At 35.7% G+C, this 137,943-nt stretch overlaps 4 protein-coding genes across 4 annotated transcripts in view; 3 read left to right on the top strand and 1 right to left on the bottom strand.

Annotated features, from left to right (window-relative positions):
- Window positions 1-6,169, top strand: part of LOC145662645 (solute carrier family 22 member 15-like) — an 87,822-nt gene extending 81,653 nt beyond the window's left edge. The window contains exon 11 of the mRNA XM_081728427.1: window positions 3,358-6,169. Within this exon, the coding sequence (XP_081584553.1) occupies window positions 3,358-3,434 (77 nt within the window). The 3' untranslated portion in view covers window positions 3,435-6,169. The remainder of the gene's footprint in view (window positions 1-3,357) is intronic.
- A 29,201-nt stretch (window positions 6,170-35,370) lies between these two features.
- Window positions 35,371-37,413, bottom strand: CCT8 (chaperonin containing TCP1 subunit 8). The gene has a single exon (XM_081728425.1). The coding sequence runs from the start codon at window positions 37,297-37,299 to the stop codon at window positions 35,662-35,664; it is 1,638 nt and encodes a 545-aa protein (XP_081584551.1). The 5' UTR covers window positions 37,300-37,413; the 3' UTR covers window positions 35,371-35,661.
- A 1,194-nt stretch (window positions 37,414-38,607) lies between these two features.
- Window positions 38,608-106,408, top strand: LOC145662643 (sorting and assembly machinery component 50 homolog). Its single transcript, XM_081728424.1, has 11 exons — window positions 38,608-38,762; window positions 50,100-50,156; window positions 53,715-53,816; window positions 57,289-57,405; window positions 61,186-61,397; window positions 65,984-66,089; window positions 68,864-69,133; window positions 77,930-78,091; window positions 82,716-82,842; window positions 85,057-85,253; window positions 106,230-106,408. The coding sequence occupies exons 1-10, from the start codon at window positions 38,742-38,744 to the stop codon at window positions 85,242-85,244; spliced, it is 1,362 nt and encodes a 453-aa protein (XP_081584550.1). The 5' UTR covers window positions 38,608-38,741; the 3' UTR covers window positions 85,245-85,253; window positions 106,230-106,408.
- On the top strand, window positions 95,688-96,140 carry LOC145661576 (uncharacterized). The gene has a single exon (XM_081726894.1). The coding sequence runs from the start codon at window positions 95,688-95,690 to the stop codon at window positions 96,138-96,140; it is 453 nt and encodes a 150-aa protein (XP_081583020.1).
- Window positions 106,409-137,943: the final 31,535 nt, after the last annotated feature.

Below are 137,943 nucleotides of genomic sequence, written 5' to 3'. Positions count from 1 at the left end.
CAGTAACTAGACTGGGCAAGTAATGGCGGGTAGTAAGCACATTTACCTCTGAAGGTAAAATCGGAACAGTGCAAAACACAGGTTAGGAATATAGTGAGTTTCCAGCGAGCAGAAATAGTGTTCGTGGTCAAGACCCCATGAGAGTGGAAAGTGCAAATATTTAGTTAAGTAGAGCAGAGAGATACAGAGGTGCAAAGGTAAGTCTATTGTTCTCTGTATATTCAGATGCACCCTATAGTATCTGTTGCCCTATAGCTTCTTCAAGCAATGAGAAACAATGAAAATTACCGATATATGTATTTTCAGTTAAATATTTTAAGGAGGTAAATAAGGAGAGAGTGCATCTTCAGAAAAGTCGTATTTCGTTTAATCTGAAGATAAATTTAAAGTACAAAATTTTTCAGTGAAACAGGTCCGTGTATGTTCGGGTTTGAACAGGTGAAACGTGTCTTTTACTGTCTGTTTCTTCAATTTTAAGATTTTGTGTGGAGGGGAGGGGGGGTTGTAAATATGTACAGTATACCTGCGCCTATAAAACTAGGTGTGGGATTTTATAAACTTACGTTGTGTTCAGTATCACTTTCACTGCTTGTAATTTTAATTATTGAACTATCCCCTTTATCAGAGCACTTGGAAAGAATGGATTAGCAAATTTTAGGTATTTCGAAAGATGAATTTATGATTCAATTGAAATTTGTAAACAAAGATTACTTATGAACTGTCAGATCTTTCGAAACGAGACGAGCCTTTGAATACAGGCTGTAGCTTCATGAAGGTTGCATTTTGTTTTGTAACTTACTGTCTTCATTTTGGTCTCAGTAAATTCAGCACAAAGTCCTGTGCAACTTCTTTCTAAGCAAGTTAAGATTTCGACCTATTGTGTAGAACATTGATTGTACCGTATTGTGAAATGCCTGATTATGACAAGACTCAAATGCTGCACTATATCCTCTCAGATGCAATTAATTTCTGATAAAACAGATCGTGTTTAAACCTGCATAGAAAATATATTTACACTTCAATAGGAAATTTATATATATAAACAAAATCTGATGCCTTGGTCAGATTTTATTATTTACTTTTTTGATAGATCCAAAGCTAGTATAAATAGTATAGATTTTGTTATATGTAGAATTTCGTATCCCATTCTTTCCCAAGTGCTTTGATAAAAGGGTTGACAATTCAGAAAAATTATAAGCAAGTAAAAAAGTTATATAAAACACAACATAGGCTAGTTCAAATGTCTTAGATATGTTCGTTGTATACCATAGCGTACTAGATGTGACTTTTTTTATTTTCTTCAGTGTACATCGACAAAAAACTCTCTACTAAAATGAATTTGAAAGCATTTTGGTCATCCAGTCATCATACGTCTGTTTAGTCTAGGCTAGTATAGGTGAAGTAATGGAAGAATTATTCAGCTGCCAAGTAAATGTCTTCCGAAGAAAAAGAGACAGCTGAAGGGCAAGGTCAGAAAATAGTGTAGGTAGGATAATGGGGAAAAAACAAAATGTTTACTATAGATGGCAAAGACGACGAGTTAAGTGTGAAAGAAAAAAAGTTGAAATGAAACCAATTCAACGTTCTGCGGTTATAGTTTCATTCTAATTACTGAAAGTGAGTAATTATGGAATAATCGGTGGAATGGAAATGTGGAAGGAACCTCGAGAAACCCCCACGGACACGATGTTGACCACTGTGGCCTGAAATGAGTGCTCCCACCAGGGAGACATCTTGCTCTCGTGTGAAAGAAAACGTAGTAGTCAGTTGAAACGGAAATACAATCAACAAAACGATTGTGTTTCCCCATGGACAGATTTCAGTCAGTGCATACTAGATCAGTAACATTAAAATTAATTCTGCGTGGTTTGACCTATGATGCACGGTTCCATAATGTGTCAATGTTCATGTCGGAGCATATATTCATAACGTGGTCCATCTGGCAATTAGACGTTTTGTATCTCTTCCGTTTTCTTCTGTCTTTTGTTTCCTGTAATTTCAATACGATCTATTGATGATTTGAAAAGCGTTCAAGTTCGTGGGGAAAACCATTAAGCACAGTAGTGTTTTATATACATTATGTATTAACATATTGTAATCCAACAATGCATGTAATAGCGTATTCTTTTAGATCATTTGAAAAAAAAAAAAAAAAACCTTGATTATATCAATTTAAAGCGGCCACGGTAACTCAGTGGTAGAGCATTCGCCTCTGGTGCATGGGGTTTTTAGTTCGATTCCAGCTCGCACCAAATGAGCTTTGTTGTGGACAAACACCGTGTGCGTGATTTTTCTCGGGGTTCTCCCGTTTCCTCCCACTTTCTTCATTTCACCTTTCATTCATTTCTCATCGCCATCTCCTTTAGGCTAGCCGGCATAATCGCGGGATTTAAACTGAAAGATTTCTTTCTTTATATATCAATTCAAGCTAGCCAAAAATTACGTGGAAATCCTTATATACGAGTATTTAGTTTTTGAATATAATTTCTAAAATCAGAAAACAGACTATGATTATTTAGCACAATTCATTTCTACATCGTATACAGCTTTTCAGTACCCAAATAGAAACTAATAGTGTAATTCAGGAGGAAACCTAATAGAATCCCCATTACTTCCGTAAACATAACCGTGGAATGTGTAACTGGACATATTAGTTAACTTTCATATCTAAAGTAAACATGCTTTCTATTATACTGATTTCTCGTCTATTGCCATTATATTGTTTCTAAAAAAAAATCAGGTTCAAATTAGTTTACTTTTTTTTTTTTTTTTTTAACTAGTCGACATAATTGTTTACGTCCTTAACTCGAATCTCATGGTTCAGTGACTAGACCTGAATTGTGCACAAATTGTTACTTGAAATCTGAACCATGAAGCTTAGAAAATGTGTAATTTATATGGAAGAAACCAAGATGGGAAGTCCATAAACAATGGTAGCATTCCGGTTATAAAATATTAACCCTATACTTCTTAGTCATAGAATCATTGGCTTGCCGTATATCAAATTCCAGAAGATTTCTTGTTAATTTACCTGAAACCATGTTTTCAAGATTAGCCTTTCATCTGCCAGCTTATACTGTATTACACATTAATCAATCGTCTTAATTTTATTTACCATAAATTAATTCAAAATAACTAATTAAATATATATAGTTCCTTAGTTAAATATATATATATATATATATATATATATATATATATATATATATATATATATATATATATATATATATATATATATATATATATATATATATATATATATATATATATATATATATATATATATACACAAAACTTCCGTCATAAACACATTCTGCAACTTGAAATAAATGTTATTAATTTCTTTCTTCCCAGCCGTATCCTTGAAGTCCAATCAGGAAATTTTGAAGGATCGACGTAATAAGCGTAACATCTTAGAAAGGCGAAAATAAGTTTATATGGTAAATTGTTTTAATCTTAACTTTTATAATTTTACTTTTGCAGTTTTGGCATAGAGGTAAATGTTCTGAAAATAAACCAAAATCACATTCCGTGTCTAGTATTATAATTGAGAAAGGATCTGCTTTATATTAAGTTGTTTTTGAAGATTATTTATAGACTGAGTTCTGTTAGAGCGGATGTATAATATTAAAATAGTTTAATTTTATTCATTTCATTTATAAAAACAAGGTATTTAATGTAATTATTTGTTAATTCTACATTAATGTATCTTGATTAATTTCTTGTTAAACTTTGAATTTTATAGAAGAGATACTTTGTGAAGTTTATAGGTGTTCAACTTAACAGATATTAATTATTTTTTATTGTTGATCATTCTGTCGTAATCATCAAATTATTATTTTTTTCCAAAATAGATTATAAAAGGTACATTTTTGACTGAACTCTTTACAATGTTCCTGTAAGACTATGTAATAGTATTGAATAATTTATACTAGTTCTTAAGATATTATATATTAAAATATCTAGTCATATTGACTGTTCATAATTGCAACTGTACAATACTTCATTCACGTTAAGACTGTGCCCAATACTAGACAAAAGTGCTGTTGTTATATTCAGCACTGTGAAACTGAGAATTGCGTAATGTACAGTCTTGTTGAAAAAATCTTGGCAAACCAGCTTTTTTGTTCTGGCTATATTCTGGTAATCATACGTACGAAATTCTAATAATCCGTATTTAAATAATGATCTCAATTGGATAAAGAAAATCCACATTTATGTGATTTAATTCTGACTCGCTAAGAGTGCAGGACTTTTCAAAGAGAGATAGGTGGTCAGGATTTCTTTGAACAAGGCTATGCCTATGTTAAGCAGAAGCAATGAAGCATGTAGTTTTACAGTTGTATGTAAATATATTTTCCATAGCGATTTTTTTGAAAACATAAAAAATGTTACGTAGTGTTTTTAGGCATATATTTTTTTAAGTCCTTGCCTTTGTTGCTTTGATGTGTTTTCTGAATAAAGTAGGTACAAGAAAATTCACGTTGTATTTAGGTATAATTAAGTTTGACCATTATGATCCGTGGTAATCCAGATCTCTTTGTGGATAATAATCACGTAAGACATATACACTCCTCTTTGATTTGTTGCAACCCAGTGTACCATGATCTTGTTTTACATTGATAGTCGAAAAATATTGGAATTTCATTATAATATAATTGGAAAACTACTATATCGATCAAAACCAGTTAGAACGATATTTACGGATATCGAACCAGGGCATAGATTTGGTTGACTTGTCAACTTTTTACTGATATGCTAGGAGTAATACAGGTGAATATAAAAACTTCATAAATTCTGGACTCCAAAACTCGTATATTTTGAACGTAGTTTTCAATTTTTCTACACACCGTGCTTGTGGGTTTTCTCGGGGTTCTCCCATTACCTCCCACTTTCTTCATTTCACCATTTCATTCATTTCTCATCACTGTCTCCTTTAGCCTAACCGGCATAACCGTGGGACGTAAAACTAAAGATTTCATTTCATTTTCAATTATTCTGAGATATTGTCATTTATTTCGATCATTTTTCATTCTTTTACATATTTATGTAAACAATGATCAGAGTACAAAATATTGTGTGAATTACAAAAGCATTTTGTTTCTTTGTTTGGAGCTTAAAGTTTCTTTCCGAGACGTGCATCTGATTTAACGTGGTATCCGGATACTTCTGTTCCAGAAACGAGAACGCTATTTAGCAACAAAAGAGATCTAATTCTGGAAGTTTTGAAATGTTTAAACTTGAAATTTGGGGAAAATACATATACTAGTAACTTAGTTCATTTAATTACATTCCCATTGGTTGGAAACGAAATATGGTGTTAAAGGATGTTTTTTTTATTTATAAATATAAAAGAATATCAGTGAATAACTGACGCTATTCTGTTGAAAAAAAAAAAAAAAAATGTAACCTCTTATTATTTGAAATAATGTTTATTTAAAAGAGGGGAAGGGGAAGGTTTCAATCTTTAGTTTAATCAAAATGATATTTAAAATTCAATAGTTCCAAATGCTCATAACACACAAAATAATCATGAAATAAACTGAATGTCTCAACTGCTATGACAGTCAGTTGTAATAACAGCAGAACTTTAGTCTGCGAACCGAAGGATAAAAAGTTAAAGGAACATCTAATAGATAATAGATTCAGCTGCTACATAGTTGACTATTCGAAACGAAGTTTTTCTTAGGCAGATGGAAATGACATCTCTTCATTTGTTTGCCCATACACAGCGTTTCTCAGATCGTTGAAAAATGAGTTAAAATTTCAAATATATGTATATTAAACAAAATTAGAAAGTATAAATTAAACTTAATTTCGTGATTTCACCCGCCTTATATAGGTTATTAGCATGATGTGATTCTAACGTGATTACTCATCCACCCAGGCGATTAGAAAACATATCAACCACAGGACTGTTGTTTAAAGTAGTCTTTTGCAGGTTGAAGATTATGTGCATTTATTATGTGGGCATTATTAAATGTTGTCTTGTATTCTTACTTTCGGTAATAATGGTAAATTTACAAAAACACCACTTTCGTATATACTGGTGGAGAAAGATAGAAATGTATCAAGATTATAATTTTTGAATGTTATTTTATTACAATGTTAAATATGTAATATTTACATCTCAAAAATAATAAAAATAAAATGAACTGTTTGAAAAGTGTCTGTGTTCTATTTCATGTATTTATTTCCTTAGTGTATAATTTCATAAAAGTGTACTGTTAATTTTTTAATGAATAGATAAACGAGTCTATTTAGACTTAACTTATTAGATAAGTTTTTGTATATATTCCTTGTACTGTTAGTTATTATATAAATGGAATTTCAGTCTTGGAACACCAACGCCGACACTGTAACAAAAGGAAAACAAAGAAATTGAAATTTCAGCAAACTAAGTAGACATATTAGTAATGGTACTAATGGTACCGTAGGATCAACTCGTATTCCTCTTATTTATTTGCTTATAATCTCCTGGACGATTCCTCACTGAATCTTGCGATCAAGCGAGACCTTTCTTCAGTGTGTTTTAATAATGAATTAGGTTAAAAACTGAAAAATAAATAAATAAATTTTAAAAAATAGTTGCAAAACTGTATATATTCAAAAGTGTACTATACTACAGTAATGGAAAAAATTAGTCCATGTAATTTTATGCGTTTACTAGATAATACTAATAATAGTTTACTAGTTTACTAGATAATACTAATAATAGTTCTACATAACTAAGCAAAAACATGCAATGAAATATACATAAATTTAAAGGAAATTTTATGCAATGAAGTTACAGAAGTTATTATATCTGCACATGCGTGATACTTTACAAAATGAAATTAAATTTAGAATTGAACAAAAATGGCTGACTTGAGCTAATACATAATTGGATATCCATGCACCGTTTCGACATGGAGTTTACTAGGTTTTACAATGTCTCTAATTAAACGCAATGTTGTCAGACGTCGTTTATTGCTTCAATGAACTGATTCCTTGTTGGTGTCCTTGCACGAACCATAACCTTCAAATCATGCTATAAATTTTCAATAGGGTTTTAAGTCCAGCAAATCAGTAACATGCGGTAGGAACAGAATATAATATTTAATTCTGACATGATGTCAAGGAGCAGAACCGTGTTGAAAAATAGAGTTGACCATTGACAAATCTCTTCCCGAAGGTATCATTTAATCTGAAGAATCATTTTAAATGTTTGTGCATTAACAACAATATCATAAATATGGATTCAACCGATCCTACTGGAAGAAAAAAACATCCCCAAATCATGATACTTGTAGGGTACTTGAGGCTTTAACAGTACATGCAAGGCTAAGTGGTTCACCAGACATGCGATACACCCTGGCACGTGAATCATTTCCCTAAATGTTTCATCACTAAACAGTACGTACTTTGCGCCTTGTTCACTAGTCCAATCCTTGTGAGCCTTAGCACACTGCACACGCATTGCACGTTTTTGTGTGAGGTGTAGGTTGACATCCGTGTATGAACGCGAACTCATGGCTTTCAACTCGTTTCTCATTGTACGTGAACAAACATTGACACCAGATGTTGCCCGCCAACTTGTTGCAAGATCTTGTGATCCGCGCAATTTCAGCAATTGGCTACACTGTGTTCGAATTTTACTAGCTTTTGTGGCGTTACGTCCCACTTTTTCCCCATCTAGGTCTATGTGACGACACATGACGATAATAATAGGAAAAAGAAGAAACAGCATGCTTAGCCATTTCATTAGACATTCCGATTGGATAGAGAAAGGCAATATGAAAACCAGGAAGAGGAAGATCAAGGATAGAATATCTAGATGCAGTTACGAAGAAGAGACCTTATCAAATTGAAAAAAGAAAAGAAAAAAAAAAAGCTCTCCCAAGGGAGAGGGAAGTTTTAAAATTTCCATGTTGCTCAGAACTTAAGGTTGAGGTGAACAAAAAGATGTCTATGTAAATGAATTGCACGACTTATCTTCTAAAAATACACTCAGTACAAACATTTTTGAAAAAAAAAAAAAAACACCATCATTTTTAGGATATGAATTTGAATTTCAGAACTGACAATAAGCTTCACTACACATTTGACACTTGAACACTCTATCTGCGTAATCTTGAACACCTGCACAACAGAATGAACAGAAGAATGGTACTGCATGATTGAGGGGTTGATTAAAAACTAGAGCGTGGACCTCAGAAAGCTAGACCGGGACGGCCATTAAATGCATTCAGAAGACTGACTTGTTTCATTTACGACAGATTTTGTAAAATATCACCCTTGTTGCAGATATTGCAGATCACCCATTGTAACTTCTGTAAGTTAATTTGCATTCAGCATAAGATTTCCTTTAAATTGATGTGTATTTCATTGCATGTTTATGCTTACTTATGTAGGAACTTTTTATTCAACCTTGTAAACGCATAAAATTACATGGAGTTGCTATTAATTTTTCCATTACTTAGGTTAAAATAAATAAATAAATAAATAAATAAATAAATAAATAAAAAAAAACATCTTCACAGATGCATTATCTGCTAAAATATATTTCTTTACAAGTTTTAATTAATTTCCTTATGTATTAATTTTTAAAAGCTTAACTTATTTCTAAATTACCCTCACGAAGGATTTCCCTTATCCCAAAATGTATATATAACTGAAATATCAATAGTTTATAACCATTTATCCTATTTCGTAGTAACGTAAATCTTGCTTGACTCTAGAAATAGGTGAGTAGTTTATATATTTTTGTTTAGTAGTGTATGAGAATCATTAATGTCTATGGCTCTGACGTATGAGATGCAAGAGTCAAGAAAGCATGAAACAAATGTACGACTTTTTTTTTTTTTTTTTTTTTTAATCCTCTGAATAAGTTTGGTATGCGATATAGTTCAACTATCATAGGCAATTTCAGCGCTATACTACGCCACCTTTAAAAGTGTTCCAATATTGAAAACGGCAGAAACGAGTTAATCGAAATTGTGCCACTAGATGGCGGCAAATGAAAGCCTGCGTTTTGCAAATTAAAATGGGCGTCGGAACAAGAGAAACGATGCTACTTACTTGTAAGCGGTAAAATACCTGAGCACCTGGTTATAAAACTCACAACATGAACACTATTATTATCTCACTTTCTAAACTCAAATAGTAGAATCAGGTTTCTACAGAAGGCAATATAAGCAAGACGCACTGAATTTTCACCCCACCGTTTAGCTCGGTTGTCTGCTTTGGCAATCAATGATATTCACAGATAGCCTTTTAGTGCAGAGAACTTGTACAATATCTTCCCGAGTTTTATGTCAAATGTTTGGAAGAAATTAATCTTTTTAAATTTTAAATCCCACGGTTCTGACTGTTAAGCTGAAGGAGACGGATAACTGATGAATGATTAAGAAATAATTGTCGGAATGAGAACCCACGGACACTATTGTCCACCACAAACACGCATGGGCTGGGATGAAACCAGGAACCCATCAGACATGAGGTGAGCGTTTTACCACAAATCAGAATAAAACAAAAGTGAAGCGTCCAGACAATTTAAAAACCAAAGAAATAGAAGAGTTCTGCAAGTATTCTTTTAGGATTCAAAGGTTAGAACTTTGTCAGCAACTATAATGCCCGCCTATATTGACAAGAGGACAAGACAGCCGAGCTGAGGTTCAGTACTATGAGCAATACAAACGAATCTCGTACCGCATTTTCACTAGAGTACGTGCTAGACAAAGTCCTCCTCAATTTTCTGTGACTCTCCGCCAAATGCACTTAGGTCTCTATCTCCACATCCTCTTCTTCCTCCCTTAGGTTGGTGGGTTACCTCTGGTCAATATGGGCCCTGCCTAATAGTAATAACATCTGTTTGAGATAGTTCTGTAATAATAACACTACAAAGAATTTTTTAAAAAATGATGCAAGAGGTGTGATAGGCGATCTTAAGTAATTTTGGGTCGCTAAACACTAATCCGTTGTTCGTTTCTAAGTATCACGTCACATTTTCTCGCAACAAGTACACCAAAATAAGAGAAACATGTACATAATAAAAGGTACTGATAAAATCGAAGATATGTTTGGAAATATTGGCAGAGAATCACAATAACATTTTTAAAAAGTCTACGGTATATGTATTTTTTTAAAATGTGTGTATGTAAACGCAGGCAAAATAAATAAGTTCTATCAATTATAAATGTCAATACCTGGGGTCGAATCAAGATCTCTGGATTCATGTAGATGTTGATATACATAGTGAAATTCATGATTTCTGTGCTCTAGCAACAAGATGTGATCAAAGAATTTACAAAGACTGTAATTAATATGTAAATCAACATCAGAAAATACTACTACAGGGGAAAAATTACATGAAACAGTCTTGGAATGGCCGCTTCGCTGCTCAATGTCTGACTGCTGCATCTTTACCATTTTTCTTTAAACACCAAGAGTAGTCAGCAGTCATTGGTACATCCCACCTTCCCGGGAATCTTTTTTTTTTTTTTTTCTGCCTCCTTGATGTTTTGTTGAAACCTCCCTCCCATCTTCATTAACAGCCTCAAGATTTTCCGATAAGTGATCTTGATAAGAATGAAGGAAGTGCAGTTTCAGGCTCATTTTATACCTCAATTCTTTCATGTGATCCAACATGATTTTACTATTGTTTCGTATTGTTCATCCTTTACATTTCCTAGGAACTTTGTCATGACCTCCCTAATTAAAATCCATGTAGCAAACTCCACTACATTCATTGTCTGTTCAAAGTTTCGGTCGTTTAGAAGCTTTCTATGAGTAATTTGTGACACACCAAAAAAGCTTTCATTGACTTTTTTTTTTTTTTTTTTTTTGAATTATCTGATAAATGTGGGAACTTGTTTGCAATGTACTGAAAACAGGGGCTACTTTTGTCCAAGGCCCTAACAAACTACTTCATGATTCCCGGTTTGATGTGCAGGTGGCAAAATAACACTAGTCTAGTTTTGAGTCAACTAAGGCAGCATTTGTAACATTTTTGAGCCGGTGTCATCACTTGTCTCTTGGGTCAGATAGGTGTAGGCCAGTGTTTGTCCCTAGCTCTTCTGTCCTATTCACACAAATGATAATTTAGTGTTGTCTGCATGTTGTCTTATTAGAACAACACACACAGTTAAGGTTACTACACACAACCTACCTATGCTCATGATATTTGAGTTTTACCAAACACAGACCATTGTGATGTAATTTTCTTATACAATGAAACAGTGTGTGCCACAAGTATCGAAGCTAGAATATTTCCGTTATGAACTAGTGTAGCCTTTAAGCTCTTTTTTTAGAGAAATCCACAGTCTCCAATCATCCGACTTGTAACTGTCCTGACAATGTAAGTTATCTCTGTTGAAAGAATTTGAGATCTGACATACAATGATTACTAATGATTTTTAGTGTTATATTTTTATTATTATTATTGTAGACCAAGATAAAAAAAATGTATACTCGTTACTCCCAGCATATCAGTTATATATTAGGAACGAACTTCATTCTATTCACTCAATATTCGCTTCTCTTGAGCCTTCTGTTGCCGTATCAGATGCAAAGATTTAAGATTCCTGCATTCAATTTGGAAAAAGTTTTTCGCTTTTCAGTGAATTGCTTATTAATACTAAATTAATAAAAGCAGAAAAATTAAAATCTGAAAGTTACAATAAGCATCGTATTTCATAGTTTTTCAGACGAATTTTGGCTTGACGTTATGCCAGAACCGCCATCTTCCGTACAAAGGAGCAGTAACGATTAATATAAGTTTTACTGTGGTTTCCAGATGTGGCGATTTCTACTTGATAACCGTGTTATACGCCACTACCGGGTTCGAATGAACGCTTCCGACAGGAATATGATTTTTTTTTTTCTTATGCGAAACTCGACGTTCACGTCTCACATAGACTCGGTGTTAAGAGTTAATGTTATGTTCAACTACGAGCAAATCGAATTAACACGTTTTTCTTTCTTACATCCCTTTAGGACTGTCAGCATCAAACGACCTACTCGGAACTGTGGGCCGTGAGGCACTAACACTTGCCTTAAACTCGTATAAACAATATATAGCAGTCAATCGAAACTTACCTTTATTCAGCCATTTACTTAGGTTAATCCAGGTTCAATAGACCACCATACTCACATCTTGATAAATTTCCTGCTTCTTTCCCTCTGTATTCTTCCTGCTTTCAAATGTTACCAATGGACAAATAGTGATGTGAGCTATTACCACCTTTCGCTAATGCAGATTGCTGAAGAAATTCTCCTGTGTTCCTAATTCTAGTTCCAACTTTGTTTATTTTTGTGAGTTAGCGAACTACTTACGTGTATTTCAAATGTATAAATTCATTGAAACTTGTAGGTGTTCTTTCATTACACAATGTCTATCGCAATCATTTCTATTTCAATCAATTGTTGTATGACATAGGAACAGTATATATAATTGAGTGAAGCACAGAGATAACAGGTAGAGGAAAGGGAAGGAGGGGTGAGGTGGAGGGTGCTGGTTGTGTGCAGTCATGGATCTTCGACTCTTTTACTCCTTTACTGCAACTTGAAGTTGTAGAAATATACTCCTACTTCCGGTTTCAATATCGATCACCATAGAGTAATAACAGTAAAACATAGTAATTGATTTCTGATGTGAGTACATTATTCCAAGACAAACTTTTGATCTCCACTTTATTGAAACCGGAAGTAGTGGAAATTTATTTCTGATTTCAGTGTTGATTGCCGTAGTGAAATATGGTAATAGCGAGAAGTAAGTTTTTGACATGGATTCAGTACAGCAAGAAATGTTTCCATCAGGGTTGGCTGGTTTAGACCATGATTTAAACCAAAAAACAAAAAAATGTTCGTAAAAGTGTAAGTGTTTGTAAAATTTTGATGAACACACATTTGTGGGTTATCGCGTTTCACTCCCGTGTATTATTCGTATTATATTCAGACCTAAATTTCCCATTCATTACTCAAAAAGATTATACTACAAAAGCAAAAGTTTATAAATGTTTATTTTGTAGTTGTTATTATTGTTATGTAATTGCAATCGAAGAAAAATTCTAAATATTGTTTCGTTTCAATGTTTACTATTGATAAAATACATCGTAAATGCCGTGCTTTTTGTGTGTGTGTGTGGGGGGGGGTCATACAGACCCCACGAGAGGCATTTAGTGAAATAAGTATCTTTGGTATCTATTTAGGTATAAATGAGTCTGAGCCAAAGTGGACTCAAAAAATTCGTATCTTTATTCACTTTTCTATTGATATGCAGATTAAGTCGTTGTATTTCTTTAATTTGGACCAATAAAAGTTGTTGTTAACTAATTTGAACTAAATTAGTTCTTCTGTACTCCGTAGTACTTTGAAATTGTTCATATGTAATTCTGTATAATGGTTTCACTTGTGCAACTGTTTATCTTTTTGTCCTTCTGAAATTAGTCTTGACAGTTATATTAAGAAGCATGTAAAGATCAGTACAACGTATTTTTTTTTTTTATCAGCATTCCTTCGTGAGTGAGTCGGCAGACGTATTGCATTTGTGGCCAATTAGTCCTGGTTCCGAGTTCAAATGGAGGACAATTTCTCTCGGATGTAACTCGAGAAGTGGTTTTTATTCCGCTTTAAGCTTATGTGACCCCTTCCAGCATAACCCGGTTGTTGCATAATAACATCAAGGCGAAACAAACTTATTTCTGTCCATATATGATATGAATATATAGAGCAAATTATTTAAACCATAAAAACCTGGTTTAAACCAAAAAACCGTTTTTTTTTTGTTTTTTTTTTTTAATAAAAACCATGGTTTTGCCAACCCTGGTTCCCATCTTCAACTTTGCTTCTCTACTCCAAAGGAAAATGGTAGAAATATTACTACCAGTTTTAATACTGTTTCCCATGCAGTGGAAATGGCAATAACGGGCGAAAAGCGATTCTTTTTATAGGAATTCCCTATTCAAAAAATGCATTTCATCTCCCGGGAAATAGTATGAGTTAGCAGAATTTCCGGTTTCAATATTAACTTCTATATAGTGATAACTGCAAGAGACTGCAAAAAATTGCTTTTGACCAGGATTTCATGTACGTAAGATGAACAACAACAACATTTATCTCTAACATGATTCCTCTATTGCAGCTGAAAGTTATACATCTATTTCAATATTGTATTTGCGTAGTTTCCAAGTCTATTGTAGTTGCGAAACCATTTCCTATAATTTATTTTCGTTAAAATGCGTATCTTAAAAGGGGAGATCAAAATATACATCAAAAATATATCTCAGAAGCCACTTGTGAGAAATGGTTAAACTGTTTAAAATGAATTTGTGACTTGGGTCAAGTTTTTCTCAGGCATACCCTAAAGGGAAGAAGAGGTGCTCAAATATATCTTTCAAATATTTTGCATAAAATCTCGTACCGAGAACTTGCATTTCAACTAATACATTACAAAAATTAAATTGACCTGGTCTGCATCATCATAACGAAAAAACGGCTGGTCTAAAATGATATATTGAATCCCGCGTTATTGCTACAAGGTAAATTCAGAAGGTATAAGTGGATTAAAATAATATTAAATTATACTGTTTCCTTGCGGCTAAATGGTATCCTCATGAAAGAAGTACGGGAACTTTGGATTTGAATCTCGGTAGAAGTGAATTTGTTACGGATTCACGTTTAACTGGAGGTCTAGGTTTTATAAAGCCTTAATACTGAAACACGTTAAACTTCCAGTAACTAATTCGTAAGTATGCTGGATGAAACTGTGTAAAACTGAGGTAAAACAAAGTCAGGTACTATTTATTATTAGTTCATAAATAGTGTTCAGTTATTGAATCACCTGTAGAAAGTTCAGTTTTCACATATTCCGATGTAAAGTTGAAAGAAAACATACAGGGTTTGTATGATAAGTAATGAGACCAGGTCTGGAAACATTGTTTTATTGATCTGATCTGTACAGGGACTTAAAAGCTTTCGAAGTACTCTCCTCTTGCGTCGATGCACTTCTGCAATCGATGTTTCCACGCTGCAAACGCCCCCTGGAAGTCAGCAGCCGGCATGTCCTTTAGAAATGTGGTCACGGCTGCTTGGATGGCTGTGACGTCTGCAAAACGGGTTCCTTTCAAGCGTGGCTTCAGCTTCGGGAAGAGGAAGAAGTCGGCCGGGCTCACATCTGGGCTGTAGGGTGGTTGTGGAAGGACTTCCACCCCAATCCGGGTCAAAAAGGAGGTCACTAAGAAGGCGGTGTGGGCAGGGGCATTGTCGTGATGCAACTTCCACCGGCTAGCGATCGCCGGTCTTTTCCGCTTGACGCTCCTGTGCAGTCTCTCAAGGACTTGTTTGTAGAAGGCGGCGTTGACGGCTTGTCCTTGGGGTACAAACTCCTTGTGGACCACCCCCACATTGTCAAAAAAAACAATCAACATTGTTTTCACCTTTGACTTCGACATTCTGGCCTTCTTGGGGCGCGGGGACGCAGGAGTGTGCCACTCCGCGCTTTGACGTTTCGTTTCAGGGTCGTACTGGAACACCCACGACTCGTCACCTGTTATGACGTCATCTTCAAAGTTAGAGTCACTGTTCATGAGGTTCAACAGTTCCTGACAACAATCAACACGTCGTTGCTTTTGTTCGTCAGTCAACACTCGCGGCACCAGTTTCGCACAGATTTTTCTCATTCCCAATTGTTCCGTCACAATCTTGTGCACTGTTGTGTGGTTCATATCGAGTTCATCAGCAATCAATCTCAACGATAATCGACGGTCTGAGTTCAGGAGATCCCTCACTTTTGCCACAGTTTCGTCCGTAGTCACTGTTGTCGGGCGTCCAGCCCTCTCCAGATCCTCAACGCTTTCCCGGCCGTTCCGGAACGCACTGTGCCAACGAAACACCTGGGCTTTGGATAGGGCTTCCTCTTTGTAGGCCTCCGTGATGAGAGAAAGCGTCTGAGTAGCCGTTTTCCCCAGGCGAACGCAAAATTTGATCGCATAACGCTGTTCGATGGAACCCTCCATGTTTGTTGATTTTCCGCCGTGACAAGAATGTTCACAAGGGCTTTGTCCAAGGCTTGTCCGCGCTCCACTAAGGCTCGGAGCCAACTGACGCGCGGTGCGTTGCTTTGCTCGGACCCCCCCCCTACATCCTCCATCACCGACAAACCCGCTCCAGCGACACGCGCGCCGCGGCGCGGCGAGTCTCATTACTTATCATACAGACCTTGTATCTCTGGGATTTCTTTTCTGAAACGGTATTCAGTAATACAACTGAAGCGTTCACAGCACAAGCGAATCAAATTACTCTACCCAAATTGTGAGAAAAATCGTCATACAGTTTAGAAGAAAATCTTAATTATACGAAAAAGTTTACATTGTTTCCTTCGCCTTATAAGAGTTATTTACAATACCTGGACATGAATCTTATACGCTGTGAAAGAAGACTCAAGTAGAGATTTTAAAGGTGAGCGATGTTCAAAATATCAAAAGTGGATTTGATTCCCTTGTGCAATGAATGTTCCAATTTTCAGTATAGAACACTTGCTTCTGGCACCAATCAAAACTGAATTATAGGAAGTTTGTCTATAGTGAATGACATGTGAAAAATGCGACTTCTCTAAAGGCATTTACTCTATATTTGTATGATAGACATCATGTAGGAAGGAAAAGTTTGCTTAAGACTACAGTTCTAAGCAAACTGCAGAACACATAGGCAAGGGCTATAATCTACAACTGGCCAGAGGGTGTCACACAGATAACACGCTACAGGAGAAACAGCTTGTCGTAAATTAGTGGTAGATGGAGAATTATCACACACAAGCACTGAATCTCTGAACCAGAGAAGCACCACATTCAAAGTCACGCCATATAGAACAATTAACAATTGATGATTGACACGATACAATCACTGCAAAATTATTGAAGTAATAAAATGAAATTATTTAGTTTAACGTCCTATGATTATACTCTAAAGACTAAGTGACGGATAATTAATGAAAGTGAATGAAAATTAAATTACCAATGTACCGAAACCAATGTACGTGCTATTCGCTAGATCACGGGAAGGACTTGAAAGCTAATACTTTATCTGAGGGTATAATACTGTATTCACATTATTTCCAACAGTTTGCTTACAGAAATAACTCAGCTACTCTCTTCATTTACCTGTATAAAGGGTTGCAATAGTATCACGTCACGGTGATTGTATTACTTACTTACTTACTTACTTACTTACACACACACACACACACACTTACACACACACACACACACACACACACACACACACACACACACACACCTGTTTGTATTTTGTGGTTTGTGGGGCCATCGTTCAAAACACAACGTTGTGGGTGCCCATAGAAATAATGGTCCTAGGAGAAAAATTCGCCTATTTTCGTGTTGGTCTCATCACGCTGATTGCAAATATATATTTCAATTTGTTCTATCTTTAAAAGTAAAGAATGGGTATAATCCGACGAAGTGGGGAACTGCCGGTACAAGGCCCTCATAATAGGGAACCTTGATATACACACAAAAACGACAAAAATGTCAAAAAAGAAATACACACATACGAGCACAAAACATACTTTAGCGGTAACCGTGTGTTAAACATTAGAAGGAACCATGTGTTACTCTTTTATGGGAACTTTGTTAAACTTGAGCAGAATTCGTGTGTTTAACTCTAGTGGGAACTGCGTATTGCATTGGTAGGAACTTTGTGTTAGAAGTCTGTCTATCTTAATTTCCCGTCATTTTACATTTTTCAAAATAAGTATCCGGCAAAACTCAACATAATTTCGAGAACGTAGGAGACTAGATCATAGAAAATAAATATATCATGTCACAGAATAGTAAGTTACATATGAGATGTTCAGCGAAGAAATACATAAAATCCTTTTATTATGACGTCATAAAGTACTCATCTATTTCACAGCTAAAAATAACATAATCACAAATCATGAAACTCTGTGTGACAATATTTATTTATTTATTTCCTACTAGCTGAATCACCCGGCGTTGTCTGTTGATTTTTGTACGCCATATTAGATACTCCATACTCCAAGAAATTTGTCCGCCATATTGGATCCATTTCCCATTTTCAGTTTAGGAGTTTTGACTCCACAACCGTTATGAATAATCGCAAAACTATAAAGAAAAAAATCAGCTCAACTGGAAAATTGTAAAGAAATTTAGTCCACCATATTGGATCCGCAATTTTGAAATTTAATCTTTTGTCATCATAATTGTTTTTAGAAACCCGAAAAATGTAAAGAAAGTTAGTTTTAAGAGTATTTGAATATTCTTAAAGGAAGTTTCTCCGCCACATTGGATTCGCCGTTTAGAATTTCTTTGGGAGAGGGGGAGTAAGTGTATCATACATCACTCATTTATATATATAGACTACGCCTTTATTATAACCGTGGTCGTGATTCTCACTCGCTTCGCTCAGGTGGATTAATATTGCCCCTCCAGAGCTCGATGTAGTGCTGTCAAAAATTTTCGAATATCCGGAATCCGAATTTCGGATTTTAACTGAAAACCGAATCCGGATTTTGGATAATGAAATGTCAAAATCCGAAATCCGGATTTCGGATAGTGAAATGTCCAAATCCGAAATCCGGATTTCATTCTTCTTGCTATTGTCAGGTGGCGTTCGTGTTACGCTGACTATTTATTATACGACTGTTCTTTATCGCATGATTACTTTTGTGTATTTTTCGTGTTGCGTTTTTCAGTTAAACAGGTTTTAGATAAAGAATAATAAACACATGATACACTATTCGTTGTCATTATTACGAAAAGTTATATCAATATGTAAGTTAATTATTGACTCCAGTTGGAGAACACGTCTAAACAGCTGCAGAGGGGTCAGGTAAATGGAAAAAATAAAAATAAATCTCGTGGAACAGTTCGGGTCCTCGTCTTCCTGTAGAAGTTTCTTGATCTGGGAAAAATTTGGGAAAAGTTAATAGTTTAATTTAATACATCTGTTAAGTTTTAACAATCTATATCCTTATATTACACAAAACAGAAGCTATTAAAACGTTATATTTTAATTAGCGCTGAATCATGATATCGTGTTTATCTTGCATTTGGAGGTTTGAACCATTACTTATACTACCGTAAATTGCCTATTGTTATTGAGATTTTTATTTCCGTACACGTTTAAAGCCACCTAAAATTTATGAATACTATATAAATAGAACAACACTGGCTTTGCAAGCCTTATAACCCTTTTACCGGCCCCAACGCCAGGCCCGTAATAAGGGCGGAGCTACTGGAGCTTTCGCTCTAGGGCCCCGCGATCAAACGGCCCCATAAACGTTTTAAAAATTACTAATACTACTCATATATTTTTCAACTCCACGGCTCCCAATCTCAATGATCTTAATCCAGCCCTGCCCAACGCCTTCTGTTAGCGACTGGTGGAACTACGTCCACGTGAGTGACGAACAGGTGGCAGCCCATTGCGTCACCGGAGTATCGGGGGTTTTCTAGACCGAGTGGTCGTCATGTCTTTTATTCACATGAGTCTCTAGTTTGCCTCACGACGCTGGGTGGACGCCGAGGGTTGCTCCAGCCGGTGATTGAACCTGGAACCACGCGGACATGAATCCAGCACTGTAACTACTAGACTACGGAGCCCCCCATATATATATATATAGGCGCGGTTCCAGGATACGGTCAAGGAGGGGGCTAAGGTGCATCTAGTCTTCACATTGTCCAGTGAACAGTGGAATCAAGTGCCATTTTATCCAACGTAAATTCGGACCTCAAGACGGGGGTGCTATAGGGGCTATAGCCTCTTCTGGATCCGCCTCTCTCCCCCCTCTCTCTCTCTCTCCATATATATATATATATATATATATATATATATATATATATATATATATATATATATATATATATAGATATAGATATTAACTGGTGTTCGGTTCTGTTCGGTTAATCGTTTAAAACCGGTTTATACCAAAAACCGAAACCGTGGTTTACAATTTCAGGAACCGTCCAGGTCTACTCCCGTCTCCCCATGGGCGTCGGTAAGGAGGGTCGAAGGAATTAGTAAACCCCCTGGAAATGTTCGAAGTGATCAAGTGGATATACTATGTGTGTATTCACATGTAATTTTAATAAAAACAGTCTTATAATGAGGAAATAATGCAAGAAGATATCATTACTGTATTTACTTTCGAATTAGTTTCCGAAGACAGGACTGTGTGTTAACCTAATACTTAATGGCAATTGATATTTTCAGAACCTCTGATATCTCGCAAAAGTACTTTTAAAGACTTCAATGAATTAGCTTAACAACCCCGAAAATTATGGTTTTAGCACATATAAATTTGTCATTTTCGATTATTTCTACATGCTAACTCATTACCACTCTAACATGTAGTGGTGCTTAAAGTGACCTACACCCACAGCAGCTCCTTCCAGATTCTAAATAATAACTTTGTTGATACCAGTTCAGTGATTTAGAAGATGTGGAAATAACATTTATACATTAATTGTTATTTAGAGGAATAGTTACATATTTATATTAATTGTACACAAAATGTGGTTTTTCAACATTTCCACTTTTATAATGAATGTGGAAAACTAGTAGTCGTTATAATTAAGCAGAAAACTAAATCAATTGTATCACTAGCTTTTTGTTTGTCCATCGTTGTCTTTTAAACGTTTAACAATATAAAAGACAACTAGATCTTTTTGTATGAACGTGATGAATCCAATCATAGTTGACATTAGATCCAAGAAGACAGTGATGCAGCGGTATATTGCCCAGGCTTATGAAGTTCAGGGGAGTCCATGAAGTTCAACGCGTCCCATAATTAGAGCATATTTATTCGAATCCAGGATAACATCGAATTTAAGGCGTGCTTTATTTTTTGCTTTCTTCCTTTAAGAAAATAAGTAAAAATTCAAATTTAAAACATACCAATGTGCTTCAAATTCTTCCTTTATTAAAGAATGACTTCTGTTTCTCGATTTTATCGCTATTTTAATATAGACTTTTATTACTCCTATATCAATTCACTGTATCACAAGCGATATTAAGCTTGCAAAGGCAGTTTAGGTCTGATCTAACATTAACTTTGATTATGTAATTTAGAGTTTTACAAGGGAAAGACCTTGAAAGGATTTTTATTCAGACGATAAATATTACAATAAACATCTTTCACAATTATAAATACATTAAGTAATTTTACATTTATATATATGTAAAATATTGGCGTAACAGTCCTTATGGCCCTGAGCCTCCCTCAACGCCATCTGTTAGTACCGAGTCACAAATAAGTGATTGGCCCATTGTATCACTATGCCATTAACAAGAGTTAGTAATTCTACGCTATCTTGATCCTGTTGAAAGTATCGATACCCTGTCAATGGTATTTTGTTACTTGATTGGACGTCCTTCCATCTGTCATGAATTGTACCCATATCTCCTAACAGAATATCCGAGGACTCCTCTATTCCTGTGGGGAAACCCCTTCCGCTACTACTGTATGATTCAAAAGTATGAATTTTTGGAGAGAAAAATCTAAGATAGATCATACCTAAGAAAATAGCATTCCGCTTCAGCTCAGTGGCTCAGTTTTGGAGCTATTCGCTCCCCAAGTTTATTTTCCGGCATTTTTGGAGAGGTCCACATGGTCCACATGAACTTATTTTCTTCTTTTTGATGTGGGGAATGGCCTGCTTCATGTTTTGTCTAGTTCATTAACACCCTATATATGTATATATATTATTGGTGGTTTCCAATATCTTGATGTCAGATTTTTTCAAAAGCGAAATGCGCATTTTGGTTTTGACATTTCCTTATCTGAAATTCGGATTTCGTTTCTATCATCTGAAATCCGGATTTTGGTTTGTCACATTTAATTATCCGAAATCCGATTTTTTTTTGAAATTATACGAAATACGCATTTCGAACTATGACGTTTTATCTTAATCTGAATTTTGATATTGTAGGTATTAACAACTAATAACTATTTCCATATTTTTCCCGTCGAAGACACCTTTTAATGGAAAGAGAGGATAAGTAAAAGATCATCTTCGCCCTCTTGGTATGAATATGTATAGGAAAGGCTACAAATATAGATAAGGTCTTCCCGTAGCTTCAGGGATAGCCTTGGAGCGCATGGACAGAGGTTCAAATTAGCTGGGAGCCTAAAAGCCTCGGATGAGAACCCGAGTAGTGGTTAGGATTCTACTTTAAGCTGTAGGTACCGTCTGAATGGTGTACCGACAGAACGTATCAGCGACGTCACGTACCACGCGGATTTTCGAGACAAAACGTGCCATTCACATTAAAGTCACCTGTGAAATAGTGAAAAATTTCAAATATTTACTTCGTCACAAAACGTACCACTTCAAGTAGTGACCTTGTTTCAATACAGTCCGCGCTATGCTTTCCGTCCCATCAAGTCTGTTGAACCAAAATTCAATGTAATCAAACAACAACAATGAAGTAGAGTTTTAGAACTGAAACAAACTTAAGAAAAGTAGTTTGTTTTTGCTATTTTCTTAGAGTAACCAGTTTCTTTTTACTCAGATTTTTTAGTGAATTACCACCCTCCTCGGTAGCTGATTGTCAATTGGATCACTTGGCTGTTTGGCTTTTAAACTGCGCTTTCAAATCCGTGCCCTATTACTATGTATATCTAGTTATTCAATACGACGGTAAGTCATAAAACCAAAGAAGCTAACTCTTTCCTTCGATTACTTTTCTTGAATAACTGGTAAAAACCTCAGAAATTCTAATAACAATATGGAGCTGTAATAACAAATGACACCGAATATAAATGTCGTAGAGGGCTGAAACATCCAGCTGAACACACTTAAGAAGGACAAGAAATTAAAAGATCACACTGTCTCTTTGAGATCAGAGTTAAACATTCGAAGTTCCAAGAGTAAGAAGTGCTAGAGACTTGCACGGGCCGAATTTTACGGCCCGAGCGCGCTCCAGCTCGAATGTACGTAGGTCCGGGTCCGGCCGGACCGATAAGATTTGAAAAGTTCTTGACTTGAATAAGTTTTAAAAAAAATATCGTCACGGCCCAATGTTTATTGAAGGAAGATGCTGACTGAGGTAAGCAACTAATCCACTAAACTGAAAGCACAGATGCTAAGCAACACCAATTCTTACTACATTTTAATTTCACCTGCACAGGGACTTCAATTTCGGCTTTATTCCAATTATTGTTAAACAAAAGTCAATAAGGAACTCCAATTATTCGGCCCGAGCCCGGTCTGGCGCGATAAGTTTTGAAAAATCCCGGTCGGAACCGATCCCGGGCCCGAATGAAAAGCAGTGTCGGCCCACCCAAGCCCGACTCGTGTAGGTCTCTAAAAAGTGCTGGTACATAAATGATAAATACCTTAAAAAGTAATGAAGCGTCTGATGAAGAAAATGGAACTCTCTTGAACCTGAAGTTCTCGTTCAAATTTTTACGCACAGCAAATGGAATAAAATTTAATAATCCTCCGATATGAGAAGATACTTAAATATTCTTGTTGCATATTTGATGACTCATTAGAACTCTTTGCAATAAGCCCTTCATACAAGTGGTACGTTTTGTCGCATGTGATTATTTTCAGTGTCCTTTACAAAACCAGTCACAAGTAGCCCTCCGGCTAAGTGGTACGTTATGTCGGTGGTATTTTCTATCGCGTACTCATCTCTATATAGCCTTGTTTCTGGGAAAGGGACGTAAAACCTTGAAACAATACAATACAAATATGGAATACCATTTACTGATTTAGTAACTACTCATGACTAAAGTGAAAACAGCACTAGTGAAAAATTTTCGGTTGTCCGAAATCCGGATTTTGAAAGTTCCGAATTTTATCTGAAAATCAAATCCGGATTTTATTTATTTATTTACATGAGCTACCAGATACAGCTCAGAGGACAATTTACACTGGAGCAATTAACAAAGATAGCATTGGGAAAGGAAGTGGAAGGGAGACGACCAGGGCCTGAAGTTCAAGGTTCCATCCGAGCATTCGCCTGGAGTAACTGAGAGAAAGCCCTGGAAAAACCTCAGTCAGAATGACCGGCCTCCGGATTCAAACCCTGGACCTCCCGATTGCGAAGCAAGAACGCCAACCACTAGCAGACGCTTGCTCGGATTTCATACCAGTCAAAGACCGAAATCCAGATTTTGGATATTGAAATGTCAAAAATTGAAATCCGGATTTCGGATATTAAAGTGTCAAAAATCGAAATCCAGATTTCGGATAGTAAAATTCAAAACCAAAATCCGGGGTAATGTATGGGAAGGTATCCACTGCTAATCCAAAGGATTATAAAAAGTATGATCTACTAAACAGTAGGTGGCTTCAAACACTTGGCAATTCTATTGAAATTTTACATGCCAACACCCTCCTGGCTAAGTCCCTTCACCACCGTTTAAGGGTGGTCGTTCGGAGTTGCTGCCGCAATGTTGCAATTTTATCACTTTATTTTTTTTTAAAAAAAAGAAGTAGGATTTTGAAAGTAACCTTACTTGTGGCAGCGGTGCGCTACCAAGACAGAAAACACGCGAAAAAGAACTCCTCTAAGGGTTAATTTACGGCAACTATAATTGGTGGTTGCTCTCGAAGAATACAAAGTAAGCCGGCTGTCTTTACTTTCAGCGTCTTTTCTATATGTAAAATAGTCAATCTTTTTATCGAAAGGCAGAGCTCAAATGTTATTTTTTTCTTTCAGACAGTAGATGAGAAAGGGATGTTTGTTATCGCTTTAAAATCGAACATGAATACACAGAAACACTATCCCAATGCCGAAAATAATAGAGGCAGTAGTTGACGAACAGGGCATAGGAAATATTCTGTTACATGAGAAAGGGACTTGTACCTGCAGTCTTGTTGTTAAAACAGAGTTTGGTCAAGGGTGAAGGTGGACGGATACCTGAAAGTCGTTATCTCGAATCTCATTGTCAAATTCAATGTCTCTTTTCTCATTTTTAGCGTGTCTGCAGATGATTCTTGCGATAGATACCAATCTTTTCTCTTTTTTGTGAGCATCAGATAAGTTTCAACCAGTGTGGAAATTGAAGCACTTCGAGGTAGGGGGGAAGTTAGTGTCTTCCTAAAATATACTTGTGTACACAACGCCAAAAGTGCCTTACCACCAGTAATGCTTTCTTTCCTTCAATACTAGGCAATCCAGAAATAAGGTCATTGGGGTAGTTGAGAATTAGAAAGACGTTGTACCAAATCTCAAATTTTCAAGCATCCCAAATACCCAATTTTTTGGGTTCCTTTGTATCAAAGGAAAGAAATCATTACGGTTGGTAAGGCACATTTGGCGTTGACCATACGTTCCTTTATGCATTCCCATACCATTCACCCGATTGCAATGAAATTGTTGTGAGTTGTTGTGTGCAACCCTGCAACGGCTTCTGTGAAATCAAAATTCAAAAATTCAAAATGGAGAATCAAATATGGCGGACAAAATTTGCTAAAATTAATTCAAATGAGCTGAAATTTAATTTCTTGATATTTTTGGGGTCATTGATAACGATTATGAGGTCAAAAGTTTAAAACTAAAAGTGGCGGATCCCGTATAACCGGTAAAATTTGTTAAAATTATCCAAACGAACTGAAAATTAGTCTCGAGATATTTTGGGGTCACCCGAGCGAAGCGAGGAACGATCAATGGGGTTGTATATACGAGGTGGAAGGGGCGATCTTGAACCCAAATCCCGAAAAGGCGACGAAAATCTACCCAACCAAAGCTAGACTGAGCTGAGTCGTATATTAACCGAGCCATCTGAGCGAAGCGAGGGGTTAGTTCCGAACGTAGAGAGGAACGTTCGATGGGTTCATGTATGCGAAGGTGGAAGAGGTGATACAAGCTACCCGAGCGAAGCGAGGGAGAGTCACGAGAGCGGATATTGCAACAAATAACAATTACGAAATAGAAGTACTAAAGCTCTTACGGTAGGCAAAATTTGTAAAAAAATCTAAATAAACTGAGCGATGTAGATTCAGTTCCGAAGGGCTGAAGCAACTCGAGCTAAACGAGGGAGAATAGCAAGCACGGTTATAACGTTGATAATTTTAGTAAATTGGAATTATCCAATGACGTTCCCACAAGGGTGATAAGGTGAATCAAGGGACGATCAAGGGTGTTGAGGGTACAGAGCGAATTGTTGCTATTCGAAAAATGAGTAAATTATGCATAACGAGCTCCTTTATATTCAATTTCGGTTGGAGACTTAGCAAGGCGCGTAGGATACAGATAGTTCGTTTATAAATTTAATTCTTGTAATTAAACCACAACAATTAATTACACCATTACACATGTCATCATCAAGTCCCCCCCTAGAAAGCTCTAAGGAACGAGGTTCCAGGGAAGTGTTCAGAGGTGCCTGGGAATTTCTCCCCTTCAATTACCACACTGGTTTCAACCCGGTTAACCCGACCCCGATAATTGGCAGACTATATCTATTTGACCTTCCTACTGCTGTAGTAGTCATCGTGCGCGCATATGGTGCCCTGAATGAGGGCTCGATTTCCGGCGGAAGAACGTTGAACGTATTACAGTATTCCGAATCCTATTTTCAACTCATATCCTTGGTTACAGGAATCCTTGTCCAATTACAGTTCAAGTGGGTTCATGCTTAATAACTAAACCAAAACCTAAACCACTGGCGTTACAAGCCTTATAGGTCCTTTGCCGGCTCCAACACAATCTGCTAGCGACTGGTGGATCTACGTCCACCTGAATGACGAATAGGTGGCTTGCCCACTGAGTCACCCTACCGTCAATAAGCCTTGTGGGGGGCTTTCTAGACCTAGTGTGCGTCATGTCATTTATTCAAATGACTCCAGATTGACTCACGACGATGGGTGGACGCCTATAATTGGAATGCTCCATCCAGGAATTGAACCCGGGACCACGTGGACATTATTCCAACGCTCATAGTAAATAACATCTTCCTTAAAGTGAGTTAATGTTCTCTTGACATTCTTTCGTTTCCTCCGATTACTATTCCACCTTTTTTCTCACTTGTAATCATCATACGTTTTATTCCATTCTCATGGTATAAGCGTGACAGTTACACTAAATTTTCCATTTATTATTCAATTTATTATTCGTAAATTATATTAAAAGAATACTTTTATATTAAAAACAGTCAGTCCATATGTTTAAAAGAACCAATCTAGTTCTTATAGTATGAAACACTTCCTTTCAATGCTTTCAAACCAGTTCTGAAGAGCAGAGATTATAAAACAACATTCCTTTCACGCAACAACATTCCATCACGTTTTAAATGCGATAACTGGAAACTGGGGACTAAATGTCGTGACTGTTCTAACACACCATTGTTGCCAGATTTAATCAATGACGTACCAAGTTACACTAGTGAACACGCTGTGTTAAATACAAACAACCAACTTCTTCTCTATAGACCATAACTATTTTATTAAAATTAGTATCTTAGTAAAACATTTGTTATTAAATTTCCAATAACTACTTTATGTTAAAAGTAATATTTATTTGGCAACACCGCAGTATTCAAGTTAGTTTGCATACCCTACATTAAAAGGAACTCCTTCCCCTTCCCTTCACTTCCGCTGTATTTAAGTTAGTTTGCATACACTACATTAAGAGGAACTCCTTCCCCTCCCCTTCACTTCCGACAGGCACAAACCCTACATTCTCAGGACTATCGACCGGTATAAACTTCACTTACTTGGGAACCTCCGATCAACCCCCTGCTCGCCACCAAGTAACACACATAGATGGCGTTAGTGAAAATTTTCAAGTTCATTTTTAACACACTTTTAGACGATTTCTTCACACACTACTAGATCTGCGTTGGTGTGTGCGACAAAATGGGGAACCGGACGTTATATATTCCGTTCGACTCGTCATGATCCACAGATGTCGGAAAATTGGTCAGAACATTCTGGGGAACCACCAAAAGTTCCCCACTTTTGAAAAGTTCCCTAGAGCGCTGGTGTTTAACCGGTGATGGTTCCCCCCAATGTAGTACTTACAAACACACACACACACACACACACACACACACACACACACACACACAAACAAACAAACAAACAAACAAAACAATGAAGGATTGTGCCTTCTTTGGAACCTTTCTGAGAGTAAAGTATTCAAGCTCACTTCTCAAAGCTGTAACAAACTCGGCTTCTGGGGAAAAGTACAGTCACAGTAAACAGGGTTATCGCTGATTTTTAATTTATTGTCCTTTCTATAAGCATAAATTAGAATTAATTTCTACACAAATATAATTCAGCTGGCGTTAGAATCTATATACAAGAATCTGTAAAGAATATCGTACTTCCTTCAAGAAGCAGAGTTCGTTATGTTTTGAGAAGTGAAGTCGTTTATTCTCAAAAAGATTCCACCACACGAAGTCCGGAACATTCACTTACGTTTCCAGTTTAGCAACTTCTAGACGTCATCCATATAGGTGTCAACGGATACTGAAACTGACAGAAGTAGAACTACTTCGTGAAACAAAGTAACGTTGTTCACATCCGAGTCATTCATTGTGTATCCTACAGCGTCTATCAGCAATTATGTATGATTCTAGTTGAGAACACTGTGAAAGAGGCATCTGAAGATGGGGGAATAAAAATTCAACAGAGGGAAGTGAGTTAAAACTATACAAAACCTTTCAAATAACGTAGAGATGTCAGGATCCAACAGTTATAATGTCATAAAATGCGCCCACAAATTTCTTGAATGTTAAGAACTAAAGATACTGCCATTAGTACGAAGTGGCCACGCTTGGGTACAGTTCTAATCGAGCAAGAATTCTGAAGCCAATGAAACTATTTTCAAACATATTTTTCCATGAAGTTACGAGAAAATTTACCTCAAAGTTGGGATATTTATATCCCAAGTATGAGATAACCTTTCTAGACGCCTGATGGACGAAAATGGAAAGAAATCCCACGGTTATGCCGGCCAGGTTAAAGGGGACGGATGATGATAAATGAAGGAAGTAGGAGGAAACGGAAGAGCCACGTACACGGTGTTTGTCCACCACAAAGCTCACTTGGCGCGAGCTGGGATCGAACCAAGAACCCCATACATCAGACGTGAACACTAGCACTGAGCAACTGCAGCCCTACCTGATGGACGAGTACGTTTAAAAATAGTTTCATTGAAGTAAGCGGCTTTCCAATTAATATAAAAATAGCAGTTAGAAATTTATCTAATAGTGGACAGACACCTTTACTATTGACATGAGCTGTTCTTCAAAGATCCCAAATCTCAGGTCATTTTTCTCATCATCTCATGGACGGATATGTCTAGAAATAGTTCCACTAGATTTAACCTCCTAAAATTAGTATATATATATATATAAACAATTAGAAATATATCCAAGCATGGTGACCTTTTACCAGTGACATGCCTAGAGTTTTATCAATTTTTCTTCTTGTATCCGATTATTCGCGTATTCGCGAAAAATAAGTGTAATAACAAGCCCTGTACTTTGAATATGCTAGTGTTTTTTCTGGAAGCAATTAGTACATCCACTGCAACTATAATCAAGAAAATCAAGTTCATGCAATGCACGTATTATTCATAAATGAAGGACTAAGGGACTTTATGTGAACAATTTACGACAAAACTAACGATTGATACATTTAGTTTTATGTATCACGAAAAACTTTTGGCAACCAATATTACTGTTCCGAAAAAATCTCAAATAGATTAATCATTTCCTTAGTTTTTCATTTATTAAATGAAACAGAATTTATATGTATCAGAATTATTCTGAATGACTTGCAGAGAGTCAACAAATGTTTTTCATGCCGGATTTATCGCTGTTAACAACCGTGCCATATGTTCTACATTTTCCATACTTCTATATTTATTCAATGGAGTTAAACTTTGACAAAATCTCACGATACTAATATGCTGTCTGGAATAAAAAATTATTCCACACATTTTACGCAATTAAACCCTGTAAGATCAGGACAAAATACAAGCCAGAACATGCAAAAATAAACCAACGTCGCTAAGGTATTTGAAATATATGTAGAACACTCAAACTCATTCAAATACTTATATACGTTTCTTCCCGCAACAAAATCTGATACTCCAATAACCTTTGTTTACAATGTGCCTTAGTTTTGTACCTTTACTTGTTCAATATCCAGTTACTTCAATTTGTGCAGGGACCACCTTCACCAAGAGCTTTTGCTGCGTCACTGAAACCAATCCTTTGCCATCTCCTATTGTAGCTTAAGCTATCCTATAAAATACAATTTTACAGTGTTAAGTAACCGGTGTAAAATTGTATTGTACAGGAAAGCTAAAACCACAATTAGAGATGCAAAAGAAAGGGTCCGATGACGCAGTAAAAATGTCCCCGAACGGACGGAATTACCCAATTAAAGGAACGAAACTGAGGCAAAACGTAACTCACGTTTCTTGTGAATATATGCCCTATAACTTTAATGAGTAGATATTCGTTTACTGTAATTTAATTCTGGAAGCGAAGGAGGAAAAACGTAACGTGTTGGAGCAATAAATTTAATAGTCAGGACGACTGTGAAAGGGAAGAACTGACTGCATGAATATTAGATTTGTAGTTAAAGAGTTAGTCTCATAATTAGTGAATCAGTGATCAGCTTTTTCTTCGCGAAATAAATTTGAAAAATAGACTGGAATGAACAGTGTAAATGTTATATTTCTTAGAAGTAGAGATGCAAGGGCTCGAAAAAAAAACGGCTTTTTTGGAAATAAAACTCGGTTTTTTCTGCTTCGCTTTTTTGCTTGGGAAATTTTGGGCTTTTTTCAAAATTCAGCTTTAAATTGATAAAGCAGACTTTGTTTCGTTTCTCTATAACACAAAAAGCCATTTAATTAGTGGTTGATGCCAATAATAATATAAAACCTCGAAAATAAACCATGAATTTCGAAAAGATATTTCAAACAATTTTTCTTCAACATATTTACATTATGAATACCAATGTATATAATAAGAATTTTTTTAACCTCATATATACGAAAGTAAGCAGGGTTGGCAAGAACCATGGTTGTTTTTGAAAATGCCAAAAAACCTTTTTTGGGGGTAGTTTAAACCAGTTTTTTTGGGTTTAAGCCAGGTTTTTTTATTTAAATATTTTGCTTTATGTACTTATATTACATATTCACAGAATTAAGTTTGTTTCGCCTTGGTGTTATTATGCAACAACGGTGTTATGCTGGAAGAGGTCCCATAAGCTTAAAGAAGTCCGGTCAGTAAATTTCTTAAATTGAGAAACCCCCGTCCTAGCCATTGCGAAAATCCCTTCATTACTTTAAATGTAAAACAATAACGGGGAAATCCTGTTTTTACGCATGAAAGAAGGGTTGTGGTTCGACCGAGAATTGAACATGGGACACCTTGATTAAAAGGTGAAAAGGAAATAAAACTAATGCAGATATGTGGAAACACCACCATGAAGTTCACACGATTTGCATTTTTCGTTCTTTTTATTTATTTATTTATTGGTTTAAAACAGGTATTTAAAAAAAGCAGCTGGTGTAAACCACCCAACCCTAAAAGTAAGCACTTCTTTAAAAAAAACTAGCAAAATTGTATGTAGTATTTGTACTTAAAAATTTTCTATACCTCTTTTTGAAACAAAATAAAATTAAAATAAAACATAAGAGAAATACTTAGATTTGTATGATACATTTAAAGGCTGCACATCTAGAACTTTGGGTTCTGTATATTCTTGAAATTCTACAGTTAAGTTTTATATAACCACCATCACGGTTTACCCAATCCTCAAGTTTTCTGAATTTTTCATAAGAGGGATACAACATATCATTACGGAACTCCCCCACCCCCACCCCCCAAAAAAAAGGACTACGGAATATATTTAAGTTAAGCTAAATACAACTGCGCAACAAACATGACTGCGTGGTTAGCTTTTACGCTTCTATCGGGAAGTCCGGGATTCAACCCTGCATTCGACCATTCTGACAAAGCTTTTCTTCATTCCATCTGTGAATGTAGAAATAGTGCGTGTACTGTGAGTTGACCAACTTCCTTTCTTATTGTCTTTAAATCGTTACTATTACACAACTAAGTACCAGCAGTGACGGTTATGCGAAGGTTATGGGGGGCGGTTTTTCGGACTGAAGCCTGTTCTCCAAAGTTACGGAATGTCTAAAACAAACGAAATATCTATTAGTTATGCCTTTACTCATAAACATTAAGCTCCCGTCAAATAAAAATTACGAATGTTTAGAAAAACTAAACATTAGTAAGAAAAACCCTTCCCAAAATACTTTTCTAAATCCGCTACTGATTCTCAGTATAAAATGATTTTTAAGGTTGTATCCGGAAGATTATTGCTAAACACATAAACGAAACGAAATAATAGTTATGCCTGTACTCATAAACTTCAAGCACCTCCCAAATAAAATTAGGACTTTTTAGGAAATGAAACAATCAGAACCCCCCCTCCCTAAAGTACTTTTTAAAATTCGCTACTGATTATTTGTATAAATTGGTATTCAAGGTTGTGTCCGGAAAATTATTGCTAAATCACTTCACAGCTACAGTATAACAGAAATGTGGAAGTACGGCTTGACGATATATTGAAAAACGTACGCTTTGACGGATAAATAGAAAAACGGGCAAATTCAACTTTTGCGCTAGAAGCTAGAGTACTAAAAGCTCTTAGAAATGAAACACGGATGACAAACTAAAATGATCTAGAGAAGAAAAAAAAGTCGATAACTCGAAAGCTAAAATAAAGTTAAATAGCTTCTAAAATTGCCCTCAAATACTACATTCTTCATGTTAGCTTTAATTCGTAAAACATGTGCTCCATCCATCTTGATGTGAATTTCAGAGCGAAATATGGCATTTAGGTCATGGACTTCTTATCTAACTATTACAATATACTATAAGAAAGCTATTTAGATAGAAAAATCATGAAAATGAAAAAAGCCAAAATTTCCAAAATTCTCGTTTTTTTTTTCAAAAAAGCCGGCCTTTTATGTGAAAAAAAAAATTGATTCAAAAAAGCCGGCTTTTTTGCATCTCTACTTAGAAGGCGAAAACTTTCTGAATAACTACTGAAGAAACTAAACTGAGTACGGTTACAAATTATTAACTTAAATTGAGGCATGCACCTAAATATTTATTAAAGTCGAAATTTTCAAATGGAAACCTCAAACACATAGTGCTGTTTTATTCACATCTCACAACTTACATGAAATTTGCCCGTGTGGTAAAGTTTACGTTGCTTTCACAATGTTACAAGTAAGTTTAACCATACAGGGAATATTTTATAATAACATAATGGAAATTATGCCATATACCAGCTGTGTGTGTTTACGTAAAAGCAAGCCACTGACGAAGGTGAAAGTCATTATTGAAAATTTTGGAATTAATAAATATTTAGATGCATCCTGAGTTTCTGGATATTTTTTCATCAGAACAACACATTATATAAGACACACACACACAGAACGAAAATATATTCAGGGTATATACATAAATCACGATCTGTAATACGTGGGTCATTTCACAAATAATGCACACTATGGCGACAATGTGGAATGGATGAGACAATTAATATATAAATTTTGTCAGTTAAAGCTGAGGTCTTGAGGCAGCCAGACATATGTTTGTGTGCTCTCTAGTGAACACAGTGTCGCTGTGACAAGTGTTGGAAATTGAAGCGGCAGGTGTCTCGAGTAACGTGTCTATTGAAGATAAGAGGTCGTACAAACAATGAAACTGCCTGTGGCAAAAACCGCATAGAAATTCCAGTGTCGAACGTGAAGTTTGTGGGGAAACAACAGCGGACCTTAGTACAGTTACTCGTTTCCAAAGTAGTCGTGTGAGGATAAAGGATGATGAAAGATCAGGAATGCCGAACTCATCAACCAATGAAAGAAGTGTGCAACTTGTGGCAGATGAACTCAACAAATTCGCCATGACATGTGAGAAACTTTCTGACATCACAGGCATTCTATCTCCGTCAGTATACCGAATTCCGAGAAGTGATTTACAGAAGAAAAAATATCTATCCGATGAGTCCCCCACGTCTGGACAATGCAGCGGTCTGAAACTAAGATGCAGCTTCATCTCCAATCTCATGAACACGTCGCCGATCTCAAAGGTTAACCAAATGATGACTTACGATCACCAAGGCATTACCATAATGGACAGAGTTCCATGTAAAAGTGCCAGAGCAAATTATTACTGTGAATTCCTGCTGAAACTGCGCAGAAAAACACAAAACCCGACTGCAGTTGCTCAGGTTGCGTCCACTGATTTTCCACGACAATGCTCGCCCGCACATCACTAATGCTGTGCATACAAAGCTTCGAAAATACGGTTGGGAAATCTTACCTCATGTTCCCTTAGAACGGACATGAGTCCACCAGAAAACCTGTTCCCAAAGTTGAATCAACGTAAGCGTGAAGGTCGGTTTCCATTTCTGGAGCCGTTATCCGAACCATTCGACAGCTTCACAAAGATGGCATCCTTGATGGAACACAGAAGCTACCTGGTCGTAGGGATTCTGTCACTGCCAAGCAAGAGATCATATTGAAGGCCTGTAAAGATATCCTCTCCAAACAAACGTAAAAGTCACAAAAATTACTGTGCATTATTTGTGAAATTTTCCTCACAATTTGCACTGAATATTTGGATCAAACTAGATTCAATTGGACATTTAAAAAGAACCATTTGTATATGTAGAAAAATTAAAAGCATTACGAAGGTATTTTGACAGAATTGGCTTCCTTGCGTAGACACAAACAATAGCATGAGAACAGTCATAGCAGAAAGGAAATGTTCCTTTATACGCATAAGTACCATCGTTTACGCGTTTGCTCCTTATAAAAGTACTACCGAGTATGCTCTCCTATTTAACTCTGCCCTGACACGGATTAGATGCTATACCAACTTGCAGTGACATCCTAACACGGTTTGGAGGATGGCTTTAGCACAATTGAACCAAACATACCTTATCTGTAAAATTGCGACTACCAAACTTGTCGCAAATATTTTTAAACTACTACTTTTCATGTCTGTGTATAAAGTGATCAACTGGAGCATACATTATAAAGTTACTGTGGAAAAGTCTTCTGTTCCTTACATACGCAAAACATCTGAATGCCCCGGCGGGAGCTCATGTGGTTCGGATTCCACGTATCATATAGCCTCGCTGCTGAACGGGACGTTAAGCTCAAATTCAACTCAACATCCGAATGCGAATTCACTTTAAAACAAATTACAAAATTAAAAAGATGTTAAAAGTAGATCGACTCAATTTGCCTTCATGGTACTATTTATGCCCTTTTCACATGACACTTTCCCGAAACCAACGTACATCCTATTAATAACTGAGAGGAACAATAAATTGTATGAGACAGTTATCGTGAAAACAAATTGTTACAAATTTATTAAGTTGTTCTTTCACAAGCACCTTGTAACATGGATAGTTCACGATAAACAAGCACAAGAAAGATATTGTGATAAGAAAAACATGTATTAGCGTCATAAATTAACACACAACATTTGGAAGTTGTGCTTTCTTGCAATTATACAAAAAAGGACTCTTAGTTGACTTTATTTATAATGAAAAATTATGTTTAGTTTGCTGAAAATAGTGCAATTCCTAGCAATTAATTTTAATTAAAGCTATAATAAATACCGTCTGATTATTATTCACCATCACTATCACCTCCACCTGCTCTAGCCTTGGGACCACCAGCTTTCTTAGCCATTATTATCTGGTCTACTTTCAAAATAGTGCACGCTGCATTGGTAGCATATTTAAGACCCCAGAATTTTGTAACATATAAATCAAAAATTTCACCTTCTTTCACATCTTTGATAGCAGCCCCCTCCCCGTCAATATCAAAACCGTAATTTTTCTTGCCTTCCTCATGAGCAGCATAAAGCTTCGACACCACCTCATTCGCTTTCACCCCAGTATTTTCTGCAAGCACCTTTACGAAACACTCAAGCGCAGTTGCAAACTTTTTAATAGAATACTGCTCCAAACCTGGACATGTATCTGCGTACGACGATATCTGCCTTGCCAACTCAATTTCCGTAGCGCCCGCACCAGGAACAAATCTCCCATCTCTAGTTATACCTTTAAATGTATTGACTCCATCGTCAATAGCTCTCTCGATGTCATCCATGTAGTTGTCAGTTGAACCACGCACAACAATCGTACCAATGCGAGACTCCTTGTTTTCCAAGCGGAATATCACCACAGAAGTTTCACCAAGTTCATCGACGAACACTGAATCTACATATCCCATTTCCTCAGGTGTTGGAACTGTTACTCTAGGCAGAGCAGTAGCTCCCACGGATTTGCATAACCTTCGTAGATCCCATTTGCTTGTAAGACGCACAGCCATGATGTTATATTTATTTAGATAATGGAGAGCCATATCACCATATTTCCCATTAGCCACGATCACTGACACACCTGCATCCGCTATTGCCTTAATTTGTTCTTCCAGCAGAGTTTCTTCGCCTCGACTGAAATTCATTAATTCATCTGCCGACTTGATAAGGACCGTACCTTTTGTCTCGGTCTGGTTGATATCCACTGGGCACGAATACACTGCAACCTTGGCTTGAGACTTCTTGATAACATCACCTTCAATTTGCCTCTTGAAAACCATTCCTTGGACCACCTCAGACTTCTGCACACCAGAGCCTAGAATTTTACACACTCGAACATTATCCACATTAAATGTAGTCTGTTCTGGTAAAATAGATACACAAGCCTTCGTAATAAGATTTGAAAGAAACTCTTCATTCCCATACTGCTTGCTCATAATTGCAGATTTTATTCCCTTTTGCACTTCACTTTCATTCCGGTAATCTTTCACTTCGTAGCAGGTCAATGTAGGCAAAATGGAAAGAGCTTTCTCGAGAGCTATTTCATATCCCTCTACAATTTCTGATGGCGTTAATCCCATTCTCAACAGATCCTCTGCAGCTTCCAACAAAGCGCCAGCAAAGATTATCACGAAATTAGTACCATCACCAACTTCCGATTCTTGCATTTGAGAAGCCAAAATCATGATTTTTGCTGCCGGGTGTTCAACTTCCAGCTCCTGAATGATAGTTGCTGCATCGTTAGTAACAAAAAGTTTTTCCAAATGGTTAATAACCATTTTATTCATACCATTTGGGCCATAAGCCGATCGAACTGTATGGGCGAATTCTTTGCACGCACTAATGTTTCTGTAAACTGCTTCTTCAAGTCCAGAAAAATATCTAGCACCTTCTTTTAGCATCTGGGAAAACCCAGGAGCTTTTGGTACGTGTAGAGCCATCACGCAAAATAACTTCTTAACGTTTAATTATTATTTACTCACACAAAAAGAACGTGTTTCACTAGCAACCACGGCAACAACCACGCTCGATAGAAGCACAAGGAAACTTCTGATCGCATCGCGATCGCTGCAGTATTTCAACCTCTGCATTTCAGACTTTCCTCGAACAAGCGAATAAAGTTCAGAGGAATCGCTGCAATTTCTAACTGTGTTTTACTCCTTCGTGTTCATTTCATGTAAGTTATAATATAAAATAATTTTCATTCTGCCTACATGATACAACGTGAACATAAACATGAAAGAACTTTTTACTGTTTATTACCAAGAATAAACATAGATAATAATGATGTACATAATTAAATTTAACCGTTATGCCCATTATCGCCAATTAAAACGCAGATTTTACATTGCATCGACACAAACTGTTACGATATAAGACACACAGGGCCTTATGTAGAGTGGTTTTGAAGTTTGATTAGTGCCATACTAAAGAGTTCCACTAACACGTTTCCTGTAGTAATCATGCATTAGTATGACGCTAATCATACTAAAAAACAAGCCTACAGTTGCACTGAAAAAAATATATGAACTTGTTATATGTCAATTAGCATAGCATATTCCATGAATATACTTTTCTCGGGGTGGGGAAAAACATTTATTTCCTAATACTGGAGAAGGAAAAGAAGAAAATAATACCCAGCAAAGATAAATGGAAAGCACAAGAACTCATTCAATATCGGTTTGTGTTAATCCAACGAAAAATTTGCAATATTAAGTATAACATGTATTTTTAACAGCATCAAACAATGCAAAATTCGTGCTTTATTTTGCGCTAATCGACAAAGAGTTATAATTGAATTTTGATAATTTTGTGTTGCGATGCGCTACACAAATATTGGATAATCATTACGGAATGTTGCCTATGGAATTATTTATCCTGAGCTATTATTTTCACAGGTTCATCACTAATACCCATAGGCTTTGTTCCGTACCAGAATGGGTTTTGTCAACGCAAAGCAAAATGTACGTTTTTCTTTGGGATCGGCATGGAAGTTTTTATTCATTTTTTTTTTTTTTTGCGTTGCGTTACCTTTCTAATTTTAGCGAAAACTTACACGGGATGAAGTCCATATGAAATAATTTACTAAAGAAATTTAATTCTTATAGTTTGTTATTATTATTATTATTATTATTATTATTATTATTATTATTATTATTATTATTATTATTATTATTATTATTTTACGAAAAAGTTATTTTCTGCAGCTCAAGTTTATAAAATGCATGTCGTCAACAAATGCCGGTCACCGGTATGCTCAGCGAGGACGACGCGATTGGTCGTGGTCACCTGTAGTAATGGTAGAGGTGGGTAAACCCACCGATTAGAAATGAAATTGTTATGTTAGGTTGAACTTCTCGTTGTAATTGAGTGTGTGGTGAATATGGGAACCGTTCATGCAAAGGTATGCCTATAGTTGATGAAACTGTACAATAAATTTATTTTGATGATATAACCTTAATATTGATTTTTCAGCATTTTAGGTGATGATTTCATTCATCTTTGGAATGTTTTATTATTGTATGTGCTGCAATCTAAATCGTAAGTATGTTATATTTGACCCATGTGTTACGTTATAATATAAGTGCTGTCCTAGTTTACGCAATCTCAGATTTGTGAAATTCACAGAAAAAATATAGAATGTTATTTCAAAACCGGTAAATACAAATGTTCAATATACATATAGTCTAGGCATCGGGAATTTAAAAAAAAAAAAGATCTCAAGGGCAAATCATGTAATAATTTGGCATCCTATTTTTTTTTTTTTTTTTTTGAATATATCACTGATCACAAAAATGCCGGATGAAAAAAAAAACGGGGGGTAGGGGAAGTGGGAGAAAGTCGAAATTTTAGCCGTTTCTATTCACAAGAACTCTGTAACCATTTGAGCTAAAGCATCCAAACTTTTTTCATATTGTTTGTCTAATTGTCTTCTACAATTTAATTCTAGTGCATTTTTGAGCGAAATATAATAGTTTTCTTGTTATTTTTACTCGGTTTTGGTTGCGCGTGATGTCAGTTTTTTAGCCACAGAGTCTTTACAAGATAGAATTCGGAAAAATGTTTCCTCTAAAAGTTTTTCGTCATTTTATGCTCTTTCAAAAATGTATACTTATATTAGTGTAGGATTAATAGTGTCTGAGTTACAAGACTATTCTGTCATGTGCGAAACTGATCTCAGCGCTGCCCAAGTTACCGGTACTTCCCACAGATCGTAGATATATATATAATCTTGTCTGCTTGCAAGTATATAATCCTAATGATTAAGTCTGCCTATAATCTAATGAAAAATATCCATTTTTAATATCAATTGAGGGGCTTTTCGGAAAATAGCCCTGGTCAAAACACAAAATTTCTCTGAACAATGAAAAAGAAGCTTTCTCTAGTACACAGTATAAGAAACTGCAAAACTGTTTCTTTGTACGTGTCCCTGATTCCTTCTAAAACATGCTCAAACATGCAGTTTTTCATTCATTTTTCTGAAAAACAAAAAGAAAACTTGTTTCGACAAGGGTTGTTTGAACAAGATATATATATAGGGTGATTCAATAAGAATGTACCAGGCCTATATCGCAGCTAATACTGCACGTAGAGCCTTCAAAAAAAAAAAAAAAAAAAAAAAAAAATTGCATTACCAAATCGTATGTAGAGAATGCAATAAAAATAGTAGACCAGTGGCGTCTCGTAAATACCTTACCTCCAACCGGGGGTAACTTCAAAATTTAAAATGCAAAGTGGTATAACTGTTGGAATCGTTCGAAAGGATATTAAATGTCATACAACTTTTAGAGGTCAAACTTTGTCATATCCTTTCCTATTTATCTTCTAGAGGCGTTGTTGCACTCTTGTATCTGACTGTCTGCAGATACAAGTACTGACTACCTTTTCTCTCAGCTAATAATTCACATAGAGCCGTCAAACAAACAATTGAACTATCAAATCGTATGTGTAGAATGCAATAAAAATAGTAGCGACACCATTGGCGTATCGTGAATATCTCCAACGAGGATCATCTGCAAAATTTGACATGGAAACAGGGATTGGTTGCCTCCATTGAAATAAGCACACAATGGGAGAAACGTTGAGAGGAAACACGTTGGCATATTTCTTCCTCGTTGGCAGCAATACGGTTGCATTACTAGGTGAAAGTCAGATGGTGCGAGGGTTTCCCCAGTCACACCAGGCGAATGCCGGGAGGGTACGTGCAAACCATGCCCTGGCAAACAACCGCTGACGCCTTTGCAGGATTAACTCGCGGCCTAAGCCAAGGGTAGCCCAGACCCACAATGACGTGGACACGCGATGTATCATGTGTGCGTACGTACAATATGAAATATCTCCCAAATCGGGAGCATGTGTTGTGGGCTTGTTTGTCGTTGATTCGAACAGCACACTCATTTATCGTTGCCAGTGATTGTATGGTGGTACTCTTGTAGAACCAGTAGCTAACACGTACATGACCTTGCTCAAGACATAGTCTATGCGGCCTCGAACGGGCGATTGCTGCTATGTCAGACAGAGGGCAGAAACAGCGATGCTGTAGCCAAAGCAGGTAACACAAGCGTGTAGATTCCGTGAATGATTAACCTCTGCAACGAGTTAAAGTGGTCTGTGCACTGGACAAGGTGTCGTGCATTGAGTTCTATTACCCCTGTTCATTACCAGGTCGTGACGGGTCGAATACGAAACTTCCACAAGCAGTGAAACCTCTTTGATTGTGTTGATGTTTGAGTGATTGTAGTAGGAAGTGTCGGTAGTAAATAACCTTCATGCGGTATACGAATTTGGAGGCATTCCAAATGCTGATGATTTTAGGGGAATGCCGGGAAAATGATAGGGCTGCAAATCTATTATACGCTGAACGCTGTCCACAGCGACAAGCTATTTCCCACAATTTGCTGCGGAGATTAGCAGCACGACTGCGACAGACAGGCAACATGCGTGGACGCTTTGGTGTCCGGAGAAGAGTCGTACAAAATGAAGACTTTGTCATTGATGTACTTGCCACTATTGCAGTAAATCCTCATGTATCTTCGCGGCAGATCGCGCGAGATCGTGGTATCAGTCAAGGTAGTGTCCTGCGTATTCTGTGGAAATCACATTTTCACCCTACCACCTCTCTATGCATCAAGAACTAAGTGATGCGGACTGTAATTTACGGCTTCTGTTCTGCAACTGGGTGGTCAATCGCGTGAGAGAACATCCGAATTTCATTCACTTCATTTTATGGACAAATGAAGCGACATTCTGCAGTGATGGCAACGTGAATCTCCACAATGCACATTACTGGGCAGCGGAGAACCATCACTGGATAAGAGAAGTCAATCAGCAACACCGATGGCGCATTAATGTGTTTGGTGGCATTGTAGGGACTCAGGTCATTGAGCCATGGTTTTTTGCTGGTCATTTAACAGGTGCAATGTTTCGTGATTTCTTGCGACACCATCTACAGCCGCTATTAGAAAAGAAAATACCGCTCCATATATGTCAGACGCTGTGGTTTCTATTAGAGTGCTGTCCAGCCCATAATGCTGCCATGTATAGGGAAGAGCTAAATGTTCTATTTCCGCAACGCTGGATCGGAAGAGGTTCCAATTGTATGGACTTTTTTTTTTTTTTCTGGGGTCGAATTAAGGATCTTGTGTATGACAACCGACCAACTACAATTCGCAACATGCAAGACCACATTACAACCGCATTCCGGACCATCAACGTGGCTGAGTTGGCAGCTGTTGCTCACAATTACGTACAGCGAATAAATCGCTGTATTGCTGTTCGGGGACATCACTTTGAACATTTGTGAAAGCCAGGGGCCGTCGACTACACTCCGCAGAAGGTAAGCTGATTTTTTTAGCTTTTCACTCATCTTTCTCCAATGGCTTGATTGCAACGCCTCAGCTTTCTGTCCCCATGTTTTGTTCCATGCTTTGGCAACAGCACATTCGGTTCGTCTTTCTTCGTTGCAACCAATAGTTTCTTCTTTCGTTTTGTTATAGCATCGTACATTGTCCCTCATCATAGTTCTCCCCATCCACTGCGCTTCTGTCGCAGCCAAACGGAAACCACTCTCTTCATATATTGCGTATGTCATTGGTTCCCTATTTAGAGCTTATTCAACAGCAGCAAATGTACCTCTGTTTGCTGTTACAGTATGTATCCTTCCCCCGTCTTGGTCTCTTGCTGAAGCCATTGTTGTCGCCACTTACACGGTGTGATTTCGCGTATGTACAATTGTACGTCCCGTTCGTTTCAGGCCAGTATTTACTCTTCCCTTTGGTTCCGCATGCTGAAACCCTCGCATCATCTGACTTTGACCTCGTAATGCGATCGTCTTGCTGCCACAGAGGAAGAAATATGTCAACGTTTTCCTCTCGACGTTTCTCCCATTGTGCGCTTGTTTCAATGGAGACACAACCATCCCCTGTTTCCATGTAAAATTTTGCAGATGATCCTCTTTGGGGATATTCACGATACGCCACTGGTGTCGCTACTATTTTTATTGCATTCTACACATACGATTTGGTAGTTCAATTGTTTGTTTGACGGCTCTATGTGCATTATTAGCTGCGATATAGGCTTAGTACGTTCTTATTGAGTCACCCTATATATATATATATATATATATATATATATTACCACCTTTCACTCTTAATACTTATTGTAACGGTAAGAGAAAAGCAATAAGATATGTCAATAACACATTTTATAAATGATCAGCTTTTAAACTGTTAAATCTTGTTTACAGAAGAAGCACTTGCCTATTATTAAGATTATGTACAGTTGCTATAATACAATAAATCTATAGAAGGAATTTATATACTTAAGTAATCTCTACACAAGAGAACAAATTATTTGATTTCTAGAATTAGTTCTCAATAATGTTATTCCACTCTTATATAAAGGTAACCAAGAAAGTTCTGTCGCTTTTTCACCCATCCGTTTTGAACATCGATATGTCTCCTAAGACTTACCTGGAAGATCAGAAATAATCTCCGTCAACATCTACGACCTCATGCCAACGTCCTGGAAGGCCATGGATTCGATCGCGGTAGAACTTGGAGAGCCGTGAAGCGAAGAATGTATCAAGTGAATTTCGCACCTCTAGTAGGGATTTGAACTGTCGTTCTTTAAGGTGATTGTCCAAGGAATGGAACAGCTGATAATCGGACGGTGCAATGTCCCAGCAGTATGGCGGATGCAATAGTGTTTCCCATCCAAGACGTAAAATGGTGTCCCGGGTAATTCTAGCCACGTAGGGCTTAGTGTTATCCTATGATAGGAAGACCCCTTTGCAATTCAGAAGTGCTGGCTCCAGAGTTTTGAGTTTTTCTTGAACACGGCTCAACTGCTGACAGTAGACAGTCGCATTGATGCCCTGACCAGCAGGTTGCAGTTCGCGGTGCACGATGTTGCGAGCAGTACACCAAACACACAGGAGGGCCTTCTTCTGGTGCAGTGTTGGTTTCGGCTGACTTGAAAACCGTTTATGGGATGCTAACCAATGATGACGGCGCCGTGGAGCTTCGTACAGGCCCCACTTTTCATCGCATGTCAACACCCTGTCCAGAAATGGTTTCTTCCTCAGACGAGATTGCAAGGAAACACAGGTGTCTGCAAGCGTTGCCTTCTGGCCCGGAGTTAAATTATGTGGGACCCATAGACCATACTTGTAGTGCATCCCAAGTTGATGGAAGTGCTACCGAATGTTTTTTCGACTCACGCTGGATTGTAGCCTCAGGTTCTCACATGCGGCGACTGTTCGCCCCAATCGCTGCCTGACGATTTTCATTTTGTACATGTGTTTGTCTTCTGGCAAGTAGTGCGTCTTCGAGTGTCACCATCCTTAAACTTGTTAGACAACCACTGCACTGTCCGCGTAGTCACGACACCATCACCAAAGGCCTGGCAAATCTTCCGCCCCGCTGCAGCGGCGTTTGACCCCAGTTTGAACTCGTACAGCATACACGCTCTTATGGCGCTCTGTGGAGGTCTCTGATCACACTGTCCTTACGCAAGTTCACGGTGTAACTGAACTGTCTCAACCAGGTTGTATGTTGGATATACCCACGCCACCAACTGGCCTTCGCCATATTTCTAACTCACAGTGTGAGGGCCAATTGAACACAGGACCTCAAAAAAAAAAAAAAAAAAAAAAAAAAAAAAAAAAAAAAAAAAAAGACAGAACTTTCTTGGTTACCTTTATATTTCAAAAAAGATAAACAAATTTGTGATGTTTTTAACGCACCATTCAGTCTTCATCACTCAGTTCATTAACTGATTGAATTTTTATACTCGCTCGGAGCTCCACAAAACTGCACATTGGAGTGCACAAAAAACCGCGATTCTCACATTTGCATTTCAAACTTACACACTCAAGTTTCTGACAGTTACACATTGTAATCTCTAAAGATGCCATGGGAATATCTTCGAGTGTTTTCAAAACTGGCTTGAGAATATGGTACTCAGAGTACCATCCGGAGCCTTCTGGCCTTGGTAAATCAATCTCACACTTATCCCCAATTCTCAAATAGCTGTTTGTTAATAAGATCTCTTTATATGTTGTTACAGTGCATCACTAGTTGGAGGAAATCTCTCCAGGCTGCATTTTCCTAAAAGTAGGAGGCTAGCTTCATCACAGATCTTCGCATTAACCTTGAGGAGCTTTGTGAAAAACAGTTCTGCAGATTCAATAGCGCTTGCTGATAAAGGAATCTGTCCTAAGGAAAATAAAAGGTCAGTTTTCTGACATGAGGAAGTAGACAGTTCTTGATTTTTTTATGTTGCAACTGGATATGACGTTATGTCGCATCTAAGTGGAGCGTGATAAGCCATTACCTCTCTTCTCATTCTCAGATAACTGGTGGCAAAGGTGATGAACTGGAATAAACCTTCTTTTCTTTGAAATCTCGCCATCACTTACAATTCTTTAAAAGAAATTCTGTCTGATAATTGTGTATCAACAGCAGGAATACATCGGTGTGTCTACTCATCACAAATATTCTTTTTGAATTGTAATTCAGAGCATAAAGTATCATTTTAGAATCTACTTTTCCATGCTTCCCTTCAAGATTTTGAACATCGTTCTCGAAGTTTGACTTAACTGTTTTTCACAAAGCTCCTCAAGGTTAATGCGAAGATCTGTGATGAAGCTAGCCTCTTATTTTTAGAGAAATGCAGCCTGGAGAGATTATCTCTAACTATTGATGCTCTGAAACAACATATAAAGAGATCCCATTAACATACAGCAATTTAGGAAATGCTGATAAGTATGAGATTGATCTACCAAGGCCAGAAGACGCCGGATGGTACTTTGAGGACCAAATTCTGAGACCAGTTTTGAAAACACTCGAAGATATTTCCGAAGCTTCTTTACGGATTACCATGTGTAGCTGTCAAATTTGAGTGTGTAAGTTTGAAATGGAAATGTAAGAATCGCGGTTTCTTGTGCACTCCAAGGTGTAATTGTCCGAACGAGTGTAAAAATTCAATATCAGTTAATGAACAGAGTGATGAAGAGGACTGAATGATGCATTAAAGGCATCACAAATTTCTTTATCGTTTAGGATATAGAGCTCCTTCGTGGCTAAGCGGTTAGCGTATGCGCCTATGGCGTAGGAGACCCGGGTTCGATTCCCGGCGGGAGCTCACGGTGTTCGGATTCCACGTTAATTAGTAGGTCCATGTCTCACATAACCTCACTGCTGAACGGGACGTTAAACTCAAAGAATCCAATCCAATCGTTTAGGATATAAGAGTGGCATAACATTATTCAGAACTAATTCCAGAAATCAAATAATTTGTTCTTTTGTGTAGAGATTTCTTAAGCATAGTTTCCTTCTATTACGTTTCTTATTATAGATTTATTGTATTATAGCAACTATTCACAATCTTAATAATAGGCAAGTACTTCTTATGTAAATAAGATTTAACAGTTCAAGCCTTAAAAATCGTGGATGGAAAATTGTTCATGATTCTTTCTTGAAGGCAATTTTGAAATCTGGTTCCTACTCTGTTAAGCTTAGTATCATTGTAGAACATAAATCGAAGGACTTGTAGCAAAAACAGCCCTTGTCGAAACAAGATTTTTTTCAGAAAAATGAATGAAAAACTGCATGTATGTGCATGTTTTAGAAGGTATCAGGGACACGTACAAAGAAACAGTTTTGCAGTTTCTTATACTGTGTACTAGAGAAAGCTTTCTTTTCATTGTTCAGAGAAATTTTGTTTTGACCAGGGTTATTTTCAAAAAGCCTCTCAACTGGTATTAAAAATGGGTTATTTTTAATTAGATTATAGACAGACTTATATCATCAGGATTATATATTTGCAGACAGACAAGATTATATATATATATATATATATATATATATATATATATATATATATGTATGTATATGAATATATGATTATATATATATGAATAATAATCATCAGCTGCTAATATCTACGATTTGTGGGAAGTACCGGTAACTCTTGGGCCCCACTGTGATCAGTTTCGCACATGACAGAATAAAGTCTCTTATAACTCAGGCACTATTAGTCCTACACAAATATAAGTATACATTTTTTGAAAGAGCATAAAATGACGAAACTTTTAGAGGAAACATTTTTCCGAATTCCATCTTGTAAAGAATCTGTGGCTAAAAAACTGACGTCACGCACAACCAAAACTGAGTAAAAATGAAAATAACGAGAAAACCATTATATTTAGCTCAAAGATGCACTACAGTTAAATTGTAGAAGACAATTAGACAAATAAAACCAAGTTTGCTTGCTCTAGCTCCAATGTTTACGGAGTTATAGTGAATAACAGAATTGGCTAAAATTTCGGCTTTCTCCCCCTTCTGTCCCGTGAGCTATTTTTTTTTTTTTGGCATCCGGCATTTTTGTGATCAGTGATGAGTATATATTCAAAAAATATCGGATGTCAAATTGTTACATGATTTGACCTTGAACTCGAAAAGGAGAGTACTTTTGTCAAGTTAATGCCTAGACTAATAGGAATGTTCTTACCTCTGATATCCTTAATAATGTTTTAAAATGTGATTGGATTGTATGCATGCTTTCAAACCATATAATAGTCCATAAGGAAACCATGAAGAACTGAATTCGATGTTCGTGCAGCGTTTTTTGGTTCGTAACGATAAGTTCTCCGACATGTTAGGCATGTAGTTAACATGAGTAAACCGTGTTTCCATCATTCTCGCTTCAACACGTTCACACAAGTCGCTAACGTGTTTGCTCCCTACGGATGCGCTGCTGCATATCCTTCCCTAATGGTACGTTTGAGCAGATACGCTGTACGCAATCCACATATTTTACCGTAAGATAAAACTTCTGTCGAGAATTCTTTCTGTACACAATCCTCTTATGCCTTTAGCATAATCAACACATTTAATACGGTCCTTACTGTAATAGGACTTTTCCATTGTTATTCACACAAACACTGTAATTAGTGCACTACAATATCATGTTACCAGTGATAACAATTTTCATGGTTCCAGAGAACACTAGGACGATGTTCGCGACTTCGAATCACGCAACAAACTGTTTCGTGGTTGCAGCAGAACTTCTTGAACAAGTTGGAGCTTGATGCATAGAGTTACGAGAGGTTCTGCAATAATAATAATAAAAAAAGATTTCTTCTTCTTCTTCTTATTATTATTATTATTATTACAACTTTCACAAACGTAGTTTTTATTCGACATTTTGGTTTTACTAATGATGGTAAACATCAAGTGAAATTAACACTTCACGTTGCAAACTATCAATAACGCACGAAATAAAACCTTTTAATGAAAAACATGTAAGTTTTCGAAAACTGTGGTGACGTGAGGAAAATTGTGCTTCATGTGATGTTTATAATCATTAATGAATACCACGTAGTATCATTTGGAAACAAAAGCTTACCAAGTTGGCAACACTGCCAATCGAATTGCATCGCCCATACACATGTAAAAATCATAATATTGATGCAAATCAACTTTCTGAATTTCATCATAACTTTAGCGCATAGTTTTTGATTTAACGCGAAATATATATAATCTTCCATTGTCGCGAGCCGATTTTGGGTCCTGTGTTGGAACCCGTGTAACTCGAAAACGAAGCGCAATTCGACTGATGTTTATAGGAACTATTCTACTTGATTTGATGTCAGGATTCAGCTCTCAAAATTTTCATACTACCTTTCAAATCGCCGTGTGTAAAGGACTTAAATGCTCATCGGAAATATTTACATTTCAAGTACAAAAATCGAAATTTCAGTAATTAATTGCGAACGTTAGGGGCTGCAGCCGCATGAACGGTTAACGGATGTTATATACTTGTAGTTGTACAATAGTTGTAAAAAATTCAGATTTTTAAATGGTGAGGTTTTGACAAAATGGCGTCCAAATATGGCGTCTTAATGAAATTTTCAGCTTTTCATCATAGTATAACGTAGGATGTAATAACCAGAGATGTAAGTCCTTTACATTTTTAATAGACCTTATCTAGTAGATTTCGATGCTAGAAACAAATGGTTCATATGACTCGTGAGGACAGAAATAAAAGTGTTTTGAAGTTAGAAAAATTTTCACCAAAGTTGAGAACATTGTGAGTGAATTGTGCGATTCCTATTGGACCAACAGACGAATTTTTCCCTTCCACCGAAACATACTACTTTATATTCCTCCTACGATTGCGATTATGTTACTAAGTGCACTCGTTTCTCTACAATAAAACTTCTAATTTGACATGTTTTTCAGTTTTTCGAGCAATCCGAGAGGAGCGCAGCCATTTTGGAAGGCTGTATGCCGAAGGAGATTTTTTTCAGCAAAAACAAAAAATACTAATAATATTGCATGTAGGTCCCATATGAAAAAAAAAAAAAAAAAAAAAAACGAATGAAACCTAATACTATGATGGGGACCAATTTTTTCCATTCCAGGTCAAGTGAGTTTGTGTGAACAACATCGCATTCGTTTTTTTTTTTTTTTTCTAGAGGTCTTCCCCTTTTTTTTCTTAATTCCCATTCTACGAATTAAATCATATACATCCCCTTCCATTAATCACTCGTCTCCTTTATCCTATAGAGTATATGCGTGGGGCGTAAAACTGAATTATTATATTTCATGCTGTTGTCACTGTACCAAACACTCGCGGCAGATATCTACTGCCAGCAGTTGGAATGTCTACGGGCTGCATTGTTAGAGTAATGTCATCTGTGCTAAGTTTGCGGAATTTGGGTGGGAAAAACTTCCCCACGTAGGGTGTGTACCGGACCTTAAATAACAAAGTTCAATCGTTTTCTTATGCATCATAATAATTTTCCTGGCAAGACTGTACGTGATTCCGAAGCTATACAACACACAAAGTCTAGGTTCTTTGCATCATAGTCCACTAACTTCTATCTGCAGTAGATTTAACAACTGATTGATATCTTCACAGGATTGCGGAAATAAGAAACTACTGTGATGCCTGACAATTGCATTTATGGAATTTTTTCTGGTGTTTGTTTCATTAATAGTAAACGGTATTACTTATGTGATAACCCTGTACCACTACTATTTTCGAAAAATTTGACAAGTAGAGGGGAGTTTTACAGTCACGAGATGTTACGTTGAGAAAATACGTAATTCAGATAAGACATGTTCATGAAATTTTCAGGACAAGAGCAAATTATCAGGAATTATTCTAACTAGATATCCTGTAACAAGTGAATTGTTAGTTTACAGTAAAATATTTTTATTCTCTCTTTTAGGAAAATGTTAAGGAAAATCAAAGTGACAGTGGACAGTTGCATTTGGAGGGAGTTAAGGTAAGTAATATTATGTTACTTTGTAGGTTTGCAATGTTGAGGATTTCGTTCCCTTGATGATTAAGGTACTACGAAACCATCTGTAATAACAAAAAGGGGGACCGCGTGCGCTCACATCTGGCACGTTGGGTCCCTGGTGCCATCTCGGTTCCGTCTAAGTGGGTTTTGTGGTTGACAAACACCTTGCTCGTATTTTTTTCGAGGGAAGGGAGGGGGGGGGGCGGATGAGCCTCTTTCGTTTCGCCCCGCTTTCGTAATTCCATCATCATCCATCCCACCATTACCATCTCCCTTATGCCTCGGGGCATAAATATGGGAAGTTAAACTAATAATAATAATAATAATAATAATAATAATAATGTTTGGTGCATATGAATATCATATATGATGCTCAAGAATCTGGTTGAGCAACATCTATGGTGATCATGGCCCCACAGAGAAAAAAGGTGAGCACCAGATAAAATGCTCATGGCAGTGAACCTGTTAATCAACTGTATCGTGTCTTTTACTGTGAAGATTATGAGAAGGCATTTTATGTACAATATTGGAATTTTACAAGTAGTATGTGCATCACCGTTAAGATTTTATAAGTCATTTTTAGGAGTATGTGAGGTGTTCTTAGATGAGAGGATCTACAATGGAATTAGCATAGGAGTGCAAGAAGTTAGAGACTACTGAAGTTATTTAATGAAGATTTACTTTTTGTACGGATACAAGATTAGTATTATTTTCATTTAGCAATAAATACCGATATAACCTGCAACTTAACAATGTATATTTTTCATACCGGTACAATATATAATTAAGTAATTATTTCAGCAGAATAAAAACTATGAATTGTAATTAGATTCGCAAGGAACGTCATTTTTTCAGCGCTATAAAAATTCGTTTTCTCGAAAAGCACCAAAATGAGAATTTACTCTCAAGCATGTTATTTTAATAATAATAATAATAATAATAATAATAATAATAATAATAATAATAAAAGACTTAATCGTAATTTTGGGCTACAGCTCATTAACCATGCTAAATACTGTCATTTGATCAGTGTATCCTTCGTGTTAATAGGTAGCGTGGTTATCGCACAGCGTGAAGTTTTAGATGTATTCTCACTGATATCATTACGTTTAGCTCGATGAGATCTGTTGATTGCTGTATGTCTCATTTTTAGACAAATTATTTATTTATTTATTTATTTTATTTATTTATTTATTTATTTATTTATTTATTATTTTATTTTATTTTATTTTTTTTTTTTGGAATTTGTTATACAGTGTCTGGTATATGCTGTCCTAAAAAGTTACTTCCTTTTTAACGAAGTACACCAATTGGGAGTTTGTATTATTATTATTATTATTATTATTATTATTATTATTATTATTATTATTATTATTATTATTATTATTATTATTTCAGTTTAATGTGGGAGAAGGTGAACAACAAGTGACCCCAGTAGGATGCCAAAAGTACACAAAGACCTCGTATTTTGTGTTCAACCGAAGGTCATCGATAAGTTTTTTGCTTGAGGCGTTCATGTATTTTTAGGAGAATTTGCTTATTCTTCAAGGACATATAAAGGAACCTTTAAAATAACTTGATGTTTTGATTATCCCCTTCCCCCACCAAATTCCACATTGAAATGTAATTTTAAAAACATCAAAGATAAACCATGTGTGAAATAGTGTACCTTCAATTAAGTTTCCCACAACTCAGTTGTGCAGAAAGTGCGTGATTCGATCGCAGGACATACGAGTTTGTGGTACACATCGCGTTCTTCGGTTTCCTCATTTTCCTCCATTATCTTAGTTTCACCATCTGTTCAATGATTACTTGTGTTCATAATTTCCTATAGCTCACAGGGTAATACGTACATTATACCATACTAAAGATTTAATTTAATTTCGTTTTCTGGCAACACTTGGAAGATGGAGTACGCACTAAGTGGCTATTCTCCATGAAGTCTTAAAAATTTTTGCATGGTGTGGCATTTAACTATGGCATTAAAGAATGGTGTAAAAGCATCAAATAACAATTTGGATCTAAATATTAAAGATTAAAAAAAAAAAAGGAAAGAAAGAAAGAAAGGAAAAGAAAATCTGTCCAAGTAAGCAAAATTTGGAATACTTTTGTTCTATTTCAGCGATAGAGATTATGACGAGTCCAATAATTCTACATAACATTCGAACTCTTTTGATTCTTTTATCTGAGACTTTGCCATCTGTACTAAAATTGAGACCACCGATAAATAACATAATATAAAAATGTTTTTTAAAAATAATGTAGTTACGACGGGGCTCAGGAGAAAGGGAAATTAATGAAAATTAGAAACATTTTAGGTAGTTAGTAGGTAGTAAATTGATTGGCTGAATATAATGCAGACTGTTTTATATGAACAAATTTTCCACTAAAAATATCGATATCGTTCATAAAACGTACGAGATTGGTACCAAAATGCCGTTTTTCCATTTTTACCACAATTTTTATTTATTTTTTAATTTTTCTTTACTTATTTATTTTTTGTGATCAGTTCAACATAATCTTACACTTGAACATGCCATTGTAACCTTTTTACTGAGCCATCAAAGGAGTCAAGAAGTCCTTTTGAAGGACTTGTTTTTGGCATTAAAAAATGTCACTTATGAGAATATTTCTGATTGTAAAGAGTCTGCCCCACAATGAATTCTTCAAATTTGACCCTGCTCATTTGACGTGAGCACTATACCACCAAGGCAGCATGCGCCCAATATTTGAATTATTATTTCTCTATAGCAATGCTTCTCAAACAAGCTTCTTTTGAATTTTATTAATCAGAATGTTCTAGGAACCACCCGATTCTTGTTTCCTTTGCAAATTGTATAATATCTTAATACCAGTATGCTGTATTTTTAAAATAATAATTAAAATTAAAAATATAGAATTTTAAAGTAGAAATTCAAATAAAATTAATTAAAATTACCTTAATTTTATGTGTTGTTTCGTATTAGTAGATTTTTTAAATCATTGAAGACCTTCCATTGAAAGACGCAAGCTTATATAATTTCCAGACTTTTGTTGAGACTTCCAGTTATAATGTGCGATCTACAGATCACTTGGATCATATTTTTACATCTTTTTTGGACTAATGTTCAGTCTGAAAGCACCGTAAAGACAGTCCATGAGGACCACTTATGGTTAGCGGACTACAGTTTGAAAAACGCTGCTCTAGAGTCGTGATTTCCTATATATATATTTTTAATACTGATAACATACTTTACTGAACGCTTACGACATCGTGACACATTTGTTTGATTTATTATTAATAATATAAATAATAATAGTGTAAAAAACTATAAAGTAGTGACTGTGTAGTACTGAGCATTGTGTGTGCTGCTGGAGGCAACTCGTACTTCCTATCTCAAAATTGATTTTAACTAATTATTAAGTGCGTCATAGTGTTTAAATTCTAAAACTTGCGCGACACACAGATTAGGAATCACTGCTCTAAAGTATTAATCGTTAATAACAGTGTAACTGTTCTGAACAGTGAACAGCTATCATCTTATGTGTTTGATTTTACAGGCTCGAGTTGATAAGGTCCATGTTGATGGTTTAGGAAGAACAAAGGATGACGTCATAACTTCTAGGATTAAAGAGTTGTTCCAGGCTCGAGATTTCAATGAGGTAAGCTCCAGAAACATTAACCATCGTAATTCTAGTTAATATTTAGGTTTTCAATTTTTCGTAAGTATACAGTAGTTATTATTAATACAGAAATTTCAAGAAGTACTTGTTTCCGAAATGCTTGTATTCCTATTGAATTTGTTTTTTTCTGTGATATGTTATCATTACTTGCAAAGTTTGTCACCTATCTGGGAATTTCCAATGAGGAACAGAAACCTACTATGATATTGGATATAGGAGTAGGGTGCGTATAAAATTAGAAACCAGTTACAGAGCAGAGTATATTGGAGGCGATATCGTGTTAAAATAATGAAATACACACATTAAGCTATTGGTATAATTAACTTAGCTTTTGATTTCTGTTTTAAGACACTAATAATTTTTGTTTCTTAGTTTTTTCAGTACTGTTAAATTGTTTGGACATGTGTTCTAATGCGTTCAGTGATTATAATTATGTTTTTCTGAAACATTATTTAAAACTTGTTGCAATCACTTCGAAAGAAAAAAGTATTGGTCCCTTCATGTATTTACATAATGTAATTGCATATTTATATGTCATGAAACACAAAATCGATATATATAATTTAATAAAAAACTCCATACTCCTTAGCTGTCGTTTTTGCTGTCGACAGACAGACGGACGAACAGAGCCGTTCTTTGACTTCCGATACTTATGCATAGCATAGTTTGGAAACCTAAAAGTTAGGGGAAAATAAGAAACAACGATAGACTTGACAGAGGCAAGCTGAAAAACAGAAATTCAAGAAAGTTTCTTGAAGAAGACAGTACATAACACAAGAACTAACGAAGAAAGAAATTAACAAGAAATCGTTATACATAAAAATGGCCTGTTTACTTTCGCAAAGGAAGTATTAGAGGTCACGAGTTTAAAATAGCAAAGAAAGAATGAATTATTCTAGAATTAATGAGAGAAGGAACAAAAGTAAAGAATATCAATAACACCGATGCTAAAAGGAAGTACAAAACAGTGAGAAATCAGATCAGTTGAAAATGCCGACTTTCTAGGAATATGTAAGACGAGAATGTGAGGAAGTTGAAAAGGGTGTGGACAGGGAAAATAGCTATGGCTTGTAAGAATATTAAGAGGAATTTCAAACCGCGAATACCAAAGACCAGTGTAATAAAGCATAAAAAGGAAGATCCATGACTGAAACTGGAAGTCAAGTAAAAACAGATGGAATATTAAGAAAGACTGTACAGAAACAACAGCCAATTAGAGGAACTGGAAAACATAGCGGAGGTAAAAAGAAGAGACTAGAAAAGGCTTCATACTCAGATCATGATTTGAGAAAACAATTCAAGATTTAAAACATGGGAAAGCTCTAGTTGGAGAGGAGATATCATCAGAAAACATTCAAAGTGCCAGACAGGAAGTTCTGGACTGGCTGTTGAAATTAATTAACAACATTTATGAAAAAGGGAAGGTTCCACCAGCCTTCAGAAGAGCAGGATAATGGCAATACTACAAACAGTAGGTGCTGAGAAATGCGAGAATCACAGAATGATAGTTTTGCTTACTCACGCTTCAAAAGTCTCGACAAAAATATTAGAAGATTGAAAACCAATATAGAAGTACCAACAGAGGACCAGTTTGTTTTCAGGAAAAATATCGAAACGCAAGAAGCAATACCTACATTAGGAGAATTTATAGAGGAAAGAATTACGGTGGGAAAAGCAACTTACGTAGCATTTGATAACTTGGAGAAAGCGTTTGATATTGGAGGATGGAACAAATAGCTCAACATTCTGAAGGGATCAGCAACAAACTCTAAGGAGCAAAAAATAATATATAACTATACAAAGAACAGAAGGGAGCGATTAGAGGTAGAAGGAAAGAAGGGAAAAGCAACAGTTGAGAAAGGGGTCATTGTAACCAATTCTGTTTAATCTCTACACTGAAGCAGCAATAAGAGAAATTAAGGGCACGCACAGAGTAAGAATAACTGTTCATAGACAGAAAATACACACACGTTGATTTGCGGACAATATCGTACTGTTGACAAACAGTGAGAACAAGTTAGAGGCGGTTCTAAACGGAATGCAAATACTTAGCAGCAGATTCAGTATGAAGATCAATAAGGGGAAAACAAAAGTTACGATATGCGCAAGAAAAGAAGAAAAAAAAAATATCAAAATAGATCAATTGGTGTAAGAAGCGGGGGAATTCTGTTACTTAGGAAGTATGGTAGATGGAAATAAGATGTACAAACGGAATAGTTCAAAGAAAAAGGCATTGGAAGAAAAAGAGAAGCTTCTAACTAAAAACAACGACAGAGAACGTAAGAAAAGCCTGGTGGAGTGTGGCGGTGTATGAATGAATGTGAGGCATGGACTGTTGGAGAAGAGGTAAAGCGTAGAATGGAAGCTTCGAAATGTGAATCGAAGGTATCGAATGAAAGAATATTGGGAATGGCGGGATATAAAGGAGTATGCTGAAGAATATTTTGGAAAGAAGAGACAGGATAATTGGACACGTTATGAGATACGGAAGAATTACGCTTTTACCAATGGAGGGAATACCAGAAGGAATATATATATATATATATATATATATATATATATATATATATATATAGAGAGAGAGAGAGAGAGAGAGAGAGAGAGAGGAAGACGACGATTAAAATATACAAATCAGGTAATATAAAATGTAGGGGGAAAAATAAAGGAAATGAAAAGTTTCTCTGGATAGGGAAGGACGGAAAGCTACGTCAAACCAATCGAGTGATTGTTGACCTAAGAACAAGAAGTTGAACAATACTCCATGAAGATGATTGAATAGAGATAGAAACATGTGATAATCTGAAGACTATGTAGTAAAGAAATAATTAAACTGCGAGTAGCCTGTGTTGAATGAGTAAACAGTTGAGGATAGTGAAACGCTGGAGTTTGTCTTTTTTTTCGAGTGGATTCATGCAGATCTTGTAGGTGAGGTCTTCTATCAAGCTCATTGAATTCGGCAGATCATCCGGAAGTGGAGAGTCTGTGAGGTTAAATTTCTCCTCTGTGACGCGTCAAGACTATCTCCTTTCCCGTACACAACATAAACATCACGAAAAGATTTGAAAGCGAAGTGAATGTGAATAAATTCATATTTATCTACTTAGCGCTCCGTAGCTCCGTTGTTAGTGCCTAAAACAGAAATTCCAAATGAAGTTTCAAAAGCGAAGCACAGAAGTGTATATATGTAAACTACTATAAAGTTCTTTACGTATTACCTAAATACGGTTTTAAAGAAATAAAAGAAAAACGGAAGAATTTATCTAACAGACCAATAATTTCTTGTTCACTTATTTTCCATGTGATGTTTGGTGTTACACTAAATTCGGTGTCTCAATCTTTTCAGCGTTTGGTGTGATAAAGTCAATAACAAATACTTGTAGTTACTTTTCTAAGATCATAAGCAGAAACACTTGTGAAATTTGATATTATTTTTAATTACTTATATTTTCAGGTTATATATAAGGCTCAGAAAGTTCGAGCAAAGTTGGAGAGTTTGGGAATTTTTCGAAATGTGGGAATTTATATTGACACAAGTTCAGGGCCTGATTCTTCACCCGATGGATTAGAGGTATGTATGCGTACACTGTGTGCCTTTACGTGCTAAAAATACTTAAATTTAAACGCAGCGTCAATTGAGTTTATCAAGTGCAAAACTTGCCTTATCAAAATTGAAAACATGAAATATGCTTGGGACTGAATAGATTTTTGTGTTCTCTATTTATATATATATCGAAAAACAACTGTGGAAGTTTAATACTGTAACTAGCTGAACCTGCGCTCTCTACACAGCGCATCTTTCACATATGAGCATGAATCTCCTTGTCATTCTTCACATCTGTACATGTCCTTTTACAGACGCAAGTGAAAGACGTCTTGATAAAAATTGGCAAGGGGAGATTTTTTTCGATTACTTTTTCAATATCTCGCGCCGTTTGCAAGATACGAGCCTACTTCCAGTTGGAATTTCTAAGACATGTATGATAAGTGTTTTCTTTCTTCTTGCATGCAGTATGTAATAAACAAATACATTACATGCACAATTAATTATGATGTAGTGTTAGTGTTAATTGGGCAAAACACTCCAAAAAATAAAGATCCTTAGCCTGGAGAAATGGTTATCCTTCGCTTTTCATCATCATCATTTGGCCGTAAAAACAAACGTCTGAGATAGGCAACCCCTATGTACAAATAAATGGTGTTGGAATGTATACTCATAGGATATGATGCTTTACTTTTTTAAAATTTCAACACTTCCAGTGTACCCCTAAAAATGTAATAAAGAAATAACGGCCACGTTTTTTTTTCTTTTTTTTTTCCTAAATATTCAACCTAGAGCTGGACAATCTACACAAAATTTCGAATTGATCAGTGAAAACGGCACGTTTCTAGCATTTGTGGTTTTCGATATCTCATTATCGAAAGGATTGGAGACAAACATATAAACCTAGCATTTAATATATAGATACTGTAATACTTGCCAAGTACGTTGTTCTCTTGCAAGAGTAATCATTGCAGGGGAGTTTTGTCTCTTCTATACAACCTCCAGGTAAATAAGACGAGTTTTTCACTTAAGGACTCAGTTCACCGGGCTGCATAGGGAAAAATCTATTATTTCGGATAGATTATATTTCCTATTCTTGCACAATTTGTTACGTGCATTTCTGTTCACGAAAATCGTAGACTATCTTCCAGAAACTGTGTGTGGAAAAATGACCCTAAATCCTTACCAATTTCCTTTAGGTCTGGATCATTGTCACTGAATTTTTGCCATAGTCATGGGTGGAAATTGAACGATAATATTGTAGTATGCATATGAAAATTTTGTTGTAGATAAACCAAATTGGTACGATACAGGGAATTCTGGTAGTTTTAAGTTCCAAATTTGATACATTATTTATATTTTTAATCTAGAACGATTTAAAAAGCAATGAGAGTAGGGGAAATGTCGTAGCTACAAATAGAATACAATGATTAACCAGATACTTTATGCGATTTGTTAAATTAAATTATTGGTCCGGATTTTTATCATGTCACTTCCAGTAAAATGTGTATTCTAAGGGGAGAGAAGCTTCAAAATTAATGCCAAAAATAGAATATTACAGAAGCCTCTCAAGTTAGCGAAATTTAACTCGGTGTATAAGCTCATTATTAAAAATAAGTTAATATTTACCCTTTGCCTTTATGAAAATTCGGTGTTTAAGAAAGGGATAATTTTTATAACTTGTTTCTTCACATTCAAGTTGACGTTATGTGTGTCATCGGGGAAACGACTGAACCACTTGAACATAGTACTATTCTCAGGAATCGGCTATTTATCATTCAGTTTTATTAAACTGAGTGCTCTCATTGTATGGGAGAAATAGAGTATCTCACTAGCCTCTCAAGTTTGATAGCTGAAAGTCAGTATACAAACTCGTTATGAAAAATTAGTTGACACATGTCCCAGCACTTTTGAAAATAACACCTCTAAATGGAGAAGTAGGCAATGCGATATTTTAATTTCCTATTTTGTATTCATAAAATGGCCAGAGTAAGGACCATTAAAAAAAAAAGAAAAAAGAAAAAAAAAATAACTTTTGAATATAGTTAATACTTGAGTCAACTTGAGCTTTATCATTTCACTTCGATTTAAATGCATATAGCAAGGGGGCGAAAGAGTTTAAATATACGTTTCAATTTTTTTTCCGTAAAAGGCCCCCTATCCGCCCCGAAGAATGGGCTTTTGCTTTTCGGCTAGTAAAATATGTATGACAAAAAATTATCCAGTTTTTTACACCCAAAAATTAAAGAACATGCTTTAAATTGATGTTCTTGAAGTTACTTTGTCCGGAATAGTACTCCCAAAATATTGAAATAAACTCCCACTTCTGTCTTCGACGTGAACTGAGTCCTTTGGCGAAAGTTCAGGATTGAAGTTGGGAAGTAGAGTAACTTTTTTTTTTAAGTCAAGTTCGTTATATATAAACGATAAAAACTGCCACCTGCTTTTGTTTTCGTAAAAAGATAGTGTACTGTCGAGGTACGTATGTGTACTGAGGAGAAATAGCTAGCAGACAATATGCCACAAATGCCTCTTCGCTTAGAATATAGTTATAATAATTGTAACCCCAATCTTTTTCTTCCCGTCTCTTTTTCATTCTTTATAAGGAATATATATATACATACATATATAACGCTGAACCACATGTCTCATTATTTTAAATAGTAAGTCTATATACCTAATTTCATGTCTGTACTGAGATTCGTCCCGTCGAATTTCCATGTCAAATGGTATGCACTGCCAAAATTTCAAATTTCTAGCTTAAGCGGTTTGGCGTGTGTTTATATCAGTCAGTCAGTCAGTCACTCACTCAGGACTACTACTTTTATGTAGCAAGATTAAGACCAAAAAGTCATATTTTATTTTTATTTTATTTTATTTTATTTTTTTATGTGAAGTATCTTTTATTTTGTCAAACACAGTGTGCTTGACTAACACGCGCATCAGGGAAAGTAATTGAAAAATAAAGCGCCAATTGATGGTATATTAAGCCCTCACGACATTCACTGAAAATAACTAAAAGCATTTTTAGGAAACTTCAGTTAGTCAAATGGATTAACCGGAAGGGACTTGACCGGAGTTCTTCGTACCAGACTACTTGTCGATGATAAGTCAATACAAAATTATGTAAGTATGTACAAAAAATTCAACTCATTACTGTACTTGTCAGAGTACATTCATTAACTCATCTTCTTATCTTTTGGTTTGTATTCTTCCGGTAGATCCTCATGGATATTGTATACCTATTTAGTAACATTTGTGAAACCTCTTTGACCTCGAAGAAAAGTAGCAAAATAAATATGTAATATTAAATAGAAAGAGACTACGTGTATTACCTAGGTATAAATGAGAAGAGTGAAAATACAAATGTTCCAATGATGTTGGTGCTCTAATGATCTGAGAGTGGAGACTTAAAATATTGTAAGATCATCGCGGTATGTTGTTGCGTATAAGTCCGGAATGACCATGTTCTGATAACAATATACGCATCTGACTGAAATTACAATCTTAGAACTTTCTTCCAGAGTTCTCGTCATTTTCATCAAGGAAATGTCAGAAGTAAAAGGAGAGTCTGAACTTGGAAAGAGTTTCGTCGTGAGACGTCATCCGTAGAGCAATTAGCGGAAGGATACGACTTGCTCCAAAAATTGAACTCTAAATCCTTTACGTACAAGAGAAGCTCGCTGTTGCATATTCCGCCCGAGTTTGTTGTTTTAAATAATATAGTTTTGTTAAACATAGCCTACATCGATAATTTGCATAGCCATTTGTGTAATGAAATTATCAATTGTTAATTGTTGTTTGCAGATAACTTTCTATGTGAAGGAGTTAAAGAGATGTCTCGGCTCGGTGAACACTATGATAGGAAACAATGAAGGTTCAATCGTTGTTGGAGCGAGTATGCCTAATTTGTTTGGTCGAGCAGAGAAAATTCAAACGGAATACAGCTACGGGTCCAAGAGAACGTCGGGTTTTAACGTTTCTTTCATCAAGCCTATGTTTGGAGATGCAAATGCAATGTAAGTAAACAATTCCTATGTATCAGTCAGTTAAAGACTATGACATCCAATGGTAATTTTTCTCAAACCATTTACTTCATATGCTAGGTACGGGAAAACAATAGTCTAATTTTAAGAAATGACAACTCTTATGCACTTACAACACACTTTCTGTGTGGTTTTACAGCATGAACTTCAATAGATTTTGTTGTGTAAAATGATTCTGAGTTACTCTGTGGATTGTCCAAATTATACAATTATATATGATCGTTTAGAAAACTAAACTAAGCGTAATTAAGCTTGATTTAACATAGCTTTGTAACGCATCATAGAATCGCTACCCATTTAAATAAGAAAATTAAACAGTTGTAGCTTTAGTCATTAGAGAAAGCATTATACGAGGGTAAATCAAGATCTAAAGACAATTTTCATAAAATATTTTTATTTCCGCACCAGAAGAAGAATTATATACATCACTTTTCCACATATGCCCATTGCAGGGCAATGACTTTTGATGTTCTGCAGTCAACTTTTGTATTGCGTCTGCTAAGGTTTTTGTTTGCTCGCGAAGTCACGTCTGCGCCACCTGCCAGACTTCGTTATCTGAGCTGAACCGACGATCACAACTTTTCGTTCAAAGGGCTGAAAATGTAATCAGGTGGTGCCAGATGTGATGTTCTGAATTACCAATATATGGTTTCAAAAGGTTGGTGAGATGTTTAGTTGAGGTTTATATTGGACTGCTTATTGCATTGGCGATTGATGGAATGGATTGTCTGTCTCATGTATCTTGGGTAGGCCGTATAGGTTTTCGGAGAGTTGCTGCCTTCAAAAAAATGTACTTTTATTGTTCGGCTATTCTGGAATTTTTGATGAGTGCGGAAGTCTTTTTGCAAATCTGAGTTGTTTCGCTTGGTATCTTCTTTTGTATGCTTTGTTAGTAAAGCGCTCATTTTGTCGTGATACAATTCTGTGGGTAGTACTAAGGTAGCGTTGCCTTTGTCAGCTGGTAAAACGACAAACTGTTTTTAGTTAGTATATGTATAAGAAAACTTTTGATCATGTGCTTACAAGGCGACTGCTATGAACAAACTGATGGCTTCGCCATGGTTTCGTCCCCTGTCACCTGTGATTGTAAATTCCTACATGGAACATTTCGAGCAGACAGTATAGAAAAATATCACTTATGAATTATTTCGATATGTTGATGACACTTTAACGCTCTGGCAACATGGCATAGAACATCTTCAAGAATTTCTGGAGTATCTAATTCAATACATGAGAACATTTAATTTACCATGAAAACAGAAAATCAGCTTCTTTTTCTGGGTGTTCCGGTATACAAATCAGAAAATCGCAAGTTAGAATCCACAGAGATTTTTATCTCAATTCCAGTTCGTGTCATCATCCAGCTTACAGCAAGCAGTTGTTTCGACGCTTATCCACAGAGCATTTAAGATATCTGGTAAGAAACGTGCATGCGGAAATTTGTTTCATCAAACAAACCCTAAAGTACAACTGGTATAATGCAACACAGATCAACAAAACTATCGACGAACACATTTGAAAATCAGCACAGAAAAACAAAAGAAATACAACATAATGCCAGAATACAAACCCATTAATGAAATGCAGAATAAACTGTGAACAGTAAAAGACCAAACAACCAACAGGATGCCCGGAAGTTACAAAATAAAGTGTGGTTGTGGCAGTGTATGCATTGGACAAACTGGTAGAACCGTACAAACTAGAATTGATGAACATATTTCATGTTTAAAGAAAGATGCTGTTGAGAGCTCTGCTGTGGCCAAACATACCATTCTACAGGAACACCAAATACAGTTTGACATTACTGAAGTACTCCATAAATGCAACAACTACCACGAATGGATAGTTAAAAAAGATCCATTGAAATTAGAAGGCATCCCACTAACTTCAATAGAGAATCCGAATATCAATTAAACTCCATCTGGAATCCCATTTCAGGGCCAGAAAGCCGGTGACCAATCAGACGACGTTAAATACCAACTTGTGATTGGCCCACAAGTTCCAGCAATCACTTAGCAGAAAACGTAATTGACCATATATAAATATCATTTCTTCGTTTTCCACCTTTATACTGACCCTGAGGAGGCGGCAATAGGACAAGTGAAATGATCTTCAGTTAAGTACATAGAATACACCACGTTTATAACCTGAAAACCAGAGAGATGAAAATTACAGCTTAGTTTACGGAGCATGACCAGTACTTTCAGACTTCCCTTTGGTTTCACAATCACCGGATTTCATTGTTGATCCTTTGGGTCTATGTTAGACATTTACGGTCTGGTTTCCTTTTAGTATCCTATCTGAAGGAATTGGAGCGTGTTTTGCAGGAAGAGTGTATAACATACACGATTCAGGACTTGTATCAGTCAATTTATCGAGTGCCAGGCAGTTATTGTCTTAAAAGTGGTCCAACACCGAGCTAGTTTTTTTTTTTCTTTCTTGTTTTTTCAACTCACTTTTGGCCTGTTCATGTTATTCTTTCCAATTAATGTATCTTTCTACTGTAGAAGTAATTTTATGTAAAATTTTACGTCTTAAGTAGAATGTTTGAAATCACAAATGGTTAGTCTGACACCTCTGAACTATCATCATCTTTCGCGCTCCTAATGTGTTTTTTGATTCTGATTTCCATGTTTCTCTTGGCCAAACAGATTCAGATCTGATTCTCCCCCTCCCCCCTTTCCCCTTATAGTCATAGTCTGCTGTAACAGCCTTTGAAGCCCAAACCTCATATTTGCTCCAATTGTTCTTAAACTTTTAACGGTGCTTACTTCGTCATAGCTAAAAGAAATTATCTTTATTATTTTTTTCTAACACTTGGGTAAATTTAACTTTTGGAATGGATATTATTCAATTCTGGAAAAAGTGCGTGTTTATCTTCGTCTTTTTAGGAATAAAAAATTATCATCGACAAACCTGTACTACGTTACAGATCAGAACTGAGCGTTATAAAATTAAGTTTTCATAATGGTTTATAACTTTATTTGCTAGAAGCAAGGAAGGAGGCTGCCCATAGCCAAACCTTCTACCTGTCTGTTTATTTTATTCTTTAGTTTGGGGATATAATGCCAGTACTTTAGTAATTTCGTACACTTCCAAATCATTAAATCGTTAATTTATAGTCTTAACATTTTTTACAGAAGGCACTCTATGCGAACTTTAAATTTCTAAATAACTTATTTAAATCTGGAAGTTTTATTTGCAATGGTTCTACGAACAAAATATTGTAAGTTAAACCTAATCCGTGAATGAAATTGTGTAATCACGAATAACTAATAATTTATTAATATGCCATCATAAATAATTATTAAGTAATTTTGTAGGTTTTCAAGTTTTTTAGAGGCGGACAAACTTTTTGACTGACTTGAAAATATTTGACCATCTACCATAGCTCGTTGGGGATCTATCAATGTGCAATTCCACTGGCACTGCACTTTCATTTTCCTTAATTCACCTTAGGAGAGAAGTCGGAATTACAGGCATTTCCTCAGTGAATGCCTCGGGTCGGCTCGCTTTGGCCAAGACAGCTCAGTACGAATATTAAAAATACCTTCCGTACAGGCTTTTCAGCTTCAAGAAAAATTCACCAGGGAGTTGTCAAGTCTGCGTTTCCGGTTATCTTCAATTTCCAAGTCGATACTTTAGAACTCGAAGTTTACGATGGCCGACATTTTTACAGTAGGTACAGTTGAATTCTTTATCAATAATCGGATAAAACTCCTCTGAAATCGACAGAGAGAGTTAAATGACGAATGATTTTAAGACAGCTTATGTAATAAAATAATCATAAATGTGGTGCTTCAACTTCTTTATCGTATCCCGGCGTTTTGCTATCATAACCATTGACTTGACGTGATGTTATTTAGCAAAGAAACAACTTTGCTGTGCGCTTTATTCGTGTAATGAAACAAAAGCATTTGCCGAAACAAATCGCCATAGCAGTAACAAATCGATTCTTGAACATCGAATGCAGGCAAAATTCAAGATGGCACCGCAGGGACACTTCCGATACGGAGTAGCGTATATACATATGTGGTGGGCCAGACACGGTTTGACTCGGCATGCATCGGCACAACTCTTTCTCTGGTGATTGACGAAAGTGTGTTGACTCGAGTCACCCCATGTTGGGATCCTAGTACAACAAGATTTTATATTTCTTCTTTTACAAAACGGAGTAATACATTTGAAAATAGCCCTTGTTTGTTACAGCAGACCAAACATACATATTTATCCTTTTACATGATAAAGATGAATTAATGTTCCCATTCTTCGGGTAAGTTGTGTTTTCGACCTTTTATTCGAAATCGTTTCAAGAAAATTGAAACTAAAATAGAAAAAGAAAAGAGCAATCGCTGCGTAAAATTTATTTCCAGATAGTATCAGTTTTACTAACAAATTTCGCAATCTACTCGATACTCAACGGAGATCAATTGTTTGGCCACCCCTGTTTTAAATGTAATATTTTTTTACATTTTTTGGTTTGTTGTCGATCATGACAGTATTTGTTTTAAGAATTATCATATTGTAGTATTTGAAGAAGTATATTCTTGTTTTATTAGGTTTTCTTCTTCCGCGTTCCAGCAGGCATCAGAATGGCCAGCGTCAGGATATAAACAAATAGAAAGAGGTCTTCTTTTAAACTTTGGCTTCGAATCTGCTCCTCAGGTACGTAAAACGAAGTAAAAAAATATTAGTATAAGAGAACAATATTTTCCCCGAAAAAGGAAAATTTATGTATGAGAAATTGAGAAAATAATTAATACATATTTTCATAGATCATGTGTATAGATATAAGACGATATCTGATAAAAGTGAATATAGCTAAATACCAATCTCAAAAGCTGGGACCAATGGCGTGATGCTGTAATCCAGTTTATCGTAAGGGCGAGATACTGTGGTAGAGAACGGCATACTCTGAGGGTTGGTCTTAGTATATGTGATGGTCTGGCCACCGAATTCAAGCCGAGTAGTGGTTCGAATCCCACGTCAATAGTAGGTCATATCTCGTCGTTGCATGAGATTGTAAAACATAAATCAACTCGACCAACCTCGTCAAAAGTGAGAATCTGAAGCTGATCTGGGGACGATTTTTTTTAGATAACGTCTTAGATTATGCACCAAGGCTAAAGCAGACGGTAATGATTGTGATTGAATGATGAAAGTGAGAGGAAATGGAAGGACACCGAGAAACCCACACATACTATGTTTGTCCACCACAAAGCTCACTTGGCGGGAGCTAGAGTTAAACCAAGGCCCCCTATGCGCCAGAGGTGAACCCTCTATCACTGAGCCACCGTTGCCCTTGATATGGGGACGAGTTTGGTAGGAAAAGTACTTTCAAACTGGTTTAGTGATCTCTGGCCCAGTTCCACATGTTTAGTCTTTGAATTTCTTTAAAAGAAAAAGTAAGCTTAATATTAATATGCTTCAGAATTGAAATTTTATTTTCATTGAATCGTCAAAAGTAGCAAGTGCGATAACTTTTCATAATATTTAGTTAAAGTTACCATTACCAACTTCCTCAAAACGCAATCTACTTATCTATTTATATATATATATATATATATATATATATATATAGATAGATAGATAGATAGATAGATAGATAGATAGATAGATAGATAGATATAGATATAGATGGGGGGGGGTCAGAAATGCCTTTAAGAAAGCCTGTCTTGAAATTACGCTATCTTCACACAACGCCCCTATTTGTGGATATTTAGATAAAAGAGCAAGAATTAATTGCTGGCTTAGCGGGAACACTAACCGCAATAATTTCCACATGTCCAAGTGGGTGTCTCACCATTGGAACTACTAATAACCCGATCAATTTCCTATATTCACTATTCATTTCTTTGACCTCATCTAACTAGGTGTTTTCTGGAAATTATTTTCTAGAGTCAATACACTAATTTTAATCTTATTTCCTAAATGTTTTGATTGACGGTGAAAATGTTTCTTTCGAATCCTCCCCACCTATATTCCCCATCCCAGTTTGAGGTAATGTTTTACCTATATATATATATATATATATATATATATATATATATATATATATACCGTATTTATCTGATCTAGGTAATCTAATTGAGATCTTTCTCTTCCAACTTCTCTTCGCATTCCCTTCAAACAGAATATTAATACATTTCGAATGGCATATTAGGTGGGTGGTCATCGATTTTTTTCTCTCTCATGTGATTTCACAACCTCCTTCCCCTTTTACTTGTATCTTTCAAAATTTCGTGATTCGTCTTCGTTGCTGTCAAAAAAACAAAAAGCGTTTTCCGCCAACACTGCATCTCAGAAACCTTCAATTTTTATTTGTTCATCCTCCTTAGTATCCATATGTCTGATGCATATAGCAACAGAGTTTCTGTACCTCCGTCGAAATGTTTATGGAAGTTAGTAGCTCTCTGTTATGCAAAAATGTAATTATGTCAATTCTGGTTCTTGTATTCAGAAGGTAGTCATACTTTCCAAGTTAGGAAACGTTTTCACATCTTATATATTCCTCTCTTCTAAAGCGTATGCTTACAGTGATTTATTTTTTCTTTCCTTGTATAGGTCCTAACTTTTTTGTATTTCTTGTTTGTTCTGTTTCTTTCAGAATGGAAGCTTTGTAAGACGTGGACACCGGATTTTTTTATGATTTCTGCTTTATCAATGTAGTTCACTGAAGTTCTGAGATATTCATGTTTACAAGGTGTTATATGTTATATATAATTATTTTTGACTTTGACAATACCGACAGCATAGCGAAAATGCTACGATTAATAATTTTTGAATGAATCCGTTACAGGATAGAAAAACGTAAGGTTTCATTTCAAATTAATTTTTAAGAAAGCTCTTCAAGCGACTTACATCGACAATAAAAGTAGTCTGTTTATTGAAACGTATGATAAATAATCAAAATATCACGACTGGATTAATAATCAAGCATGTAGCGTGATTTTTTTATTGTGACATGTTTCTCTCTTTTCATGTTGCCTTCTGCATTGAATTTGCGTTCTCTTTTGTAGTATTTAGTCTTGCTGTAGTATAATTGAAAAAATCTTTGATCATTGGGAGACCGAAATGTACTATATATAACTATTTTCAGTAAGAACTTCTCAACTTATACATATTTACATTTGGTTATTATAGTGTCTGTTCTTTCACGCTGCAACAGCGTTAAGAATTTTTCTATCTTGAAGTAGAAAATCAATCAGATAAAGCAGTCGCATTCCTCAAGTTAGTGTGATGGATCCATTTCCTTTCTTGTTTTACTTTAAAGATTTTATTAAATTGAATTAATTTGAAGATTTTAGTAAATTGAGTTAACCTACAAATTCCTACCAAGAATACGAACGTGTTTTCAGCAACCTTCGTTGTACAAATACTTGTAATGCAGGTTGATTCATGATATCTCAATGAAGTGTTTTTTTTTTCTTTCTTTGTAGGTTGAACATAATGTCCAGTGGGAAGGAGTGTGGAGAGAGTTATCTTGTTTAAGTCGAACAACGTCATTTGCAGTCCGTGAGCATGCTGGCCATACATTGAAGTCCTCTTTACGACATATATTAACAGTTGATCGTAGGGATCATAATATCTTTCCTTCCCATGGTGCCTTGTTTAGACTAACATCAGAATTAGCAGGTTTAGGCGGAGACGTGGGTTTCCTCAGAAACGAAATGAATCTGCAGCTGAATTATCCTCTTACTGAGAGTATAGTAAGTATAAACATACTTCAGTTGAAAAAAAAAATTCATACCGAGTAGTTTTATAGCCTACTAGAATGAAACTATTGTTTTCTTGTCGTTGTCGGTATGATCTCTGTATATGTAATTCGTATTTCTCGGCTAATTTTCACTTTGTTCTTGTCGTTTCATACTTAAACAAAAAAAAAAAAAAAAAAAAAAAAAAAAAAAAAAAAAAAACTGTTCTTGTTCTTATTGACTGTTTATTTATTTATTTATTCTTTTATTTGGATCTATTCTTTAATCATATTTCAGGGACTTATTTTACTGTTAGTGTTTCGAATTTTTTGTGAAAGCCATACCTACAATGAAATAGTGGAGGATTTTAAAGTTTTTCTAAGAACGCTTATAGCTGAAGTAACACTACTAACCGATTTCAGATGTATTTGCATGTCTATCTGTTACACGAAAAAGCTAATAAAATTTATCTGAGTTTTAGTGAACTTTTTTCTTAGGCTTAGGAATACGGCTGACGCTTGGGGTTGAAGTCCGTGAAGGCTAAGGGAATAAAATCAACCCCAAGTTAAAAGCTTGCAAATATCCTCAGGCTTTCCAATGCTCCTATATTTCCTATATATTTGCATCTCTTCCGATAAACTCCTATATTTTCTATATTTTAACGAAACCACCTATATTTTTGTGACATTGCTACTTCCACTTGTGAAAATAACATGAGAAAATAAGGTGTGGGTGGTTGGAGAGCCTCATTGGTAGAGCGTTCACCTCTGGTGCGTGGGGTCGCTGGTTCGATCCCCGCTCAAGCCAAGTAAACTTTGTGGTGGACCAACACCGTGTGCGTGGGTTTTCTCGGGGTTCCTCCCACTTTCTTCATTCCACCATTTCACTCATCTCTCATCATCACCGTCTCCTTTAGCCTAGCCGGCATAACCGTGGGACGTAAAAACTCTAAAGATTTATTTTTTCCACATTAATCAGTAGGTTCCATCTCATATAGCTTCACTGCTGAAAGGGACGTTAGCAAGGAGGCCATCGAACAACTACTATTTCACTTAAAGAAATTAGCATCACACTTTCATATTAAGTAATTAAAATTATTTTGGAATCGTTTTAAAGCTCTTGAAACGACGTATAATCACAATGTCAAAATGTGTAATGTTAGTTGATAATTACTGGAATATTTCCACTTGTTTTAGTATTTAAAACTTATAAAAAGGACCTTTTCTCCATTTTCTGTTAATATATTTGAAAATATGTGACCAGTGTGAATAAAACACATTTTTTTTTTAATATTCTGCAATAAATTCCTTTGCATTTGGTGGAAAATGATGTCTCAGTCTCTACTCTGTCAAGCGTTATATTCGTTTAAAGATTACCCTATAAATTTTGACAGAGACCACTGATAGCGTCGTATTTCCTAAACCGACAGCTGAATTCCTTGAAACTTTTTTGTGAGAAATACCTTCTGAACAGTACAACATATTCCAGCAAGTTTCGTTAGTTCTTCACAAGTTCTTTTTTTATGTATAGGTTAATCCCTGATTTTTCTGTACTAGTAGTCGAATCTGAAGTGTCACTACTGATTTGCTTGTATGTATACTACCAGGCGTGCTCCCAGACGTCCTGGTCTAGCCAGTTCATTCCCGGATTTACATCATCTGTTCCCCCAGAATTGCTTGAAATTTTAAGTATCCCGATTCCTTCCAAATCAGTCATGTGATATTTAAAAAGTCGCTTTTATTAGTAATCTGTACTTAATTGACAGGAAAAATCTACTGTCATTCACTTTTGAAGTGTTAACCTATTATTTAATTAATTCTCCGTTATTTCAGCAAGAAACAACGCATAACTATGGATATACTGTGAAGTTTCATAAAGTTTCCCGGTTTTTGTCAAGAAATTTGGGGGCCTTACATATATTTGTTATTTATAATGTCCCACCTTTATAACAGAGGAACCAAGAGAGAGAGAGAGAAGCGAAACTTTGCACAAAGCAACTACAGGAAGGGGGACATCTATCGATGTATTGGGTAACATCACCAGGTGAACAGTGTTGCCAACTCAATATAAAGTTATGATTTTCTAAATGGAATGACCTAAATTTAATTTCATAATTCGAATCAGCAATGAAAACAAAGACGAAAGAGATGCCACTCGCAGATCAGTGTTGCATACTTTTTGAGAAATATTGTAAAACACGTGTCAAATTTAAACGCCTTTAACACATATAAGGAATGAAGTAGTAACTATTTGTGCACATTAAATGAAATACTGGGAAGAACTCTTTAAAATGACTTCAAGTTTAGAAGGATCAGTTAAACAGTGTTGCCACAACAGAAGAGAGAAAAGTGGAATTTGGAAATAATGCAGTAACTTGGAAAAGGTCCCTAGTACAGTATGATTTAAAATTCATAGAGCAAATCAGTATATCATAAGGAGCATTGTCACGTTTATTTGAGATCGATAAGTCAAGTACTTACCAAGATATTCGGTACTCTGTGAAAGCTGAGAATTTTGTGCTGTACAAGATGGTAACGCTGTTTCAAATTTCCCTTTTTTCCCTCTGCGTGGGAGAAATATTTAAGTACTAATCTGTGTCAGAAGTTATATTCTGTGACGTGCCGAATTAAAGCAAACTATTTAAAAAAGGAAACAGAATATGTTTTCTGTTTCATAAATTTTGTAATGTATGTTACGAATAATTGTTTATTGATCATCATAAGCATATATTTCTTTAATTTAATTTTTTTTCTCCTGAATATAAGTTAGAAAAGACAATAAAACGTAGATATTAATAGTTGTAAAATTTGATTGAAAATAGGCTACATAGGCTAAGTTCTCTGAAACGGTAGCAAAATTTTTCAAATCATCCAATATTTATACGTACTATCCAATTTTAGGGGACCATACACAACTTATTTTGTATTTCATTCACCACAAAATTAACTACAAATAATGTATAAATATTGTTTTTTAAGAAGTGAGTTGCATTTATGAATTCATAGGTACCGATTCCCTTATGAGGACTCCGGGAGACCCGGGTTCGATTCCCGGCGGGAGCTCAAGTGGTTCGGAGTCCATGTTAATCAGTAGGTCCACGTCTCATATAGCCTCGCTGCTGAACGGGACGTTAAACTCAAAATCAACTCAACTCAACCTTATGAGGACTCAAACGTGATGAGTAAAAGTACAGCACGTAGAAATATGCCATAAAAGCTATAGTGGAACAAACACCAAACAACCCCTGTTAAGTGGCCATTAATAACAAGAAATGTATGTGATCGGTTAAGAAACTGAGAACCTGGTGGGACCATAAACGGTTGGATCCGTAGTGAGTGGACGAGTAAACGCGTACAGTATTTAAAAAAAATTAAATCTGTGCTGGATGGCCACAAAAAGCAAGGAAGTATTTAACCAAGTCAGGGCAGGGCCAAAGTAGTGGAAACGCAAGGTGTCTATAGGGACCAGGCGCGTTAGCAAAGTTGGGTAAGTTGTAAACATACTGTGTAAAGAATATTCCATAGTTCTTCTGCAAATTATATATGAGATCGTATTCCTTAGCGCAGCGTAATTTTCTGTATAACGTGCCACGTTTATGCTATTTAGGCTAAGGGGGACAATGATTAAGGCAAGTGACTGATGATAGAAGAATTAATGGGATGAGAATGTGAGAGAAAGGGAGAGTACCCGACAACCCCAGGGACACGATGTTATCCACCACAAACTTACTGAATCGGAAATCGTATCAGGGACCCCACGCACCAGAGGTAAGTGCTGTACCACTGAGCAACCGTGCCCTCACAGTTTAACTTTATAAGAAGGCATAACCACACAATTTTACTATTATAATTCGCTCAAAATCTTTTGCTTTTTGTACAATGGTTCACAATAATTGAATATAGATTAAGGATATACTGCAAAATTATATGTCTGAAAAGCGATTATTCTCGGAAAAATACGTACAAACCTCTGCATGGTGGTCACTAGAAACTATCATTTCATCTATTCGAACAGAACGAAGTTGGAAACTCACACGGGCTTTTGTTCGTATAGAGAAGGGATGTCAGCAACAGTGTATATGCGCGTAAAGGAAGACAAGGGAGAGAGACAAGCACCATCCTGTGCTACGTGGGACTGTGTCCGTAGAAAACAAACACGTTACCACGTGAAAGTAAAACCGAAATGCTTATTTTCGCTTTGTGCTGATGCAAACCGTTACAAAATGAGAGGGTCCAGGTATAAATACGAGGGTCATTTCAAAAGTCTTGCACACATCCTATGCACGACCGTTTGAGTGGTTTGATCAAGTTCACTTTTAGGTTAATTGTGGGTCAGAGTTTGGGCTTGACGATTGTTTCTGTGTTTTCTGGTTTGCGTAGCTGTGTTGAGAGAATTTCAGTGGTGAACCTGACTGAGGTTGGGTTATACATGATGATAAGCGTTCCTATATCAACATCGAAGCTATACGTGGAAAGAATCCAACTGAAATTTACAATGCTTTGCGGGAGGTTTGTCGAAATAATGTAGTGGATCATAGCACTGTATTTCGGTGCTCAGCTCCTTTCCGTGAAGGTCGCGTAAGCAATGCGGACACCCCAAGAAGTGAAAGACCATCAACTGCAACAGACTACACTCCTGAGATTATTGTGAATGGCATTTTGAGAGAGCGTCGACGAAAACATGTAAGAAAATTGCATATGAAGCCAAAATATCTGTCACTTCACTTTACAGAATCATTACTGAGAAGCTGAAGATGAAGATGAGATGGGTTCCGCATTGTCTGACTAGAGCAGAAAGCATGTTGCAATAGAATCGCAGAAAAATTGCTTCAACGTTATCAAACAGAAGTTTTTCCAGTTATCAGTTTTTCCAAACGACTGTTGCAATTGATGAAACCTGGATACGAGAGTTTGAATCAGAATTGAAGTTTCATTCGTCACAATAAAACAGTTCAGACTCTTCACGCCCGAAGAAATTCCGCTAGCAACAATCAAACGTTTAACTCACGATGATTCGCGTATGATACGAATGGAGAGATGGCTACAATAGAGTGACACAGGGGACGTCTATACCAGGCGTATACTACAAGCTGTTTCTGCAAAATGTTTTGCGCCCGAAAATTATTGAAAGAAATCCCGACATGCTTGCAGCTGGTGTTCTCATTCTGAACGATAATGCAAGGCCGCATACTGCTCTACAAGTAAGGGTGACAACAAGTATGGATGGGAAGTACTTCCCTTCCCAATATAGTCTTGATTTGATCCCACCAGACTTTGATTTGTTTCCCAAATTAAAAGAACTACTCTGTGGAAAATGTTAAGATTAGATTGACGAAGCTTTCAGTGAAGTGACCCGAGTGATCAGACACCTCAACAATGAAGGTGCAATATCCAGAATACAGAATTTGCCAAATGTTGGGATTGTATTGACGGCCTGTAAAGGTATTTTGTACAATAAATTATTAGCTTGCATAAAATCTTTCAGTGTGCAGAACTTTTGAAATGACTGTCGTACAATATATTGCAAAAAATATTCCGAACAGTTGCTAGGACATAATATTGTACGTAACGGTCCATCTAAACACTAAATGCAAACATTAGAAGCTATTGGTACCATAACAAATAACAGTCTATGTGCCACACGAAATAAGAGTATATCCGCCTTATGCAGAGTCGTTTTGACATATGATTAGTGTCATACTAAAGGCCTGACTACTGCAGGAAACATATGTTAGTCGAACTCTTTAGCATGTCACTAATCACACGTCAAAACGACTCTGCATAAGGCCCTATAAGTCTAATTTCGTAATAATATTCGCAAAATTTGCGGATCGCAAACGAACACAAACAATGCAATAAATAATTAAAATTGCATACCGAGAATCGTAGAAAAAAAGAGTAATATTTTACATTTCGATAACACAATCCTCTGCAGCATGAAGCCGTATGAAACATTTTAAGACATTCATTAATTACGACCTAGCAGTTGTGTATGTAAGAGAAAACTTGAAACTATGATTTTTGTGATATTAATGAACAATTCGCAAATTTTTACGTTTGCTGCAGTATTATAGAAGGAGTTTACCATATGTATACTAAACTAAGCTAACCAAAGCCAACCTACGTATCCTAACTCATATTTTATGTTCAAGGAAAAAAGAAAGAAAAACATCTAAGTAAAATTTTAATGAACCCCATCAGCACTATATTACAAAAGTTAAACATATGCATTCTTGTGCGTGACCCAGTGTATAGTACATTACGCCACTCTTACTACTTGCTACTACTTGCATTTTGGTCAACTTATTTACCTTTGAATTTATAGTAAATATGGTGCTTTTTTACTTTTGGCGCACCAAATTTTGAAAGATTTACATGTAAAATTCCGTACTTCGCATGAAAAACATTTTAAAAAATTCTGCAAGCGATAGAGTTAAATACAACGTAATACACCTGTATTTTATGTTTACATGTGTAGGTTACCATAGTTCGCGTCCCTCGAATTGGCGTGTGGCATCAGCCAACAAGCTCGCAGTGCGCTGTTACTATATCTTCAGGGAGAAACCTAGTCATTCATAATTACAATTATGAATGACTAGGTTTCTCCCTGAAGATATAGTAACAGCGCACTGCGAGCTTGGCTGATGCCACACGCCAATTTGGGTGACGGTGACGCAGAGTAAGTGTAAAAGCCTTACGAGTATTTTACTACGGATAAAATAAGTGAGTGCATATAAAGGATGGTTGTATTAGAAACTATTTTCCACCAGTGCTGTATTTGTGCACAGTGTACAGAAGTTGTATTTTATGTTTACAAGTGGAACGCTACAAGTATGAAACCGTGACAAGTATTATTGAAATTCATATCATTACCAAAATCCACTCATTTCACTATCTTTATCTTTGTGGGGAACTATTCCGATATGGATTGCGTCAACGCAAAGCAATATTTAACATTTTGTTAGTGATCATCGGCATAGCAGTTATAATGACTTCTTGCATTTCTTGTATGCACAATTTCTTGAACATTGCTTCCGAATGATCCCCTTAGACGTGCAAACGAAGAAAGTGAGTAATTATCATGGTTACACCGCTTGGCTACACCCACCAGCAACAAAACAGCCAAAGAAATTGTGCTTGCAAATCATCCTTTGTTTTCCTTCAATTGGAACAAACTGTAACTTATTTCATTCATTCGTGTTTAAAAAAGAAATAGTAACAAGTCGGTAATATTTACAGATAATATTGAATTGTTTCGATATTAGTCCCCTAAAGTTGCACGAGAATAAGTATATTCACCGCACGAAATAGCTATTAGGTAATTCTCGTAAACATATTTCTACCATCTTGTTCAAATGTGAATTCGTATTACTAACTCAAGATCAATTTATATCCACATTAAGTTTAATTAGTCCCTTCAAGAACTCAAATGGGTTTCATTTCATTGTATGTCCATTGATTAATGTTTTATTTCGTTTTAAACATTTCTTCACGATTTCTCTAACGCTGAGGGGAAAAAAGGGAATTTTGAAACAGCGTTACCATCTTGTACAGCACAAAATTCTCAGCTTTTACAGAGTACCGAATATCTCGGTAAGTACTTGACTTATCGATCTCAAATAAACGTGACAATGCTCCTTATGACATACTGATATGCTCTATGGATTTTAAATCATACTGTACTAGGGACCTTTTTCAAGTTATTGCACTATTTCCAAATTCCACTTTTCTCTCTTCTGTTGTGGCAACACTGTTTAACTGATCCTTCTAAACTTGAAGTCATTTTAAAGAGTTCTTCCCAGTATTTCATTTAATGTGCACAAATAGTTACTACTTCATTCCTTATATGTGTTAAAGGCGTTTAAATTTGACACGTGTTTTACAATATTTCTCAAAAAGTATGCAACCCTGATCTGCGAGTGGCATCTCTTTCGTCTTTGTTTTCATTGCTGATTCGAATTATGAAATTAAATTTAGGTCATTCCATTTAAAAAATCATAACTTTATATTGAGTTGGCAACACTGTTCACCTGGTGATGTTACCTAATACATGGATAGATGTCCCCCTTCCTGTAGTTGCTTTGTGCAAAGTTTCGCTTCTCTCTCTCTCTTGGTTCCTCTGTTATAAAGGTGGGACATTATAAATGGTGCACCCGGTATATATATATAAGCATTTTTATAGTTTCGTAAACAATAACTTTATACCCTCTCTTTTATCACAATAAATGCACAATAGAAGGCAGTTAAAGATGGAATATTTATGCTGTACTGAAGTAAAGTGCATCAAATACACTAACCAAAAATCAAAATAATTTAAAAATTAGTGTGCGCAAAATACGCGTGGCGCGAATTGAGTGATCAAATATGATTTGTATGATGTGGCGACAAAACAGTTTTCCATAATTATGTTTGTAAAATTATTCGATTTTGATACAAATATAAGATTTGTTTTTTAAATGCTTTTTAATCATCCCTATTCTTTGGAACTGAAATCGGTTAATAGTAAGATAGTGAATTTACTCTAACTTAAAAAGGTGCTCCACGAAAAATTTCGTAAGGCGTGTTAGATTTTCATGAAATAGGGCTTGTGCTTTCTTGAAAGCTTTCAGATGCCTACTGCTTGGAGGTGAAATTTATTAAGGGCTTTTTTTTTTTTTTAATTAAACTATCTTTCATAGAGTTTTCCTGAATTCCATGAAATTTGACATAGATTTACTAATACAGCATTGAAAATGACAGCGCACAGTAGCACTAGTTTATTTAAAACCCTATATTTAGTTGGCTATTCGTATCAGTACATTCATTTTCACAGGTGATACAAGGAGGTTTACAAGGTGGTTTATTAAATGGCTTGTGGAAAGACAAAACGTACAGTATTTGTGACCACTTTTTCCTTGGAGGCCCACTCAATCTTCGAGGTTTCCAGATAAGAGGAGTTGGTCCACATAGTGATGGCAATGCTTTAGGAGCAGAGGTAAGTGATAGTAGCATTACAAGGAGTACGTGAGTCACTGTTAGGAGTATGTATATCACCATTAGAAAGTGTTGTTACTTTTCGAATTATCTGAGAAAGGGTATTATAGAAGTTTCATTTAACTTGGAACATAGTAAATAGAGGGCTGAAAGACATATTGCATTCCACGTGCATCTTATGTTTTCAAATTTGGAAGGCTGTACCCTGGCCGGCGAACGATGATTTCTGACAGCTCAGTTCGCAAGGACGACTGAGGAGTGCGGTGTTGCAATATGATGCTCGCGCAAGGGGAAAATAGTCTGCTTCCTCGTTGAGGGCGGGAGGGGATGAGTGAAAGTTTGGCAATGTGCAGTGGTTACCATGGAGACGCGACAGGTTCTGAGCCCTATTTTGGTTGACTTGCTGTCTTCTGCTCGCTTGCCGTGGCCTTGTGCAAAGCTGTCAGAAATTATCGTTCACCGGCCAGGGTATAGTTTTGCATTTGATGGACTTACGTAGCAGACTGTATGCAGTGTTTATATAACACAAAGTGAGATAAAAAATTACGGTGAATATAGTTGCACAGTGCCATCTATCGTGTTGTATCCATTTCAACTAGTAAGCCTGGTAGCTTAAATCTTTGGTAAAGTCAACGTCGAGTTTGAATGAGTTGTGACGTGTTAGTTGGCTTTCAGAGGCAGAAGAATGAGGATGTTTTAAGAGTGTCTGTCTCGCACCAACATTAAGTTCTGTTCTAACAAGGAAACCGATTCGAGTGTGACACGAAATTGTGGACGAGTTTATGTACAAACGAAGTGTTTTTGTGCACATTTAAACCCATTAGAGGGAAAACCCCTCGATCTCAACCGTTTCGGAGATATAGAGGAATAAGGGAAAGGCTGGCTCTCCGGTATTTTGCTAATTTTTAAATACGTAGCGATAGTACAAGTAAAAGATACTTTTAAAAATGGAGAATTCCTTCATCCAAAAAACTGTAGTAATACGTCGCCTTAGAGATGAGGGTTACAAAACCGAATAGTCCGTAAAAATTCTAGGGGAAGAATGGTTTGGACTGGGAACGCGAAAATACCGGAGTTCCATTGTTGCCTGAAATAGGCGTGTAAGGTGTCTATGAGTAGGTTTGCTGGTACGCTGAATCGAACAAAAGCATCATCAGTCAAATTGGATGAAAAGTGTAAAATATGGTGGCCGTCCGAACTTTCCAAATATTTGTAATTGTACAATTATTAACCGTGTCAAAATCAGTGTGTGGTGATGAAGCAGTGGCATTGAAGACTGTTTACAAATGGTACGAACGATTCAAAAGCGGCAAGGAGTCGATTGAAAACGAGCAATAATCGAGGCGTCCTTCGACGTCACAAACAGATGAAAACGTGCAAAAGGTGGCGCAAATGATCTATTCAAATGACTATTCGAGAGCTTTCTCTAGAACTAAATATCTTGTATGGGTTCTTTGAAAAGCATTTTAACTGCCGATTAAATGGGCAAATGACTTCCTTCTTCACCATGAAAACGCGCCGAACCACGCCTTGCTTTCGATCCGCGAGTTTTTGGCCGTAAAAAAGTGTTCCTGTCTGTTCACATCCTCTTTACTCACCAGATTTAGTACCATACGGCTTCTGGCTCTTCCCAAAATTTAAAACGATGCTTAAAGGAAAACGTGTTGACATCATTCCTGACATTGAAAGGGCCACGACAGAGCAGCTGAACGCCCTTCCAGAAATGCTTTCAGTCATGAATTCAGTGTTGGGATAAATGCATTGTTAGCCAAAGATAATTCTTTGAAGGAGATTAAATCAAATTCCATGTAAGCTTATTACTTTGTAATAAAATGATCACCGTACTTTTTGATCACATGTCGTATATTTTTGTAGATGTACAGTATATAAATAAACATACTTTTCGAGCACAAGAACATTTATCAGTTATTATTGGCAGTGAACGATGTTGGGATACAAAGTTCACGTTTGGACGGAAAGTGTTTCATGAATTTGGCTGTAGCTGAAAAGAAGACGACGACGACTCGGTTGTTGTGAGGATAGTAACGAATGTTTTGTTAGTTACGAGATAACATAAAGTTGAATAGACATTAGCCTAGTGCATTACCGCTGCACGAACATTATATAACTAATGGTTATAAGGTTTCGAAAACATGTTACGAAAATAGCATAGGTTCAATTGTAGGGTGAAAGCACGGAACAGATGAGCTACACCATAGTCGCCATTTATGTATGTCACATCTTGTGTAGCAGCCAATAAAGTAAGATTTCATATGTAATTGTTTCGGCGTGTCACGTTAACGGTACACTTCTGCCACAACCGTACCTAATAAGAATCGTTGCTTACTGAAACAAACTAACCTAACATAATTTATTTTATAGGAAATATCAAAATTATAGTAATATCAAACGATATATGTTCTAGCGCCATAAATTCATTTTTTTGGATTTTCTCGAGAGCTATGCATGAGAATTTGCCCTTAAGCTTTTCATTTTTTTAGTCAGTTTGATGTGATCTATCAATTAATAGATGTCTGAACTTTGAATAAAAATTAAAGTTTAAAAGAATCATAATTTGGGTTTAAATCTCTTTAACCGTGTCGTGTGTCACTTTCCCCTTGTACTTCTCTTAAATTCTCAAGTGGAGATAAAAAAAAAGCCCGAACGAAACTTCGGTAATTATTCGGTGTTTGTACCGAATTTCGAAATTTTATTGTTATTGTAACCATTTCGAGTTCGAGGTCTCTGTTTGGGTGAACATTTATTTGTAACCACTCCGTGTAATCTGGTCGCTGTTCGTGTTTCGTGGTCCTACCAGTAAGTATTTTCCTGATACTTGAATTTACCTGGACAGGAAGATGAAGGACCTCTCCAAGAAGGATTACAAATTGTTTCCAAATCGCTCGTCGGTCTCAATGATGAGATGAGCATTAGGCGCCGAGAGGTTCGGGTGTCTCGTCTCGAAAACCTCACGGACGATCAGACGGTCATCCAGACCATAACGCACACAAATATCACTCATACAAACAACGAAAACACACTGGATTAAATAACACTATACTTATTTATTAGAACACTATTATATTAAAAAAATAGCGAAGAGGAATGAACACAACACTGAACACTGAATATGTATAATAATTTTCGTCACTGAAATCACACTTTGCCCTTTTAAGGCAATGTAGCCCTTTATATATATATGATATTATAATTCAGATTTCACTACAAATGCTTCTCCCACACCATTGACGCACTTGGGGGATTAGCACTGGGGAAAAGTTGTTGGGACAATCTCACGTGGAATCCAGTGGCTGCGCCAAACAATCCTGAAGCGTAAAGATGAGTTTTCAGCAAATTAAAAGGAGAAAGTAGAATGCTGATGTTGGAGGGCGCGTGTATAACTTTTTAAACGCACAAGGTTTGTGAACCTGGGACTTCACTAATTGGGGGCTAGCCGTAAGAAAACGTCCTTCACCGGCTAATAGCTTGTGCCCCTTAACACAAATTAATACTTGATTCCCAACGCAACGTGCGTGGTGGATGCATACAGTACCCGAGTCAAACTCCCTGAGCACCAAAGCTCAAGGTACGGGCTGCAACAGTCGACTGCAGAGTGTTGGCAATTAATTAAGAAAACCACTCAGTTAAATCACCTGTATCCACATACAAACAGAATACGGAAAATAATTTATGTTAATTTTAGTCAACTGCCTTCAATGTACGAGACACTGCGATAACTCTGGCGTGAGAAAGTACAGATAACGAACTGCAAAACAACGCAATTGGTGCCACTATGGTCACTTGAATACCTGTTCGGTCTGGTCTGCTCTAATCTATTGCAATGTTTCATAAGCGATTAAAGAAAACACTTAATTCAGTTCCCAATAACTATAGAATATATACTGTGCATATAATAAGTCAGGGAGAAACACTGAAATGGTTCGTCACTAACTGAAATGTTCCCACCAAAAGCAATGTTTTAAATATATATATGAAGAAGCGATGAAAGACTTCTTTGTCCAGTTGTGTGGGAAAGAAGCAATTCCCACCGAAGAAAGAACTTATATGCGTCGCAGAATAAAGTACAAATCGAAAATAATAATCACTGTCTTTACGAAATATACAGTGTGTCCACAAAAAAATATTTCTATAACCTGGTGGCGGTTATATTATAACTAACAGGGTTGGGTTATTTAGAACAGCCTCTAAATAGCTTACGCTTATATTTAGAGTAGGAGTACGTAAACCCAATTGGAAACGGGATGCGAAGTGTCAACCCCGAGTGGTTAGGCAAAATTAATGTGCTAAAGTAGTGTCACAATGTAAATCTTGATGAGAGTAATCTTTACTGAGTTCAGTGTTAAGAAGTGGCATAGTTATTGTTTAGCATAAATTTTTATGTTTACAAAAAGGTTTATTTTTCTCGAATTTCTCAAACTATGCATGGGGATTTACACACTCAAGTAACTTTGTTGAACTCAGTGAGATGTATCGATTGATAAATGTCTTTCTTTTATGTGCTAATCATATTTTAGAATTTACAATATTCATAATTTATATAATATTTAATGTTTAAAATAGAAATTCTAATTATGTGTATATTTTTTTTTTGTTTTGTGTTAAAGGTATACTGGGCCGGAGCTCTCCATCTGTATACTCCACTTCCTTTTAAACCAGGCCAAGGAGGATTTGGTGATTTATTTAGGACACATTTCTTTGTCAATGCTGGGAACATTGGTAGCTTCGCATTTAGTAAGTACAAAAGTTATTCATTCGTGATTCTTCTTAACGGCAATAATAATAATTAAAAAAAAAAAAAAAAACCTACTTGGACTGTCCTCGTATAAGAAATATTGATAAAAATCACTTTTATTTCCCCCCAGCATCTTCTGATTATTAGTAATACACTATTTCCGTAGTATTTTATCTTAGTATCATTGGGAGAGTAAAGATATTGAGAAAAAGTTAAAAATGAAGATAGAAAGTATCAACATACATGAATAAAAGCATGCCTCCAGTTAGTCCCGAATGCAGCACATAGACTGTTTCATATTAAGACTCCACACTTCCATGATCTTGGCACTTAAGGGAAGTGATGAGATCAACAGCTACGTCTATCTCGCTTTTACAGTCTCCGTTCCTTGGTTTTCCCAGGTACCGATTTGTCAGGTGCTTGTGAAGCCATGAATCACATTGAACGAGGTGGAATAAGAGAATAATTTCATCGGGGATCGAACTCGGGCCATCCCGTTAGTTAGAAAGTATATCGACTACGGCATCGTGAGTCCATTAAAAATACAATGATAATAAACATCGTAATACTTACTGTGCACAATAAACACTTCAAAAGTAAAATTTTGAAACCCTGTCTTTTCATTTCGTTTTATATTGTTCGTTATACAATGCAAGTATTATAAAATGAATGGGGTTTTCTCTTAAACCGTTCAAGGTATCGAAAGTTCCCATGATTTCAAAGCTGAATATATAGTATATCGAGAAATTAGGAGATTTATTTTATTTTCTAATTTGATGAGTATTTAGATCTATCTGTTCTACATGTGCAAAAGTATTATTTTCTTAAAATTAGTTGTAATATACTTTTTTCTGCTATAACCACCATCATGAAATAGGCGTGCCTGAATAATAATGTTTTTCTCATATATGTTTGCGATTATTTGACTACTGGAGACACAGTATTCACTCAGCTAACACATTCAACAGACTCATTAAGATGTGTTCTTTTCATGTGATGATCTCAAACACACTTGATACTCCGTACGCGGCATGTACTTCCTTGCTTAGTTGATAATATTAAGTTGGTGCAAATTATATGTTCGCCCCGGTGGTCATTTCCTAAGGCCAGAAAGATGAGAACTACAATACTTGGTTAATTAACATAGTCCAACCATACAGTTTTGTCATCGCTCAGCCAACGATTGGATTCCATGGCAAAAGAAGTCTGGAGTCTGCGAAGAAGTAATCAACTACAAACTTCATCCTTCCCCCTGCCCAGTCATCAAGGAAGGTTCTCTTCCAATAAATGATTGAAATACCGGAAGAGATAGCGCTCAGTGGAAAAAAATCGAAGGAATACGGTGAGTGATGATGAATTTAATCCTCCAATTCGTGGAGAGCGTTCATAGTCTTTTGCGCCACAGCACTATCGTGCAACATGAGGATACCATATCTGTTGACAATTGCTGGACGTATGCGGACAAGTTTGCGGTGTATTTAGTGGAATTCAGCGCTGTAACGATATGCATTGATGGTTTCACCTTGTCTGAGATACTTCGAGGGCGTTCCTGAGTAGCTCATCCGAACATGATCTTGGTCTGTTCCCATGAGGTTCATTTTACAATGCTGTATCACTGGAACTAAATTTGACAAACCAGCAGCGAATAGTACGTTCATTCGTCAACGCTCTGTTAATGTTTTAGCGGCTTGCTATGTAGAATGTCCCAGTTCAATTCGTAAAGAAAAACCACTTACAGTTGTGTGTGTTTCATGGTACACTTTCATGCCACCCTGTTCAACAACGCATTTTCTCCTGACTGTGTGGGTACCCCTGCTTGTTTGCTGACCATGTAGTCACTCGTATCACATCAAAGCTCAGGTTAGTCCATCCCTGTGTTATGTTGCTGAGGTGAGTTTCCCACCAGGAGTCACAACAGACATCTCTTCGTTAGATCATTTTAGTTTTGAAAAATTGTAAAATAAAATGGTAACATTTCCTTAGTACATACACTGGTATTATTGTAATTCTTTCCAATATTGTGTGTCTTTCGTTCGCATCTTTTCATGTTAAGGAATTTATCCTTTACGCTATATATCGGAAACGTCTCTTTAGTTTCCTTTCCATGCCTATATATCATCAAAATGTAGAGAAAAGAATTCTGAGATACTAATGTCGCTTAAATATAGTCTTTTTCCTATAAATGTAATTTAAGTCCATTTGTTTCATTTTAGCTGACGACTTTCCACAGAACTTGAACATGATGGTTCAAAATTTGCGATTGTCACTGGGAATAGGCTTGGCTTTTAAATTCAACAAAATAGCAAGAGTGGAGTTAAATTATTGCTTTCCCATAAAGAAGCAGAAAGGAGATCAAGATAATCCAGGAGTGCAGTTTGGTATTGGAGTTATGTTTTTGTAGAAAAGAGAGGTTAGTTTTCCTTGAAATGTTACTAGTCTTCTGTAGAATTTGTGAAAATAAAATTGTTATAATTTTATATTTATATATTTTTCTTTAATAAGCATATGTAAGAAATTTATCCTTCTCTAGACTTTCCTTGTAAATTAAAATGACTGTTTTAACTCTTTTAGAATTTCCACTTTTTATGGTAAATTTTAGACTTTCACTCAAACAGCTACTGCTTCCTTACTGTTTATCGTAGGATCATGGTTCATACTCTTTTTAATAAGGATAAAGCTACTTTCCAATGGTACCGCTCGCTTGTCCGTATTATACACCAGAAACGGAAAAAACGGATAAACCGGGAGATTCTGCTTTAAAAAAAAAAAAAAAAAAAAAATCGAAATTTTTGCCCCCTCTGGCCCTGGCCTGGGATCACGTAGGGATCTGATTTTTTTTTTTTTAAAAAATATGTTGTTATGTACAATCATGTTCAAAATTATTGTCGCAGGTCTATAAATATGTTTTAGGAATATAATTTGATAACGAATTCGCCCGGTATTTCTTATAATGTTAGTATGTGTATAATCGGCAAAAGACATGTATGTGGCAAATTTCATGTCAAAAGAGCAGTAAATAAGAACAATAAAACGAAAATAAAACTTCCTTGTCCATTTAGCAACATTTTGTTTTATTCATTCTAATTTTCGTATTTATAATTCTTTTCCTATGAAATTTACCACAAATATACATTTCCCGATTATACACATAGTACCAGTATTAAAAGTACCTTGCAAAATCATTATCAAATTATATTCTTACAAGAAGACAGTTATAGATATGCGACAATCATTTTGGACATGAGTGTATATAATACGTGTACAAAATTTCAATCTTGTATCTTGAAAACTAAGGTCGGGAGAAATTTTCGAAAGTCTGAAGGTGACCCATTTATATATATATATATATAGATAGATAGATAGATAGATAAACACTTCAAAAGAGTACTGTGTCATTAATATTTAATCTCGAGTCATGGTTCAAATGCCATTTTTTTCAGTATAACGAGCCCTTTCCAACGATACCACTCACATGTCCATATCATACAATTGAACTGGAAAATTCGGGGAAAACCTGGATTTTTTTTTTAATCCCGCCAAAACACTTTACCCTTCGGGCCCGGCCCAGGGTTCACGTAGGGATCTGATTTTAAAATAATTACACTGTTATGTACATAATACGTGTGCAAAATTTCCAATCTTGTATCTTAAAAATAAAGGGCGGAAAAAATGTTGAAAGTCTGACTTTAGGCCCTATGCATATATATATATATATATATATATATATATATATACACACTGTATATATACGTATTATAGAATTTCACTGCATCATTACTATTTAGCCTAGAGTCATGGTTCAAACCCATTTTCTTCAGTATAACGAATCCTTTTCAACAGTACCACTCACATGTCCGTACCATTCACCAGAATCAGAAAAATCGGGGAAAAACCGGAATTTTTTCTGAAAAAATCACCCCCTCGGAACACTTGCGTCCCTCGGTCCCGGCTCCGGTTTCACATAGGATCTCAAAAGAAGTTGAAAAATACTCAAAGGTACACACAATCCGTATGCCAAGTTTCAATCTGATATCTTGAAAACTAAAGGCGTGAAAAATTTTTGAAATTTGCCTTAAGAAAAAGAAAACAAAAGTAACGCCCCTTCGTTCCCACTGGGCGCCAAGTTGAACATCCGGTTCCGAAACGCATCTGTGGTGTTTTTTGGTCCTAATAAGGAAAGCAGCTGTATATACGTAATACCAAGTCGTATATATGGTATAAACTAAAATTAGACATAGATGAAGTTATTTGAGAAAAAAGAATCCTGAAATGAATATTTGAACCCAAGAAGAACGGAAATGGGGAATGACGGAAACTTAATAACAAGGAACTGCATTATTTATACCGTTGACCAAATATTATTAGAGTCATCAAGTCTAGAAGTTTCAAGTGGAGGGGTCATGTAGCCAGAGTGGGAGAAAGTAGGAACGCTTTCAAAGTACTAACTGGAAATCCAATCGGAAAACGTCCATTAGGAACACCTAGACGCAGATGGGAGAATCTTTTGTGAACGCGGCGTTGAACCTCTGGGTTCCATAGACTATAGAGAGAGTTAGTTATATATGGTATAAATAATTATTATGCAGAATAATTGCTGATAGATGCTACATAGCTCATATCTGAATAGTCTTTCCTTATATCACGAATTTCTGTACTTCATTCAGACAGTTTCTGTGCTCTCTGACATTTCTATCGATGAGATCTAAAGTGGACACATGATTTAAACTGATTCCTCCTTTCCTGTCTGTGGAACCTTTCTAACCGAAGAGTAGATAATCTCACTTCTCAGAACTATAACAAAATTTGCTGCTTGGAAACCATGTTCTGAACAGTTTATCAGCCCATCACTAATTTTAATTGTTTATCATTTCTGAAAATAAAATGAAATGTTTAACAAATAAAACACAGTTCTGACCAGAGCAGAATGAAATATATTAAAAACTATACTTACAATGTTTTACAGTTTCAAGGACCTAACGTCCTCTTCATCAGACACAAACATCAGACAGTGTGTTTGTCTCTGATGAAGAGGACGTTAGGTCCTTGAAACTGTAACACATTGTAAGTATAGTTTTTAATATATTTCATTCTGCTCTGGTCAGAATTGTGTTTTATTTGTTACTCTACTTATCCAGAGCCATGGAGTTTGTTCATTATGAAATGTTTAATTGTTGTCCTACCGTTATGCCCTTTAGGCTGAAGGAGACAGATCATTGATTAACGTAAATGATTATGAAAGTAAATTTTTAATACTTTCTCATCGGGAATTGATCCCGGGACCACACGCACCAAGGTAATAGCGCTAGTCACTAGGCCAACGGGGAGGACCCGTCGTTCCTGTTAATAAAAATGTAATGTAATCTCAGTTAATTATTAATTATTTTCTATATATATATCTGGATTCACAATTTAAATGCTAACTGTGGTAAATGCATTATATGTAAGGCGCATAACAAAGAAGTCTGTTTCTTTAGTAATTCTATAGCTTCTAAAAAAGTAATTGTGCACACTAGATAATGGTGCAGTATGTGTATTAGATTAGCCTCTATAACGGAGTTAATTTGAGTAAGTGCTTGCGAAAGATACATGAGTGAAAAAACATTATCTTAGCAATGGGCACTTTATACCAACCAACGTTTTTACAGAACTATGATGAAATTATAAAGTTCATTATTCTTTACATTTTTATTACAAATTTAGGAGAAAACACGTAGTATTAACGTATAATGTTAGTGAGATAGACAACATTATATATAAAATATGTCACGGTCAATTCGATAATTATACAGGTATTTCGAGGTTCAAGCCGCTGTAAAAAGAGCGTTAAATCAATGTGAAAACTATATAATCGGGCCATCGATATGAAATACTTTCATTATCTTCTTAATTAAAGGTTCCCTAATTTTATTTAAAGTGCTTTGCTCTGTATTTAATTGAAAGTTTTGACTTTCAGTAGATAATAAATCGTGAGTTGGGGACGCGGCACAAGTTTTAAACGGTACAAGACCTAAACTGTATTGAATCTTACATACTCTAATTCTAAACGGCAGAAGTCCTGAAATCAACTATGGTAATGCTGATAACCGTCCTCCAATTACGTATCATTACTATTTAAAGCAAAAAACAGCGTTCCTGTCATTGGCTAGTGATGACTTCATAACCTTGAAAGCACTCGAGTGTTGCCACTTCTAGTAAACAAAGCCATATGCACAATATTTTCCCAATTGGCTGACTTCATACAAACAATACATATTTATATTTATTTATTTATTTAAATTTCAAATTTTACGTGTGGAGAACATCTGAGAACAGCAAAAATGCAACACTTTGTCATATTCTACAACATTAATTTAACACCATAATATAGTAAAAGAAAGAAATAATTATAAACTTTGTAACTAGAATTGATAGTAAGATAAACTGTGAGAATGCAATTTATGTCAATTTCAGTCTTAATATTATATAAAAATTAAGGGCGGCACGAATAATTCCATTTATGTTTCGCGCACGAGCGCGGTAACTCTCTGATAAACAATTGCTTCGAAATATGGAGATCTTATGTCTACACTCGGCTTTGATCATTGTTAATAAACTTTCTGATAATTTCATAAGATAAATGCTATGAAAATACATGTATTTAATATAGGGCTTTTTTTTTTTTTAATCCTCTCCTTTATGTTGACGAAGAAAAATTAAACCTGACTCCAAGTTATTATTGAATAATACATTTTGATGTTCCAGCCAACTGGTTATTTCCGCCTTTCAGGAACCGGCTGTCGGAGGTCTGTTTACTTGTGTGCAGTGGTACATAGCATTATCAAATATGATAATTTATTAAAGAAGAGAATATCATTATTACTCTTAAATTTCCAAGTCCACAACTTCCGTTCAACAGACAAAGGAAGTCCAGCAGGCTGTAATAATTAGTATGTTACAATAAGATAAATAAGAGAGGGGGGGAAAAAAATAAAGACTACGATGAAAATACCCAACGGAAATTGGATATCCAAATTTCCTACATTGTATTTGATGATAGTTATTTAAAGGGGAATTGATTCCCTCCACATTTACTATATTTTGTATTTTATTTAATAAAGGGAATTGGTTACTCCAAAATTCCCATATGGTATATTGACATTTATTGAAGATTAAAAAGCAAAGAATGACAATTCGATAGTCCCAACGATCACATTAGCTTACATTAAGGCACCATCCATCTTTTATCTTCGTATTTTTGTATCAATATCTCTACACGTTAGTTTTTCATTTTTATAACTTAAGTTATATTTTATTCAACATATTTATTCCAAAAGTATTTTTTATTTTTAAATAATGGAATTGATTTTGTATCCTTTAATTTTTGAGACACTTTATTGTAAGTTTGGTTCTGATTGGGTGAAATTTTGCGTATACAGTATGTGTAACGCACGCTCACCCTATCCACGACAATAGTACTATATTTGTGATAAATGGAGTAACGTATTTTAAATTTCTAATTCAGAGGAAAACGTTTAACTATCTAAAAAGTAGTAAAAATGTATATAGGAAAATACTATGTTATGGTAATAACTATTAAATTCTAATAGAAGTTTTAAATAACTAGGATAGTCATTTGCATATTCACACTCCCTTTCTCGTGAGTTCTTTTTTTATAATCACATACCCTATGACACTTTGGCAGTGCCATAAGAAATCAGTGCAAAAATTTTAACTTTTTTAAATAAACCTCGTATGGAAAAATTCCAAGGAATTTTTCCTTCGCAAATGCACGTACATATCTGTTTGTATGTGAGAACTAGTGGCTGCGATAAAAGCGCTTTAGACTCATTTGGTAAAAAAGAAAGGGAAATCTCCTCATAGTGCATCCCAATGGACAACATAATAGTTAATTTTAGTTATTGCGTGAGTTGGTCGCGTTACGAGTTGAAAAGAGATGCTGAAAACTAGCAAGAAAAGTCAGTCGATTTTAATCTAGTTGACGCTAAATAAGAAGCAAACCTAATTGTTAGTAAAAATTAATTAATTCTCAGTTTTAACGCAAAGAACAAATCTTACAATATGAATTGCAACAACATACTCGTTTTATTAGTAAAATAAATAAATAAATAATAAAAAATAAAGTTGTGGCGTGTGATAGGAAGATGTTTTACTAGTGTAAAAGTTTAAGGAATCCTTCTGGCGTTGAAAAAAGAAAGAAGCGTCACAATAATGAAAGAACTTAAGGGCAGAGAAGAAAAAGGCAGGCAATGTTTCTCTAAAATTTTGGATCAGGTACAAATGTAATATTTAGTTCCAAAGAGGGTTACGCCCGTGTGTGATTTTGCATGAGGTGTGCATTGGGTTGATTTAGTAGGCAATAACATTGCTTGATTTATTTGCTGTTGTCTTGCCATTACTGTGGTTCTTAAATTTTCAACATGTCTAGAAACGAAAACTTAAATTTGCAGACATCGCTTCAAGCAATAAATAATTTATTATTAAATGTAGAAAATATTAACGCAGAATTATAGGTCGACAGAGCGGTGAGCGGGTCGTGGCCACAAGTGAAACTAACATCAAAACATCCCTTTCCAGCAGGTTTACCAATTACAGAATGTTTCAATAATCTGCATCCCAAGTAAAATACCGTTCACATATTTTTGTTTTGATCGAAGGTCGTGTGAAAAGTACGAGAATTTTGAAATATTATTCAATACATTATTAATTTAATAATGTTGTGCTATATTATTTAATACTGTTTTTAGAGGAAATTTGATAAATTTAGTCGGATAACTGGTAATTGATGGACCATTGGACTTTTCGCCAGTAACATTGATTTATAGTCCGTAGTTCGCGGACCAATAGTTCTTACTACTAATAGACGAATCAAGGATTTGAACCCGAGATTTCAGCGTTTTTGAAACCAAAATGCTAAATGTAAACTTACCAAGTACACATACCGAGTTAAAAAATAAATAAATAAATAAATAATAATAATAATAATAATAATAATAATAATAATAATAATAATAATAACTCCATACCAATTACGGACACTAATGAGAATGATATATCTACACAGAGTTCACTAAGATCACACGACCCCTTCTGTTTCACTCGTGTAGTTTCACACTCTGTCACTAGTATGACAATTGTGCAAACTGATTGATCGTACTGGAATTTCGAATGTTTTCACGAAAAATATGACAAGGAGTTGTCAGATGTTTCTAGTTCACCGAAATCTGCGGGGTGCATGCATTAAACCTCACGACCTGAACATTCCTTTTAACCTCTGCTTCATGTCTTATCTACCCCAAATATCTCCTTTGTTTCCGGTAAAGAACCAGAAAGAAAAGCGAAATCAGTTGGCATAGTAAAATTTGAGAGGTTTACAGAAATGATACGCTGCAGTATAACATTACACTTGCGTTGGACAGAAGCATTTTTCGTACGCTGCTTATTATAAAGAAATTAATTCCAATTTATTATGGCAACTTACAGCTAGCGGCGTAATAAATTCTTACGATGACCTTGGCGAGAAATATTCGCGGATCCCTGGGGAAGAAAAGTTTGTAATGCCTCCGTTTTTTCAAATAGCAAATAATAATAACAAATTTTCGAAATCAATTAATCTCAGCGATGTTATCAGTGCTAAACAAATAACAGATTTGTTTGCTTTCGATATTGCAGTGTCAAAGCTCACTGCCTGTCACCTATGTAAGTGGCCTAATATTACAAGAATAGATGATAAGTTTGTTTCAAGCCACCATTATGTAATGCTTTATGTAAACAAATCCGAATTCATAATTGTTTGTATTTAGGTTCTTTTACTTTGTGAGTCCTCGAAAAGCGTGAGGCCCTGGGTCATCACCCACCGATTGCGACGCCACTGACACAACAAATGCATCAAACTATTAAATAAAAATAAGAATAATAAATTATTTTTTTATTTTCAAATGGTCATGCCGTGTTGTTTAATATTAGAAGCAAGCACTAGTTTTTATTAGTTCTGAAATAATAATTATTTCTGTTGTTCGTATGCCTATCTTTTAAGAAAGATAAGATACCGAGCACGAACAACATGTATTATCATCTATTGATACTGCCTCTCCCTCTCGACTACTTTCTGGTTTTGTCTCTAGCTCGTTTAGTTTCCTAATGCTTTAAGCCGTTGGCAATTCTGTAAATGTACCTTTTTTTACGATGTACAAAGCGACACTAGCAGCCTCAGGATAAGAGAGACAGCGCTTGGTGGCACAGTACATATAAAAGTCTGAACAGAATTTGGATAAATTTAATACGAAGTTGAGTTTAAAAAAAAAATGATGTAATGGAGGAAAGATTAAAGTTAGTTGAAAAAAGTTGCAAAAAATCCAATGCGGAGTTAAGTAAAAAACTCGATGCGATGGATGAAAAATTAAAATTAGTCGAGGAAAATTTCAATAAATCTAACGCAAAATTTTACACTAGGCTAGAAAAAATTACAGAAGAACATGAATTAGGTTTTGTTAGTAACAAAGTTACGGAAGAGTTAGATATTTTGCGTTCCGATTTCGAAGACAAATTACTTGTTGAAGTAAGCAAGATTAAATGCGCTTTTAAAGAAAATGTTGATAAATATATTGATCGAATACAGTCCGAAAGTAACACAGTAACAACTAGTACTTACACTAATGGGGAAAGAGAGACCATTGTGTCCCAGTTGTTAATGAAAACTTAAGTCGCCATATTGTGGCAGACGTGTCTAGTGGTAAAAATGATAACTATCAAGTAACTTTTGCTAAGGTAAATTGTATAATATGCAGAGGGTTGATTGACGTTCTCGGGTTTTGTATGTGCCGTTTGTGGTAAAATTAGAGGCAAAAATGAGTCCTCTACATATATTAATAGCATGTTATTTCCGCTGGACCTTGACAGTGCCCTAGGTATTTTACTGACCCAAAAATTAGAATCTATCCCTGTCTGCAAAATATGTTTATAGTGACCTTCTAGTAATATTCCCAGTATAAGCATCTATTGAACTGGATATCTGGAATTTCGATACTTTGCTTGTGACCACTGCTGGAAGCTACTCATTGTTGCCGAAAGGGTCGATCTATCTCAAAGTAAGATTTGGCTTACAATATAGAGAAGGTTCAATAATTTTAAAAAGACAAAGGTTTCTTTTCAATATATACTCTTTGTAGCAATTATCGAAAAATCACTGTTGAAAAACAACGACAAAACACAAGATGAAACTACGTAATACCTAGGTACAAAGCTTAACACTAGAATGCCCAACGGAACATTTTTGTTCCACCATCATCTTCATTGCAGTCTTTATCTATTAATTACCGCACGATTCTTATTACATTCTGTGACTTTTAATCTTTTGAAAAGAGGATGCGATTGCGAGAAATTTACCTTCGTAGGAATTATAGATTTCTAGATATTACCGCATACCCCTAGAATGCCCGCGGAACAATTTTGTTCCACCATGCTTAGGTATATAAGAGATACATTATTACGCACATTTTATTCTTCCATTTTTTACACTGATGTTCATTATCCCTCTTTGTTTGCATTCCTGTCCTTCCCCTCAATGCGTTCTCCCCCCTTCCTCAACACCACCTATCCCTCGTTCACTTCCTCTCAACCGCCTACTCAGGAAAACAAAGGCTTTATACAGTGATTCAAATTTTGCACGCTAGAGGCGCTGTGTAATTAGCTTCGTTTCACGTGCCATAGTTGTGCAGCTATTTTCGATGGGAATGACGCGTTGATTTTTACTGCAAATAATTGAAGTGAAGTTTACCATACATTGGACATGTCATTGTTGTGCAGTTAGTTTCAGTCGATTGTGGTCTGTAATTGACAACCTTTTCGACATTTGTGTTTGAAAATCTCATGAAAGAAAGGATTAAGCACGGAAGAGATGCTTCAAGTGTTTCGTGAGCTATCCGAGGAAGATTCGGGAGGTTTGTCAGACAGCAGCCTCAGCGGTGACGAGGACTTCATTCCTATGTCTTCAAGTGATAGCAGTTTATCTCATGAATCATGCAGTGACCACATCTCTGACCACATTCATGTCAGAAACTGTTTTTCCGGTTCAGCGTGTGTGTAATGCAAGGGAACAGTCCATTTTACAAATTGGTACGACAATTACTGCTCCAGATGGTACCCGTTGGGAGGTAGTATGTCCAGGTAATCCTGCAAGCGGTAGGATTGCTAAGCAAAATGTACTGAAAGAAAAACAAGGTCCGATATCACACGCGATACGCCACATTGCTGATGAGAGTGTTGCCAGTTGTTGGCGCCTAATAATTGATGATCCTATGTTGAATAGAATACGGACATACACAGAAAAAGAAGCACGCAGACAAACTGGAGAGGAAAGTTGGTCGATGGCACTGGATGAGTTAGAAGCATTTATTGCAATAATGTACGTTCGTGATGCTACAGGGACAAAAGGTTTCAAGGCACATCCTTATGGTCCCAGAAATGGGGTGTCCCCTTTTGCCAAAAGGCGATGTCCAGGAACAGGTTCTTGGAGATTCTGAGGTACTTACGATTCGACGACAAGTCTACGAGACGTGCAAGATTGGAAACAGAAAAATTTTGTCATATTTCAGAAATATGGTATAAGTTCGTGGAGAATTCACAGATGTGCTATGTACCAGGTCAAGACATAACTGTGGATGAACAGTTGTTCCCGTCGAAAGCGCGATGTTCTTTCACGCAGTATATGCCGTTCAAGCCCGATAAATATGGGCAAATGTTTTGGGTAGCCGTGGACAATGATACCAAATATGTAATAAACGCCTTCCCCTACCTGGGCAAGGAATAGTTTCGTCCGGCAGGGGAAAGACTTTCAGAATATGTTGCGATGAAACTAGTTCAGCCCTTCTTGAAGAAAGGAAGAAATGCCACGTGTGAAAATTACTTTATTTCGGTAGCACTTGCTAACAGACTACGTTCTGCTTCTACTAATCTAGTAGAAACTATGAATCGATCACGCAGGGAGATTCCAGTTTCTGTGAAAAAATCAAAGGCTCCTTTACATTACACACAGGTGTTGCAACATGGACAAACTACACTCACGATTTACCTGGCAAAAGCGAACAAAAGTGTCATGATACTGAGCACAATGCATCCACAAGTGGAACTGCAAGGAGATGGCAAGAAGAAACCTGAAACTGTTATATATTACAACAAGACAAAGAGTGGTGTAGATTCAGTTGACATGATGGCTCGTAAATATTCTGTGCAGCCTGCCAGCCGACGATGGTCTGTACACACTTTTTGTAACTTACTGGACCTGGCAGCGATTAATTCCTGAGTGCTGTTCAAGATGGTCACCGGAAAGGTCATTGAACGTCGCTAATTCATTTTGCAACTTGCAGAGGAACTGGCAGAAAGGTACATGATACGAAGGAATAGAGAGGAGAGTCAGACACCGGGAACATCAACATTTTCCAGCTCTACGGAAACTACACGAAGGCGTTGTCAGGTACCAAGAAGTGTAAAGTGGGTTGTGGACGATCATGCAATGTGTGTACGTCTTGCAACAAGGTTGTATGCAAACAATGTACTGCGAAAGAAATGAAAATATTTGTATGTGTTGCATGTCATGCAAACTGATAATACTGTTTGCACCTTGAAGACGGTGGTGTAGCAATTCAAATGAACGCTTTCCACAAAACTTTTTTTTCAATTTTTGTTAGGTTTTCTCGCATTTATTAGTTCAAAAAATATCATTCCTAGCAAACACTTTTTGTAATAAGAGCAGAAAACAAATAAATGCGCTGGAGCATATAGTTCAAATGTAACGTAAAATTTTCATACAAAATAAAAGCACTTGAACTTAATTCCATATATTTTTCACTCTAGCCTACTTCCCCCTCCCCCACTTCCCCTGCCTCACACAATGGTAGAATAATGTGATACGTCTCTGTTAAAGTTTTTAGTGGATTAAGGCATATAATATTAAGATTTTGAAAAATATATTTTATTTGCTATAGACTCGAAAGAAGTGGAACATTTTTGTTCCACTGGGCATTCTAGGTATGTCGGAAGTGCGGGCATTCTAGTGTTAAGCGGGATACGGTATATCGCTCATTTTTTCGAAGTAAGCTGTGCAAATGTTTACTACTATTCCCAGTAAACATATCTAAATAAGAATTTACACAGTTCTCTTGAGAGAATTGTTAGAAGCTGCTTGTTGTCAAATTGTTATTTTGGACATTTAAACAGTTAATTTCTAGCTGAATGGATGGCCCCACTGTCACCAATGTTTCTATATGAAAAGATTTAACATAAAAACAATCATAAAAGTAGTGATCAAATTATGAATTTATCCAAAACCAAATAACTAAGCAAAATGAACACAACACCTAGAGAATGGAAATTACCAATTTTCCATATTGTTGATCCTGCCATTGTTGGAGGCAACAGTTGTTTATGAAACAATTCTAATTCGAATGTTCTCACTCAGAAGTCAACTAAACTTTGTAGTAGACTCACTACAAACGTATCTAGAAAACTGAACAGACGAAATTTCGATATTTTGTTTGTAACCATTATTACAAGTAAATCATTGTTGTGAAACGGGATCACAATATTTCAAAGTCAAACTTAGTTTACAGTGAAAAAAGAAGGTTTCAATACTTTCAAAGCAATTAATTCACTCAAGAGCTTCCCAAACGTTTCTAATCAATGTACACTCCTCGTAGCTATTACCGAAAAGCCGCTGTTGCAAAGCAACGACAGAATAAAAAATGGAATTATGAATAAAAATTTTCTACGAGATACGGTATATCGCTCAGTTTCTCGTAGGAGATGGTGGCATTTTTAGTGCTATTCTCAGTAATTTCCGTTGTTTGCATCTGAATATTGTGGAATGGTGCCAAAAGGAGTCAAACTATCTTCAAGTCAGACTTAGTATATAATAACAATAATAATAAATTTATATACAGTATATCTTTCATTAATCTCTAAACAACGACTTCACGATTTTCCAATGTCTTTCTAATTATACAGCCTTCATGGATATTGTCGAAAAGCCATTGTTGAAAGAGAATAACAAAATTAAAGATTAAACTAAGTATATACACTTCAACGAGATTGAATATCTCGTCTTCGCTTTTCGATAATAGGAAGTATGAGTGTATAATGAATAGAAATGATTTGTAAAATCGTTAATCTGTTGTTCTGAAATGATTGAAACATATTTTTCTTTAAGTACTTCTGACGTGGATATGTTTCAACTATGATCAGTTTCAACAATGTTTATAACGAAACTATGGAAATTCTTTCCTAGATATGTTTACTAGTAATAGTAGTAAACATTTTCAGTTCTCTACGAGAAAATAAACGATATACCGTATCTCATTCATAGTTTATATACGTACTACGTTTATTGGTAATAGTAGCAAAAATTTTCACGGCCTTCTACGAGAAATTGAGCGATATGCCGTAACTCGTAGAATTTTTTTATATGTAGTTTCGTCTTGTTTTGTTCTTTTGCAGCGACGGGTTTTCAGTAATATCTACAAAGAGTGTATAAAAAGAAAGGCTCGGGGAACGTTTAAATTTGTCGTTCTGAAAATTTTTCGAACCTATTTTATATATTAAACCAAGTATGACTTTGAGATAGTTCGACTCCTTTCGCAATAATGATCTGGTTTCAACAAAGGTACGAAGGAAAATAGCTAAATCCACATCTTCAGTCCTATACATTTCTTTACTTGGAATGGAAGCACAAAAATCGCTTTCTACGAGAAAATACGTTGGATATCGAATCTAGTTTAAAGTGTATGTACCTAGGTTTGTAATTCTCTTGCAAAATCGATTTTCGATAATACCCACAAAGAGTATACAATTAAATAAAAAGGCGTTGAAAAATCGCCAATTTGTTGTTAATAAAATATTAAAAGAGCTTCTTTATTGTAAACCCAGCCTGACTTTGTATAGTTCAACTCTAACAGCAATGAGCAGCATGCAACAAAGTTCAGAAATAAACAACAAAATTCTTCCCTAGATACGTTTACTGAGAATAGTAGCAAAAACTTTCCCCGGCTTCTATGAGAAAATGAGCGATATGCCGTATAACATAGACAACTCTTATATTTAGTTCCGTCGTGTGTTTTGTCATTGTTTTGCAACAAAGGCTTTTTAATAATAGCTACGATGAGTACTAAGATTAGAAACGCTTTGGAAACTTGAATTAGTTGCTCTGAAAGTATTGGAACTTACTTTCTTTTATTATTATTATTATAAACTAAATCTGATTTTGAGATAGTTTGACCTCGTTTCGCAATATTTGTAATGAATATTAGTACAAAGTTCAATTGGCTTCTGAATGAGAACAATCGATTATAAATGATGATTTTATAAACAATTATTGCCTCCAATAATTGGCAAATACCATTCCCTAGGTATTGTAACGTTCGTTTTGGCTGAATTCTTTATTTGTTCGCAATTTTTAGATTGTTTTATGCAACCTTTTGCATAAAATCATTGTTGTCGGAGAAGCCATTCACTGAGCTAGAAATTAACTATTTGAACGTTTAAAATAACCGTTTGACAACAACGAACATCTTCTAATAAAGGTCACAAGCAGACTTGGTAAATTGTTCCCTAGATACGTTTAGTGGGAAGATTAGTAAAAAAATCCATAACTTTCTACGAGATGCGCAATATACCGTATCTCGTTTAAAATTTGTATACCTAGTTCCACCTTGTGTTTTGTCGTCGTTTTGCAGCAACAGCTTTTCGACAATTCCTACGACTAGCATATATTGAAAAGAAAACCTTGGGAACTCTTTAATTGTCATTCTGAAAGTATTTGAACATTTTATATTGTAAGGCAAGTCTCACTAGATAGATCGACCCTTTCGGCATCAATGAGCAGCTGTTCCAACAATGGGCACAAGTAAAATATTGAAATTCTAGTATTCATTTTAACGTATGACTATTCTGGGAATAGTACTAAAAAGTTTTACCAGTTTCTACGAGAAAATCGCATCCTATTTAAAATGTTTATACCTAGTTCCATCTTGTGCTTTTTTTTCTTTCTTTGTTTTGCAATAGTGGCTTGTCGACAATAACCATACCAGATATACCAGTGTCGTATACCAGGAATGTATAATGATCAGAAAAGCTTTGGTAACTTCGATTACTTGCTCTGAAAGTACTGAAAATTCATTTGCACTATAAACTAAATCTAACTTCGTTTCGCAACAGTGATCTGCTTGTAACAATGGTCACAATCGAAATATCACGTATTCTGTTCTCTAGATATGTTTGTCTTGAGTTCTGCTACAAAGTTTTGCTGATTTCGGAATAAGTAAAATCGAATTATAATTGATTGTTTTATAAACAATTGTTACCTGCAACAATAACAGGATCAACAATATGGAAAATTGAAAAATACCATTCTCTTGGTATTGTTACTTTCATTTTGGTTAGTTGATTTTGACTGAATTCTTTATTTGGTTGCTATTTTATGGTTGGTTTTTTTTTTTTTTTTTTTGGTAACTCTTCTCATATAGTAACGTTGGTGACGGTGGCGCCATCCATTGAACTAGAAATAAATTATTTGAATGTCCAAGATAGCCTTAAGAAAACTCTAAAATGAGCTTTTTCTTTCTTTCATTTTTAAATTAAATTAAACTTCATTTATTTATATATTTTTATACATGTTATTTACTTTATGAATCAGAATAATCTATAGTACTAATAAAGCATGTACTATTTTGAAACACATTGTGTAATTACGTGTCGTATACGATTTACGCTCTCGTTAACACGAAGAAAGCTGTCACTTACTTAAAGAGGTGGTACCATTACTTCCTCAGGAAAGTCAACCAAGAAACGCTTAGAAAGAGAAAATCCCTGAGGATATTAATATCGTTTTAAAATAGTCTTTATGGCTGAAACTCCAGTACAAGAGGCATTATTTTCCCCTATTCATCTCAATGTTAACAACTTAAATAAATTAATGTTAAAATCTTTATTTTAGACACCACTGTGTTTAATAAAGTAAATAAATAAATTTCATGTACTTTCGTATTATGTATATTTTTAATCCTTTTATTTCAATTCCTTGTGTAGTACTAGTATCTTCTTCAGAGAAAACTTCACCATTAAGTATGGTTTGAGTTGATATTTACATGTTTGGTATCTCCTTTCTCCATCCATATATATACCACTAGAGCAACACTTAAAGCAACGGTAAGAAAACTTAAGAATTTCAAAATCCACTTCGGAAAAAGTGTTTATAGGCTAATCATTTTTCCCTCCAATGTATAAGCATATCAAATCTGTAGAAAGTCAGAGTAGCCAATTCTTATGCTTAATGTATTCCCTGGATTTATTAAAAATCGCTGAAAATGATCTTGTAGGGCAGTATGAAAACATTGTTGTACGTAATAATCTACTGCGGTTAAAAATTATTTTTGGTGTTACTAATAAATCAGAGTAGCCAATTTCTATGATTAAACATTTCGTACACTTACGGAAATTTCTGAAAAATCCTGAAGAATAGTGTAAAAAAATTTTTGTACTTTGTATTTATAATATATTTTTGATGCTACTTAGCTTGATAATACAATTCCTCCTTTTATCTAATGAACATGGATTTAGATTTAATTTTGGTTCCCTCGTTCTAATGAGGAAGGATTCGCACTTGGAGTTTTCAAGTTGCGAAGAGGTTTTATGGAGCATGATGCACTCAATATAATTTCTATATATTGCAGTGAATTTAAGTTTGAAGAGGGGATACTCAAAAATTGTGCGTAAGGCAAATTAAAAATCAATTCAAATTTCCACTTGATTTGGAATTTTAGAGCTTTTAAATCGTCATAACTGACAGAGACGATGAAAGTTTGAGGTATCACTTGAGTCTTAAATCTTGAATTAACTTCAGTGGTAGAGCGTTCACCTCTGGTGTGTTAGGTCCTTGTTTCGATTCCAGTTCACGCCAAGTGGAATTTGTGGTGGATAAACAGCGTGTGCATGTCTTTTTTCTCGGGGTTCTCCCGTTTTCTTCCACTTCATTCCACCATTTTCTTCATTACTAATCATCATCGTCTCCTTTAGCCTACACGGTATAATCTTGAGACGTAAAACTGAAAGACTTCATTTTATTTTATTTCGTGTGTTATTTATTTTTAAGTAATATATTTTACAGTATGGCGACAAAAATGATTAGAAAACAAAATATTAGATGAATGTGCCAGAAAAAAGCTTAAAATAGTATGAAAGTAATTCTATAGCGTTTCTTAATTGAAAATACTGCAGGATTGAATTACAAATTCGTTCTGAACTATTTCTGTATTCAAAACATACAGACGACTCCAAATTTACGATACTTCTTGGTATAAAACAAAAATCTGACGGAGAAAGCAACAAATAATGCTTGTCATAAAGCAGTTTACTTGCAAAATTCAAGATGTCATGTAGTAATATCAAACTACAGCGTGCTTCGGAAGTGGGCGTACCCCTAATTGGTGTTTTCTGACGGTTTTAGGTTTTACCCACATTTGTTTGATAACATTGCTTGGCATTGTCTGGCAACATTGCTATCCATGTTTATTTGTTTTTTCTGTTTTCTGCTTGGTAACAGTTATTTGCAGTGAAGTTGGAGAATCAACAATGTGTGATCAAAGTCCATATAGCATTGAACAAAAATTAGTTGTAGTTTGGCTTCATGAAAGGTGTTACACAGGTGACACCATGGAAAGTGTTAAAGCGAAATTTGCCCTCTTTGGTATTAATCCATCAAGAAAAGCAACAATGTTGGGGTGGGAAAAACGTGCATTTGCTATGGCAGTGTGAAAGACCTTCCCCGAGGCGGTCGACCGATAAAACGGAGGGAAACGTGCCGTGAAGTAGAAGCATCAGTGCAGCAGTCGCCTTCAAAATAACACGTAAAAGGTATTCGGAGCTTGGTTTTCCTCGGACCACCATGATGAGGCACCTGAAAGAAGATCAAAAATTGAAGGTTTACCGTTCAATGCATATGAATGAAGTGAGTGACGCCGGCATGGATGTGCAGAAAGAGGCATGCAGAACTCTCCTTAAGGTGTTCCCCTCGCTTCCAAACGATCCCATGGTGCAGTCCTCTTCACAGACGAGTGTGCTATTTACCGGAGTATGCATTCTCGGAACGTAATGTAGTGTAAGGAAAACCCTCGTTTTACAAAGAGATGGAGAGAAACTCACCACACGTGATGGTATGGGCTGGAATGAGTGTAACACACATTTTTGGGCCTTCTTCGAAGACAATGTTAAGAGTCTTCATCCCGGCGAAATTAAAATACCGCTCATTTTACAGTAATTATGTGATATCTTCAAATAGATAAAAGATAATCGAAATGTGGAACAAGAGCGCTCTAGGCAATATTATTTTACATGAGAAACCGTTATCACGACTCACTTATCTGCTTTCGATTTCGAGCCATTTTGAAAATCGGTATTTATTTTCGCGTTTCTAAACAGCTGAAAACGGAAAGCCACTAGGTGACTTGTGATAACGGTACCTCACGCAAAATAATATTGTCTAGGGCGCTCTTGTTCCATATTTCAATTATCTTTTATCTATTTGAAGATATCACATAATTACTGTAAAATTAGCGGCATTTTAATTTCGCCGGGATGAAGACTCTTAAATGAACATTCTTACCTGAAGATGCTTAATGAGTGGTTGGTGCCTCAACTGGAAGAAAATGGTATCAAAGACACTGTTGTGATACAGCAGGATGGAGCAAAAGCGCACTTCGCGATTCACGTGCGCAGTTACCTGAATCAGACGTTTCCTGGCCGCTGGATTGGAAGAGGTTGTGCGTCTTCATCAGCTTCCTTTGCCTAGCCTCCAAGAAGTCCCGATCTGAAGACACCAGACAATGGGTGATATCAATAAAACGGAGAAGTTGCTCATTACGCCCAATTTTGAAGTAGTTACTCGCATTGGTATCAATAAAAAGAGAACTGAGCACTAGTCGTCTCGGCTGACCTCGGAGAAGCCCCGCCCTTTTGAAGTAACCACACCTCTGTTCTCGAGCCGAGTAACTACTACGCGTTTGATATCAATAAAAATCAAAGACTCCTCTGTGATGCTAGTAACTTCTCCAAATTTGTGGAGCAAGCTAAATAGGTGACTCCGTGCGAAATATGGCAGAGTATATGACTGTTTTACTACGTAGAAAATCTTATAAACTGCATAGAAATGTTGGAAATGGAGATTACAAAAAGCATTATAAGTTTATGAAAGAAAATGTAGTAATTAGAACAACATTATTTAAGGAGAATCAACGGAAATTCGGGGTGGTGGATTACGTAATGATGAAAAGATGCGGGTTTTCTTCAAGGGCGCCGATCCTGTGGGGGCCAGGGGCCCCGGGCACCCCAAAGCTCATGTGGGCCCCTATTGTATTTATGAATATACAATATTTGGCATAATTAGAGTGCAATTTGTCTTAAAATCCTGACATATATATACCTTCTGCATCTGAATGTCCTCCCCCCTCCAATTTACAGAGAAATCGGTGCCCTTGGTTTTCTTGCGTTACGTGAGTGATCCGGGATTCTGGTCGGAATGTCAGGGGATTCTGGTGTGGCTATGACTACCTGAAAATGGATTGTTTCCGGAAGTGTGCGTAATATACAAACAGCAAAGGCAGAGTGGCAAGAACAATATACATTTCCGGGTGCTATCGGAGCACTTGACTATACACAAGTGGCATTAAAGAAACCTAGTATTTTGGAGAGTAATACGTTAATAGGAAGAGCTATTTCGTGGCTAAGCGGTTAGCGTACATGCCTTTGGCATAGGAGACCCGCGTTCGATTCCCGGCAGGAGCTCATGTGGTTTGGATCCCACGTTAATCAGTGGGTTCTGTCTCATATAGGCACGCTACTGAAAAGGACGTTAAACTAATAATCAACTCAACTCAACGTTGATAGAAAGGGTGTATACATGAGAATGTATTTTGTTTATGTCAAGGCGAAAGGGGATACGTATGGTGCGGAAAACGCAATCAGATGGACGTGATTTATGACGTGGGTGGCTGGACTTTATTAAAAAGAAAACAAAGGAGCCAAGTGTCTGATTTCGTTCTTAAAGCCAAACAATCTACAAAGACCTTGGACAACACGTGATATGCGCTTGTCGTGTTAATCTTGATATTGCTGGATTCCAATCAACATCCGTCAGCTCAAATAGGTTCATTCCCATGGTTTCAATATTACTTTCTTCTTTCCCGTTTTTTTTTCTCCTTTTTTATTTTTGTTTTATTCTCGCTTGAATATTAAAGATTCTCTTTTGAATTTGTGTCTCAGTCGTAGATGTATTTGATATTTCGTTCATTTCACTGTAATTACCTTCAAAGTTTCGGCTTTCCTTCGTTTACTTTCTGGTAGCTGTGACTTTGAAAGTACCACTGGAAACTCTTTTAGAATATCCACAAATGCACTTTGATTGAAGCTATCGTTGCTACTTGCCCGTTTCATGGCTTTTAAGATACACGCCATAGGTTAAAAACAACGAAATGACTGCGCGATGAATGGGAGAAATTAGTAATCACTTCGTTTATTGATACGACTCAGTGCTACGTGCAGAGGAAGCGCGAGTAAACGTTCATAAATCTGGAGCAGACTAGACCTGAGTAGTGGCTTGTTTTATTGATACGAAATTGAGGGAGGAGATTACTCCAGGTGTAGTTACTCCGATTCTCGAGCAGGACTTCTCAGGAGTAGTTACTTATTTTTATTGATATCACCCAATGCTATCTGGGGTTTCATAAAGCAACAAGTAAGAAACACTTGATATCACACAACGCAGGAATTACAAGCAGCTGTGGAACACGCCTTCACCCTCGTGACTCCGGAGTATCTCCGCAAAACATCTGCGAGAAGTTGGCGCAGAATTCAGCTGTGTTAAGACGTGGATGGTGATCATACCGATGTTTATGACTCTTAAGACTTCAAGGTAACTGTGTACAGACATTCTACCAAAACTAACACTATACTATTGAAACTAAAGGGGGGGGGGGTACGCCCACTTCCGGACCATGTACTCTTCAGGTCTGGCCTCTAGAGTGTATGGAAGCATTGTTTTTTGAATGACGAGAATCAGTACGCTACAACGCATTCTGTAACAGAGTGTAGTTTTATTAAATAAAAAGCAACGAGCTCTTCAAACGGTTTAATTTTATTTTATTTACTACATGCATAATTTTTACTTTTTTTTTAAAAAAAAAATTCACTGTTGAACAAATTTGATACGCAATTAATTGGGAAGCTTTATGAAATAAATTATTTTAAAAACACTCTTCGTCGAATTACCTGTCATACATTTCAATAGTATCTTTTTAATCTTATGAAATGTTGTAAATTGCTATTAATAAAAAGTTTATTTTCTTTCCAGCTTCGTATTCAGTGGTGCAAAGTCTTCTGTTGCTGCAGTCTTGTACATACATGCGACGGACCTTCCCTAGACTTAGAAAGAACATGTTACATCGTTCATTGTAATATAACATTGTGCATTGTTAGTTAAAATTTGTATGTGTTACCAATTCGATTAATTAAAATGTTTCATTAGTTTAATCATTGTTCTATTTTCTTTTACTATAGCGTGCATTTTTAGTAAAATGTGCATTAAGAAAAAATATGTTTAAGGCACGTACTGTATTATTATGTATTGGTAATATTTACGAATATTTCGTATTTCTTGTCTACTTACAAACCTTGCTGCTGAGAAACTGACGGGATTTCACCCTGGACCATTTATTTGCCTATCCTTCTTGTGGATTAATGGGAAAATATTAATCTGTTGTATTGTACATCGTGTAATGATAAAATATTTTTTCATTATACATCGACTAACCATCCAAACAAATTGAAGTTCTTATCTTAGATATTCGATCATGCTTTATGTGATGCTACCAGGATGGACCACTGCACAACACCCCAGTTTCCACTGCAGGAAACTTCGAACTGTGTAACAAATTTTAACTTTTGGTTTGTCCTTGGGCTCTTATGGTTATTTTCAGATTCATATAGTCTGACCATGACCAAAAATAATATTTGTTTGCCTGAAACTTTGGTTTTGTAAAGACAGACACTTAAAATTATGCTATTTTAAAAGAAAAAATGCCGCCTTTTAGTTACAAACACATAACTCTATTTGATTTTGTACAAAGTAACTCATTTGTACCTTGTATTAGGAAATAAACAGGCTTTTAGTTGTTGTATATTATCTTCCAATATTTTACACAAGGGGAAAAACTAGAGCTGAATGATTTATGAAAATTGCGTTATTTTTTTCCAAAATTCTCATTTAAATTTTTTGGCATACTAGCAACCCTGATGTTTTGTACGATTAGTCGACGTCTCCTAATCACCTTTTTGAAGTCGACTAGTGGCTCAAATTTTACACTTAGGGTACCGATGGTAAAATTTGTTCGTAATGGCATACCATTCTTGCACTAATGTGTGTTAGTGTCCCTGCTATCCCAGAGGCAAAGATGGCAAAGGAGCTTTGTAAAACCTTCCTGCAGACCTTTTAGGATTGCGACAACTTTAGTCTCCGATCACCTTCCATCCACACTTGTCATAAGACAAGGCCTGCAGTACTGTCTTTACGTTGTTGTAATCCTCCTTCAGATGAATAGAGGGAACCAACGGAAGAAACAGATACTTATTCCCATTCTGAAGCAGTGCAGTTTTGATTTTAGAGAAACTGTCAATGAACATGTGTCACGTTAAGGTTACAGTGGATTTCAATGTATTCTAACTTCTCGGCGATAATCATTACAGAACCACAGTACATCATGCACAGAGAAAAAACGTGAAAAAAGGTTTGTGGTGTGACCTCTGAAGTGACATATTTACCGACTCATGTAATAAATTCCACTGTTTCAGCCTAGAAGTTATAAGTTTGCAGTTGGGCTTAATAAGTTCTATATCTTTGATCAGATTATTCGTATCATCCTGATTGGAATAATACTGTTTTGTCTTCGGATCATCTCCTTTGTAATCAACATTTTGTGTACCTTCATCAGTCTCTGCAGATTCCTGTCCTTCTGATGTTTTCTGTCACTCAGATGAAGAGGGTACAGGGTACTGAGAACTGTATGGAACGAGAGCCATGGATAAAGGATATATCTATAACTGGCGGTGCATTCTTGCCATGTTGGCGTTTTATCAGGTTTTCCATACAGAAATAGCAATTAGTAGGACCAATTGTGGTCTGTGGGTTGTCGCCAAATTCAGGGTTGGCTGGTTTAAACCAAGGTGGTTTAGCTGTTTAAAAAAAAAATGGTTTAAATCAAAAAACGAAAAATGTTAGTAAAAGTGTAAGTGTTTGTAAAATCTTGATGAACACACATTTATGGGTTATCAGTTTCACTCCCGTATATTATTCGTATTATATTCAAACCTAAATTCGCTATTCATTACTGAAAGAAATTATACTAGAAAAGCAACTTTTTTTAAAAAAATAAATTTGTGAATGTTTCTTTTGTGATTTTTTTTATAGTTTATTATTGTTATACAAATGCAATCAAAGGAAAATTCTAAATATTGTTTCCTTTTTCAATAATGTTTACTATTGATAAAATCCAATTGCCGTACTTTTGGGGGGAGGGGGTCATACAAACCCCACGAGAAGCATTTATTGAAATCAGAAGTACCTTTGGTATCTATTTATGTATAAATTGGTCAGAGCCAAAATGGACTCAAATAACTCGTATCTTTATTCACTTTTCTTACTGATATGCAAATTAAGTCGTTGTATTTCTTTAACTTGGACTAAATTAGTTCTTCCGTACTCTGCAGTATTTTGAAATTGTCCATATGTAATTCTGTATAATGCTTTCACTTGTGCAACTGTTTATCGTTTTGTCCTTCTGAAATGACTCTTGACAATTATATTAGCAAGTATGTAAAGATTAGTACAACGTACTTTTGTCAGGAGTCCTTCGTGAGTGAGTCGGCAGATGTATCGCATTTGTAGCCAATTAGCCCTGGCTTCGAGTTCAAATGGAGGACAATTTCTCTCGAATGTAAGCCGAGAAGCAGTTTGGATTCCGCTTTAAGCTTATGTGAAGCTTTCCAGCATACCCAATTGATGCATAATAACACCAGGGCGGGGAAACAAACTTGTTCCTTATCTTCCGAGGTTCTTCTGAGGTATTCACGCAATAGATGAGTGGCTATGGTTTATCCAGATTACTAACAGACATTCCAAAATATGGCTTGCTAGCCTCACACATCTTAGAACTTGATTGTAATGTGAAATGGTTTCCCCTGCATTTTATGGAGTCGCCACAAGCGTAGCGAAATGAGTTAGAAGAATGCTTCACTTTGATGTTATCTCTGAAATAGAAGACATAAGTATACGTTTGTCATCTGATACTTTCCTTGTACCTTGAACATGTACACTCATGTCCAAAATTATTGTCGCATGTCTATAAATATATTGTTGTAGGAATATAATTTGATAACGAATTCGATCGGTATTTCTTATAATGTTAGTATGTGTATAATCGGCAAAGACATGTATGTGGCAAATTTCATGTCAAAAGAGTAGTAAAGTAAGAAAAATAAAATGAAAACTTTTTTGTTCATTTAGCAACATTGTATTTTACTCCTGATTTTCGTATTTATAATTTTTTTCCTATGAAATTTACCACAAATATACATTTCCCAATTATACACATAGTACCAGTATTAAAAGTACCCTGCAAAATCATTATCAAATTATATTCTTACAAGAAGTCAGTTATACGACAATCATTTTGGACATGAGTGTACATACTTGCATATAACTTCGAAAAATGCTCTAATAAAAAAATAAGAAACAGTTCACCACACATCTGCCATACGAAATATTAAGAATCATGGAAATGAGATAGTTCGAAAGATTGGCAACATTGTTATATATTAACAACCTCTTCACGTCGTGCCTAAATTGCATGGGGATGACGTAATTAAGACGATCGGAGATTGCTACTATTCATTGTCTGAAATGAGTAGGTTGAAGTGAATTGAGAGGAAAATATTACACATTTGAGCTTCATTCAATAAATGTATTATTTCCAATAATATCAAAGTGTTACTGTGTATGTTCATGTATGAATGAAGTATAACTAGTCAGATCACATATCGCCAACATCTAGAAATTATGTCACGAATAACTCGCACATAGCTGAGATACACATACCTGTGATTATGATGAGTGTCTGGACTGGATGATTATACTTTACGATGCTGGATTTCTCAGTTTGGATAGTCGGTAGGCTGTAGCGACCGACTAGATGCCAACCATACTCCAAGTCTATGGTTATTGTTGATGAAGGATAGATCTCCCTTGATCTATTCGAAATGGAATGGATTGCAGCTCACTGCTTAGCTGCCAACGGCTCTCGAAGTGTTTCTCGATCTCTCCTCCACTTCTGATCTCAATCCCCTCCAACGAAAGGTTTTTGTTCTCGTTTCCATACACACTGGAATTCGCTTCATTGATCTTTTCTGTCTATCTCAGCCATTGGTGAAACATTGGTTTCAACCCGAATTACATCGTGACCAAATTCCCAGACCAACAGTTTCTGCAAATCTGACAGTTATGCCACAATCAAAGTGTGTCAATGTTACATACATCATTTCACATTGATGACTTTTCATATTTCGTACACAATGTTACAAATCACAACAAACACATAAACTGACGACTTAGCGTCTAGCCATAACATTCAGTAATTACATTCAAGACATTTACTAACCATTGACGTAAATAAACAAATAAACAAATACACGTGTGTGTACGACATGACAACATTTCGTTATTACTACAATTCAATCTTTTTAATTTGACTTTGAATAAATATTAATTTCCATCACCAAAAATAATATAACAAAATCGTATACCTCTACATGCCCCTCCTTCAAAACGAGGGAACTACGTTCTCGCCTAAATTTCTAGGTAGAAATTGGCAAGATATTTAATATAAAAATGCAAACATTAAAATAATTGTACATATTTTTCCTTCACCTGTATATATACATATATCTATCAATATATTCCTTTAATCATTTATTACAAACTCTGTTATATATAACTTTATTTACATTAATTTCTCTTTATTTCATTTTTAAAACAAATCGTTGACAAGAGTCTCTGTTGAAGTGTCGGCTTCTGCAATCTATTATTTTTTATATGTAACTACATGCTACTTTGTGCTCTTTCAAACGCATATACATATACTTTTTATATTTTTCTGTAACTTTCCACTGCATTCAGTATCAAAGTTCAAAACATTGTTTCTCGCTATAGCACTTCTATCATGAATGTCAGCGTCTTCAGCACTGATTTATTTCAAAAAGATATTCACTTTATTAAACACTATTCACTTCCTAATAATGCACTTATACACTTAGTATCAACGTCCATTTGCGTTGTTTCATTTTAAAGCATGATTAAAAATTGATAAAAATAAAAATCACTTCACTACTGTTACCATTTTCGTTCCTGTAGTTAGCAACTATGTTTCGAAACCATGCCGTAGAATGTTTATTCTGCAGTTTTTGTGGCCGAGACCTTGAAAGTCCTCCACGTAGCGTCCTCAGTTGCGTCGTACCGATGATTGCACTTGGCCGTGAAATTCGTGTCTGAATATTTTCGTCGAAAATTTGGAGATGTTCACAAAAGTACTACGTCGCACGGACAAAAGTAAACTTTATCACTATTCGGGTTCGTAGTAAAATGTTCGTCCGTTTTCACGGTTTCGGCATTCTCCAAATTCGTGTTCACATGTGCAATACTCTGGATTTTGGTAGTGTGTAGTGCTATATGTGTATCTTTTATGCTTGTGTTATGTCGTGGCAATTCCACATGTTCACGACAGTGATCCAACTTACTCTCAGTGCTATTTTTGTGTTTTCCAGTGTTAGTTTTGTGAACAAGTGAATAAATAGCCGTACTTGCATAATGTTTTGTGTGTGTGGCATCTTCGTAGATAGTGTTCTTGTTTTCTACGTTACTTATCTTTCCTCTCTGCTCATTTAATTTTCGTAATCTACATACTAAATATAATATAATTATCAAGGTCCCTACGACAAATAATAATAAACCCGTCAATACTATAATTAATACCATAGTCTTCTTTTCCATAGTTCTGCAAAATATAAATGACTAATCGTGAGATTCAATTTTCGTCTATTTTACACTCTTATATTTCTATATCTGTGTCTATGGTTACTTTTTTGTAAAAACTTACGTTATATTACCATAGGCCTACTTTTAATGTACTAAACTTTACATTGTTCGCTCTAAAATGCACAACTGATGCATATTTTTTTAACAATGAATGATGTTCTTAGTCTTATGTAACCTATTCGAGTACTAAACCTTACTCTCGTTACATATTAATTCTCATTTCTTCGTTTTGTCATTTTTTTAAAAGTCGTAGTAGCTATACATTTTCACTCATATTTACGTGCTTAAATATGCTTTATGATTGCTTCTACAGCTATATTTAGGTACTAATGACTTTATTAATGTTTCTTCTACCTTTCTATAACGTTACAAAGCTTTATTTATTCTAAAATTATACGTATTGCATCAAAATTCGCGTGAAATTGTAGTATTTCTTGTATGTGGGAGTGGCTTGTCGCCATGCAGAAACCATCATGGCCGCCAGACTTCGCCCCTTGGATACGAAGTACAGCCGCTCACAAGAAGTGAGAAGCGCATGAAATGCATTCTCCCTCAAATGTACAACAGCGCAGATGGATTAACATAACCTGTTGATTCTCTCCATAAATATACATTTTAATAACTAATGAAATGAATACTTCACTTATTATTAATAACTATCGATATGCCAATTGGTTATTATATAGATTATTAAGTATCAATTATTTTAACTCTTTCTTTCTTTTTTTAAAAAAAACTTGAATTTAGAAAACAAATTTTGGTCCAAAATACCTTGTTTACATACCACTTTCGACTATTCTAGACATGATGCACTACGTATGTATTCTCTTTTGACTATTTTACGTCTATTAACTATTCTTTTAACTATTATTTTTACTATTTTCTTCTCGATGTTTATTTCTTTTAAAAACTTTTCGCATACTTTCTACGACTTATTTCTTTCACTAGTAAGCTTATTTTTCTAGTTTTACGCTAATAGTATTTATAATATTCTTTTATTTCTCTATTTATCTAGCTTCTATCCTTATTTTTAGTAGACATTAATTTCTTGTTTTCGATGTTCACATAGCTTTCAGCTATTGATCTCACTGATGTTATGATGTTATTGAGTTTAGTCATTACTCTATTTGCATGATGTTCTCTATCTTTTATCTATAATATCCTATTACTATTTTTATTCTTACTGCTTTTCTTGCATACCAAAATACCGAGTGTTGTCGTTCTATTTTCGCGCGTGACTTTTTCCGTTCAAATACCTTCTTCGTTTCACCACTGGATAGTCTGACCCTAGTTAGTCTAGGAATCTATTACCTAGGCTTATCGACTCATGTCTACCACATTCGCTTGGTAAGTATTTATACTCATTTGCCAATAATTTAAGATTCTAATAAAGTGATTATTTTCCAGGTTTTCATTCCGACATTGAATTACTTTTTTTTTTTCAAAAATAGTTTTCTTCTGCATACCACTAAATGTAAAACTTTTTTTTTTCAACCCAAGGCACATACAACATGGTTTTACGTCATTCGCTTTACTTCATTATTAATTGTTGATTATTATTATTATTCTTGATTTTGAATTTTATATTGCCGAATTGATTTGTAAAGTCTACAATACAATATTATAAGCAATGTAGTTGTTGATATTAGAGCTATGATGATCCCACCTATTACATACATAATATAATCCGTTTTTAAATGTAACTCAGGGATTGTTGTATCGACTTTTAATTTCAATAGCTTCTCCGTTAATCCGTTCAACTCTTGTGTATGTAACGAAAAATTAACTTGTTTCTTTGTCCAATTACCAATTAATTTAATGTGTTTATTCCGAACTTGCACTATTTGTTTAGTTGGTATTACTAGTTCTCCTATTATTATATTATCAAATTTATCATAATTTATAAAACATGATTTAGTCTTCGTTTGATCCAATTTTGTGGAAGTAATTCCTTGATGTACACCTACCTTCGTGCCTAAATTGCATGGGGATGACGTAATTAAGACGATCGGAGATTGCTACTACTCATTGTCTGAAATGAGTAGGTTGAAGTGAATTGAGAGGAAAAGATTACACATTTGAGCTTCATTCAATAAATGTATTATTTCCAATAATATCAAAGTGTTACTGTGTATGTTCATGTATGAATGAAGTATAACTAGTCAGATCACATATCGCCAACATCTAGAAATTCTGTCACGAATAACCCGCACATGTGATTATGATGAGTGTCTGGACTGGATGATTATACTTTACGATGCTGGATTTCTCAGTTTGGATAGTCGGTAGGCTGTAGCGACCGACTAGATGCCAACCATACTCCAAGTCTATGGTTGTTGTTGATGAAGGATAGATCTCCCTTGATCTATTCGAAATGGAATGGATTGCAGCTCACTGCTTAGCTGCCAACGGCTCTCGAAGTGTTTCTCGATCTCTCCTCCACTTCTGATCTCAATCCTCTCCAACGAGAGGTTTTTGTTCTCGTTTCCATACACACTGGAATTCGCTTCATTGATCTTTTCTGTCTATCTCAGCCATTGGTGAAACATTGGTTTCAATCCGAATTACATCGTGACCAAATTCCCAGACCAACAATTTCTGCAAATCTGACAGTTATGCCACAGTCAAAGTGTGTCAATGTTACATACATCATTTCACATTGATGACTTTTCATATTTCGTACACAATGTTACAAATCACAACAAACACATAAACTGACGACTTAGCGTCTAGCCATAACATTCAGTAATTACATTCAAGACATTTACTAACCATTGACGTAAATAAACAAATAAACAAATACATGTGTGTGTACGACATGACAACATTTCGTTATTACTAGAATTCAATCTTTTTAATTTGACTTTGAATAAATATTAATTTCCATCACCAAAAATAATATAACAAAATGGTATACCTCTACAATATACATTTTGTTACTAGTAAACTTACTGTGGAACAAATCTAGGTTTCCATTGTGATTTTCAAGAGCTTCAACAGATTAAACTAGCATTTCTTTCTTGCTAAATGAAAACGTACAATACTTGTTTCACACATGAGCATGGCAATATAACTGACTGTCTGATGAAAGAAAACAATTTCATATATATACCTGAAGACCTGACATTTTCGCTAAAATTCTTGCTTCGATGGTTCATTCGTGTGTTACAGTAATCATCCAGTTCTAAGGTGTAGCCAGTTCAGATGAAAAAAATATCCGAAGTTATCACCTCAAAGACGCGTCCTATTACACAGCCCATATAGCTCATTTAAAACATATTTCGTCGTGAAAGTCGCAAAACCAAAGTTTATTAATTAAAATATCGCATTTCTTTCTTCTTTCATCATACATTATTGGAAAATAACATTTCCAACTCAAGGACAAAATGTGTGTTACACAGTGTGAAGCTGTACAATTCTCTTCACAAAAACCTAGTGCGCTTTCAGAAACTGAAAAAAAACGATCTTATATCCTTACGAATTCCTAGCGGTCACGGGTTCGATTCCCTGTGGGGACACTCGGTCGAAAAAGTGTGAAAAGCTTTTTTAGCCCAGCCATCGTGAAGGAGGATTTCCTCATTCACACCTAACTTTTAGGTCCCAGGCCGCTTCCTTCTTCCCCATTCCTTTCTTCCTTCCCTTTCTTTGGATATTGTGCTCGCCGAGGGACGTCATCCTTCGTACGTGACGGTCTAAATGGCCATAGATGCCGGAAGCTCAGAAATCTAAATCCTAAAATCGCTTATGAATTCCTTATAGGTCTGAATCATTTTTCCTGTATTTTTGCCACAAGCAAGGGGAAATTGAACGAAAATGCTGCAATATGCATATGAAAATTTTGTTGTAAAAAAATAAAATAGCTGGAATACATGCAATTCCATAATTTTAAGGCGCAGATTGAGTACATTGCTTATATTTTTAATCTAGAATGATTTAAAAAGCGATGGAAGAAGGAAAATATAACTACAAATTGACTGCAATGATCAATCATCCACTTTACGCGATTTGTTAATGAATTCACTGTCAATTCGAGTGTCCCAAAACAAGCCTTTGTCCGGTTACCTTTCTTAGAGCCGAAAATTGACAGAATTTATAAAGAAACATCTGTATCAGCAGGGAAAAGGCAAGAATATTTGAAAACATTCTGCTATTTTCTGATATAAAACGTGATTCATCTGACTTGTGTTTTGTATGGGAGTTTCAAACGAAACTGCTTTTTGTTTCTAAAACGGTCGAGATATTAAAAATCAAACTAATATCACATTTACCTGGAATGTCAGTATTACAACCTTCATGCCAGAGTAAAATTATCTTTTGTTAGACTTTACTACAGCAGAAAGTAAACCAAAATTTGAATAACTTTTCTTTCTTTCTTTTTTTAAAAGCTGGGCCCTTAAAACGATATTTCTGTTGAGGAAAATAGATAGTCTTCTGTTAGACTGTTCAGCAAATAACTGTTATTAGTATTCAAAATAAATATACAAACACAATGAGAAGGACATTTAAAATTATAAATATTTGTTTTAAAAAATTCAATAATTTGTCTGTAACTTCTATCTCGGGCGCGTGCTGTCCTTGGACTTTGTGGTGCATAAACACCGTGAGAGTGGGTGTTCTCGGAGTTCTCTCGTTTCCCCCCATTTTTTCATTCTACCATTATCATCAATCTCATTATCAGGGTTTATTTTTACCTTGATACATAATCGTGAGACGTTAAAGCAAACAAAATATCTCCTCCTTTTTTAAATTAGACCAAAAAAAGTCTACCTTTGCCAGGAAGATAAATTTGAATATTTAAAATGCAAGAATACTGCTGATATTTCATTATGTTGAAATAACCCTTACGCAGTTTAAATTAATAGTACCCGACGACCAAAAGGAACATAGAGTTCTTCTAAAAGCATTCCTTATAATTTCAAGATAAAACTGATCAGAGGAAGAAATGGATATTTATGCATATTTACGTCCTTTCCGCTTAATAACGATTCCACTTGCGCCGATAAAAACAAATCTGTTCGTTCGTCCCGATATAAATGTGTTCATTTCCCTAGAGGTCATACCGTTCAACGTATCCGCACCAAACTTTAAAATTTATAGAGGATTCTTCAGTTTTTCTTTCTTCGAATTTACTTACTGCTCCCAAAATTAAGTATAGTAAGTAATTTACTGAATGGTGAAAAAAAAAAAAAAAACTAGTTTCTCAAAATCAGCTGTAACAATTTTGTTTATTTTCCATATATATCAGTATTTTATTAACCCTTGAAAGCTAACCATTTGTAAATTTTACGACAGGCATGGGTTGCATTTCGTGTTCCTTGTTTCCGGAAATGCGGTCGAAGTGACAGTCACAGTACTTTTTTCCTCTAGCAGACGACTGTACCCGTGGCTCTCTCTCACTATTTGAATTGTTGGTTCGGTAGACAGAAGGTTTTGTTTTTCCGGCTGTCGTACATTTAACGAATGGTTAGTAATAACGCTAATTTGAGGTGTGGGATAATTTTGTACTTAAATGCATGAAATTGTACCAATCAAGTTCATTCGTTACTATTGATGAACAGTTACTTGCATTTCGTAGGAAGTATCCGTTCTGAATGTACACTCATGTCCAAAATGATTGTCGCATATCTATAACTGTCTTCTTGTAGGAATATAATTTGATAATGATTTTGCAGTGTACTTTTAATACTAATACTATGTGTATAATCGGGAAATGTATATTTGTGGTAAATTTCATAGGAAAAGAATTATAAATACGAAAATTAGAATGAGTAAAACAAAACGTTGCTAAATGGACAAGAAAATTTTATTTTCGTTTTGTTGTTCTTATTTACTACTCTTTTGACATGAAATTTGCCACATACATGTCTTCGCCGATTATAAACATACTAACATTATAAGAAATACCGGGCGAATTTGTTCCTACAACAGCATATTTATAGACATGCGACAATAATTTTGGACGTGAGTGTACATCCCTGGTAAACCAAGTAAATACGGGATCAAAATTGTAATGATGTGTGACGTTGATACAAACTATATGGTAAATTCAGTAACATCTTGGAAGAAATACAAATTCAGGCAGACTTCCTTTGGCCAAGTATTTAGTGAGATAACAAAACCAATCCACGGCTCCAACAGAAACGTGATGACGGACAATTGGTTTACCAGTGTCAAGCTTGACGGTGATCTTCTAAAGCCCCCGTTCAACTTGATCACTGTGGGAACACTTAGATCGAACAAGAAAGAGATGCGTATACTATTGGAAATTTCATGACGGCCTTAGGGTGAGGTCCAGAAACTTGACCTATTACCCTTCTCCGCCCATTACATGGTAGTGAAACAGATATTTTTTCCGAAATCCGATGTTGCCAACAAATTCGAACTCCATGACAGCTCTCAGCTAAAATAGGAGGGGGTGAGTAAAAGCTGATCTCCGTTACTTGAGTAAGGAATGGAATGTTTTAAATGTTTTGGCGAAGAAAAAAGTCCTGCGTGCTGCGAGTCCTTCGTGTTGTTTTGTTATTTGACACTTCAACAGAATATCTTTCTTCTTCCGTTAAGAAGGAGCGAACCATATTTCCTGCCAGTTGGTCAATGTTTGTTCATCTCCCTGTTCTCTATATAGAAAGAATGAAATAAACAAAGAAGGCAAGAAACACATTTTGGACTGTGCATTTTTTTAAAAGATAAACATGAATGCATCTATTGAAAAAAAAAAACACGAGGAAGAGTTTAATCTATATAAAAGTATCTTCAATTCTAGTCGAATAATAATATCTGAAATGCATGATGAAGAAGTAACTTTCTCATTTACATAATAGATAAGGCAACAAGATATCAAAAATTTACAAACATGTATTTCAATTATATTTTACATTTTATTAAATTACATTATTTTTAATTATTTTATTACATAATTACACTATATTTTACATCGATTATTTTTATAGAATTCTTCACTAGAGCATAGGCCGTCTAAATTAATTTTCTTTTACTGAGTTTTCCTCATGACACCGGAAGAACATAGGCATAATATTAAATTTTCTTCTTTCTCTTCGGTATTTGACAGTGTTATGTATAGGCCACGGGGTTTAGATCGAGTTACCATGGTTAGTTATTAGCGGAACAACTATTCTCATCTATTATATTATTATTATTGCTGAGAGGTATTTACGTATTTAATAGTGATCTAGGTATAGTTTGAATGAATTTTAACATTATAATGAGAAATGGGGAAATATTTTGGAAAGGATGCTGACAAATAATAAGTAAAAGGTAGTATCTCACAATTCGTTTGAGAGGAAAACGAAAATCGTGGACAATTCTGTCAAGATTTCTCGTTGCATAATTCTGTAAACTTTCCAATTGTAATGTGAAATTTAGCACCAGGAAATATTTATTGTTTTACTATTATAGTTAATGTAATATGCTTTGTTTCGGATTGATTCCCGATCAAACACAGAATTTTCAGTTTTTAATCTACATCTTTAGATAATTGAATTAAGAAAGAGGGAACCTTGGCCTAGAACAACAATAAAGAAAGCAATGTGATAACCACACATGACACAACTTGCCTTCGTTGTAACATTAAATTATTATTTTTATTACCGCTAATCATAAAATTATTTATTAACTGGCTGAAGAACCGGCGTTCACGGGAAGAGTAGATTTATGGAGAATATTTGAAATGTTAATCATATTTGAACCCTTTTTTCGCATTTAGGTATTTAAATGGAAATTAAATTATAAAAGGTTAGGCCACCCAAGTTCTATTTTCAAAAATTGATTTTAAACTGTTTAACAGCTTTTGACATATTCTATATTTGAACCCTTTCCCCCTAGGATACGCCTTTAATGAAAGTGACATGAAAGAAATCCGACTCCAGTCAACTGTTACCTACTTTGCAAAATCCATTTGAAACAATCTATCCGTTTTTCTCATGATGATGACAAATAACATCATTTTAAGTGTGGAGGACACATACCTCTTAGGAAATTCATTATAATGAAAGAGACCTGGAAAGCCCAGTTTGAGCCAAGTGCTAATGTTCCAAAATTCTTTCCAAACGGCTCAGCAGTTTTCTCGTGATGATGAGAAGATAGTCTCGATTGTCTTCTTTACAAAATTTTCTTTTTACTTTCGAGTGACGATAGGAAATAAGAAAGTATAGCAATCATGAAAAAAAATTAGATTTAAACGGATTTGTACGTTAGATGATCCCTACATGTCTCAAAACGGAGTTCTGTTCGTCCCAGTGAAAATATGTTCGGTTGCCTAGAGGGCATGTCTACGGTTCAGCGTATCGAGACATAATTTTAAACTTAAGGTTTTTTACAAGATTCTCTAGCGTCATTTTCCAATTTTCTTAACCCCTCTAAAACTACGAGTAGTTTACTGAAAGATGAAAATCAAAATTTGTCTCAAACTACTCAAACTCAAAAACTACTCTAACGAATTTCTTTTCGTGTTTCATAAATCATTTGGTAGAGCGTTCACCTCCGGTGCTCAGGATCCCTGGTTCGATCCCAGCTCGCGCCGTGTGGACTTTGTGGTGGACAAACACCGTGCTCGTGGGTTTTCTCGGGGTTCTCCCGTTTCCTCCCACTTTCTTCATTCCACCATTTCATGCATTTCTCATCTTCACCGTCTCCTTTAGCCTAACCGACTTCCGACTTATGCGTGGGACGTAAAACTTAAAACATCAGTAGCGTAGACAGGATGTGTGTTTGGGGGGGACAAGTGCTGTTATAGGTACATATAGAGGAATTACAAACAAAAATATATAAACATAAAATATATAAAAAATTACAAACATCAAAGTACCAAAGTACATTGTCGGACCTCTTTGGGGGGGGGGGCTGCCCCCCCTTCCCTACGCCACTGGGCAACATGAGATCAGAAATTTATGAATAATGTATTTTAATTATATTTTGCATTTATTACATTATATTCAATTACTTTATTACATAATTACATTATACGCGTATTACATCGATTATTTTTATAAAATTCTACACCAAAGCATAGGTCGTCCTAATTAATTTTCTTGCATTATATGCGATGTGGCCGTGTACTTAAAAATCTTTTATTTTATTTTATTTTATTTTTTTTTTTAACTAGCATTAACACAAAATAGAGCATGTACTACCATGAGCAAAATAAATGACGCGTCTCTTTATTTTGAAGTATTTTGAAAATATCTCCGTTTTCTTTATATGTTCGAAATCTCGGAAGGTTTCCCCAGCAGGACAGGTTAATAACAAACCCGTTTTTAATATTTGTGTTAGATATTAGCTTAAAATAAAGAAATTAGAAGCAAAAAACATTAAATCGACAGAAATCTCGAGAATTACCAACTCTGCTAAAGTGGGAAATTTTCAAGAACGCGAGGGAATTCTGCAGTTCAACACGAAGCAGCGACATCTATGTCAGTGAGAGAAGCGTGGATTAGATCTACAAACGAAAATTTTAACGAAATATTTCTAGTATGTCTTATTATATGCATTATCAGCGAACTCCAAATATATGAATCTATGCTAAGTATTAACGTATAGATAGTGCAAATAGTGGAAATTACCTATGGAAAAAGACGAATTGTTAGCCCAATCGTAATGAAAAATCGTCTTTACTGTAGAACAGATTCAGCTTACATAAAAAAGCAAATAGCTCAGTTAGATAAAGCAACGAGTTTGTATACCGAAGGTAGGCGGTTCGAATCCCGTGAAGGACTGTTGTCATTTTTATCACTAAGGTTATTTTATTTATTTTTTATTTGGGAAAGAATCAAATTGTAACATATGTGTAAAACTCATGACGATACCAAAAAAAAAAAAAAAAAAAAAAGAGAGAGAAAATATCGTCGCATTTGCATTAGTGTGTCTAATTTTTGTTTGCAAACAGATTCGTAATTATTTCCCCTGTGCTCACTGATGCATAACGAATGTTTTCCAGTAAATGTTAATTCTAATATGGAGAATTTTATAGTTTCACAATTCCTCACTACATAGTCTTCTATCTACGTGTTTGGATATTTTGATAACAGATTTCCCTATTAAACGTTTAATTTTCTCTATAAATATTTGTCTTAAATTGAAATTGTTTTGAATTTACTACATAAGCAAAGTTGCCCGAAGGAGGAGAGCTCAAGTAACAGATATTCTACGTAAAAGCAACCTATTGTAGAATGATGATGCTTCTTACCTTCAGCATATAATCTTAACGTTAGAGTGTCAGAGAGAGAAAAATCCTGTTTTTCCTCCCCTATGACCACTCATCTTAAAGCTCTACCTATAATGATTCGTGTCACATACTTTCGGCTCTCCAAAGACATTCATATTTATTATTATTATTATTATTATTATTATTATTCCTGTGACTTTTTGGCGCCCTTCCCCTAGTAGTAGCCTATATTTTACATTTTATCATAGTGTTTTTAATAGTTTAAACCACGAGCGTCATTTCAGATTTTGCTTTGGGGGGGGCAAGACCTCTTGATATAAGTAAAATTTCGCGTTTTTCACTGATTTACTACTATTCTAATGATAAACTCTATATACATCTCAAACTCAGGGGGGGCAAATGCCCCTCCCTGCCCTCCCTAAATGACGCCCCTGTTTTAAACCCATTTTCAAAAAGAAATCCTTACCTAGGAAAACTTCACAAAGAATATGGCCCGCTATAAACAATACCAACTCCACCCCCCCCCTGGTCTAGTGGCTAGCACGCCTGCCTTCTGTGGTACCGGGTCCAATTCCCGGTGGATTAGTGTTGAACGATAAAAGTGGTTCGGATTCCACTATAATTAGTATCCACATCTCCCTTGCCCATTAAGGCATAACCGTGGAACGCTAAACTCAAGCAAACAAACAAACAATACTTAATTCCCGGCACTCTTTATTCTACATGCCATCTCTCAATTTTTCGATACAGCCCCCTTAGTACTATGAAACTCTCTTCTTCCATAGTGAAATGGAAAAAGATCATATAATTGCCACTACTTTACAAGAATATAAACCAAAAACGTCAGTAGAAAGCACATTATAAAATTTACTTTTTGAGGCTCGTTTTGGTGCCCCTCTTTCTCTGGCGCCCCGGGCAGTCGCCCGGCCCTTAGTCCGCCCTTGAAAGTACGGACGCATAACTAAGGACTGCGGAGGAGAGGTTAACCTTCATGTTATGCCACTGGTTTGACGTGTTTGAAATGTTCAGTAAGTGATCGGTTAGTGAAATAATTTCGACAGTTACTGATGTTTAAAGTTTAGCTAAGACAAAGCTACCTAATCAAATACATTTGATATCGGGATGTCACAATTTGATTTTTCCTCACATAAAAAAGATAAAAACAATAGTAATAAAAACCCTTACTCGTACTGGGCTCCTAACTAACTAACTAACAACCTAATTCTTACAGACTAGTTGCTCTGACCAACTGAGTTTCGATTTCTTACGCGAAAGAAGTCTGTTATATTAAGAGGCATGCTTGTCATTATCAAAACTGTTCGAAGTAATACGAACATGGCTTAAGAACAGAGACGGAACTGAATTACCACTCGATTGACCTTGAGTGCAAATCACCAAAGCGTAAAGACGTAAGTTCAGCATGCATTTCTCTGGAGTTGTGTTGAGTATTCCTATCTGCCAGTCATGCTTGTTCGTAGGAGTAATATGTTACAAACCTGACCTTTCGATACAGCACAATAGCAAAAGAATAAAAGGGAAGGAATTCTTGCCCTTGTGAACGTTGGATACCACCATGTGCAATAAAACTGTCGCGTCTCCTTGAAGTGATATTTTATCGAAAATAACTCGTTTTCCTTTATATAGTCTATCCGAAGTTTTTGAGGGTTTCAAAATGAGAAAATGTTACTGACAAACAAGGACGCATTCAGGGGTGGGTCCAGGGGGTCCGGACCCCCTCTGAAACCCCAACTTTTCTGTAAATTTAGCCTAATTTTGGGGATTATCTTTTAAAATTTTATTATAATTTATCCTAATATTGAAGTCGGACCCCTCCCGAAATAAATTACTGCATACGTGTCTCTGACAATTTTCAATATATTCGTTAAATAATAAAGTAAAATAACTAAATTAGGAGCAAAAAGCTTTAATAATAATAATAATAATAATAATAATAATAATAATAATAATAATAATAATAATAATAATAATAATAATAATAATAATTGAAGCGAGCTTAACGAGTTTCAACCGTACGACTCAACCAACGTTTGGGTGCCTGTTCGTTCGTCTGCTCCTCTCATAAAAGACATTTCATTTTAATGAAACTAGTAAGTGCCTTCTTTTAGCTCTGCGGAGTAACTATTGCTTGGAATATGAATCTGCAAAACATAAGAGGTAAAATTAACCAAATGGTGCAAGTTTCCACTTATATATATAAAACAATTTTGCAATATCAACTACGTGAATCTTGCCCCATAAAGAAGCCGAAACCCCTACACCGAAGAGCCCTCCGAGATTTGATCATTGTCCACACGGACTGAAATTGTCATTTGGAACCAACACTTTAATACGAAGCAAAATATTTCTTTAAAATAGACGAAAAATTCGAAAGTTATAAACATGTTAACAATTTTGCCTTTTCTCATAAGGGGGCCGTATTAGCCTACACTGAAGAGCCCCACGAGATTTGATCATTGACCACTTGGACTGAAATTCTCATTTGAAACCAAAACTTTAATATGAAGCCAAAAATTAAACTTTTACATCAATTTAAACTGACTGGGTTCCGGTTCCCCCCACTATTGTTTAGTTTAGTTAAGTGGTAATTTGTGACAGCTTCACATCATCAAAAGAATGTTTCACTTCCCCTCCCCTCCCCCAGGAGTTCGTGCTGGATCCACCACTGGAATCAATAGACACTCTTCCTGTTCTTTTTGTCACCCTTGATTGTGTAGGGGCTCCTTCGTACAAATAAAGAAGCGGTAATATTACAATCAAGGGGCGCTATATATTAGGTATTCTTTTAGTTACCTACCCCTAACCGCACAGGGCCATCTTTCGTAGAATAAAAAATATTACGTGATATTCCAATCATGAAAGGGGAGAGGATGCTGTAAATATATTTCTTATTCATTTTGTCTGTCCTGCTTATCAAAAATTACTTTCTGTTGGAAGGGTACTGAAATGAGAGGGGCAAAATAAAAAGTCGTACCCCCTCCTACATGGTTGCTCAAATAAGTACTAAAGAAAGCATTTTAAACTAAGATATTTAAGATTTAAACTAGGAAACTAACATATACTTACATTATGTAAGGATGGCATATTCAGGATTATTATTATTATTATTATTATTATTATTATTATTATTATTATTATTATTATTATTATTATTTGAATGTTTTTGGAGCACCGAAATTTTGTGAGACGAACAACGATATGTAGAGGTTTAAGATGGGTGGTCATAGAGGAGGAAAAACAGGATTTTTCTCTGTCTGACTCTCTAACGTAAAGATTATGTGCTGAAGGTAAGAAGCATCATCATTCTACAATAGGTTGCTTTTACGTAGAATATCAATTACTTGAGTTCTCCTCCTTGGGTCTACTTACCTTATGTAGTAAATTCAAATCAATTTCAATTCAATACAAATACATTGTAAAACTTTTCCGTAATTAAACATCTAGGGAAAATTAAACATTTAATAGGGACATCTGTTATCAAAATATCCAAACACGTAGATAGAAGACTATCTAGTGAGAAATATTGTGAAACTTTATAAAATTCTCCAAATTAGAATTAACATTTACTGGGAAACATTCGTTATGCGCCAGCGAGCATATGGTGAGCAGTGAGCACAGGGGAAATAATTACGAAACTGTTTGCAAACAAAATTAGGGACGCTAGTGCAAGTGCGACAACGGCATTTTTTTCTTTTTTTGGTATCGTCATGAGTTTTACACATACGTTACAATTTGATTCTTTCCCACATAAAAAAATAAATAAAATAACCGTAGTGTAGTGATAAAAATGACAACGGCATTTCCAGGGGATCGAACCCGCTACCTTCAGCATACAGACTCGTTGCTTTAACTAACTGAGCTATTTACTTTTTACGTGAACTGAGCCTGTTCCGGTAAAGACGATATTTCATTACGATCGTCCTACCAATTCGTCCTTTTCCATAGATAATTTCCACTATTTGCTCTATCTTTATGTTAATACTTAGCATATATTCATATATTTGGAGTTTGCAGATAATGCATATAATAAGACATACTAGAAATATTCGTTGAAAGTTTAGTTTGTAGATTTAATCCACATTTCTCTCAATGACATAGATGTCGCTGCTTCGTGTTGAAATGCAGAATTCCCTCGTGTTCTTGAAAATTTCCCACTTTAGCAGAGTTGGTAATTCTCGAGATTTCTGTCGATTTAATGTTTTTTGCTTCTAATTTCTTTATTTTAAGCTAATATCTAACACAAATATTAAAAACGGGTTTGTTATTAACCTGTCCTGCTGGGGAAACCTTCCGAAATTTCGAACATATAAAGAAAACGGAGATATTTTCAAAAAACTTCAAAATAAAGAGACGCGTCATTTATTTTGCTCATGGTAGTACCTTTCGTTTGCGAGGGGGAGAAAAGAGCAAAATGGAATCCCAAATCCACAGCAAGGGGGAAAAAGAAAGAGAGGAAAGTGACCTCTTAAACCCACATGTGTAAGTCATAAATCAGAGTATAACAGAGACCCAAAACTATGGCAACGTTGGTGGATACACATTTACTTACAATGTCACTAGTAAGGGGATACGAGTGTTCGGACATTGCCGAAACCACCCACGGAGAGCTTTCTTGTTCTTGCGACGAGATTATTCCACCAACATGTTTTCAATGCGACATAAACCTCTTTCGAGGAAAGAGTTCATGAAAATCCTAAGCCACAAACTGTCATATCCTCACATGCAAACACGTCTGACAGCCCGTACCTTGCAACATGAAATTCATGAGGTGACCAGTTTCAAGAAACCGGGTTTTGAAAAGTTTCAGAAAACCTATTTTTCACCGAAACCGGTTATCTGTTTTCTCCAAAGCAGCAGTGGCGGCGATTGGACGTTAAAAGTGGGGGGGGGGAGGGGGCAAGACATGATCTGAATATTTGTATATCAATGTTAATATACAAATTACCCTGGTTGCTTCTAACACTTTGCGTGATAAAAAGCTGTATAACTAATAGGATACTATCTTTTTCAGTTAAAATACCGTATATCGTATTTCAAATTTTATTAAATAAATTGACCAGAGCAACGCAAGTAGGTACTGGTTCTTTGTACTCTTAAACGTAGATGTAACATTTTATTCCTTCCTCATGAACATCTTAAATTCTGTCTGGAAAATTGTGTGATCAGATTATTTAATAACAAATTTGCAAAACATATAAACAGAAAGGAAAATATTAATCACAGTAATGAATAATGAGACTTGGTTTGCAAAAGTTATATTGAAAATGGAGGTATGATCCATGATCCTAGGATAAATAGGGAAGATGCTGTAGACGCTTGATTGAAAGCCTACGGTGATTTGTTGCGATCCTGCAACATGTCGTCGAATATGTGCCTTGCTGCCATGCGTTCTGAATACCCCACAGACATATTTTCGTTATTTTCTCTCCACTCAATTGCCCCCCCCCCAAAAAAAAGATAAAGGGTTAATTCCACGCATGCTATTATATGTATGTTATTACTCTTAGAAAGACAGTAAATGCCACAAGCATATGCTACAACATTTAAAGAAATCCGGAAACATGTTCGTTCCCGTACATCCCTAAACACACCACTTCTCTCGTTTATAACATTGCAAAACAATGGAAAAGGTAGAAGTTGTTTCTTATTACTCTCTTTTTAGTTAATATTCCTTACTGAGCTCCTTCTTGGGTAAGCGGTTAGCGTATGCGCCTTTTGCGTGGGAGACCCTGGTTTGATTCCCGGCAGAAGATCATTGGATTCCACGTTAATCAGTAGGTCTACGTCTCCTATAGTTTTGCTGCTGAACAGAATGTTAAACTCAAAAAAACAAACCAAATCAAAATATTCCTTACTATTAGGAAGAAAAGACATTTTACGAATTGTCAATTTTTGTGCAATTAAGGAATTACTTTTTTTTTTTTTTTTTTTTTTTGCGAAATGCTATCTCAATTAGTTTGAAAGCCGCTGATTAACTCATATCGGACTTATATCGAGCTCTTGTAAGAAGAAATGAAAGTATGCTCGAAATGTTTCGCTCCAACGTAAATTTTTGGATCATTTTTTGTGGCAATTAAAACGCAATTCTTGTAGCTTTCTTAACTCTACGGAAAGACAACCAAAATGTACTCATGCAACCAAATCCGGTTTCGGGTTTTCTTCAAACCCGGTCCTTTTTTTTTTTTAATGGTTCTATTTCTGACCAGAATAGTGTTCCGTTGTTCTCCGGAAATCGATTCCGTTTCCACAGAAATAGTTTTATGTTTTCTAAAAGTTTTCACAGAAACCAGTTTTGGTGAAAAACCGAAACGGTTTCTGGGGAAAATAGAAACCGGTTTCGGAAAAAATGAACCAGGTTTCGGTGAGAAACCAGACCGGTTTGGGGGAAACCGAAATGTCGGTTTTTCGGTTTTCTAGAAATCGGTTTCCGGTTTTATAAAAAAACCGGTTTTGCCCATCCCTAATTGGAACCAACCTATACTTTTTGCGACGACGAGACTGTTTTACGCGACGAGATGAGACAACCCGAAAGGTCTCGTCTCATGGCCACACTAATTATTTGTAGGTAACCCTACGCCCTATGATTTTGACAAGTTTCTTTGAAGCATAGATGCCTGCATCACACTGATGTGTTCCAATAGACCGCGACCATAGGCCTCATAGTTTATCCTTACGCTCTCTTAATACTGTGTTACTATTGTGCAACATTGATGAGTTATAGTACTTGATATCACTACGACCCGAATATGGCAACTATTAACGTTAACTATATGACTTCTACACAGGTATAATTGAAATGTATGACCACAGGCGTGCGCAACGTGGGTGCCATGGGTGCCTTGGCACCACCATTAGACAAACTTTTTTTATGTAGAATTATTACAAACTGAGAAGAGATTACATGTAAATAATTTCACATCTGCATGTGTGCCGTGCGTCGCCGACGCAGCGTCGGGTGCAATGGCGCTATCTTTTCTTAGGGGAAAGGGGGGGAGGACGACATTCCATATGGTGGTAATTTAGATCTGGCACCCACATTCCCAATGTCCTGCGCACGCTAGTGTGTATGACTGAGAAGCCAGACAGAGTGCAGGAACTAGAGGGTGATATCTGGGGGCAGACCACCCCCAACACCTTCTTACCTCAGTTGCTTGAAAACGGTCACCTTTGAGTCTAGTTTTTTTTTCTTGCATTGTTATACTCGTCATGTAGTTCAAACTAAGCAAGAAAAAAAATATATCACAGTCTTCACGTTTTCGAGATATGCACATGCGCACTATTATTTGCGCATTGTGCTCAGTTCTACGCACGTACAGACAATTCGTTTTAATTTCGTTTTAAAGCTATCATGTATCTACTATGGCTTGCAAAGTTTGCTTGATCTCGATGGAGCCATTTCCGAGATATCACGACAAATTCCATCTTTAATGAATCGACTGTATCTCAGAAACCAGCTTTTTCGAGAAATTCCTGTTAGTTACATTAGTTTTGCAAGGTGTCCTATTAGTGTGCCAAGTTTCATCAAAATCGGTTGTTGTAGCCCAGACACCTTATGGATGTGTCACAGGCCCTTTCTTTGAAGACATCTCATTTTAAAAAGAAAAGGCAGGAAAAAGATAAAAATGTCCGTGTTGTCAACTTAGAAATTATTTCTAATTAAGAAATAAAATCTTTTAAGTGCAAAGCTATTCGTCAATTACTGTGTATGAAAAGGATTTATTAAAGTTATTTAGCATCTACTCTCCAGTGATGGTATGTTTCGATTACTGAAAAACCAGAGGCGGTATGCCTTCATTACTATAAAAAAAAAAATAATAAAAAAAAAAAAAAAAAAAAGGCGGTATGGCATACCACCCCATACTGTCTCACTTCGACCACTGTTCTCCTGCCTATGAGGACGTTATCGACTTCGATGACGACGAGTGTAAACAGTGTAGCATTTTGTTTTAACCAGATTGCACTGACAAGTGAGAGCTGAATTGAATTTTAACAGTCAACAAGTAAACACCGATTGTATAAAATGTGTAGTAATATGGTAGAAAGTAGAATATTTGGTTTTCTTTCTACATTCCATGTGTTTTGTTTGAGTGGTCCGTAATATTATTACAGTATAAAGTACCGTACATTATTTTGTTCTGTTAAGCAACTACCAATTGTTGCCAGTCCAGGACATGGCGGGTCCATAAGTGATGAATAATGGAACGGCCCAGCCCAGATCTAAGTTAGGGAACAATTCCCCGAAACAAAAATTGGCATATTAATTAGCAATAATACAAGTAAAAAACAAATTAATAAAATATAGAAACCATAAATTTGTATATAACAGTTATAAATAAAATATTAACTTATGTGCATAGACTATTAATAATGTATATACATGTATATACTTTAAGATTAAGACTTGTATTTCGTTCCTTTTGTCATATTTTCGTGGTATATTAGAAGGGTAAGAATGCTGTTACTGGATTCGATTTTCTGAAAATATATCATTTGTATTGTCAAACAGACTTAAGAAATATTTTTCTCCTCGTAATTCTTCTAGATATTGCAACGAAATTTGCCACGTACATTATGTATAGACAATAGTATTTTTCAAAGTGGATTACATTCAGCGATCTGTACCCGGTACCGCTGCACGGGTCCCAAAATTTAAAAGAAAGGATTTTTGGGAGGAAATTTTCATATTTATCCCAAAACACTTTTCTTTTGTATACACGACTCAAAAGTGCATTACCACCTGCAATTCTCCTTTTCCTGCAATAGCAGGCAACCCAAAAAGCTCGGCGGTTGGGTTGGTCGCGAATTCGAAAGGCGTTGCACCAAACCTCAATTTTGTAACAAATTTATCAGTGTGGCAAACTGCAAATAAAACAAATTGTTAAGAATGATGATTTTATTATCTTAGCGAAGTTGGATGACATCAAAAGTTAAAAAAAAAAAAAAAATGATCATACTTAAGCAGCTGAAACAAGATGAATGGCAAGAAACAGATATCAGAGGAAAGCATTTGTCTCCTCCCTCCGAAAAAGAATCCGATAAAAAGAAAAATGTTTCATAATGTAAAGGTTTAATATAAAAGCCCCACCAAAAATTTTGAACGTTGACAACCGAAAGGAAAGAACAAATGAATCGAAGTGAATGAAATTGTGCACATATATTGCAGACGTAAAATGAGGGAATACGGGTTTCGTATTTTCCTGGAAAAAACTGTTGGGTGGGATACGGACTCCTCCAAACATTGGGTCACGAAATACAGTATCAAAATTGCTAGTATGTCAGATGTGTGTAAAGGACATGAAGAATTGCAACGAAACTTTACGTATGGACACGGTTTTTTTACTTTCTGCGGAAGAGCGGTTTCAGGGACAAAAGAATGCACTCCAAAATTTTGAAAGTTGACGCCCGAAAGGTAAGAAGTGAACCGACGTCAATAAAATTTTGCAAAGATATTGCAGACACATAATGAGGAAATACGGGTTTCGTATTTTCCTGGAAAAGACGGTTAGGTGGAGCACGGATCCCTCCAAACCTTTGATCACGAAATATCAAAAGTGCTAGTAACTGTATGTCAGATGTGTGTAAAGGACATGAGGAATTGCAACGAAACTTTGCTCATGAACAATACGCAAAAAATAAACGAATACGGGTTTTTACTTTCTGCGGAGAAATGGTTTTAGGGGGCAAAAGCTCCCACATACAGTTTTGAATTTTGACGCCCGAAAGGCAAGAATAATTGAACCGAAGTGAATGAAATTGTGCACAGATATTGTAGACATAAAATGCGGGAATACAGGTTTCCTATTTTCCTGGAGAAAACGGTTCGGTGGAGCACCCAACCCTCAAAACCTTTGATCACGAAAAATCAAAAGTGCTAGTAATAGTGTCAGTTGTGCGTAAAGGACATGAAAAATTGCAACGAAATTTTGCGTATGGACAATACGCAAAAATAAATCAATACTGTTTTTTTATTTTCTGCGAAAAAACGGATTGAGAGGGCAAAAGCTCCCACATGAAGTTTTGAATTTTGACGCCCGAAAGGCAAAAAGAAGAGAACCGAAGTGAATGAAATTGTGTACAGATATTGTAGACGTAAAATGAGGGAATACGGGTTTCGTATTTTCCTGGTAAAATGGGTTGGGTGGGGCACGAAGCCTCTAAACAATTGATCACGAAATATAAAAAGTGCTAGTTAACACTGTCACATGTGTGTGTAAAGGACATGAAGAATTGCAACATAACTTTTTGTATGGACAATGCGCAAAAACTAATAAATAGTGGTGTTTATGTTCTGCGGAAAAACGGTTTTAGAGGGGCCAAAGCACCCATCCAAAATGTTGAAAGTTGACGCCCGAAATTCAAGAAGAGGGGAACCGAACTGAATGAAATTGTGCATAGATATTGCAGACGTAAAATGAGGATACGGGTAAAAATAAAATATATTAAATACATATTTTATACCAAAAAACGTTATTCCTATTTTATTTATTTAGCTTAGTTTTAATAAACAGCCAAATAATACATAGCCAAATAAAAAAAATTACAACAATAATAAAAAATACTACATATAACCTTTCACAAAATTTTAACTTTCTTTAAATAACAAAAATTTAAATAATCACTCTAAATAAAAATTTTACACTCACATATATATTTTATCAATATTTACTTTACCTTTTATTTCCCCCCCCTTTATAAATAAACCTAAACCATCACATATTATTTCAATAATTATATAAATTTTACAAAAAAAATTACAAAAACATAATTATATTATTATATTTCACTAAACACCATATTTCAACTGTATAACTTAATAAATTTTAAAATTAAAAAAAAAATATTTATAAATCCAAACTACCAAATTACTTTGCTTAAAACCACTTTAAAAATAAAATAAACCTTACTTACAATTTAAATAAATTTATATACAAAAATAATTTAATAGTTGTTTTTACAAATACCAATTTTTGTTAACCATTTTTATTATTTTTTATAATAAATTTTATAATTCCAAAAAAAACAACTATTACTCACGTCCTTTATAATATACAATCCAACCTAAACCAATTAATATTTATTAACTATTACAATTCTTCCAAAAAATTAAAATCCAATTATATAAAAATCAAATTTCATCCATAATTCATACAAACAATTTACAACATTAAGCTGCTTCGCTTCACTAATTTTCCTCGCTACTCGCTCCGTTCCATTCAAACCAATAACACAAAATATTACAAATTTTGCAATCAAACCTTTTTAAATTTTTTAATAAAAAAAAACATTCTAAAGCGGCTTCCTTTACCACTTTATACCAATAATATTTAACAAACAATAACTAAAAATTACTTTCTTAGGCTGACGCCATTACAGTATAACAACAATATAACAACAATTTAAAAATTAAAAATAAGCTAATTATTAAAAAGTTTAAAAAAAACAACCAATTATAAATAATTTTGTAGAAAAATAAACATTATATAAACATTAAATACAAAATAAAATCCTAAACCTATTTTATTGCACGTCCTAACTTAATCCTACCTTTTAATATTACAAAAAAATTGAAATAACAACATTACATCCTTGCATATCCTATATTATATTTTATTCTACACTATTATACAGGGCGTTCAAAAATTTTCAACATAATAACTCCATATTGGGAGGTATCAAGATGTGCGTAAAGGACACGAAGAATTGCAACGATATTTTCTGTATGGAAAATACGCAAAAAATAAATGAATACTGTTTTTTCTGCGCAGAAACGGTTTTAGGGGCAAAAGCTCCCCCTAAAATTTTGAAACTTGACGCCCTAAAGGCCAGAGGAAGTGAACCGAAGTGAATGAAATTGTGCACAGATTTCGTAGACATAAAATGAGTTAATACAGGTTTCCTATTTTCGTCGAACAGACGGTTAGGTGGGCCACGGACCTCTTTAAACCTTTGAACATCAAATATCAAAAGTGCTACTAAGAATACGTCAGATGTGTGTAAAGGACATGACGAATTGCAACGAAACTTTGCGTATGGACAATACGCAAAAAATAAATGAATATGAGTTTTTATTTTCTGCGGAGAAACAGTTTTATGGGGCAAAAGCCCCCACACAAAATTTTGAAAGCTGACGCCAGAAAGAAAAGAGTAAGTGAACCGAAGTGAATGAAATTTTGCACAGATATTGTAGACATAAAATAAGAGAATACGGGTTTCGTATTTTCCTGAAAAAAGGGTTGGGTGGGGCATGGACCCCTCCAAACATTTGATCACGAAATATTAAAAGTGCTAGTAACTATATGTCAGATGTGTGTACAGGACATGAAGAATTGCAAAAAACTTTGTGTATGGACAATACGTAAAAATGAAGGTATGCGGCTTTTTTCATTTTCGGTGGAGAAACGGTTAAAGAAGGCAAAACAACCCACCCCAAAATTTTGAAAGTTAACGCCCGAAAGGTAAGAAGAAGTGAACCGAAATGAATGAAATTTGGCACAGATTTTGTACACAAAAAATGAAGGAATACGGGTTTCGTATTGTCTGGAAAAAATGGCTGGGTGGAGCACGGACCCGTCCAAACCTTTGATCACGAAATATCGAAAGTTTCAGTAGCAGTATGTGAGATGTGTGTAAAGGACATGAGGAATTACAACGAAACTTTGTGTATGGACAATACGCAAAAAATAAACGAATAGGGTTTTTGATTTTTTGCGGAAAAACGGTTTTAGGGGGCAAAAACTCCCATCTTAAATTTTGAAAGTTAACGCCCGAAAGGCCAGAGGAAGTGAACCGGAATGAATGAAAATTTGCACAGATATTGTAGACATAAAATGAGGGAATACGGGTTTCATATTTTCCTGGAAAAAAGGGTTGGGTTGGGCACGGGCCCCTCCAAACGTTTGATCACGAAATATCAAAAGTGCTAGTAACATTATGTCAGATGTGTGTAAAGGACATGAAAAATTGCAATACAACTTTGTGTTTGAAGAATAGGCAAATAATAAACGAATACGTTTTTCGGCTGTTTCTTTTTATTTTCGGGGGAAAAACGGTTTTAGGGGCAAAAACTCCCATTTAAAATTTTGAAAGTTGACGCCCGATAGGGAAGAAGTAGTGAACCGAAGTGAATGAAATGTGCACAAATATTGTAGAGGTAAGATGAGGGAATACGTGTTTCGTATTTAGCTGAAAGATAAAAACTCTTATTGGACCGAGGCATTAACTGGTGGGAGGAATGGACCGAAGCGAATGAAATTGTATGTAGATTTTGGATATGTAAAATATGGGCTTTCGTGTTTCACAAGTGTCGTGTCTCCATCCGATTTCTTCAAATTTGGCATATCAACTACAGCATAAACAGTATAGCGTATTTTATAGTATTTCAGGAGGCACCATTAACCCTTACAATGACTATGCGCATAACCAAAAACACTTGTCGATTTATTTCCAGTTTGCTGTTGATCTGGGACACTTGAGACCTTATTTTACATAGGGTCTATATAATATCTACACACAATTTCATTTGTTTCGGTCCACTCCTTCCTGCGCTATTACGGTAATATTTACTTTTTTTCGGATGGGGCCTAGACCCCAGCATTGTTTTTCCTCAAATATTAAAACACTTTTCATTTATTGTTTTGCAAATTGTCCCTATACGAAGTTGCGTTGGGAAGGGATGGGGACTTTTCAGAAAATACCCCTTATATTGTGGTCTAATGTTCTAGAAAAAATCAGCTTGTTACTAATTAGTCCCGACACAAAACCTTTATTGACTGAACTATGACGCTAAGAGATGTTTGTAGCATGGAGACAATTTGAAAGCCTATGGTTTGGGAAGATCAACCAAAGTGTGAGACAATGACGCACGGTGAGCGAATAAAACGAGGGCTGTGACGGGAGGTTGCCTTGTGGTAAAGATTTGTTGCTATACAGACGCACTACAGCGCGAATAGGTGACATACATCTAATTATCGGGCAACACTGCTGCCCTCTCATTTGCTAACAGCGTTTAAAACGAATTCGGAGCGGCGCTTTCAATGTTCCTTAGCGTAGTTTAAATAATTATTTGTTTATTAATTGCATTCTCTTTCGTTATCAGACAAGACAGTTAATAAGTGATTAACATTGTTTGCTAGATGTATATTTTTATGTAACAATGTGACGATATTGTAACAATATGGTGTTATTTTAAATTAACAATGCAACACTTCATGTTTTTCATTTTCCGAAAATTTTATTTCCATGAGAACAAAGAAAGAAGAGCAAAATGTTCATTAAACATAGATGATCTAGGATTGCAACATAATCCACGAGTATATATCTTTGGTATTCTATGTACTTAGTTGGTATATTCTATAGGTGCAAGAATTTTGAAATGCCTAGCAACGCTAACAAACCTTATGAACAGAATGATGCACTAAAATAAAATTTTATGTTACTAATAACGTTCCAACATCATTTAATAATAATAATAATTTGTTATCACATTCCATGTTCTTATTTGCTAAGACAGCATAAAATGTCTTTTTTCCAGTTTAAACTATTCGAACTGTCGACAAAATTTACTAAATTAATATCGATATTCTCCTAGATAAGTCTGCTCCTGCGGAAGGAAAGTAGAACGTCCCCGATCACCGTTTATGAGCCAAGTCTGGATTTATCACTATATTGTCTCCAAAAACCCAAGAACTAAGGGATAAAATGAGTGAAAGTAGCAAAATCTTCAGTAGAATATGCTGGAAACATCTAGGTGAGGGAAGGATGAAATATCTGCCACAAAAAGTCAACAAAGTTATATTTCTTAAGCAACTTCCAAGACAGTAACCAGAAGATATGACAACTAAAACACTCTTCAAGAACGAACTTCAGACGACCAGGTGAGTAATGATCTCGGAAGAGACCTTCCGGACCATCAAAAGCGAACAAAGTTTAAGGTTCTCATTAAATTAATTCCAGTACAGCAAACGAAGACCTGAAAAATATAACACAAAAAAATCCTATAGAATATGCCTCAAATGCCCAGATGAGGAGTGGTTCCGAGAAGGTTGTGAATATGTCCCAGTCCACAAAAAGAAGAAAGTTTAGATTGCTCAACTAACAATTTCCAGGAAATCAACCAGAAGACATGGCAATTAAAAGAACTCTAGAACTACTCTAGAACTTGCTTGAAACGCTCAAATGAGGAGTGGTCATGGAATATTGGAGTGCGGAACTCCGGACTTCCAACAAGAATTATAGTTTAGATTCCTCACAAAATTAGTTCCAGTATAGCAACCAGACGACATGACAACCTAAACAGTCATAATCCTATAAAATATACCTCAAACATTCAAATAAGTGCTATCAAGTTGAGAACACCCCGGACTACGTACAATGAACAAAATTTAGATTCTTCACAAATTAGTTGGAGGACAAGAACCAGAAGACAACTAAAAAATTCAAAATCCTCTACAATATGCCTGATACGGTCAGGTGAGGAGTGGTCCCGGGGGCGGGGAGGAGGACGCCCCGGGCCACCAACGACAAACCAACCTTAAATTCTAAGAGAGAGAATACCGATAGGAAACCAATAAGTGAAGACTTCCAGAGCCTTTGGGATATGCCTGATACCCTTAGGTGAGGAGTGGTCCCGGGGGAGGGTAGGAGGACGCCCCGGGCCACCAGCAGCAAACCAAGTTTGAAGTTCAGAAGATAGTAATTTCGAAGGAGAGCAAACAATAGGCGCAACAA

This window comes from Thermobia domestica, chromosome 10 (assembly GCF_964235325.1).
Source record: "Thermobia domestica chromosome 10, izTheDome1.hap1.1, whole genome shotgun sequence".
In the NCBI taxonomy this organism is placed as follows: domain Eukaryota; kingdom Metazoa; phylum Arthropoda; class Insecta; order Zygentoma; family Lepismatidae; genus Thermobia; species Thermobia domestica.
This window is presented reverse-complemented; position numbering and strand designations above follow the sequence as displayed.

Coding starts and splice junctions, on each gene's coding strand:
- CCT8 (XM_081728425.1), bottom strand. CDS start 37,299: ATGGCTCTACACGTACCAAAAGCTCCTGGGTTTTCCCAGATGCTAAAA.
- LOC145662643 (XM_081728424.1), top strand. CDS start 38,742: ATGGGAACCGTTCATGCAAAG. Junction 57,406..61,185: donor CTTCACCCGATGGATTAGAG/GTATGTATGCGT, acceptor TGTTGTTTGCAG/ATAACTTTCTATGTGAAGGA. Junction 61,398..65,983: donor TTTGGAGATGCAAATGCAAT/GTAAGTAAACAA, acceptor TTGTTTTATTAG/GTTTTCTTCTTCCGCGTTCC.
- LOC145661576 (XM_081726894.1), top strand. CDS start 95,688: ATGAAACTAGTTCAGCCCTTCTTGAAGAAAGGAAGAAATGCCACGTGT.